At 46.4% G+C, this 144179-nt stretch overlaps 2 protein-coding genes across 2 annotated transcripts in view; both read right to left on the reverse strand.

Moving 5' to 3' along the window:
• Positions 1–802: 802 nt before the first annotated feature.
• On the reverse strand, positions 803–72220 carry PPP1R16B (protein phosphatase 1 regulatory subunit 16B). Its single transcript, XM_068524101.1, has 10 exons — positions 71971–72220; positions 22608–22678; positions 18443–18588; positions 15182–15285; positions 13359–13483; positions 9224–9349; positions 8609–8684; positions 7802–7931; positions 7534–7702; positions 803–1312 (listed from the first exon to the last, which is right to left on the reverse strand). Exons 1-10 carry the CDS (start codon positions 72218–72220, stop codon positions 803–805), a joined length of 1707 nt encoding a protein of 568 aa, XP_068380202.1.
• A 55394-nt stretch (positions 72221–127614) lies between these two features.
• The window catches only part of ACTR5 (actin related protein 5), a 19310-nt gene continuing 2745 nt past the window's right edge, over positions 127615–144179 (reverse strand). The window contains exons 3-9 of the mRNA XM_068524028.1: positions 143010–143179; positions 139360–139577; positions 138500–138682; positions 132765–132881; positions 131897–132036; positions 130666–130798; positions 127615–128250 (exon numbers count right to left, since the gene is read on the reverse strand). Of these exons, the coding sequence (XP_068380129.1) occupies positions 127993–128250; positions 130666–130798; positions 131897–132036; positions 132765–132881; positions 138500–138682; positions 139360–139577; positions 143010–143179 (1219 nt within the window). The 3' untranslated portion in view covers positions 127615–127992. The remainder of the gene's footprint in view (positions 128251–130665; positions 130799–131896; positions 132037–132764; positions 132882–138499; positions 138683–139359; positions 139578–143009; positions 143180–144179) is intronic.

Genomic DNA, 144179 nt, shown 5'->3' on the forward strand with positions numbered 1-144179 from the left:
AACACTACCTTTGTTCTCTCTCCCCTCCATTTTTTTGATGCTTCCATCCAAGAGCAAAATATGATTTGGATTATTCCAGGATTGGAATAGCCGGGTTTTCCATCTCGGCCCCTGGGCACTCACACAGCTGGCATTTGGCACAAGCAGGGCTGTGGGGAGCAGGTCTACGCCCATCTCATCCACGCCATGTGGGTGCATAGCTCCCTCTGGACGCAGAGAGGACCTCCTGCTCCTGCCGGATGTGGATGACGATACCAAACCCTGGTAGGGCTCTGGGCAGGATGACAGGTATCAGCTTAGCAGCCCTCCTCCCCTGCTAAAGCCATGTTGGCAGTGGCGACAAAACTCCTGAGTCTTAACTTCAATCCTCTTGGGAAGAGCCCACAAATTCTCAGTCCCACCTGCTTCCCATGAGCCCAGCTGTGTCATCCCTACACATGTTGATTGTGTGTGCGTGTGTGTGTGTGTATTGATATGTCACATGTGAGTACTGGTCCAGAGAAGCCTTTGCCAACAACAGAACTGGAATCCCAGCCCGCCCTCCCGAAATCTGACAGCAGGATGAGTCAGGAAGCCACTATGGGCCTTGTTTTTGATGGCAGACAATGCGGCAAGAAGCAGAACGGTGGGAAGTGGTGGTGCTATGGGCAGCTGGCTGAGAGGTGAGGTTAGCCTTCCTCTGGAAAGCAGAGCCCACCTCCCTCCAGCTGCCCTCTGAAGCCTCCCCAGCCAGGGCTGCTGGGCTGGCCTGGATTCCAGGGACCCTCTCCCCAAAGCATCCCTCTCCTCCATCCCTCAGGGTCTAGGAGATGCGGCAGCAGCCGTGGACCTTCTCCTCCATCTCCTCCATGGGGGCCTTGAACTTCAAGAGTGGGGGGTCTCCACTGGTGACTGTGTAATACACCGAGGTCCCATTGCTGCTGTACGGGGAAGTTCTGCCTCCGATCAAGGGGGCCTTGCCTTCGCTGCTGCCCTCACCCGTCCTGGCCATGCCGCTACCCAGATGGGTGCTCAGGAAGGGGTGGCTGAGCAGCTTGGCTGCAGCCCGCTGCCGCTTCAGCTCCAGAAGCGTCTGGGGGCTCTGTTCCTTGTAGCCACTCCAGGGCGGGGTGGCATCGGCCATGCCAGGGTTGCCATAGGCCATGTTGTAGTCCGGCACCTCATGCACTTTCCAGACGTCCCCGTTGGACAGCGCATACTGGTAGGTGCTGACCGGAGCCCGGAGACCGTTCTCAACAGGCACGTCCATTTCACTTCGTGGGATCTTGGTAGGAAACTCGGAGAGCAGCACGGGCTTCTCCAGCCTGGGGTTCTTGAGGGTGAGAAGGACAACGTTACCAGCTGGCTGGAAGATCTGAACCCATACCCCACTTGCGCCTCTGCTGAAAGCATGATTGTTTGGGCCTGTCCTCATCCGTTTTCCCTACCTGGGTAATAAGACCTCTATTTTCCTTTGGGGAACTCACCAATCTATGGGTTTTGATAGAGTTGACCAACTCCCATCTTTGCTCCCGGCGGAAGACCATGACCCCAGGCCTGGCCAATCAATAAACTCACTACAGGAATTGGTTCAGAGGTGGGTTCCCAGTTACATAAGCCAATGCATCTCTTTTTTGTGTAAGTCGATTTTAGTTGGGTTTTTGGTCACTTGTAATCCTTCCTCTTATCCCCTGGTATATCTCCACTACAAATGGAAGAGGCTCTTACCCAGAGATCTTTTATACCCAGAAATCCCTGGGTAATAAGAGCTTTAAAAGTAGCTGCAGCCTAAAAACTATGACTGAAAGGTAGATTCATCTGACAGTGACAAAAATATAAAGCATAGCAAAAATCACAAAGTCAAAAGACACATGAAAAACTAGAAATATATTTACAACCTATAAGACAGAAAAGGGACTAATTTCCAAATGTATAAAGAGCTCTTAAAAGTCCATTTGAAAAAGCCCAACTACCCAACAGAAAACACAGGCAAAGGACATTAATATGCAGATCACAGCAAAATGTAGATCTATATAGCATATAAATATAGGAAAAATATTCAATCTCACAAATAGTTAATGACATAAAAATTTAAACAACAAAATATCATTTTTACCCAGCACATTGACAAATTTTTTAAAAATATTTATTTATTTATTTATTTATTTTTGGCTGCATTGGGTCTTAGTCGCAGTACATGGGCTCAGTAGTTGTGGCAGGCGGGCTTAGTTGCCCGGATCCTGACCAGGGATCGAACCTCTGTCCCCTGCATCGGAAGGTGGATTCTTAACCACTGGACCATCATGTAAGTCCCAACAATTTTTTTTTTTTGGTTGGCGGGGAAGTGCACTGAGTGGCTTGTGGAACCTCAGTTCCCTGACCAGGGATCAAACCCGGGCCTTCGGCAGTGAAAGCGCAGAGTCCTAACCACTGGACTGCCAGAGAATTCCCGACAAATATTTTTAAAGTTTGTTATTATTCAGTGCTTGCAAGGGTGTGCAAAGTACACAGGAGTGTCAACTGCCACAACTTCTTTGGAGGACAATGTCACACCATCCACCAAAAAAAAAAATTTTTTTTGTTTTAAGAAAAATATATACTTTGCACAAGCAAGCCCATTTCTAGGACTTTGTTTCACAGATAGATTCCCTCAGGGGAGCATGGAAACCATCATTAGGCAGGTGGGAAATTATGGCAAGTACTTGTATTAGACTGTTCTGGAGCTGGTAGGAAAAAATGAAGGAAGTCTCTATGTGCTGACTTGTGATTCCAAGAATCTGATTTCTTGGAAAGATCTCCAAGAAATATATAATTAGATTAAAATATGGTAAGGAGAGGGATGCTTCCCATAGAAAGTTTCCATTTATGTGTGTGTTTCTTCTGTTTATTCAGTGGCTTCTTCTGAACTATGCAGGCAAACTGATGACATACGGGATGGGGGGATGCAGATTCTTGATGGTCTAAATCAGTGCTTCTCATACTTTCATGTGCATATGAGTCACCTGGGGCTTTTGTTAAAATGTATATTCTGATTCACTAGGTCTGGGTTGGGACCCAAATTTCAGCATTTCTAACAAGTTACTGCGAATAATTTGAGTAGCAGGGATGGAAGACACTCGTTCTCAGCCTTGAGTGCATATTGGAATCATCTCGGAGATTTTAAACACTTCTTATACAATGCTGATCTGAAAAGCAACATACTGTGTGATTCAATCAACATACTGTATGATTTTGGAAAAGGCAAAACTTTGGAGATGGTAAAAAGATCAGTGATTGCCTGGGGTTGGGAAGGGATGAATAGGGAGCATCAGGGATTTTTAGGGCAATGAAAATATTCTGTATGACACTTTAATAATGGACACATGACATTATATATTTGTTAAAATCCATAGAACGTACAACCAGAATAAGTGAACCCTAATGGAAACTATGGACTTTAGTTAATATAATGTATCAATACTGGCTCATCAATGATAACGTGTATACTACACTAAAGCAAGAGGTTAATAATAGTGGAAACAGGGGGGCATGATAACGAGGGTATATTGGAACTGTCTGTACTTCCCACTTATTTTTCTTATTTTTTTTTGGCTGCATTGCGGCGTGTGGGATCTTAGTTACCTGACCAGGAATCAAACCCATACCCCTGCAGTGGAAGCGTGGAGTCTTAACCATTGGACCACCAGGGAAGTCCCCCCGAACTTATTTTTCTGTAAACCTAAAACTACTCAAAAAATAAATAAATACATAAAGTCTATTCATTAAATAGATAAATAGGGACTTCCCTGGTGGCGCAGTGGTTAAGAATCCGCCTGCCAATGCAGGGGACAAGCGTTCAATCTTTGGTCCAGGAAGATCCCACATGCCGCGGAGCAACTAAGCCCGTGCACCACAACTACTGAGCCTGCGCCCTAGAGCCCGTGAGCCACAACTACTGAGCCCGCGTGCCACAACTACTGAAGCCCGCATGCCCATGCTCCACAACAAGAGAAGCCACCGCAATGAGAAGCCCACGCACTGCAGCCAAGAGTAGCCCCCGCTTGCCGCAACTAGAGAAAGCCTGCGCGCAACAATGAAGACCCAATGCAGCCAAAGAGAAATAGATAAATAAATAAATTAATTAATTAATACAATGCCTGAGTCCCAAGCCTGGAGATTCTGATTTAATCAGTTGGGACTGCAGCCTGGACATCAGGATTTTTAAAAACAAATACAAAACACCACCCCAAGGTGATTTTCTTGTACAGTTAAGATTGTGAACCACTGGTTGAAGAGACGGGGTTGTCTTATCACTGCTGTGCCTGCTATCAGTGAATCAGCTCTGCCAAAACTATGTACCCAAGCCAGCCCTGGGGGTTAACAGCACAGAGCCTTGGCAGCAACCTGACTTGGGAGTCAGGCTGAGAAAATACACCCTTAGATCAGTGGTTCTCAAATTCGTGCATGCATCATAATCCTCTGGAGGGCTGGTTAAAACACAGAGTGCTGGGCCCCAGCCCCAGGGATTATGATTTGGTACATCTGGGGTGGGGCCTGAGAATGTGCATTTCTAACAAGTTCCCAGGTGACACTGACACTGCTGGTCCAGGGACCACACTTTGAGAATCCCTACCTTATAGACTATCACGTCCTTGACAGCACCTAAGACCTTGAAAGGTAGTAGGAACAAAAAAGGAAGGAGCTTTGAGCTTTGTAGCTGTATCCTGTGATCTCCTTGTTCCCTCTGGGGCTGGGACAGGGACCCTGGACCCTGACAGTTTCCCTGGGACAGGACTTCTGAGCACCTGGGAGAGGACTGCCTGCTTCTGGCTATGCCATCTCTGTACCCACTCTTCTCCTCCCCGGTCTGAAACCCCAGCCCCTGAGGCCAAGTGGCCCATCTAATTGCCTTCACTCAACCCCAAACAAACCGGAGCCTTGATGAGGAATCCCCAGAAATTAACAACAACAAAAAACTCAGGCCTAACTCAGGCTGGTCTCCACCATCTATATCCCCCCACCCTATTCCCTACAGGGCTAATGGTTTATGAAACTACATCAATGAGCACTTCTGAGAGAATCCTGGGGCCTGTGAGATCTAAATAAACACAAGGAAAGAAGCAGGTGTGGAGAAGGAGGGGCGGTTGCTTCCCTGAGGGTTTCTTTAAGAATCTCAGTCTCTCCTATGAATCAATAAGGAAAAGATAAACAACCCATCAAAAAAGGGCTAAAGAACAGATGAAGCACAAAGAGATAACCAGTTGGCCAATAAGCACAAGAAAAGGTTCAACATCATCCACCATCAGGGAAAAACAAATTAAAAATTTGAGCTACACAGCAACCCCACCAGGATGGCTCACACGAAAAGAACTAACTATACCAACAGTTGGCAAGAAAGGTGCACTCACTGCTGAAGGGAGAGCAGACAGGTACAACTGCTTTGGAAAACTGCTTGGCAGGATCTATGAAAGGTACATATAGCCTACTCCGTGACTCATACCGCATTCCTGGGTAAATACCCTACAGAAAACAGTGCTTGTGTCCACCAAAAGACACATACAAGGATGTTTGGAGCAGCTCTATTCAAAATAGCCCAAGCTGGAAACAACCCAAATGTCCACCAACGGACGAATGGGCACATAAATTGTAGAATATGTAAATTACAGAATTTACGGAGCAATGAAAAAGAATGAACTGCTGCTGAATGCCACCACGCGGAGGAATCTCGGAGACACAAAAAAACCAAACACAAAGGACCATAGACTGCCTGGGTCCATTCATATGCAGATGCAGGTGCAAAACTAATCTTTAGTGCTCCAAGTTAAATAGTGGCTACCTTTGGGGCGGGAGAAGTCCTTGGAAAAGGGAACACGGGAGCCTTCTGGGATGACAAAAATGCTCTATACTTTCATCGGAAGGTATGCGTTTGTAAGTTTATTGAAAAATTCATTTAAGATTTGTGTACTTTACACAAGTTACACATCAATCACAAAGAAAAAATAATTAAAGCATAGCTGGGAGGCATTTGAAATGTGATTCGATTTTGATCTACAACTCTTTTCTCTCCCAACCCCCAAGCTTAGGGAAGAGGGAAGACAAAAGCTCCACGTGTGCCGGCTCCATCCCAGCCAGTGCTTTGATGGGGATTCTCTTGAGTAGGTGCCTTCTCTCCAGCTGGCAAGACAAGCCCTCATGTGACCTCCCTGTTCACGCAGGGAAGCAGGGTCCCACTGAGACGTTTTGCATCCCTCCAAAGCAACACTTGCTAGAAATGTTTTCAGCCGCTCATCGTGTAATGGAAGAACCACAAAGGCAGACCCCCACTGGTATGGTCAGCCTCTTCCTTCTTGTCCCCAGCAATTCTGCTCTGGTCCCAAACCTGCTCACTCCTCGCAGCAAGGCTGCAGCCATGCATGGACCTGAGTGTATCGGTACTGAGTCGAATAGTGTCCCCTCAAAACTCATACCCACCCCACATCTCTGAGTGTAACCTTATTTGGAAGTAGGGTCTTTGCAGGTGTAATCAGTTAAATTAAGATGAGGTCACATTGGATGAGACCTAGAGGGGTGGGATAGGGAGGGTGGGAGGGAGACGCAAGAGGGAGGAGATATGGGGATATATGTATATGTATAGCTGATTCACTTTGTTATACAGCAGAAACTAACACAACATTGTAAAGCAATTATACTCCAATAAAGATGTTAGGGAAAAAAAAAAAAAAAGATGAGGTCATACTGGATGAGGGTGGGCCCTAATCCAATGACTGGTATCTTTCTAAGAGAAAACAGAGATACACACACATATACAAGGAAGGCCATGTGAAGACAGAGGCAGTGACTGGAGGCCTGCTAGCAAAAAGCCAAGGAATGCCTGAGCCGTCAAAAGCTAGGAGAGAGGCATGGAACAGATTTCCCTTCTGAGACCCCAGAAGGAGCCAACCCTGTTGACACCTTTATTTTTAGACTTCTGGCCTCCAGAACTGGGAGAGAATACATTTCTGTTGCTTCAAGCCACCAAGTTTGCAGTAGTTCGTTACAGCAGCTCTCAGAAACTAATACAGCATCCTCTTAGGAAAGTGGTTTAATGCCCAGACCATTGGCTCCTCCTGGAGCCGGCTTCCTAGACGTCCTGCCAGCTCCTTACTATTTTTCAAAAATTTTCTTCCAACCTGATGTCTCAACACAATTCTCAACATCTTGTTATATTTCCCCCGAAGAAGTTGTAGTGCCCTCTCTCCCAGGGTGGCTGCCTTACTAAATCTCTCTTCTGGGAAGCCCAGAACTAAATCTCTCTTCTGCTGGAGCCCAAGCAGGCACATGGTGATCACTCACTCCCTGGCAATTATGAGTCCCTACTGTGTGCAAGTCTCCCAGCTCCGACACGAACACACCCTACCCTTGCCCCATTAACCACGGTAGCTGACCACATCAGACAGGATCCAGCTGGTTTAAGGGCACTGGCCAGCTGACCTCCCTCTGAAGGCTCTGAGATGAAGAAGCAACACCAGGCTGGGGCCCTGTCCCCCTCCCATGGCAGCGACCAAGACGGGGGCCGGGCAGGAGGCAGGCACTCACCGGGTCCTTATTCTCTTGGTCTGTCCTGGTCTCCCTGATGTCCCCATTGTAGGTGGAGGTCCGCTGATCCTCGGCTGCGCTCCTCTGCTGCCATAGTATGGCCTCTCCCTCATACTCCTTCCTGTACAGGTTGGTTCTGTCCGACAGGCTGGCTCGACGCACCACCTTCCTAAGGGGAGTTGGCGGGGGGGGGATGCTGAGAGGCTGCATCCAGGCGCCATGGGTGGGAGCATCCTCGGGCGCCCCAGCTGCCCTGCCCCTGACTCACCCGCGGCTGCCCGCACTGGACGTCCTCCTGCTCAAGGATGACTTGTGCCTCAATTGCGACTTCATGATCACGTCGTGCTTGTGTTTCAGCTCCAACAGCAGTACCTTGAACTCTTCCTCTTCACACAGGTCTGAAGGGGCAAAGGAGCCCATGGTGGGGGATAGTGCAGGGGGGCTGTGGCCCCTGAGGGCCCTCCAGACCAGAGAAGCTGCCACGCCAACCCACTGAAAACTCCCAGCATCTTTTGGGACATGGGAGGAGGGGAGAAAACAGTGCCAGCCTTATTTCCTGGGCTACGACTCAATCCTTAGAGGAGTGTAAGAAGAGGAAACCCACGTCCCATGTACAGTCCCAATTCCCAGTTATGACTGAAGGATTCAGACACCTCTGATAGCTTCCAAGAGGAGTCATTAATTCTCCACAAAAAGTATCAAGAGAAACAAGCAGGTACCCCACGTAGCCCAAGCAAGAACTTATGAAAAGATGCTGAAATCATACATCCCTACCCACTCAATCCACTTCATCCTTTAATTCAGCCATCTACCTATTCGCTGAACCAGTCATCCATCCATAGACTCATCCTCTACCCACCCATCCTCTTATTCATTCATACATACATTCATCCACTTATCCATCCATCCATCCATCCATCCCTCAATCTACCACCCATTAATTCATTCATTCATCCAACTATCCATCCACACACCAACCCACCATCTATCCAACCATATATTTAACCATTTATCCTCTATTCATCAAAAAATCGATGGATGCTTATGTATGCACCAAGTGTTGTCCTGAACTTACCTATTGGCATCTCATCCATGGACGTCCTAGCACTGAGACTGGCCCCATGTGACACCAATAGCTCTGCCATCTGCATCTGAAACACAGGAAGAAGCCCAGGTTCCCCCCTGCCCAGGGCTCAGAAAGCCTGGGCGGTGGAAAGAGTGTTCAAAGCTTCTTAGGATGTGATCCAAAGAATGGTGGGGCAAAGTTGACTCCCAGGGAAGGCTCTGCCCCCTAAAGCCAGGAATCCCAGCAAATGCAATTGGCTTGACACCTCATCCAGCATGTCTGGGCCATACCAAGGGACAGAAGAAGGAGTCAGCTATAACTCCAGAGCTGTCAGGTGTTTAAAGAGGAATGGTGAAAGTCACAGAGATTTCTATCTGGGAAACAAATGGAGAAACTATTCAAGGCAGACATGTGGGGAATTTTCTAGCAAATTGGATTGTCGTCTTGTTAGGACACAACTCGTCAATCATTTTTGCAAACTCCCTAGGTCTTTTCATATCCCACATACTAGCCGTAGCCAACACCCTAAGTGGGTCTTGTGTTCTTTTGAACCAACTTCCAGCCCAAAGGACAGCAGGTTGACCCTGTGCTGGCCTCCTTCACAGCCCTGTGGGTGACAACTACCTGTCCCCAGAAGGCAGCCGCGTGCAGGGGTTCCCAGCCATCCCAGTCCTTCACATCCACGCGCACCCCGTGGTCCAGGAGGAGCTCGGCTGCCCGCAGGTATCCATTGGCTCCAGCTATGTGCAGCTGAAGGAGAGGAAAGACGTGAGCATTCCCCATGGGGCTGGTCCCTCATTTGGAGGCAGGAGAGCCCGTTCCCTGACCCAAGTCCCAGATCATATTTGGGGCCAGAAGAATGGAATAGAATGAGGTGGAAATACCAGCCACGTTACAGAGCATTAGTAAGTCTGCAACGTGGAACTAGAAGGTAAGGCAGACAGGCAAGCCTTTCTCCCCTGTCTTCAAGCCCTATAGTTAAGGCAACAGCATTTACTGAGTCCCTACTCTGCATTGAGCCCTGTAGAAGGGGTCTCAGAGGTCCAATAGGGTGGTTTTAAAGTATGTCTACAAATTCTTTGACACATCTCTCTTTAAAAGATGAAGCTTAGGGAATTCCCTGTGGTCCAGTGGTTAGGACTCCGCGCTTTCACTGCCAAGGGCCTGGGTTCAATCCCTGGTAGGGGAGCTAAGATCCCGCAAGCCATGCAGTGCAGCCAAAAATAAAATTTTAAAAATTAAAAAAAAAAAAAAGATGAAGCTTAATGCCTCCCTCCTTGAATGTGGGCCAGACCAAGTGACTCACTTCTAACAGATAGGATGTGGTGAAGTGGTGGTGTGTGATTTCTGAGGTTATAAAAGTCATTGCTGCTTCCACCTTAGGCTGTCTTGCATCAGTCACTCTAGAGGGAGGCAGCCATCATGTTGTGAGGACCCTTAAGCAGCCCTAAGGAGAGAGCCTAAGAGATGAGAAACTGAGGCCTTCTGCCGACAGCCAGTGCTAACTTGCCGCCATGTGAGTGCACCATTTTGGAAGTGAGTCCTCCAGCCCCGGTCAAGCCTTCAGATGACTGCAGCCCTGGTTGACATCTTGACTGTAACCTCATGAGAGACTCCATGCCAGGGCCACCCAGCTAAGCTGCTCCCAGTTCCCTGACCTACAGAAACGATGTGAGATGATAAATATTTATTGTTGTTTTGAGATGCTACATGTTGTGTTAGTGTGTTATGCAGCAATAGATACCCAATACATCCAATAAGGGAAAGCTCATGTTGAGGCCCCATCGCTCCTACCTGGCACCATTTAAGGTCTCTGGTGATGGATACCACCTTGCAGACCTCAGTTGTCCACTTGCCCGATCTCCCAGAAAACACATAAAGTGCTTAGCACGTAACGAACCCTCAGTAAGTGATGAACATCCTTAGAGAGCCATAAGTGATGACAAGATGCACTGTGGGAATGGATGGAGGAGCGAGAAGGAGACGAGGCAAAGAGAAACCAAATGCCCAGCCAAGGTGGGAGACAGGTGAGAGCCCAAGGAGGCCAGCAGAAGCCAGGCTGGGAGGAAATCAGAGCGCTCTCCGGGGGGGCCAAGGTCTGGGGCAACAGAGCCCCAGCCAGTGGGATGGGGAAAGCATGGCCTTCAGAACAGAGCCCTGATGGCCAGATGCTGCATCATCCTGGGGTCAGGTTGCTGTAAGGTTCTGGCAAATGGAGGTTTTCCTTTATTGTTTAATTTGTAGAAAAAACTCAGGGTGTGATCTGGTAGAGGCACACGTGAAAGTTGGTATCATCATCTGATTTATAAATATCTGCTGCTTGCCAGTGGTTGAGAATGACACACAGCTGGCCAGCCAGACATTACAAGCTGTGGGGTCACATGCATGGCTAGGAATAAAAAGGTATGACTGGGAGAGCAATATTGGTGGTTTTTTGTTTTATTAAAGTACAGTTGATTTACAATGCTTCAGGTGTACAGCAAAGTCATTCAATTATACATATATATATATATATATATATATATATATATATATATATATATTCTTTTTCAGATTCTTCTCCATTATAGGTTATTACAAGATATTGAATATAGTTCCCTGTGCTATACAGTAGATCCTTGTTGTTTATCTATTTTATATACAGTAGAGTGATAATGTTAATAATAATAATGTGTTAATCATTAGCATCTATTGAGAGTTTACAGACTCTGTGCTGAGCGCCTACATGCAGAATCTCATTTAGTCCTCCCAACAATGCTTAAGGAAGGTAGTATTCATCTCCCCACTCTACTGGGAAGACCTGAGACCTAGTAGGTGCCCGGCCCATGTGCGTGAGCCACTATGAGGCTAGCCCAAGCGGAGCAGACCCCTGTATCTAGAGGGCTGAGCCACAGACCCAGAGGAGCTCCAGCTATGGTGGGCAACTCCCTGATACAGCCTGGCCATGATTTCATACAGCGTTCATGCAGCAGTGTTCAATCCAACTACCTGACTCTATCCTTGAGTTCTGGGCTGAGCAGGTGATCTGAGCAGGGACCTTGTTCATAGAAAAGGGCATGAGGTACATAAACCTAAAAATAGAACTACCATATGATACAGCAATTCCACTGCTGGGTATATATCTAAAGAAAATGAAAACACTAATTTGAAAAGATCCATGCACCCCAGTGTTCATAGCAGCATTATTTACAATTGCCAAGATATGGAAGCAACCTAAGTGTCCATCAAAGATGAATGAATAAAGAAGGTGTGGTATATAGAGACAATGGAATATTACTCAGCCATAAAAAAGAATGAAATTCTGCCATTTGCAGCAACGTGGATGGACCTAGAGGGTGTTATGCTTAAGTGACATAAGTCAGACAGAGAAAGACAAATATGTTATCACTTATATGTGGAATCTAAAAAATAAAACAAATGAATGTATATAACAAAACAGAAACAGACTCACAGATATAGAGAGGGACGGGGGAGGGGCAAGATGGGGTAGAGGATTGAGAGATACAAACTATTATGTATAAAATAAATAAGCAACAAAGATATATTGTACAATACAGGGAATATTGGCTATTGTTTTCTCAGAACTTTAAATGGAGTATAATCTATAAAAATATTGAATCACTATGTTATACGCCCAAAACTAATATAATATTGTAAATCAACTATAAAATAAATAAATAATTAATTAATTTTAAAATTAAAAAAACTTTAATTAAAAAAAAGAGAAAAGGGCATGAGGCAGAGGGTAGGGCTCAGGAACAGGTAGGAGAAGCCCAGTTGTCACACCTGGGCCACCAGGTCAGGCCTGAGGGTCGGTGAGGGAACTTGGTACTGCTGAGCTCTACCTGGTGAGCTGAAGATTCTGAAAGCCCTGAGTGCTCACAATCGCACAGACCACAAGCCTAGGGCAGGGCCCAGCCATGGGCACGGTTGGGGGTGGTGGGGTGGGCTTCCAAGGCCATGCTCCAATTTTCAGTTTAGAGGCTGCAGAAGCAGGCCTTCCGCAATACTGAGCTGTATCATGCTATGAAAGCCTATGAAGAAAGATCAAGAAGGTTTCCCAAGTCACTGACACTTGAGCTGAAAGGGTGAGTGGAGCTAACGAGGCAGATTAGAGAGAGAGAGAAGCTTCCATTGTTCTCCATCTCCAGGGTCTAGTACCGCATGCGGCATAGAGGACGTGGATGGGTGGGCGAACCGATGGACGGATGGGTGAACCAGTGATGAATGGGTGCCTGGGGGTGTCTGGGCTCTGAAGTCAGGGAACCCAGAGGAGAGGCTGTTGCAGTAACATCAGGGACAGCCAACGAGGCAAAGCACTGGAGTGGGAGAGGGGACACTAAGGCAGGGGCATGAACAGGGCAAAGCAAGATGACCTGGGTGAACAGATGAACATGGCACCAGTCCTTAAGCGGGAGACATCACAGGAGGAGGCGGAAATAATGAACTCAGGATGGACACCTGGAGCTTGAGGTAAAGGAGAAACTTAGAGACAGAAGAGGCGAATGGCAGAGCCAAGCCTCCCACCCAGGGCTCCCGACTCCCAGCCCCAGCTTCTCAAAGCGGCTGAGCCCCGCTCTACTAACTTCCCACATTCCAGGGGCACCCCTGGCCCCAAGAGGTGGGGGAGGTCCAAAGCCATGGACAGGCCCCAACTGTATAGGCTTGGCCTCCACCAGCACTGGCCCAGTTCAGTTCTAGCTGGTCTGGGTTCTGGTCCTGACCCCCCAGCCCAATCCAGCCTGGCCCCTCTCCTCACCAGTGTGGCACCCTGGGCATCTATCCAGTCAAGGTCCTGGCCGGCTGCAATCATACAGTGAATGTCCGAAATCATCTGCTGCTCAGGAGCTGCCCGCTTCTCATTGATTTTCTCTTGGGTGATGCCTGCAGTGGGGAAGGGGGGATTGAGTCAGCATTCCCAGGCAGAGAACCCAAGGGGGAGGGGAGGGGGGACAGATTGGGGAGGCATGGCTCCTGTCCCCCAGGGTCTGCCAGTCAAGGGGGTAGATAGATATGCTCAGAGATCATTTCTCCCAGGCCCAGTGAATACAAACACCACGTGTTGGGCCACAAACAAGGTCCATTCCTGCCTGATACCCAGTCGGCATTGTAGTAATATTGATTACTGTTACACACACAGTTATTCTACCCCTACCATCCACCTACCTGCCTCCAACTGCTCAAATACCTGGCTCCATCTCATCCTTTAGGTCCAGCCTGGACCACCTCCTCAGCTGGCCTCCCCTGACCACTCTATTTGACCAGGTCTCTGTTAATTTCTTCTATTTTGTCTACAGCTGTGTTTGCAGCACCAGGCACGATGCTCAATGAATCTTTATTACAGCAATGACTGAATTACTGAACATATAACTTTTGAATGGAGAGCTGAATAAATGTGTCCCTCGAGATTGAGGGACACAGAAGCACATTTTCAAGCCTGAATCTCTGGCTAAAAATTTAAGTGTTACTAGCAGCTGCTAATGGTATTTAAGGAGAGAGTGATTTGCTCTGAAAAAAAGGTCCATGAGATCAAGCATTCTTGGATAGAATTCAGGGGAGGTCTATAAACTTGAAAGGAGAAAAAGAATGACCTGTTTATTTTCATTAACATTTAAATGAAATGTAGCATTTCCTTCCATTAGAACGTTCGCCAAATTCACAGTAGAATTGGCAGTGCCTGTGACTTTGTCACCAACAGAAACTGTAGGTATTTTCATATCATGTTATCTTATTGTTTCATGAATCAATAACATTTCTATTTCACACATTTAAAAATATTTCGGAAGCTCTACTTTAATAGAAGTGGTTTCCTTTATAATCCTATGGCTTTGATAACTGCATTTAAAAATATTATTCTGAGAAGGGTCCATAGATTCACCAGACTGGCACAAAAATTGTTAGGAAGTTCTCCAGGTGAACAAGGAAAGTGCCAGGGCCAGGGAATGGGCAGGCCAAAAGGGCAGTTCCCGCAGCCATCTGGGAAGAAATGCAAGCGCAGAGCCCAGGCAGGACCTTGGACTGCAGTCCAGGGTCTGGATTTGAGATTTATTTCTAAAGAGGAGGTCCTTCAGGGGTATGCACTGGGGTGGCGGGTGTGGGCAGATCTCTCTGATTGCTGCATTCATTTCCTCTCTAAAGCTCATTTGTAAGCTGAGAACAGCCCACATCTTGTTTATCCAGGGTCCCTGGCAGCCCGCGTGGTGCCTGGCACAGAGCAGGCAGCCGCGAATGTTCTTGACTTTGTATTATTTTTCCCAAATGGGAATATATCTTTATTGTGAATGTTTCTTGAATTGAAATTGTCACAGCTGACGAAGAGACCCAGCCAGCTGAGGCCACCCGTGTGTGTGGTTGACACAGATGAGAGCAAAGTCCCCCTTGTGCACAGCACGTTTTCCAGGGTTGTTCTGTGTCCGCATCTTGCCCATCACATGGGTAACAACCATCGTGGGACCCCATCCCAGTTCCTGAGCACTGAGCAGGCGGTGGGCACATTGCTAGGTAACTCGTTCACCTGCATTGATGTGAGAGAGCCGCAGCCCCGCACTAAGCCCACTTCACGGCAGGCGGCCCCGCCCTTACCCTGGTACGCCATGCACGTCTCGATGACATCCAGGGTGGGCTCATCCTCGCAGAGGTCATAGGGCATGTTCCCATCAGAGTTGACGGCAAGCAAGTCGGCCCCACTGCAGAGAGAGGGCCAGGGTGAGGGCCAGGTATGTGCGCAGAGGGTTGGTCTGGATGCCTCTACCATCCAGCCTCTCACTCCCACCCCACTATGCACCCCAACATCCACAGCCCGACCACGGTGCAGCCCAGCAAGGATCGCATCTCCAGGATCTCAGGGGCCCCAGGTGGGAAGGGGCCAAAATCCCAGGAGAGCTGTGCCAGCAGACTTCCCCCAGCTTCCCGCTCTGTTGAACCAGCAGGCAGGCACTTGGGCACAGATGTCAAATAAGAAAATACAACATTAATGGCGGCAGCACTGCTTCCCAGGCATCTGCTTAGAGCCAGGCTTGATCTAAGCCCTTTACACTCATCATTTGATATAATCCTCATAATAGTCGTCTTGGTTCAGTATTATTGGCCCCATCTCACGCAAGGGAAACAAAGACTCAGACAGGTTCAGTCACTTGTCTGAGGTCACACAGCCAGGACGTGGGAGGGTCAAGACTCAAACCTGGCCCAGCTCTTTTCACTTCTCCTTGTCCTAGTTCAGTCTTGGACCAAGTGCAGAAGTACCCTCAGCTATCCCCCATCTCCTCCTCTAAGTCCCTGCCCAAAAGGCTGACCAGGATAGGGACAGGACAGAGCCTTGGGGCTCCATGGCAGAATCTGCCTTTTGGGCCACTGGTTCCTACGTGGATGGTTCTGGGACGCCCTGTGTCAGCATCACCCGGGCACCACTGAAATAAAATGCAGCTTCCTGGGCTCCACTCTGGACCTCCTGAAACAGAGTCTCTCGGGGGTGGGGTGGGTGGGGTTGAGGATTACATATTTTAAACCCATGATTCTGGTACACATCGGTGCTGGGCACCCACTGTGCCAGGCTGGCACCACTCCCTTCTCCTCTCGCACCACCCCAGATTGGACTGTGGCCACCTGATGCTCCTGCAGACTTAACCACACCCAGGCTCTCATCGGAGGTGTGGGCATGGGCCACCTGCCAGTCCTTTGGCCTAACAGCCCTCCACTGTGACCTCTCTGAGCTCCTGTGTGCCCTTGGGTAAGCTAATCCACCTCTCTGAGCCAGGGCAGCATCTCTATCCCCCCAGTAGCCACCTGATGGGCCCTGGCTGCTCTGCTGAGACCTCTGCCAAAGGTCACCTGCCCTCGGCCACTATTCCTGAATCCCTGCACTCAGATGCTCTCCTGGGACCCCAGCCCATGGGTCTCTCTCCGTCTTGGCTCTGGTACTGAAATCACCTGATTTCCTGTGTGGTTCCTCAGGACTTTAGCTTCCCTGAGTGCTCAGTGCCCAGCACAGGGCTTGGCCCAGCTTGAGTGCCCACCAATTATTAGATGAATTCAATTAAATACGCTTGAAATTGAATGGTGCCTTTTCTGTGTGTTTATAGAAACTAAGCAGACTAGAAGGAATTTCAGCATGGGAGAAGACTGTCAGAGCTCTATAGAGGGAAATGGCCTTATTCCTGGGAAAGGCATTGTTACATGGTGTCCCCCAAAGCACGTTCTGCCCCAAAGAAACGCAGGTGGACATGATTTGGGGGGGCAGGGGCAGAGCCAAGGAAGTATGCTTGCTTTTTTTTTATAGCAAGCAAAACAACAATGGCAACAACAGGGCTTCCCTGGTGGCGCAGTGGTTGAGAATCTGCCTGCCAATGCAGGGGACACGGGTTCGAGCCCTGGTCTGGGAAGATCCCACATGCCGCGGAGCAACTAGGCCCGTGAGCCACAACTACTGAGCCTGCGCGTCTGGAGCCTGTGCTCCGCAACAAGAGAGGCCGCGACAGTGAGAGGCCCGCGCACCGCGATGAAGAGTGGCCCCCGCTCGCCACAACTAGAGAAAGCCCACGCACAGAAACGAAGACCCAACACAGCCAAAAATAAATAAACAAATAAATAAATAAATTTTTTTTTTAAAACATGGCAACAACACATAAGCATGGAGGAGATGAATTCAGACTCATGGGGACAGACAGAGAAAAAGAGATTGAAAAAAGAAAATGATACCCTGATACAAAGACAGACGAAGACACTACAAGAAAACTACAGACTGATATCCCTTACGAACACTGATGCAAAAGTCCTCAAGAAAATACTAGCAGGGACTTCCCAGGTGGTGCAGTGGTTAAGAATCTGCCTGCCAACGTAGGGGACACAGTTTCGTTCCCTGGTCCAGGAAGATCCTACATGCCTCGGAGCAACTAAGCCTGCTAGCCACAACTACTGAGCCCGCGTGCCACAACTACCGAGCCCGTGTCCTACAATTACTGAAGCCCGCGCGCCTAGAGCCCATGCTCCGCAACAAGAGAAGCCACTGCAATGAGAAGCCCGTGCACTGCAACGAAGAGTAGCCCCTGCTCGCCGCAACTAGAGAAAGCCTGCACACAGCAATGAAGACCCAACACAGCCAAAAAACCCCAAAAAAACCAAAAAACCAGCAAACCAAATTCAGCAGCCTATTGGAAGGATTATACACTGTGACCAAATGGGATGTATGCCTGTAACACAAGGATGGTAAAATTTTTTTAAAAATAAATTTATTTATTTATTTTTGGCTGCATTGGGTCTTCGTTGCTGCACACAGGCTTTCTCTAGTTGCAGCGAGCAGGGGCTATTCTTCGTTGCGGTGCGCGGGCTTCTAACTGCGGTGGCTTCTCTTGTTGAGGAGCACAGGCTCTAGGCGTGCAGGCTCAGTAGTTGTGGCCCATGGGCTTAGTTGCTCCGTGGCATGTGGGATCTTCCCAGACTAGGGCTCGAACCCGTGTCCCCTGAATTGGCAGGAGGATTCTTAGCCACCGCACCACCAGGGAAGTCCCAAGGATGGTAAATTTTATGTTAGGTGTATTTTACCCAATAATATCGGGAGAAAGAAAGAGAATGAAAGGAGAGAGAGAGAGAATTAAAAGAGACACAGTGGAAAAGACAGAGTGAGACCAAGGAGGAAAGAGACAGAGATGGAGAGAAAACGAGAGAGAAAGACACAGGGATGGAAAGGGAATGTGGTGAGAAAGAGAAAGAGTGGCAGGCACCGAACGAGACAGAAAAAAAAAAGAGAGAGAGAGGAGATGAAAGTAAAAAAAAAAAAAAAAAAAATAGAAGTTGGAAAAAACCAAAGGCAGAGGGAAGGCTGTTCTTGGGGGAGAGAGGGGCACGTACTACTGAACGAGGATTTTCACCAGGTTGATGTGGCCGCAGGTGGCCGCGGCATGCAGGGGCGTCCACAGCTCGTTGTCCTTGGCGTTCACATTGGCACCGTGGGAAAGGAGCAACTTGACAATTTCCTCAAAGTTGTCAATGCAGCACTGCAAGGTGGACACAGGCAGGGTCAGCTCCCGGCAGGGCCCTGGGTCGTGACGAGGGCACACCAAGTTCCCCCCCCCGAGAGGCCACAAGAAGGACAGCAGAGCCAAGCTGCCTGAGTTTGAATCCAGCTCCATTACGTACATGCTGCGTGATCTTGGGCAAGCCACTTAACCTTTCTGAGTCTGTTTCCTTGTGAGTAAGTTAATAATATACAAGATAAAAATATAAATACAATCAAAAAATAAAGTCGGCTATAAGATGTTTTGCAAATGTGGGTGGAATGGGATGAAATTTGGAATGAGGCTTTAAAACCTTTTTAATTTCAGAAGGCTTCCTTCGAACAAAACTGTATGGAGAACTCTTAGATAACCAATCAATTCAAGCAGGGCTGCTTGGGCTGAAGCAGGGGCATGTGCTGGTTGGGTGGGGATGGGGGTGATGGGGGAGATCCCCCTTGACAGCAGTGACCTCCTAGATCACAGTTTGGAATCTCTGACTTAGGAATTTCTGACCCAGAAGCTAGTTCTTGGGGAAGTCCCAAGTGACCAAGCCTCGCCCCCAAAAACCAAGCACTGTGTGAGGCTCTAAGGGGCCCTAATACAGTCCCTGCGAGGAGACAGCCGTGTCTGTGCTCCTGCTTGTCCACACGTGGGGCAGCCCCAGGGAGAAGGCAGCCCCCGGAGAGATGCAGGGCTCCAACGGCCATTGGAGCTCCCAAACTCCAGGGACGGAGGGTGAAAGATTCCAAGGGGACAGAGGGGCCTCAAGCCAGGACCATGAGCAGCGAAAAGTGAGGACAGAGGAAGTAGAAGACAGGAAACCACTTTACAGACTACAGGATGCATCCCAGGTGACCTCTGGAGAAGCCAGCAGGGGACAAAGTGTTCGGCACTGCCCATCCAGGGAAGCGCTTACCCCTCGGTGCAATGGGAGATGTTGCAGAGTTATACTCAGAGGAGCAGAACAGTCAAGCTTGTTTTTTAAAAAATCCCTCCTCAAAAAAAAAAAAAAAAAAAAAAAAAAAATCCCTCCTCTGGCTGCATGTGGAGAAGAGATTGCGATCACAAGCTTTGCAGGGGAGAAGAGGCATAGTGAGGAGCTATGTTGAAATCACCCATTTAAGAGATAATGGTGGTCCAACCTACAGAAGTGACCATAGGCCTGTGGAGGAGTGACTGGATGCCAACAGAAGGAGCGGGGGCACCTGTGGGAGCCCACAGCCCCAGGTGGGTGTGGGGATGGGGATGAGGCTGGGGCGACACCACGACCTCCACCCCCATTCTCAGCAGAACCAGGGGTCAGTGCCAGAGGGACAGATGGGAAAGAAGCAGACATTTGCACAGATGGTGCCAAGGACCCAGGTTCTCTTTCTGCACCAGCCGATCTGGGGTTGGCTGGCTCTGGGGGCACCTCTCCGGACAGCAGGGGCATGTGTGACCCAGTGGAGCTGGGTGCTGCCTCAGGTAGTCGGGAGAACCATGCAGTGACACAGCACCGCCGGCAGAGGGCACCAAAGGCACCAGAGTGAGGCAGCGGGGAAAGGCGAGGGTCCCCAGGCTGTCACCGGGAGATGGGTTCGGGATGGCCCGGTCCACAGGCGGAGAAGCAGCCCAGCCCCTGGGATCGGGGGACAGGAGGGCCAGAGAGCCCACCCTGAGGGCTGCAGAAAACATGAGGATGGGCGGGGCGGTGGGTGGGCGGGGGGATTATGCACCCAGAATTGTAGTCGTGTGAAAAGGATGCCCATGGGCTGGGCCAGTCTGTACCTGAGCAAGGGCTGGGTTGGGACCCGGATGCAGGAGTGCAATGGGGGCTGGTACGTGATGGAGTGGGCCGGCCTCCTCTCCTGCATTCCACAAGGTGGGCAATGACACCTGGCATTGGATGACTCCTCCCACCCCGTCACTTCCCACGTCCAATCTATCACCAGGTGTGGATTCCATCTCCTGCATCGCTGTCCCCATCCCCACTGCCTTGGCTGAGGCTTCATCACCTCTCTCTGCCTCCCTGTCACTCTCCTTCCACACACCTCAGCCAGAGAGAGCTTCTTTGTTAATCCAGCCACGTTGCTCTCAGTTTACAAACCTCTGAAAGGCTCCCTGTTGCCAAGAGCAGAAAATCCACAGAAAGCTCTTCTTACTGTGCTCCTTCGTTGTATTGGAACAGTAGTGACAATAATGATGACACCAAAAACAACAGCCCCAGCAAGAGCAGTAATAATATGTCACATTGTCAATAATAAGAGCTAATGCTTTTTGAGAAGTTACTAGGGCCACGCATCTTGCTAGCCATGCATTGCCTCATTTGATCCTCAGAACAACACTTCCAGAGCTCCATAGCCATGTGGGGCTAGAGGCTACCGTACCGGGCAGTGTCGATACACAGAACATTCCATCACCATAAAGGTTCTATTGGACAGTGCTGCCCTGAACTCAGTTTCCTGAGCTGTAAAATGGGGATAATAATATTTCAAAGACTTGCTGTGATGATCAAACCACACTTCACATAAGTGAAGTGGCTTTGCCGAGAAGTGAACATGTGACAAATTCTAATAATAATAATAACTAATATTTACCCAGTGTCAAGTGATGCTTATAGGGTTTTTATGTGTATTTATTTAATCCTCACAACAACCCAACGAGATGGATACTTGTTGTTCCTCTTCTACAGATGAGGAAAGTGAGGCACAGAGAGCTTAAGTAACTTGCCCAAGGTCACACAGCTAGAATTTGTGGATGCATGAAGCCCTGCGGGACAGGAAGAGAAGCCAAGAGGACACATGGGGAGCCCCTGGGCTGATGGCTGAGGGTGGAGACTTGTCCCCAGGGCTTATGGGTAGGAGGGTGGCCAGTCTCTGCCCTCAGAGGGAGATGGAGAGGCTCTCCCCAGCCCAGGGTTCCAGTAGCCTGGCCTCCCAGCCACCAGGCTGCATTCAAGTCCACCTGATCAAAAACTTGGTCCAGAGCACAGGGAGGTTCAGTGAGTTCACTCGTTAACTCAGCACACACATATTGAGCACCTACTGTATGCCAGCATGGGGCGCAAGACTGGGATACACCGATGAGAAAGAGACATGGGCTCTGCTCTTGTGCAGCGCAGAGTCTGGGTAACGGGAGACCAGCATTAAATAGTCACGCTAATGGATGAAATGACAAAGGGATGCTCAGAAGAAAGGATATGGATATAACGGCAGAGCTCTCAGGCTCTTGCTGGGCACGCACCCGAGCGCTGGGTGAAGTGCGACGGGGAGCAGTACCTTGTGTGTGCAAGGGACCGAAAAGTCAAGTGGCTGGAGGCCAGGCAGCCAGAAAACATGGTGGGCTCAGCAGGGGCACAGGGGAGTTCCTTACCCCCAGCGTCATGGAAAGACACCAGAGCACTTTGAGTAGCATCAGCAGATGTTGGGTCTGAGCATCCCTGCAGCCACTGCTTGGAGGATGCATCAGGGCAGGGCTGCCTGAACGCTGGGGACTAGTTAGGGGGCTGTTGCAGCATCCAGGTGACAAATGACAGACAGCCAGAGCAGCCCCTCCCCAGCCAAAGGGGCCTGGGCCCATCTCGCTGCCCTAAAAAGGATGTGTGTTTTGATAGCACATGATTCCTGGCCGGAGTTCATGGCTGTGTGACCTTAGGAAGGTCACATAAGCCCCCTGTCAATCACTTTTGTCACGGGGGTGGATGGATGCCTTGGTGGGTGTGAACAAATGTGCTTCGTAAACTGTCAAGCTCCAGACAAACTTGCTTTGTTTGTCAAACCCTTTGCCAGGCAGTGAGGACGCAGTGTACAAAGGCTCCCTGTCCGCGGAGGCTGTGTGTGTGCCGTGCATGTGGGCACGGGGCTCTTTGGGCGTGTCTGTAACAGACACACTCGTCTCCAAAGCAGACAAGAGCCTTTCAGATGTGGCAGCTGCGGCTCCCCTCCCGCTCCTCCCTGAGGGCTCTGGGCAGGAAAAAGCAGGGAGATGGGGCACCTGTCCAGGTGGAGAGCAGGGGAGCAGGGGCCCCAGCAGGTCCTTACCTGGTGCAGGGCTGTGAGTCCATCCTCGTTGCACAAATCAGGGCTGACCTTATTCTTCAGGAAGTAGCGCACTGCAACAGAGGGGACAGGAGTGACTGTCCTGTCACACTTCAGGTGTGCAGGGATGCGGGGGACCCAGGTAAGACCCGCTCTCCCCCAGGTCCTGACACAAACAGTCTTGTTTACTCCTTACAACAGGGGTGAGAGGTAAGTGTCAAAACCTCCCCATTTCACAGATGAGGAAACTGAGGCACAGAACACAGATCTCTTGTCCAGGATTTCCAAGAGGTGGAGAGCACTGCCTGTCTTACTCTGCATAATAATGACAGGAGCTAACGGTTATTGAGCACTTCCTGTGCGCCAGGCACAGAGCTAAGCGATTTACATTTGTTGTCCAGAGGGAGCACATTCTAGTCGCTGAAAGCATACACTCTGATGACCAATGGCTTGGGTTCAAATTAAGTGCCGTTTTTATTGGCTGTGCAACCTCAGTCAAGACACTTCCCTCTCTGTGCCTCAGTTTTCTATTCTATAAAATGGGGATGATGTTAATCCCACCTCACCAGGACATCATGTGGAATAATTGAGGTGAGCTGTGGCAGGGTCTTAGCACGGTGTCTGGCACATGGTTTGAACGTCAGCACTTGTTATGGAGGTTGTTATTATTTTTATTAACACTGCAGGTCCCTGCACCCATAAGTGCCAAATGCCCCTTCTTTGGCCCTACTGAGCCTTGAGGCTTTAAAGCAGAGGCTTTAACTGCCCTCCATCCTGAGACCTTTGTCTAGTGTGTGTGTGTGGGTGTGTGTGTGTGAGTGTGTGTGTGTGTTTGTGTTTTCAGGGATGGTGGGAGGGGGGAGGGAGCTGGGGCGTGGGAGGGCAAAGTGAACTCTAGCCACAGCCTCCAATCCTTCTTGCTTAGGACCAGTTCCTCCCCTTTTCCACGGGGACCCTCCCTCGTTCTCCATCCTCCCCAACCCATTCAAGCCCTAGTTCCCATCCTGGACCCAAGGGCAAAGGGAAAGAGGGAGGGTCAGCACACACATACTGGTAGTACATCATCGTATCAATACATTCAAGTCCACCTGCCCAGAAACTTGGGCCAGAGCACAGGGAGTCTTCAGTGCGTTCATTCATTAAGTCAGTACACACATTTTAAGCACCTACTGTATGCCAGCATGCGGAATGACGCTGGGATACACCAAGGAGCAAGAGACATGGGCTCTGCCCTCGTGTGGCTCAGAGTCTGGGTAGCAGGAGACTGACATCAAACGAGCAAACCCACCAGCCCTGCAGGCACCTTCCCAGCCAGCAGCAGTAGCCCCTGCCATGGCCTCCAAGCTTTAGGATACCCATCTCTGGCCAGCCTCCAGCTGCACAGTGCCCATGGGGCCAATGGGATGAGTCCACTGAAGCCCATGGTTCCTCTTCTGGCCCATCGTACCCTTCCCTGTTCAAATGGCTCCAAGCCCGAAGGTAGGGCCTGCACAGGCCTCTTCCCCAGATCCACCTTCCCAAGGGTGGACCATGCAGTGGGAAAATACACCTCTAGGCTGAAGGGGTGACCAAGGGGTGGCCGTTTGCAGAGCAAATGGAGGAACTTGACTACACAAGCTGGCTTGTGTGTGAGGCCCTCATGATGCCAGGGACTGAGGCCTGGGTCCTGCAAATGGAAGGAGCAGGCTGGGCCTGGCCCCTCTGAGCCCCCTCCCACTCCCACCCAGTTTGGCTTCCTCAAAACACGAGCCAAACTGCACAGCCCCTAATGCCCGCTGGGGGTGCTATCTCCACACTACAGCCCACCACCCGCGTGATGGGGCAGGGACACAGTGGTTTCCTCCTAGATTTGCCTCTGCTGTGCAGTAACAAGCTTGAGTGACCTGTGAAGGGCAGAGGGAAGGCCATCCATTCTGCAGGCTGAATACCTGCTCGGCAGCCCCAGCGGGTGCTGGGGAAGAAGATGAGGTCTCTGGAGCAGCGGGGATGGGGGCCGTCTTCATTAGTCCCAGCTCCTGGACCCAAAGCCCCAGTGGCACCCTTGGCCTGAGTGTGAACAGAGCCCCCTGTGAAGGGGAGGTTGAGGCTTCCACCCAGCCTCCTGGCAAGAGGTGACATCTCCGGCAGACTTGCCCTAGATGCTTTCATTGCTGCTGGGGGTCAGAGTGACAGGAGTTTATACCAAATACAGTCAGGTCCTCTGGAACCACTAGCCACATCTAGCTCATATGGCTTTCAAATGTTAACTCATAAAAATTCAAAATTCACTTCCTCAGTCGCTCTGGCCACATTTCAAGTGGTCAACAGCCACAGGTGGCTACCATATCAGAAAGTGCAGAAATAGAACATTTCCATCTTCACAGCAAGTTCTATTGGACAGTGCTGCTTTGGGGCATTATACATGGAAATTAGCCCCATCACCAAGAACTAAAACCCTTCTGTGGCTCCCCATTGCTCTGGGAACAACGTCCAAAACTCTTACTATGGCATAGAAGGTCTGCACGATGTCTTCCCTGCCTGCAGGCCTCCATCTTGCACAATTCCAGGGGGAACCATTCACACTGTGGTCTGTGAGACTGGTACCCCCCAGCCCAGGGCAGAGCAGTGCACAGCTTGCTCAGCTGTACACAGGACTCCTAACCTACCTGCCTCTCCAGTCTCACTTCTTAAACTCCAAACACCTTCCACAATGGTCTTTTGTCAGCTACAGAGCCACCATACTTCCTTTGGCCTCTGAGTTTTGCATAGCCTGTTCCCATTGCCTGGAAGATGCAATCATCCATCCATCCATCCACCCATCCATCCACCCATCCATCCACCCATCCATCCATCCATCCACCCTCATCCATGCATCCATACATCCATCCACCCATCTACAATCCATCTACCCACCCTCATCCAATCATCCATCCACTCACCCACCCATCCACCAACCATCTATCCACCCACATCCATGCATCCATCTCTGATACACACACACACACACACACACACACACACACATACACACACACACCTGTCTCACTCCTCATCCTGTGCATCCCACCTCAAACTCTCCAGACGAAGCCACTCCCCCTGGTCTGCACGCCCAGAGCTTCTATACATCTCATACATAGCCTTATCACAACCATAATTACGTAACAATTTGAGTAATCATGGTAGACTTTGGGTCTGCCTCTGTAGGGCAGGACGGTGACCTGGCACTTGCTGCTCTTTCCTTAAGGCCTGGCACGTGGTAAATCCTCAACAACCTTTCCAGGACCCTGACCTAATTGGTAGCCCCTTAGCTCAGTCCAAGTACACGGCTTCTCCATCTCCGAGCACAGCAGACCACCCTGTATGTAGTGCTGACCCGTATGGCTCGCATCTGGAGTAGGCAGTGCTGCCCGCAGGGTCCTCCTACCAGGATGGTTGGTAGCTGCTCTCAGCCTCAAGTCCACGTTTGAAGACTATGGCAAAGCCACTGATCACCGTGGCCCAGCCTGTCCACGGGCTGGTGGGGTTGTCCTGGGCCTGACAGCTGGCCTTTGGGAGAGTAGAAGTGACCATGATGTCCCTGTGCAGGATGGGTTTCTGGAAGGTTCTCCATTGGGGGTGGGTGGTGGACCAGGCTTCTGGTCCAGGAGACACTCTTTGAGGCAAAAGTTAAGCATCAGCTGCCAAAAGCAGCCTTTGTGTGCAGTAATTATTAGGGTGTTCTCTGTGTGGCACGGGAGCCTAAGACATGTAATTAGTCCAATGTTGGGCAGTTATTTTCAGCCCAAGAAGTGGGACAAGTCATCCTCGTCTCTAAGGAGCTGTCGACAGTCATGAGCCAAGGCCCCCTCCGTGGTTCTACTAACGCTTTAGCTGGGAGCCTGGCTCTGGACACAACTCATTGGAGCAAAGACCCCACCACCCAGGGCCTGGCCAGGTTTTCCTGCCTCTGGGGTTCAGCAAGAAAAATGATTCTTCTATCAACAGTGTCTTCTTACTGGACGCCTCCTATGCACCCAGGTCAATGCAGAACCACTTTCTTTCATGGGTTCATGTCTAATTATTCCTCTTACGGAGAACAGGAGACAGAGGAGACAGAGGGTCAGGGAAGTGCAGCTCACAGCCACGTGCAACCGAGTGGAGGAAATCAGACCCTCTGATTTCTAAGCCCAAGCTCTTAGCCACAAGGCTGCTCTGTTCTGCCCCTGAGGCCAGGAATGTGAACCAGCATTGCTGGAGTAACCAGAGCCGGGCTGAGAGCTGGCATGGGGAGGAGGGGGAAAGGAGAGTGGACAGAGTGACCTCTGCTCTGCAAGCATCAGAGGCCCTCGAGTCCCAGGCCAAGCCTCTTCTTGCAGACAGAAGGGCTCAGTGATCCACAACCAGGACAGAAGAAACATGGCAGCCCCAGGGTCATGGTCAGACATCTCAGGGGCCAAATTAAACACAAAGTTGCCTTCTCTCACTCCCTCCTTAAAACCCTCTGGTGGTTCCACATTGCTCTTAGAATAGAGTTCAAAATCCTTCCTTGGCCTTCACTGGGGTCAGCAAACTATGGTGCAAGGGCCATATCTGGCAGGCAGCCTGTTTCCATAAATTAAAATTTTTTGGAACACATCCGCACTCATTGATTTACATATTGCCTGTGAATGCTTTTACCCTACAACACCAGAGTTGAGTAGTTACAGCAGAGATGTATGGCCCGCACAACGTAAAATATTTACTATCTGGCCCTTTACAGAAAAGATTTGATGACCCTGGTCTTCACGGTCCTGCATGGTGTGGTCCACCTACAGGGCTACCACCTTGCACAGTTCCGGGGGGCACTGTTCTCAGCATAGTCTATGGCAATGGCTAGCTCTGGAGTTGTGCAGTGTGCAGCCTGCTCAACCTGACCTAGCCATCCTATATCCCTAGTCCCCCAGGCTCTTCTCTTGCTCTCCAAGCACCTTGCACAATGGAGGTAACTGGCTTGGGGGGATCTGAGGGGTTGGCTGGGGCTCAGGGAGGACAAAGACAAGAAGGGCATGCTCTCCTCTCCAGCTGGGCATGTCCACCACTTCTCCTGATCGCCCACCCTCAGGTCTGCCCCCAAAGCACCAACACCAGGCCTGCCCATCAGTTTGTCCAAGTGACCCTCTGTCCTCACACATTTCTTTAGCTGTGGCTTTAGGCAAGTTATTCCTTCTCTCTGTGCCTCTGCGTCCTCATCTGTAAAATGGGGATCACGACAGCATCTTTTTTGAGGGGTTGCTGTGAGGATTAAGTAAGACAATGCCCGAAAGCTACTACTATCATTTGTATTAAAAATAAAAATAAAAAACAACCACTGAGCTCCTGCCTGGTCCCACCCTGTGCTGGGTGCTGGAGATGTAATCATGGATATCTGGCATTTCTCAAGAGCCCTTGACCTGGTCCTAAAAGACAGAGGTCATCTCTCTCCAGGGAACTCCGAGCATCTGCTGGTTCAAGGACCACAGTGAGGCCACAGCCAATGTCCCCACAACCCCCCATGAAGGCAAGACCCCACTGAGATGGCAAAGAGGTGGCTCCCGCCCTCCCCTCATGTATTCCTGCTCCTGGCGCCAACCCCGTCGCTCCGCCCACACCTCCCTGGCAATCTGGCTGGAATCTGGGCCAAGCAGGGCCATCTGTTCCCCTCCGTCTCCAGCTGTAGCGAGCGAGGCTGAACCAGCCCATCTCGGCAGGAAGCTGGTGGCGGCTGCCTTTGGGGAGAAATCACTGCTGACCAGCTTGTGTTTTCTTTGCCACCTGACCCACTCCACCCCACAGAGCAGACCTCCTGACCTCGGGCTGGTCAGTGACGTGCAACCACAGGTGTGGGTCCTGCACCTGCCCTGGGGGATGAGGGACAGCAAGGCAGAGGTGTCTGCTTACTGGAGGTGGACCTTGGACAATCTACATCTGCTGGGGGCGCCCTGGGGCTGAGCTGCTGTCGCCTGGCCACGTGACTTCCACTATCACATTCACAGGACACCCACTCACCAAGCCCTCCTCCCTTCCCGTCTCGCTTCCTTTCCCACCCAACACCCAGGAACGAAGCCTCATCCTCCCACTCCCTCCTAGGCGCTGACCTAGGAGGTCAGATCTAGTTTCTGACCCTCCACACCCCTACTTTCTCCCACCCCCCCAACCCCCCTCCCTGAAACCCTCACCAATAATTCAGTCACACTGGTTTCTTCCATTTCTTAAAGCAAAACAAAACAAAAACTGAGCTCCTCAAGGCCTTTACACACACAGTTTCCTGCACCTGGAGCCCTCTTTCTTCCCATACTTGGGCCAGCAAACTCCTCTTCTTCCTTCCAATTCCAGCTGAAATGTCACCTCCTCTGAGAGGCCTTCCGTGATCACCCCAATCTCAATCGAGTTGCCTGAGTTATTCTCTCCCATAATACCCTGCATTTCTGCTTCACAGTAGCTCCTATGGCAATTTATAATTATAGGGTCATTAGTTAGCATATGTTAATTATATAGTTCTTTGTTTAGTTTTGGGGGCTCCATGAGGGCAGGGCACCCCATTGACTGGTGTTCCCAGTGTCTAGCATGGAGCCTGGCTCAGAGCAGGGGCTCAAGAAATATCTATTGCAGTGAGAACACCTGAAATCTACTCTCTTAGCAAATTTCTAGTACTCAATACAGCACCATTATTAACTGTAATCATCATGCTTCACATTAGGTCTATAGATGTATTCATCCTACATAATGGCAACTTTGTACCCTTTAACCAATATCTCCCCCCCAAAAAAGTAACTATATGAGGACATGGATATGTTAATTAGCTTGACTATACTAATCTTTCTCTCTCTCTCTCTCTCTCTATACATATATATATATATAAATAAACATCACATTGTGTACCTTAAATATATACAATTTTTTAAAAATTTATTTTTATTTATTTATTTTTGCCTGCGTTGCGTCTTCGTTGCTGTGTGGGCTTTCTCTAGTTGCGGAGAGCGGGGGCTACTCTTTGTTGCGGTGCGTGGGCTTCTCATTGCAGTGGCTTCTCTTGTTGCGGAGCATGGGCTCTAGGCGCGGGCTTCAGTAGTTGTGGCACATGGGCTTCAGTAGTTGTGGCTCGCGGGCTCTAGAGCGCAGGCCCAGTAGTTGTGGCGCACGGGATTAGTTGCTCCACGGCATGTGGGATCTTTCCGGACCAGGGCTCGAACCCGTGTCCCCTGCATTGGCAGGCAGATTCCCAACCACTGTGCCACCAGGGAAGCCCAAATATATACAATTTTTATTTAAAAAAATCTATTGTGTGAATGAACAAAGGCAGGAAGGAATGGAGGGAGTGCGCAATGCTCTGGGGGTCCACAAAGCTGCTTGTTCAGGGGGGCCTTGGGATGGTGGGACATGGTCTCCCCCTGGGGACACGTGCATAGTCCTGCAGACACAACACAAAGAGTGTGACTTGAGGACTGAAAAGCAACAGGCATGGATTTTGCATAGAAATGAAGCAGCGAATACCCCTCCCCAAGCCTCCAGTGGCAATACAGCCAGACATGGCAGCTGACCGTAGGAGTCCATCAGCCCACCTCCAGGCCAGGCCCCAGGCACCATCATGACCCTCCCACCCAGGATCCCTGTCCTCACTCCCTCTGTCCTGCACCTTTGGTGTTCTTTCTACAATCCAGCACTGACTGTACACCAGGCACTTTGTCTATCAAATCCATTAGTCTTCCTAAGCCAGTTATGAGGACTAATGACCTGCTATTATAAATTAACTGCCTGGTATCATCACCCCAATTTACAAATGGGAAAACTGAGGCTCAGGCTTGAACATGTGAAATGACTTGCACCAGGGCACGTGTCTGGGAATGGCAGAGCTGGGATTTTAACCCGGATCTGGCCACCTCCAAAGGCTGAACACTTAACCACTTCGCTAAAATTGCGCCAAACAAGGACCCGGGGAAGGGAAGGTGGGCAGCAAAGAGATGTGTAAGATGGATGCAGACATTAGCGTGAAGAAAGCCATTGACAAAAAGCTAGACGAAAGGTCAAGACCACTGCCAATAGTTCAGTGTTCAGTACATGATAATAAAGACAATGATCGCTAACAGTCATCCCAGAACCTTCTTGTTAGAGCAGTTTGCAGACAGGACACTGGGGCAGGAGGTTAACACTTAGCCTGAGGTCCCGTGACAAATGAGTGGCAACTCGGGGGCTGACTCGAGCCTGAGCTCCACCACTTCCTCTGTTTGTCTTCCTGCTGCCTCTCCATTCTAGGCAGACCCCACCCCATCCCTGATGCCAAGAATCCTCATGGCCGGCCTCCGGCTGCTGCACCCCACCCACTAGGCTGCACCTCCTCCATGGAAAATCGTGCCCCCCGCTGGCCCTGTTTCCTCCCCTTCCTCACATCCCAGCTCTGCTTTGCTCAGTCTCATGGGGTCCAGCACCTGGGGCCTGGTCAAACCAGCTCCTCTGGCCCTCCCTCCCCCTCTGCCCCTCCTCAGGGTGCTGTCAGGGCTGCAGGGGGCCCAGCCTACTGCTTTAACCATGCCAGAAGGGCCAGCACTCTCAGCCTCTTTCCTCTCCTCCCAAGTCAAGGTTGTCTCGGGTCCTCAGTGCACTGCACCTCCCAAATCATTCCACCGAGCAGCTTCAACCTTTCTACCCACCACTGCTCATCCCTGGAGCAGAAAGAGCCAGAAATAGCTGCTTCTAGGGAAGCCCAGCCGCCTTGGGCTGGGGGTGGAGTCAAGTCTAATGGTTTCTGCAGGGACTGGTGCAGCCCATCCCACAGGCAGGAAGTTCACCCCCGGATCCCGGGCGATGACTCAGCCATGGTGGAGGGTGGGCTCAAAGTCACAGCCCCAGGCCCAGGCCCCAGGAGCCAGGCCTTGCTCTCCCTTAGGCAGCCCCCCTCCAGGGCCCATTCGAGAAGAGGGGTCAGACAATAACAAGTGTTGGCAAGGATGTGGGGACATCAGAACTCTCATGCATTGCTGGTGGGAATGTAAAATGGTGCAGCTGCTGTGGAAAACAGTCTGGCGGTTCCTCAGAATGTAAACATGGAGTTACCATATGACCCAGTGATTCCACGACTAGGTATAGACCCAAGAGGAATGAACACGTATGTCCACACAGAAACTTGTACACAGATTTTACAGTAGCATTATTTACAATAGCCCCAAAGTGGAAACAAGCCAAATATCCATCAATGGAGGAATGGATAAATGAAATATGGCATAGTCACACAGTGGAATATTATGTAGCCATAAAAAGGAATGAAATGCTGATATGTGCTACACCACGGATGTACCTTTGAAACATCATGCTAACTGAAAGAGGCCAGTAATGAAAGACCACCACATATTGTGTGATTCCGAACATTTACAGGAAATGTTCGGAATAGGCAAATCCATAAAGATAGAAAGTAGATTAGTGGTTGTCAGGGGCTGAAGGGAGCAGGGAATGAGGAATGACTGCTCATGAATACAGGGTATCCTTTTGATGAAATTTTTCTGGAATTAGTTAGTGGTGATTATTGTACAACCTTGTGAATGTACTAAAGACCACAAATTGCACACTTTTAAGAGGGAATTTTGTAGTATGTGAATGATACCTCAGTTTTAAAAGGAAAGCAAGGGGCTCCAAGCTGACCTTGAGCATCCTGCTGTAAGCTCATTCCCCTGCCAGCCTGGGAGATCTGTGAGGTCAGTACAGCACCTGTCGCATTCATCGCTGTACCCACAGGGCCGAGGATGGTAGCCAGTACACAGTAGGTATTCAATCTTTACTTAATGGAAGGGAAGGAAGGAGGAGGCCACTGGCCACTTGGGCTGTATATGATCTGGCCTCTGTTCACCTCTCCTGGCATCATCCGTCCTCACCGCCATGGACCCTTTCAGGACCACCCATGCACCACCCTCTCTCTTGCATTTGTAAGCCTTCTTGTGTGCTATTCCCTCTGTCTGTCTTTTTCTGCCCTCACTTCACTTGGCTAATTCTTAACCAGGTTTCAGCTTAAGTGTCACTTCCTACATGAAGCCTCCCCAGGCTGGGCCAGGTACCCTTCTCATGCGCTTTCTGTTACCTTCCCAAGAACACTTAACACCATAATGTAGTTGTGTATGGATTTGTCTGTGTTTTTACTAGACTATCAGCTCTGGAGGGGTAGAGGAGTAGGAACCACAAACTTTCTAGCTACTGTGACATAGGCTCCTGGTCAATATGTGATGATTACAGGGGTCAGGAGAGCCGGCCTGGCTTCTACTCAATCCTCAGAACTGGCCAGAGCATCCTCCCTTGGGATATTTTATGCTTTGTCCTCTGGACAACAAGGCTCCCAGGCTGGGCTGGGCCACAGACTTTTCCATCTCAGAGAGAATCTTCATCCCTTGGCTTATATAATACAAAGAGGCCAGTTTCTCTCTTAGCATCTCTGATGTCCACATGACTGTGAGGACAAGATGGCCAAGGGTGCACCAGACATGAAGCTATAATCTTCTCTTTTCTAGAGCCTCCATGCCCAGGGCACATGGCTGAGCTGGGCAGGAGTTTTTTTTTTGTTTTTTTTTTGGGGGGGGCAGGAGTTTTTGACAGAGACTCGTATCAGCTACCCAGATGTCTCTGGACATATGTAACTTATATCTAGTATTAGGTGTGTGCCAGAAAAATGATTTCAGACCCTTTAGAATATAAACTCTATGTGGGCAAATCTTGTTCGTCTTCTTATTTGGGGTATCCAGCACCTAGAGTAAGAGCTCAACAAATATTTGTTGAGAGAATGAACAAGAAAAATTGTTTTTCTTCCGTAAGAAGATAAAACTGAAGATACTAGGGAAATTTAACAAAATATGTACAAGATCTATATGAAGAAAACTACAAAACTCAGATGGATGGAATTTTAAAAACTAAATAAAAGGAGAGGTATTCCATTTTCATGGATAGGAAGACTCAATATTGCCAAGATGTCAGTTTTTCCCAACTGGATCTATAGATTCAATGCAACCCCAATCAGAAACGAGCTATTTTATGAATACTGACAAACTGATTCTAAAGTTTATATGGAGAGGCAAAAGATCCAGGATAGTCAACACAATATTGAAGGAGAAAAATAAAGTTGAAGGACTGACACCACCTGACTTTAAGACTTAGTATAAAGCTATAGTAATCAAGGCAGTGTGATATTGGTGAAATAATAGACAAATAGATCAATGGAATAGTATAGAGAGCCCAGAAATAGACCCACATAAATATAGAGAACTCTCATCCATTGCTGGTGGGAATGCAAGATGGTGTAGCCACTTTCGATGGTTTCTTACAAAACTAAACATACTCTTACCATACAATCCAACAATCACACTCCTTGGTATTTACCCAAAGGAGTTGAAAACTATGTCCACACAAAAACCCACATACAGATATTTATGGTAGCTTTATTTATAATCACCAAAACTGAGAAGTAACCAAGATGTCCTTCAGTAAGTAAATAGATGAACTGTGGTACATCCAGACAATGGAATATTATTCAATGCTAAAAATAAATAAGCTATCAAGTTTAAATGCCTATTACTAAGTGAAAGTGAAAAGCTACATACTGTATGATTCTAACTATATGACATTCTGGAAAAAGCAAAACTATGGAGACAGTAAAAGGATCCGTGGTTGCCAGGAGTTGGGGAGGGGAGAGGGATGAAGAGGCAGAGCACAGAGGATTTGGGAGGCACTGAAAATACTCTGTATGATATCTTTATGATGGATACATGTCATTATATATCTGTCCAAATCCATAGAACATACAACATAAGAGTGAACCCTAATGTAAACTATGGTCTTTGGATGATTGTGATGTGTCCTTGTAGGCTCATTAATGGTAACGAATGTACCACTGTGATGGGTGTTGTTGATAATGGGGGTGGGCTATGCATGTATGGGGCCAGGGGGTGTATGGGAAACCTCTGTACCTTCCCTCAATTTTGCTGTGAAACTACAACTGCTCTAAAAAGTGAAGAATAAGTAAATAACTAAGCAAACAAAAAGAAACCAGGGATAAGCTACAGTTAATCCTCTTGAAAAATGCATAGTCTTTCTGAAACGTGAGGGTGGGAAAGGAATCTCTTCATCATGTAGGAGCAGACATTTATGTACTAGATTTCCTCCAAGGGATGGAGAACTACATTTACCTCATCTAATGTGAAGAAGACATGGGTCTGCAAGGTTTCTCCATCGAAGCTCCAGACTGTGCCTGTGTACACTGCCCTCTGTCCCTCTCCCTTCCTCCCCTTCTGTCAGCTCTCTCACTCCATAGGTATCTTGTGGGCTCCCTGCCCTCCCATCCCCATAGTAATTTATCTCAGGGACTCAAGGCAAGGATACTGCTGGTCCAGAAGCACGACCCTGAACTTCCCCATTGCATTCATGAACACATCAGACCACAGCTGTGCCAGGTCCCTGTTCTTCATTAATTCTGCTTCCAGAATTCTCCCAGCAGCTCCTCCTGCAGCTTCCCTGCAGGCCCAGGAACCCCATCTCCCTTCCACCCTGCAGAGCCTGGCTGCCCAGGAACTCTCCAAGGTATTCGCTTTTATCCCAATTCCCCTCTCCCCAAACGCCCTGCACTCCTCTTTTTGAATTCCTGTTGCTTCCCCAACTCCATCTCTCTCACCTCATTGCTCTTTCTGCTTCTCCCTCCTTAATTTTTTTAAATAGCCCAATTATATCGTATCTCCAGGGAAGCAATAGATAAAAAATATTCCCAGGCCTGCAGGTAGGCACTGCATACACATAAACACTAAAATGGCTTCACAGCCATCATAACAATATCTAGCGTTTGTTGAATATTTTTCACGTGCGAGGCACTATGCTGAGACGTTACATGTCTCATCCCAGTTAATCCCCACAACAACCCTATGACTTAGGTGCTATTATCAACTGATTCAAAAGAAAACTATGATTTGCTCAAGCTCACTTAGCTAATAAGTGTTGAAACTCATTTCTGGTCTGGGTGATTCCAGGCACAACTGGTGGTTCCGGCACAACTAGTGACAAAAGATCCTCACCCAAATATAACCAAGAATAAAATCCATTCCTACCAATATTTAGGCAGAGAAAACAAGTTTCCTATGAAGGGAGAAATTCCTTTAGCTCCCATCTGCCCACTGTGAACCTTCCGTCTCGTTTCCCTGATCCCCCTCTGCTGTCCCAAAGCCCCCCACTTCCCATGCCTGTCTGCCCAGTTCCCAATTTCTTCCTAAAGATGCCGTGTCTTGCTTCTCTCCCTCAACACAGAGTTATACAGGACAGGGACAAATCCCAATCTGGGCTTCCTTCCGCCTGTCTGACCGAGGAAATTAAACAAGATCTTTGAACATTTTAAAGGTAACCACCGGAGAAATTAAAATCAGGATTTATATCTTCCAGATCAATGGAAAAGATAAAAGCAAATAAACGTAGTATTCCTGAAAGTCACAAAATGAAAGAAACAACAGAAACACAAATGCCACAAAGCATGAAACTAGATGACCAAAACACAAACATTGTAACAATAAACAAAATCATTTATCCTCCTCTATAAAGCAGTGGAGATTTGGTTGCCTAAAAGAAAAAACTTCAGCTATGTGCTGCTAACCAGAGATACATCCTAACAAAATAACAGACTGAAAATAAAAGGATGCTCAAATATAAAACAGGCAAATGCAAACACAAGGAATGAGGGGGTGGCAACATCACTGTGATACAGAATAGAATTCAGGGCAAGAAGAGGAGGTAATTAACTTTAGGTTGATTTTTTAAAAATACTTCAAAATAAAATCATAAACAGAAAGCAGATCAGTGGTTGCCCGGGGCTATTGATGAGGTGGGGAAAGCGAAGTTGTTAGCAGTTAGGAAAACTTATGAAATCATAATCAGTAAAGCAAAATTCAGTGCAACACAAATTATCAGTACATAAGTCAAAACCACAATTTTGACACCCTAAAGAAAAGATCAGGTGGGGGGCGGAAGGGGAAGACTTATTGACAAGGATGTTCACAGTAGCATTGTTTATATACACTGCTTATAATTGAGAAATATTGGAAGCAACCCAAATGTTTAAACATTTGAGACTGCTTAGGTAAAATATGGAACATCCATATAATGGAATATTCTGCAGCTGGTATCTTAAAGAATTTTTAATGACATAGGAAAATGCTTGATATATAACATAGAATGGAAAGACAAAAACCCAAAACTATACATTCAATGCAATCTCGATTGGAAAGGAAAAATGCATTGTGTCCACACAGACCCACACTTCTCATTGGGAAAAAAATTAAGATATTAACTGTGGCTATCAGTGACTTTTATTTTATGGTTGCCAGAATTTTCCAAACATTTAAAACCATGTATGGACTACCTTTATAATCAGGATTTTCTAATTTCACTATAAAACTAAAACCATACACAGAATGGTAGCCAAATGGTAAGCACTATATTTTTGCTAAGAGTTTCTAGGGCAGAAATGAGGTCTCAAGCTGGCTGACCCCATGAAGGAAATGCTGAAGCTGGGATTCCCGCGTTGGGTAGGAAGTTAAACAGCAGCCAACAATAATAATAACCCCTTTGTTGGTATTGCAAAGAGGTTCACAAACTATGGTCCAATGGCCAAATCTTGCCACTTTGAACAGTTTGCATGTTAGGAATGCTTTCTGTGTTTTTTAATAGTTGGGGGAAAAAAAAATCAAAGAAGAATATTTTTTGACTCATGAAAACTACATGACAGTCAAATATCAGGGTCCGTAAGTGAAATGTAACTGAAACACATACTCTATATATTGCCTATGGCTGCTTTCTCTGTGGTAACAGACTGTACCACCCACAGAACCTACAATATTTCTTATCTGGCCCTTTGCAAAAGAAGTTTGCTGATCTCTGGTGCAGCGCTTTTCCGCTAACAAAGCATGTTGAAAACCACAGTCACTTAATTCTCACAATAAAAGTCTCCGGTAGGAGAGGAAGAAATCAATGAATGTCCAAGGCGGACCGTGGGATCGTGGCCAGGAGGCACGTGAGCAGCTCAGGCTCAACATCTTCACCTGCCAAGGAATGAAGGGGGCACAAGCCCCCAAGAGCCAGCTGTCACTCACCTTTCTCCCCACCGTCTCACCTCCCAGCCCCAACTCAGTCGCCTCTGCCCTCCAAAAGCAGTCGCGTTTCCTGTCAAGAGCGTGACCTTCTGAAACCTGCAGAGTGGAGGCTGCAGCTGCAAAAAAGATGGTATTTTTATCCGGACCCTGCTTCCTGTTTGCTGGCTGGGGGTTTTATTTGCTGGTGTTCTGTTTTGTCACTTCTGATACAGACTCTCTCCCTTGTCACATCAGAACAGAGATGTCTGTCCTCAATAGGGTATGCTGCCTTCCACCAGGCCCACCTGCCCCCGGGTCCCTGGTCCTTTGTACTCTCCCCTCCTGATGCACCATCTCCTGTGATGTTGAGATACCCATCTTCTGCCTGCTCAGGAGCAGAAATCAGGGCAGCTGGATGGGCAGGGGGGAAACAGGAGCATTTCTGCTGCAGGAAATGGAAAAATCCACTCTCTTATCAGAGAAGAGCTGGCTGGGCTAGGAGGGGAACAAGTTTGCAGGTTTTCCAGAGCTTCTGGAACCCATAATTTTTTTAGCAAGGTCTGGTTGGGGAAGGACCAGGGCAGCTGCTGGAGGTAGTTAAGTTTGGGACTTGGGAGTCGTTTGCTGGGAATGTCCTCCCCTGGGACCTGGGGATCATTTGCTGGAGCTCCCAGCAATAGATAAAAAGGGACTGCCTTCAACCCTCCTGCCCCCGGGACTCAGCCAGATGGGAGAACAGAGAGCAGATACATCAGTGTCTAACAAGTCGGTGATGGCAGGAGCTCACATTATTGAGCCCTTACTGTGTGCCTAGCACCGTGCAGGAATTAGCTCACTGAAGCCCTACCACTGCCCTGGGCAGGAGGGAGGCAGCCGCTCTGATTGATGCTATTTTACAAACAGGGATACTGAGGCACAGTGAGTTTAATTACCTTGCCCTGAGCCACTCATCTAATAAGAGACTCCAGTAGCCCCACACTTGAACTCTGGGCTTGCTCTGCCATGATGATTTCATGTCTTAGAACTAAACGTGACCCTAGGTCTCAAGAGCTGGGGATCTGCAGCCTGGAGCATTCCTGTTCTGCCATCACACCCAGCACCAGGCTCTGAGCCAGACAGATAAAAGGGCTAGTCTGTCCTTTGCTACAATCACTCCTACCCCTGGAGAGAAGCCACCAAAATGTACCGCTGAGGGACAGGCAATCTACCTAAGCATTGCGCCTGGCATGAAAACACAGGTGGAGTGGCTAAGAATTCAGACCCCTTTTCCCAGTGATCTGACCTCAGGCATGTCACTGCCTCTATCTGAGCCTCAGTTCCCTCACCTGTAAAAGAGGAATTATAACCTCGTAAGGTTATCTGAGAAGTAGATTATAGAGTACTGATATAAATAACAATAGTAGTAGTAGTAGTATTTAGCTAGTTGGCTCTCCCCATCCCAGCAGTCATCCCATAGGAATGTGGAGCCCAGCCTTCAAGCTCCAAGGCACTGAATGGTGGCTCCAGGTGGTGGACATCTTTGGAGATCTTATGAGCTGACCACAAGGTAGAGCCAAAGGGCATCCCGGGTGTGGCATTCAGTCTCCAAGATGCATCCCTTCCTCCTAAGATTTCACACGCTTGTGCAGTTGCTTCCCACACTGAACAGGACTGACTGACATGGGTCATCATAGGATGGCATGTGACCTGTGAGGCTGGGTCACAGAAGACATTGCAGGTCCCATCTTGCTCCTTGGACCACTCACTCTAGAGAAGAAGCTGCCATGTTGTGAAGACACGTAAGCCGCCTTGGAAAAACCTCATCATGAGGAACTGAGGCCTCCTGCCAACAGCCATGTTGGAGCCATTGTGGAATCAGAGCTTCAAGCCACAGACAAGCCCTCAGATGATGGGAACCTGGGTTACATGTTGAAGACAACTTCGGGAGAGACCCTGAGTGGGAAACACTCAGCTACCCGCCCAGGCCTCCTAGATGCCCTAGAACCTGCTCCCTCTCCCCTCGGAGTCAGTCAAATTTCTGTTAACCAGGGAAATTCTTCGCTAAACCCTACAGCTGACTAAGGGTTTCTATTTCCGCCCACAGTGCTGATAACACGTCAGTCATCACCTGGGTCTCCTTCCTGTCCTAGGGGCACAACCCCATCTTCCCCACTGCGTGAGGATGGGACCAGGTCTCGAGGCACCTTCCTGAGCTGAGGGTACCAGGGACCTGGCTGGAGAGAGGTGGGGGAGGAGACAGCGGCCACATACAGCTCCCTAACTCACAGACCTGAATGTGCTTCTCTCCTGCTCAGAAATCTCTCATGGCTCCCCACTGCCTCCACGCTGTCAGAAGCCAGCCCAGTGGTTCTCACGGTGCGGTCCCAGCAGGAACAGCAGCACCTGGGAATTTGCTAGAAGCATAAATCCTGTGGCTCTACCTCAGAAATACTGAATCAGGGGTTGGAGGGGAAGGCCTGACAATCAATGGTTTAACACATGCTCGCGGTGACCCTGACGCCCCATCTCCTCTCCCTTCATTCCTTTCTGTGTCTCTGTGCTCTAGAAACACCCAACTTCTCTTCCCCCTCCCCACCCACAAATATTCACTGGGTCCCAACTCTGTGCCAGGTGTGAGCACACAGCAGTGAACAAGGCAGACACCAGCTCTGCTCTCCTCAAGCCGGCAATCTGCCCTGCTCTCAGTCTGGAATATTCTTCCCTTCTTCTCACCAGCCAGATCCCCACCCAGGCCCTCACGCCAGTGCAGGAGACGCTCAACAATCACGAGGCAAACATTAAATGAGCCGATGAATACGTGACTGAATGCACCACTTCCTTGACCCTGAATTAAGTGCCCTCAGCAGGCCGTGTGCACCTCAACCGGAGCGCCCGTCACCCTTCACGGGGGCCCATGGAACACTCGAGATGTGCACAACCCGGATTGAAATATTTGTGCTGCGAGTGTAACACACGCACTGGACTTGGAAGATTTAGTACCGAAAAAAGATGGGGAAAATGTCTCAATAATTTTTTGGACTGATTATATGTTGAAAGAATAGATTGAGTTAAAGAAAGTATACAAATTAATTTCACTGGTTTCTTTTCTACTTGAAGGTGCTACTAGAACATTTGAAATTAAGTATGCGGCTCACATTTGTTTTTCTATCGACCAGCACTGAGCGGGTTGTAAATATTTAGTCCCAGGACTACGGGCTCCTGGGGGTATTTCTGTCCATCTATCTTTCTTCCCTTCCTTCTGTCCGCCCTCCCTTCCTCCCTCTCTCCCTTCCTTCCTTCCTCGAATTCTAACCTCCACCTCCTCCTTTCCACAAACATTTATTGGACATCTGCTCTAGACTCCCACCATGAGACCTGCCACAAACTAGGTGCCAAGCCGTCTGCTGAATGAATAAGTCAATGCTCAGAATGCAGACTGACCAACAGGTGACCCTGGGGGAGTTTCTCTCCCATTTAATTCCCATACCTGCTTGTTTGGGTGTAGTTTTCCCATCTCATTTCAAAAGCAGCCAAATTCCAAAGATGTCATTATGTAACTCGGGGCTGGGGTCAGGTTTCCTCTTGCATTTGGGGCTCAGGTGCCCTCATGTCCCAGCGCCAGGACTCTGAGTGCAATACACTTTGTTCTTGAAGCTCCAGGAGGCTGGCCAGGGCAGGGATCTGGGCTTGGAGCTTTAGTGCCAAGTTCTCCAGTGAGGGGAGGGCAGCAGGCGGAGCCATGCACTGCACCCTGCCCAACCTCCACCGGCCCCCAGGGGCCTGGGAGGATGAGGGTACATGTGGGTCAGTGAGACCCAGGCTTCAAGCCTGCTTTGGACCCTGGACAAGAGTCACTGTGGAGGAGCTGCTCCTTGGAGCTGGGAAGGCAGCAAGAAGGCTGGCACGGTGCGTGGCCTTCCGTGTCCCCGGGACCCACTCGCAGCTAACACAAGGTCATGGCCATTGCACCATGGCCCAGCAGCCAGCAGCAACCTCCCTGACGCCTTCCCACTGGTTTCACACCCTTCCCAACCTCGCACTGAACCACTGGAGGCGTTCCCTGCCCCAGGGCCCTTGCTTATGCTATGATTTCTGCCTAGAATGCTCTCCTCTGGCTCAACCTCGATCGTTCCACATGGCTGGCTCCTTCTCATCCTTCAGGTCTCCTAAAGGTCGTCTCCTTGGAGAGAACTTCCCTGACTGTCCTTATTAAACACGTCACAGTCCTTTTTTCTTTACCAGAGCAACCTTACCTGTTCCTTCATAGCAGGGAATTTCACAGTAGGGGAGTGAATTGCCACCTTGGCCTTAAAGAATCTTATCTTCCCTTTTAATATACTCCATAGATCATGACAGGAATTTTCAGGCACTTAAACCGCACACCTCACGTCTCCTCATGTATAGGCTGAGAGCAAGAAGCCTCATACGCAAGAGTCCAGGCTGTGATTCCGTTTGCATGATGTTCTAGAACAAGCAAAACTAACCGTATACTTCACACCCACTAGGGTGGCTATAATCAAAAAGCAGACAGTAATAAGTGTTGACGAGGATGTGGAGGAATTGGAACCCTCATACAGTGCTGGTAGGAACAAAAAATGGTACAGCTGCTGTGGAAAACAGTCTGGTGGTTCCCCAAAAAGTTAAACATAGAATTACCATGTGACCTAGCTATTCCACTCCTAGGTATATACCCCAAATAATATACACCCCAAGAACTCAGACAAATATATGTACACTCATGTTCATAGCAGCACTCTTCGCAGTAGCCCAAAAAATAGCCAAAAGGTAGAAACAACCCCAGTGTGTACATACATTAGGTCACAGAAAGGAGTGAAGTACTGACACATGCTACAATGTGGATGAACCCTGAAAACAGGGTGCTAAGTGAAAGATGCCAGACTCGAAAGGTTACATATGGCATGACTCTACTTAGATGAAGTTTCCAGAAGAGGTAAGCCCATAGAGACAGAACGCAGATCTGCGGTCGCCAGGGGCTAGAAGGAGGGGAGAATGAGTGGTGACTGCTTCATGGGCATGGCGTTTCCTTTTGGGGGGATGAAAAGGGGTTGGAACTAGATAGAAGTGGCTGCAAAGCACGGTGAATGTACTAAATGCCACTGAATTGTTGACCTTAAAATGGTTCATTTTATGTTATGTGGATTTCACTTCAAAAAACCCCAAACCAAAACCAAAAATACAACTAACCTGTAGTGGTTAAAAAAAATCAGAACAGTAATTGCCTGGGAGGAGGTAGAGAACCAGCTGGGAAGGGGCATGAGAGAATTATCTGGAGTGATGGTAATGTTCTAGACCACCACTGTCCAGTAGAAATACAAGATGTGGGTCACATATGTAATTTTAAATTTTCTGGTAGCAACATTAAAAAAGAAACAAGTGAAATTTTGATAATATATTTTATTTAACCCACTCACTCCAAAATATTATCATTTCAACGTGTCATCAATATTTTAAAATTCTGTATCTTGACTGTGTGTGTAGCGGTCACACAAGTCTACATCGGTGATTTTAAGCGATTGCAGAGAGCTAAATACACACACGCGCACACACACACACACACATCAATGAGGGTATGAAAACTGGCAAAAACTGAGTCCGGTTGACTAATTGTATCAATGTCAATTTCCTGCTTGTGCTATTATAGTTTTGTAATATGTAGTTACCATTGGGGTAAACTGGGTGAAGGGTAGAAGGGATCTCTGTTATTTTTTCAGTCTGCATGTGAATTTAAAATTATTTCAGAATAACAAGACATGGGATCCACCCACTGGGGTGGGACCTTGGACTCCTGAGATCAGGGGCAGAAGTGCCTGGTCACAGGCACTTGCCAGATGTACATACTGGGCTGAGCCAAACCAGACCCAGCCCTTGCCTTGCTGAGGGTCACCAGGATGCATGGTAACCAGACAACCACTCAAATAGAGGGAACCATGCCATGAGGGTGAATGGCAGGGACCCAGCCCAGTCAGGGGCTCAGTACGGCCACAAGCCTGAGACTTTAGGGCTTAACGTCTCCCGATATAATTGAAGAATGATGACAGCTGAGAGCTGACATGTATTGGAGTCTTCCTCTGTGGTGGACATGTGCTAAAGCCAGGCTTCATTTAGTTCTCAGTACAACCCTTTTGAGTAGGTATTATTATTTCCATTTAACCAAAGGAAAAACTGAGGCACAAGAGGTTGAGTGATTTGCCCAAGGTCACCCAGAAAGCAGAGGAGACAGGATTTGAGCCCAGAACGTCTCGGTCCAGAGCCCCGCATCTGACCCATGCACTTCGGTGACTCTCAGGCTGGACCACACAGGAAGCTGGTCCTCTGTGCCTGGTGGATCTTTAACCATCCCCACCCCCCGGAACCACTTCCTCTGTCATCCCCATCAGCACCAGGTTGAATGTTTGAGCATTAATGCGCTGACGAGGCCAGAGGAGCTGTGACCACAGTGCACTTTGACCATCAGCCTTAGGGTGGGCTGCAGCCTGTGTGTGTGCATGCTTGTGTGTGTGTGTGCGTGTGTGTGTGTCTGGGCCCAGCCTTGCTCTCTCCTCAAGTCCCTTTTAAAAACAGCACTTTCTCCATCAAGTGATGAACAGATAAACAAAATATGGCATATCCATTCAATGGACTACTATCCAAAGATAAAATGGAATGAAGTGCTGACACACACTGCAACATGGACGAACCCTGAAAAGGTTATGCTAAGTGAATAAAGTCAGACACAAAAGCTCACGTATCATATGACTCCATTTACACGAAATGTCCAGTATAGGCAAATCCATAGAGACAGAACGCAGATTGGTGTTTGCCAGGGGCTGGGGGGAGGGGGGCGCAGAGGAGTAACTACTAACAGGTAAGAGGTTTTGAGGTGATGAAAATGTTCTGGAACTAGGTAGCACAACATTGTGACTGCACTAGATGTCACTGACTTGTACACTTTAAAATGGTTCATTTTAGGGGCTTCCCTGGTGGTCCAGTGGTTAAGACTCCACGCTTCCACTGCAGGGGGCCTGCGTTCGATCCCTGGTCTCGGAACTAAGATCCCACATGCCACGTGGCATGGCTCCCCAAAAATTTAAAAATAAAAATGGTTAATTTTATGTTGTATGAATTTTACTTCAATTTTTTAAAAAAGAAAAACAGTAGTTTCCAGACTGTGGGGAGCTATAACTCCACAACTTGTGCCCCGACTCCTGACATAACCAGGCAGAGCTGGGCTCTGGGTCGGGGAGGCCCACCCTCCATGCCAGGCCGCCCCCTGCATGCCCAGCTGTGCCCTCCCTGTGGGGAAAAGATGAGCCTTGGCCTGCACCTCAGACGTCCGTGGGGTGAGGGGAAAGCAGGCGGCTCCGCTTTGTGCCAGGTCCCCAGAAGCTCAGCATAAGAGCACTGGTGAGCCACTGCCTGTTTTGGGGACACTTACTAAGCGCAAGGCGCTGGGTATGTCACCTTGGTTAATCGTCACCAGAAGCCTGAGATATGTGCTGCTCTTACTCCGTTTTACAGAGGAGGGAGAGAGGCTCAGAGGAATCAAGTTCACTGCTGAAGTTCACCTAGCAAGTAAGTACTAGAACCCGCGGGCCCCTCCCTTCCCACTGCACACGCACTCGGCCGACAGAGGACCGCACACCCAGGATCTGAAACTTCCTCTCTTCCCCAGGGGCCCACAGCCTGAGTGATCACCCTCCCTCCAAAACCAGAAGCAGGAATCAAGCCTTCACAAGCTTCTGAAACACGAGTGCTGCTCTCAAAATACAGACAGGCTCTGCAGGGGCAGGTTGGGATTGCACTAGAAGCCAGGAGCCCTGGAGGGAAGAACACAGGCCCTGACTTCTGGCTGTGTGAATTCTGGGCAACGGACACCCTCTCTGATGAGTGTCAGTCTCCTCATCTGCGAAGTCAAAGGGCTTTGGTACCCAGGTGGTGCTGCAAAGGATGCAGCAGCGTGCAGGGCGGGGGTAGGTGTCTGTCAGAGGTCAGAGATCTGTGTCCCAGGGCAGGGAGCAGGCTGAGGGGCCTGGGGAGACAGGGTGTGCTGGGGCGAAGCTCCTACTTCTTCCCCCGGTCCCCTCACACCCCAGGACCCACGGCCGCCTCACACTTGCCGGGTTCAAGTAGGTGTTTCTCTGGGGTCATACAAGGGTAGAATTTGTCTCACGCTCCAAATCGGAAACTCGGGCCGTCCTGAATTCCAGCCTGGCTAAGGGGACAGAGCCTGAGAGACAGAGAGCCCCGAGGGACTGGGGCTGAGGCCACCGGCATGATTTCAGGCCAACCCAGCCCATTAAATGGTGCTTTCCCAGCCAGAAGGAGGCCAGGCTAATTAAGTGGAATGTGCCAGTCTGTAAATCGATTTCTGCGTGCCAGGAGCTCCCAAAGTGGGTCAGAGACTGTTAGTCCCTCAGAATCACTCGGAAACGCCCACTTCCTACCTGCATCTCAGAGCCTGGCTCTCTGCAGACACATCTAGGCGCCACACCCTCCCCACCCTGGTACCCGGGTTCAGGTCACTGACCGAGGTCTGACTCTCCAACTGCCCAGCCCACCCCAGTGGGCACTGCTTTCCTCTCCGGAGAGGCCGATCCCCCGGTTCTCCCCAAAAGGCTGGGCTCAGAGGTTCAGGGTGAGCTGTTTTTGTTTGTTTGTTTGTTTAATTTACTTTTATTTTTGGCTGCCTTGGATCTTCGTTGCTGCGCGTGGGCTTTTCTCTAGATGCGGCGAGTGGGGGCTACTCTTCGTTGCGGTGCGTGGGCTTCTCATTGCGGTGGCTTCTCTTGTTGTGGAGCACGGGCTCCAGGCGCGCGGGCTTCAGTAGTTGTGGCACTCGGGCTCAGTAGTTGTGGCTCGCGGGCTTAGTTGCTCCGCGGCATGTGGGATCTTCCCAGAGCAGGGCTCGAACCCGTGTCCCCTGCGTTGGCAGGCGGATTCTTAACCACTGCGCCACCAGGGAAGCCCTCAGGGTGAGTTCAAAGTCACAGCTGGTGGCGGGGCGGGGTAAGGTTTGGGGGGACATGGCCATGTGTCATGGACAGTTCAGGGTCAAGGCCTCAGGGGCTTCCAGCCCAGCTCATGGACAGGGCCCAGCAGAACCCACTGAGTTCACCAATGAGAAGAGAACAAACCAGCCTGAAACAAAGTCCAAAAGTGGCATCTTGGGGGCTAAAAATTACCAGCTGGAAGGTCCAGGCTGAGGGGCAGAGCTACACAAGGCCTTCAACAGAAGCCATCAACCATGGCCCAGATAAATGCTGGGGACATCCTAATAGTAATAAAAAATTCTGTTTATCAGGGATTGCTGTATGCCAGGAAGTGTGCCCACACACATGACATACATTTCCTTCTTCAAACCTCGCAGCTTCCTGTTAGTGTCCCCATTTTACAGATGGTGAAACTGAGGCTCAGAGAGATGGAGTGACTTGCCTGAGGCCACGGCAAAATCAGGATTGGACCCCAGGCCTGGCTGAATAGCAAATCCTCCCTCCATGTGCTGTCCTGCCTCTTGGCTCATGGGAATATCTCACAGTGCATCCTCGGTGGCCAACCAGGCTGCGGGGGCTTCACCAAGCCTTGGAGTCTGATGTGACTCTGAATTGAGTCGGTGTGGCGAGCCTCTGGGGTCAGCACTCAACACAGTCACGCTGCGGGAGCCTGTGGACATACCCTAAGGCTCAGGGCCCTGACCAGCGGGGATGCAACGAGGGTGGGCCTCATGGGCGTGGGCGTGTCCAAAGGAGACAGTGACAAGGAGTCAGGCTCCAAGGGGACTTGGAGGGCTTCATAAGTCAAAGGAACCTGGCTAAGCTGGAATTTTCAGTAGAGGGCAACCATCTGACCTGGGGGCAATGGTGGCTGTTTGGCCTGAGGGGGGTTGCGAGCTGAGGGTACAGGCTGGCTCTTCTTGGCCAGTTGGGGAGATTCTAAGAGGCTGCAGGTGGGAGGGGTGAGAACAAAAGTGAGAGCTGACTGCGAAGTCTGGGAGAGCGGGAGAGGGAAACTGGAGATGAATAACGGGCATCGCTCTGCTCAGGTGCTGCCTCCCCCCCTCCCCACAAAACCAGCAGTACAATCTGCATGTCTTCCCACCGAGAAAGCACAACAGCAACAGCAAAATGAGTGCGAGCTGATAGCCCCCCTGCACTGCTCCCAGGCCACAGCCCACCCAGAAGGTCCCTTGTGAGAGGTGTGCGGGAACCTGGAGGTCTTTCCAGGCTGAGGAGGGCCTGTGAACCCCTCTGTCATGCACAGTCTGACCTGGGATTGCTGCAAGAGGGGGGCAGCTTGGTGTGGCAATGAGGGCACACATCAGAATGCCTGCGTTCAGTCCCCAGACTACCTAGCTGTGTGACGTTGAGCAAGTTACTTTACCTCTCTGTGCTGCTGTTTCCACAACTGTGGAAACGGGGTGACGATACCTCTCCTAGATCGTTATGAGGATTCAATTGGTGAATAGTTATGAAGCACTTTAAGTTTCTGGCACAGAGCGAGTGCTGGTAAGTTTCTTTTTTCACCCCAACTTTTCATATTTAAATAGCTTTCTTGAGGTATAATTCACAGCCATACAATCCACCTATTTAGAAGGTACAATTCAATGATTTTTTTCCCCCTGTATCTACAGGGTTGTACAATCATCACCACAATCAATCTTAGAACATTTTATCACCCCAGAACGAAACCCCATACCCATTACAGCCACTCCCCATTCCCCACTGCCACCCCAAGCCCCAGGTAACCACTAATCTGCTTTCTGTCACTATAGACTTGCTTCTTCTGGGCATTTCCTACAAGTAGAATCATACAACATATGGCCTTTTGTGTCTGGCTTCTTTCACTTAGCATGTTTTCAAGGTTCATCCACGTGATAGCATGTATCATTTCTTTTTATGGCAGAATATTCCATTGTGTGCATAGGCCACATTTTGTTTATCCACTCATCAGTTGATGGACATTTGGCTTATTTCCACTTTGGGGCTATTATAAATACTGTGGCTATGAACGTTCATGCACAAGTATTAGTGTGGACATATGTTTTCAATTATCTTGGGTAAAAACCTGAGAGTGGAATTACTGGTTCTTTTTTTTTTTTTTATTAAATTTATTTATTTATTTAGTTTTGGCTGTGTTGTGTCTTCGTTTCTGTGCGAGGGCTTTCTCTAGTTGTGGCGAGCGGGGGCCACTCTTCATCGCGGTGCGCAGGCCTCTCACTATCGCGGCCTCTCTCGTTGCGGAGCACAGGCTCCAGACGCGCAGGCTCAGTAGTTGTGGCTCACGGGCCCAGTTGCTCCGCGGCATGTGGGATCTTCCCAGACCAGGGCTCGAACCCGTGTCCCCTGCATTAGCAGGCAGATTCTCAACCACTGCGCCACCAGGGAAGCCCAAATTACTGGTTCTTTATGGAAGAACAGCTGGATTTAACTCTCACAATTTCACTGAGAGAAACTTTATTATTATTATTATTATTATAGCCACCGTCTAGATGCAAAAACTGAGCTGTAGACAGGAAAGGCAACTTGCCCAGAGTCACACGCATAATGTATCGAGGAGACAGAACACGACAGAATGTGGAAAGCGTCTGGTTCTTTCCATCATCAGAGTGAAAGGGGGCATGGGGAGGGGGCCAGGGCTAGGGGGTGGGCAGGGAGACAGAAATGGAAGCGTGAGAAGCCCACGCCCTCACCTTCACCTGGAGCAGTGGGGCCTGCTCTGCAGGAGCCCACAGTCATGCAGGGAGTTGAACCTGTCAACAGGGACCTTTGGGCTGAGGCAGAAGGAAACCAGCCAAGGTCATGCTCTACAGACCAGAGGGGAAATAAGAGGCACATCGTTGCTCTGTGGTCAGACCAGGGTTGTCTCAGGACCAGGAAGTCAGGGAACTTCTCCTTTTCCACACCTTTTGTATTCTGTGCTGGGGTGGGGAAGGCCAAGAGGGGCAACTCACATCCAGGGAGACCCCTTGGTGGTGTGCCTTCCAGGGGGCCCCCGTGGCTAGCAGGCTCTAGTCCTCGGCCTCTTGAAGAGTCCAGAAACAGTCTCTATTTCATAACCCAGAGCCACGGCAGTCTCTAAGCCCCAGGGGACCAATGAGAGCCAGACACCCCTCTGGGTAAGTTAAGAGATTTGATGAACAAGCCCATTGCCCTCTCCATGGTTTTGTGGACCTGAATCACATCCCCCTCCTCAAAATCTCATGACCCAAAGAGGGTGTCAGCCACCAGGCCCATTCATTTGCCCAAGAAATTGGGTTTAAGTCTTTCCCTCTGACTGGGATTCTCCCCTCAAAATGGTACATCCTGAGTCTGCCGGGATCTAGGGACCCCAGAGCTCTCCCCATCAGCAGTGAGCTTTCTTCCAACATGGCCAGCCCTCTGGAACACCCACCGCCCAGCCTTGGGTGATTTCTGTGTCCTCGCCTTGGGAAATCCCTCCCAGCTTCTCCAGCATTGCAGGAATCCTCGGCAGCACCAAAGAAGCCAGCCCTCTGGCCTGACAACTTGAAAGTGCTTGCTATGGACTGAACTGTGTCCCCCCATCAAAGTCATACGTTGAAGCCCCAAGCCCCAACATGATGGTGTTTGGAGGTGGTGCCCTTGGGAGATGATTAGGTTTAGATGAGGTCATGTCATGATGAGATTAGTGCCCTTCCAAGAAGACACACCAGAGAGCTTGCTCTCTTCTTCTCCCTGCCATGTGAGGACACAGTGAGAAGGCAGCCGTCTGCAAGCCAGGAGGAGGATTCTCATCAGAAACCAACCATGCCGGCACCTTGATCTTGGACTTCCAAGCCTCTAGAACTTTGAGAAAATAAACTTTTGGTGTTTAAGCCATCCAGTCTATGGTATTGTGCTATGGCATCCTGAGCTGACAAGACAGAGTCCCCAAGCCACGGCCACCAGCAGACTGGGCTCAAATGACTTGGGGGATTTGAGACCCCCATCCACTATGCCCTGGGAGACACCCAGGTCAATGCCATGATCAGTCACTGAGTGCCATTAGTCAGAACACACCAAGACCAGAAACGGAGTTTGAAGAATTCTACAGAGTTATGTGGGCTTTAGGAATATATTTTCAGCTGCAGAGACAAAGATGGTATATTTGACATGTCCCCAAACTTACCTACCGATCTAGCTGTATAAAATCCAACCCCTTCCATTAATTAGAGCTTAACCTTAAGCTTGTTTTAGTGAAAAACAGTTTTACCAACGAAGAGCTTCCCAGAGTGAGTGGCCTATCTCGGAGACAGCAACAGGACACCATGTCATACATGACATGATTACATTCTTTCATGAAATAAGAACAGGTTCTTTAGGACCCAAATGTAGATTTTGAATTAAAGTTTTTTTCTGAGGCCTGAAATTATTGCCATATAATCTTTTCCAGGCACCTGGTGTCACAAAATGCTTTTGAAAACATCAGCTAGGTATGACCCTTGACAAGGTGTCTGTCTTGAGGTGTGCTAGAAAGGACAGAAGAGAGAAGGACAAACTTTCCATGCCCAGGAGCTTTCTCTTCCTATGTCTCATCCTATACAGATGATGGAAATTCACCAGGGACTATAAATGTCTCAGTGCAAATGAGGTCTGATTGCCAGTGGTGGGTGCGCCCTGGGAAAGACTGGTTCTTTTTTTTTTAATTAATTAATTAATTTATTTATTTATCTATGGCTGAGTTGGGTCTTCGTTGCTGCGCGTGGCCTCCCTCCAGTTGCGGCAAGCGGGGGCCACTCCCCATTGTGGTGCAGGGGCCTCTCATTGCGGGGGCCTCTCCTGTTGTGCAGCACGGGCTCTAGGCGCGCAGGCTTCAGCACCTGCAGCACACAGGCTCAGTAGTCGTGGCGTGCAGACTCTAGGGCACACAGGCTTCAGCAGTTGTCACGCGCAGGTTCTAGAGCACAGGCTCAGCAGTTGTGGCACACGGGCCCAGTTGCTCCGCGGCATGTGGGATCCTCCCGGACCAGAGATCGAACCTGTGTCCCCTGCATTGGCAGGAGGACTCTCAACCACTGTGCCACCAGGGAAGTCCCAAGACTGGTTCTTAATTGTGCCTTTATCTGACAGACCTTGTTAGGAATGAGTTTGGAACATGGCTGCTAGGCAGCTGCATCCACCCGCAGGTAGGGGCCATGGGCACTTGTTTTGTTTCTCAGTTTCCTTCCTCAAGCAGGGCGCTCTCCCTGAGGCCTCATTCCCGGCCCAGACCTTGCTAAGTGCTGTTAAATGGTGAAATGGGAGGACTAGCCTCTTGAAGAGGGATAAACGCTCCACAGGGGTGTGATCCATGATTGCAGGATAAGGCTTAGAGTGCAGGTGCTGATGTCAGACAGTCCTGGCTCTGCCTCTTACCCGGGCAAGTTACTAGACCTTTTTAAGCCTCAGTTTATCCATCTGTAAAATGGAACTACCAATAGTACTTGCTCCCACTCCAGGTCTGGGACTCTTCTATTGTCCCACTGCAGTAACTCCCACTTTGTACTTCACCTTCATTATCTCCTTACATCCTCCAGCTACTCCCTCCTCACTCAGTTACTCCCCTTCTCTCCCGCCACTTCCCCATTCCCTTAGCTGCTCCTTCATTATTCAACTCTCTGTCACTCACTCACATGGTCACTCATCCCACAGTTACTTTGCCACTCCCCAGCTTCTCTCTCACCCTCATATTATCTAGAGTTATATTTTTCTAACTTAACACAAGCTTGGAACAATCAAGGGAATCTTGGCTTTTGTTGGGACAAATCTGTCCTAGTCTATATATACTTATCTCTGCAGGAAACTGTCTCTTCCTGGACCAAGCAGCTGATGTTTAGAGATGGAATGTTTCCTGCCTATTATCTTAGAGGCCTTTGGTCTGGGTGACAGGGAGTGGGAAAGCAGAGCCCACATGGTACAAAGGCATGGAACATTGCCAGGCAGAGCCAGGAGTCCCCACCACATAGGAGGAACCTGGCGGGTTGGTTGGCATAGCCTTGGAGCAGCTCTGCTGGTTCCAGGTGGGATGCTGAGGCAAGAGGCTCCTCCCCGTCACCAGGGCCCTGCCCCTAACCATCCCTGCAGTGCAGGATGCTCTCTCCTAAAAGCTGGGAGAGCTTCATTATGGATCTGATTAAATCATAAGGAATCTCATCCCAAGCTTGCCAGAAAACAAGCTATTTTCAGCATCCGTGGGCAGCAAATGGAGAAGAGAGTCATGAGCTGGAAGAAATGACTGTGTAGAAACCGAGCCCATTCAGATGAAGATTGGCCACCATGCCTCCTTGACAAAACGTTAGATGCCAAATAACTCGGGAGAACTTTTGTGACATAATCTACAGGTTTTCGTCTTGTTTTGTTTTGTTTTAATGACAAGGGAACAGATCATGTTAACTCCTAAGCGTTAGGGAAAGCAATGTATAGAAGCCAATTAAGGCCCCTCCAAAGAGCTTTGTAATTATAGATGGGTTTTAAACATTTAAATGGCTCAAGCCAAGCAAAACGAATTAAGAGATGACACACGGAAACCAGGAAATCCTGGGCACCTTGAGTCCTATGGTTTCAGTCAATGGTCTGACAGAAGTTCTTCAGGGGGCAGGTCCTTTCGTTTTAGGGACTCTGAAAGGGCTCCCTCGTGTAGGCAGTTTTTAAGTGTTACATTATATGGGGTGGCCAAAGCCTTTCACTTTCCACTGGCTTACAATGAAAATTGATGTAAAAAAAAGTTTTAAACTCTTTTACACTAAAGTGTAAATGACTACAACCAGAATATTCTCATGTAAATCACTGATAAGAGGCTGGCACTGAGTAAACAGAGTTAGAGAAAATGAGAGTAATTATGGCAGTAAGGGTGAGCAGAAGAAAGATTAGAAAGAAAAAGGAAGAGATATTAACCTTGCCTCTGGTCCACTGTGAATGAAGCTAGTGGCAGATGATAGTAACAGCAACACTGACTACGTTCACTGTCCAACCTTTAATCTTCACAGCCCCATCACCACAGTCACTGTTCTCTCCACTTTACAGATGTGGAATTTGAGCACAAAGAGATTAAGTAACTCACCCAAGGTCACAAAATAGAGATTAAAACTTAGTTTTGTCTGACTCCTTGTTCTTAAGCTCCAAAAGCTCCAAAGTCTACCTACCTCTCTGCAAAACTTCCCAACTTTTCCACCAAGGCCCCCCATTTGATTCAGTTCCCCTATGCCATCCACAGTTTGAAATATTTTATCTACTGAGCACACTGTATTTGTGAACTAATAATTTGTTCCATCTGGTTGATGATTATTTTTCTGTTCCTGTTTCTGTTTCAACATTGATCCAAACTTTAATCCCAATTACTGGGGATTCAGCATAATATTATGAAATCACATAAATCAGTCATGGCTATGCAGCTAATAAGCAATAAAATTAAATAAGCATAAGCACTGTTCCCCAGCACTGAATTCTGACTGCCACATGGTTTTAGAGTCAATGTCAATCACATACTTGGCATACTCAACCCAGGACCCAGGGTTCCCAGATAGAGGACTCTGGTAACAGTGTTTGGTCCACCCAAAACATCCCAGACATTTCCAGGGAAATCAATAGCCAATCACAGTGTTTGATCCATGTCCAGGGTAATCACATTGTGTTGCTAGAATTCCAGTCTAGGGCAAAGCAAAGTCTAGAATGTGTATAGATTGTAACAGTAATGGCCCCCAATGAATCATGCCTTTTAGTACCCACACGCTGTATAGACTCCTCCCACAGTGACTCTGCGCTTGGCCATGTGACTTACTTTGGCCAATGAGACATCAGCAAACACGATGCAGGCCAAGGCTTGATAAATGCTTGTGTATCAGAGCTTGCCTTCTTGAAACCCTGACACCACCATGCTAGATGAAGTCCAGGTTGAAGCACCACATGGAGAGAGAAGCCCAGCCATCCCAGCTAAGCCCAAACACTAGTTTACCTGGCAGCTAACTGCAGCCTCATGAGTGAACCCAGCCAAGACTGGTGGAAGAACTGCCCAGTCAATCCAAAGAATCATTGAAAAATAAGAAGCTGTTTTAAGCCACTAGGTGGTTTGTTTCAGGATTTGTTATACAATAATAGGCAACCAACCAGTACAGCATAGTTCTTGATGATGACTCACCCAGAGGACTGCCATTACTATCTTCACGGTGCCCAGGGACCCGAAGGAGTCATTAAGCACAAAAGCCTGTATCCTAGGGTTTCTCTTGAGGGACTGGGAACCCTCACTCCTCCATCAAGATTTAGGTTTCATTTGGCTTTTCCCGTGTAAATGACAAAAGTTCCATTTCCCTCTCCTGGACTTAGTGGGTTCCGTATCTATCCTTTCTTAGTCTTCCCCTCTGCTCCGGACACAAATTCCTCCATCAAATATGGTAGACAGGATGGGCAATGAGACCAGCTCTATTTGTTGGCACAATCATGGGATGAAGGCACTGGACAATGCAATACTCTGAGCAGATTCTGGAACATTCTTCTATTTTTCAAACCCCAACCTGCTTCCCCATGGTTGATGACTTTGGCTTTGGTGATTGTTGAGGGGAGGGCTTAGGGTTTGTGCATTTTAAGAGTCTCTGAGTTTCTTTGACAGAAATACTGACCATTTTCTCACTCCATTAGAAAAGAAACAGTGGTTCCTAGAAGCCAAGCAAGAATAAATCATGCTAAAAATACCTCATTTATCTCCTCCACGGGGTCCCTAGACTGACAAATGCCAACGTTAGGAACTGTCTACACTTCAGTGAGCATTTGACAAGCCTCTCATATATCTCCATATCAACACCCAGCGAAATGCTGGTGTCATGGTGTGTCAGGTTTAAGAAGGTTCCAGGAGAGCACCAAATTGGTTGAATCCCCCAGAATGGCATCACTGTGGTTTATCTGTCTATTACAAGTGGTTTCTCCTCCCAAGAGTAATCTCACACTATCCAAGCATATAAGGCTATTGAATAAAACCACAATGCCAGTTTCACGTGAGAAAGAGAATTGTCTTGCACGTCAGAAATTCATTTAAGCATGATCGACTCATTCTGCATCTGTAGGCAGACCTGACTGGCACACCAAATTATAATCAGAGGGTTGCAAGGAGATACATAATCATCACATTTAACGGCATTACGTCAACATGGGTTGAAGTCTCCTTTTCCATAATCAGATTGTCCTTAGCAACGGGATGGTAATCTTCAAAGTTGTTGGTCACACTCTCCTCTCCCTTGTACAGTATTTAGATCTCACCGCTCATAAATGATCCCCTAGCCTCCTTTTTCTAGGCATCTGGTTTTTTTTTTAAATCCTAATGTTTATAATTGGATTCAATATACATAGAATTACACTTGAATAAATATAATCAAACTAACAATGGAGGGAAAAAGGAAAAAAGTACCAAACTGTACACATTGTTGAAAGTGTGTATATATGTTGATTTAAAAGATTCACTGTTATACTTAGAACTCGAGAAAGAATAGATAAATGTATATGTATAACTGAATCTCTTTGCTGTACACCTGAAACTAACACATTATTAATCAACGATACCCCAGTATAAAATTAAAATTTTACAAAAAGATTCACTGTTATACTTAGAACTTTTTGTCTTTTTGCAATTATAATAAAACAAAAAGTTATGAGCAGAATACTGATTCCCCATATTAAATGCCTATATACACTCTTTGAAAAAATAAACACTATTATATCTGTATTTAAAGCTTTTAATGTAAAAAATGAGCTTGCTTCTTGCTTATTAACATATCTACCTAAGTTGAATTGACACCAACAGTACTTGCAGGGCATAACTTTTACCTATGATGCTTCCTTGTTTTAATGGCATGCAGTATAGAAATCAGATTAACAGAGGTATGTTGAAGGGAATGGAATAAGAGCTTTCAAACTGGCTTCAGCAAACTCAGAAGCATATCAAGATCATAACTTCTTTCATAATTGTTGTAAAACTAAGGGAATATATTGTAACAATCTGTAGAAACTTCAGTTTTTGCTCTTCAATTTTTTTCTACCATTGAAAAACACATTGCATTCTCTCTTTGCATAGTATTGATATTATTAAAAATCAGACAAACAAACAAGTCTGTCTATCAAAGTGTACAAATTACATTTTTTAAAAGGTGAGAGAGGGACTTCCCTGGTGGTCCAGTGGTTAAGAATCCGCCTTCCAATTCAGGGGACTTGGGTTCGATCCCTAGTCTGGGAACTAAGATCCCACGTGCTGCAGGGCAACAAAGCCCACGCACTGCAACTACTGAGCCCATGCGCCACAACTAGAGAGCCCGCGTGCTGCAACTACAGAGCCCACATGCTCTGGAGTCCCCGTGCCACAACTAGAGAGGAGCCCGTGCATCGCAATGAAGAGCCCATGTGCTGCAACGAAAAGATCCCGCGTGCCGCAACTAAGACCCAACGCAGCCAAAAAGAAAAAGAAAGGAAGGAAGGAGGGAGGGAGGGGAAGGAGAAAGGAAGGGAGGGAGGAAGGGAGGGAGGAAGGGAGGGAGACGAACAGGGAGGAAGGAGGGGAGGAAGAAAGGAAGGGAGGGATGGAGGGAGGGAGGGAGGGAGAAATTCTGTAATTAAAAAAAAAACCTCTATAATCCTAATTCCCTGAGATAAATACCATTAAAAAAATTTAAAAATAAATAAATAAAAGGCGAGAGAAAACTGGTTTCTTTTTTTTTCTTCCCCCCATTTTCCCCATCTCACAGTCCCTAGTAATCACTCTTCTAGTCTTTGTTTCTATGAGTTTGGTTGTTTTAGATTCCACATATAAGTGATATCATACTGTATTTATCTTTCTCTGTCTGACTTATTTCACTTAGAATAATCTAGGCATCTGTTCTTGACAAGCTCTTTTTATAACATTATCTACTGTGAAGCATGTGAATACTGTGCTTTCTCCAAAATGACTTTGCTAGACTCAGCTCCAGCTTGGCCTGGCCTGGTCTCTTATTCACTATTGAACCACCAGTGCTGGTCTGAAGATGTCCAGACTGTGTTCCATGAATGTCTGTGCAAGAGTCTCTACTCTGATTCATGACATGTTTTGTTATAAGTTAATCCTCAGAGAGAACTCTTCTTTCAAGTTTCTGTAGAAAAGGAAGGTGTTCCCACATACCAACTACAAATAACAGTACAGTTAAGTTCATTTCAGTTGAACAAATATCCCCAGTGGGTAATGATTGCCTGTGATACCTTAATATGAAGGCGGTCTCTGGAGTTGTGCTCCCAAGCTCTTGTCTTTGGCCATGTTCAACATTTTTGTCAAGGATTTGAATGGTCAAGGCCTGTGGTGTCCTATACAGTAGCCTCCAGCCTAACCAAAGTTGACTACTTAAATTATTTTAAATTAAATAAAATCAAAATATTGGTTCCTTAGTCACCCTAGTCACGTTTTAAGTGTTCAATAGCCACATGTGACTAGCAGCTACCATACTGGACAATGCATTTCCATAATCAGAAAAAGTTCTACTGGACAATTCTGAACTAGAAGGCAAATGTTCATTGCATTTATGAACAACATGGAGCAGAAACTGTTGATGAATATTTCATTTGAAGTAGACATATTTAACTATGGCCTGGCCAGCATCCATTTTCCCTCCTTCTGGTAATAGCATCCCAATTTTCCTTGGGGTAGGTACAACATACTTGCAAGCACCAGTCCATGTATTTTGGGAGGAGCTGACTCCAAGGGTGGACATATGACTCAGATCAGACCAATCATAGCTTTGTACTCATGCTCTAGCCACTGTGATTGGCTGAGAGGTAAGTATATAGCCAATCTCAGCCAATGAGATTCAGTTCTGGGATTGTTGAACCTATGACATGATTAAGAGGAGAAATAATTCCTATTGGTGTTGCAAAAAACATAGGCTATATACTTCAAACTGCTGACAGTCATCTACTCAGAGACATTTTTTGGTAGTCCCCTGTATACACATGTGTTAGTTTGAGTTGGATTTCCTGTCACCAGTCTTAATTTATCATTCAAGACATCCAAATTATTTGAGCAGGGGGATAATGGGCTCAAAACTCAACAAGATTGCGACTTCCCTGGCAGTCCAGTGGTTAGGACCCTGCACTTTCACTGCTGAGGGCCTGGGTTCAATCCCTGGTCTGGGAACTAACATCCCACAAGCCGCACAACACAGCCAAAAAAACAAAACAAACAAAACAAAACTCAACAAGATAAATTTAGAGCCTCAACTTCAATGTTGAAAATCACCTGTGTGTCCAGGAAGGCTGCCGGGGTGCTGCTGATGTTCTGCCTCTTGATCTGAGTGCTGGTTGCATGGGGACCCTCAGCATATGAAAGTGCAACCAGTTTTTCCCCTTTCTGTATGAATAATACACTTCAACAAATAGTTATTTTTAAAAAAAGATCAACTGCATTAGGACCAGATGGGGAAGATGTAACTCCACTAATGGGACACTGACCCGAGAGCTTTAGTTTCTTATAAACTCAATATGAGTCAACAGTGGCTGCCCAAAAAGCCAATGGAAACTTAGTCATACTAATAGACACACTCAACCTGAACGAGGAAACTGACAGCGCCATTCACCCTAGGGTGGGCCAGATCAGACTTTGGGGAAAGATATAGACAAAGTAGAGCATGTTCACAAATCTCAAAGTCACATCTCATAAGAGTCACGGGGAGAAGAGATGGGAGGAGATGATACAGGCAGGACAGGCTGAATGAAACCCTGGAATGAACAGGGTTTGAATAAACAGACAACCCTACGATCTGCAAATAATGTTATTTTCTACACAGAAAACCCCCAAGGAACCTACTGAAAAGCTGAGACTCAGGCGCTCAGTGGTCTGATACAAAGTTAATATACAAAAACTTAAAGCCCTCCTTTTGAGAAATAAACAGAACTTACATGAAAATAAAAAACAAACCCTAGGGCTTCCCTGGTGGTGCAGTGGTTGAGAATCTGCCTGCCAATGCAGTAGACACGGGTTCGAGCCCTGGTCTGGGAAGATCCCACATGCCGCGGAGCAACTAGGCCCGTGAGCCACAACTACTGAGCCTGCGCGTCTGGAGCCTGTGCCCTGCAACAAGAGAGGCCGCGACAGCGAAAGGCCCGCGCACCGCGATGAAGAGTGGCCCCCGCTCGCCACAACTAGAGAAAGCCCTCGCACAGAAACGAAGACCTAACACAGCCAAAAATAAATAAATAAATAAATAAATAAAAATGAACAAAACAAAACAAAAACAAACCCTAGAGCCTTCCTAAAGGACATAAAAGAATACTTTCCCAATAGAGACATGTACTACTCACCTACTTAGAAAAACTCACTATGACAAAGATCAGCTTAGCCCAAATTAACTTTTTAAATTGTGGTAAAATATACATAACATAAAATTTACCATTTTAACAATTTTTTAGTGTCCAGTTCAGTGGTATTATGTACATTCACATTGTTGTGCAACCATCACCACCATCATCCATCTTCAGAACTTTTTTCATCTTCCCGAACTGAAACTCTGTACCCATTAGACAATAATGTCTCTTTCTCCCTTCCCATCAGTCCCTGGTTAAAATTTTTTTCAATTTTTGTTATCGTGGTAAAACACACATAACATAAAACTTACCATCTCACTATTTTAAAGTGTACAGTTCATTGGTATTAAATATATTCACCACCATCACCACCATCCACCTCCAGAACTCCTTTCATTTTGAAAAGCTGAAACCCTGTGTCCGTTTATAATACTGATCAATTTTGGAGGAATCTATTTTTGAGCTTTGCAGGGAAAACTAACCCAAAAGGTCTTAAATATTATGTGAACAGCTGAAAATAACCAGGAACATTTTGAAAAGGAAGAGCCATATGAAGAAGGACTTTTCTAACATACATTAAGCCACAATATAGAACTACAAGGATCAAAACAGTGCAAAACTGGCACAAAAACAGATTGTTAGAACAGAATAAACAGCTTGGAAAGTTACCCTTCTTCACAGATAAGGGTCTAGAGTATGAAGGTGGCATCACAAACTCACGGGGAAGGGAAAGATGCTGAACAATTGATAATTCTTTGGAAACAATATAGAGATAGACAGTTTTTTCAGTTATTACTTTATACTCAAATGAATTCCAGAAGGATTACATATTTAATTTATTTAAATAAGGCCCCAAAAATCTAGAACATAAAGGGTAATATACATCACTGGATGAGGAAACACTTTAGAGCAAGAGTCAGCAAACTTTTTCTGTAAAGGGCCAGAGAGTAAATATTTTCATCTTTGCAGGCCTTATGGTCTCTGTTGCACCTACTCAGCTCTGCCATTATGCTGTGAAAGCAGAGACAGTATGTCAACAAATGGCTGTGGCTGTGTGTCAATAAGACTTTATTTACAAAAACAGATGGTGGGAAGATCTGGCTTTCCAGCCATAGTTTTCTGACCCCTGTTTTAGAAGGATAAAAGCAAAGAACAAAATAATTGGGAAAAAAAGCAAATATCATTAGGTTTGGCTACATAAAAATTAAGGACTCCAGGGCATAAAAAATATATATGATAAACAAAATGTTAAAGCAAACACACACACACACACACACACACACACACACAATGCAGGAAATATTTGCACCATACATGACAACAGAGTTAACATCTCCCCCTCTGTTTTCATTCTTCCCCTTTCCTTCTCCCCCTCACACACAAACATATACAATCATTGAAATCAATAAGAAAAAGAAACACACTAGTAGAAAAAATGGACAAAAATCTAAACAGAGGAAGAAATGACCAGTACGCTTATAAATAGGTATTCAACCTCAAACATCTCAATTGTATGCATATTAGGACCACAGAACTATTTTTCATATATCAAATATATCAGCAAAGTGTGTTTTTAGTGCCACTGACCAGTGTTGATGGGGAAGGCAGAGGTCAGGCAGGCCTGGTACCCACTGCTGATTGGGGTGTAAACTGATGTAACCTTTCTGGTGACCAAATAAGCAGTTTATATTGAAGCTTTGCATATGTTATATCCTTGAGTCTATTGAGCCTCTGAGAATCTACTCTAAGTAAATCATCAAAGCTGTGGCCAAATACTTTTATACAATGATAATCACGATGGCATAATTTATAGTAGCAAAAATTAGAAACAACCTCAAAATCCAATAATATGGAAAGTGGTTCCATAAATTATGGTACACTCAGACAGAGCTGTATGAGGTTGTCATTTAAAATCTCTTTTCCAAAGACTATATAAAGACAATAAAATAGTCAACCTCTAAGCAACATTTGACTCAGCAGACAGACTTTTCTTCTAAAATCACCTCCTTCCCTAGGCTTCTGAGATGCCACACCATCCTAGTTTTCTTTCTTCCTCCCTGGCAGATGGTTCTTGGTCCCCATTGTTCTCTTCTTGGCTTAACATGTAGCTATTAAGGTGTCCCAGGGCTTTCTCTTGGGGCCCCTTCTTTGCTCTATCTTACTTCCTACATGATCTCAGACAGTCCCTTCACTTTAAAAAGGTTGCATTTGTAAGCTGATGACTCCCAAATTTTTAAATCCATCCCTGAGACCACCCCTTGGATGTTAAAAAGGCATGTCAACTTGGATGGCCCTGCAGAACTCTCGATTCTCTTCAAATTCCCACCTCCCTCCCACCCCAGTCTTTCCAGTCTCAAAATATGGCACCATCATCCACTTAGGTGCTCAAGTCAAAAACCAAGGGTCATCTCCAAGTCCTTCCCTTTGTCACCTGACACACAAGCCCTGGCGGCTCTACCTCTTCATTTCTCCATCTCCACGGCCAATTCTCAGGCTGTCACCTAAGCCTCTGAGATAGCTTGTGATAAGGCCTCCCTGTTCCCACTCATGCTCCCATAGGAATAGACTCCTACTGTCTCTTCTCCACTCAGCAGACAGCAAAGGCTTTTCACAATCTATGTCTCACCACATGCTTCCCCCTCTCAAAACCCACCAGTGGCTTTTCATCTCAACCCAATTAAATGTACACGTCCTACCACAGTCTTCAGGGGTCAATGTCCCCCAGGCTACCTCTCTGCCTCCATCTTCTTTCCATCCTCAAGTTCATTCCCATCCCATGCCTTCATCCCGTTCCTCCAGATTCCCACGTGGCTGCCTCTTTCTCCACATTCAAAGGTCAGCCCAAGTCACCCCCTCAGAGGCACTCTCCCTGGTGTCATAGCTTACAAATGGCCTCCCACCCCAGTCCTTATTTATACCACTACTTGGCTTAGGTTCTTCAAAGTACAGAGTAGATGACTAATTTTGTTGAACTGACAAATGTTAGGGTGAAAGTTATTTTGTAAATACACACACAGTCACTCTGTGTTTGAATGCGGATACCAAGAGTGAAGACAACTGGCATGAGTACACCCCGTGTGTGCCCCCCAGAACATGGACAAACAATGGTTATCAGTCTTTTTCTCTAAAAAGGACAAAGAGATCCTCTCACTGATAATGTTTATTGCCAATGATAGAATTTGAGCTTTCAGGCCAAAACTTGTATCACCACCATGACCTTATAGTTTCCCAGTACTTGGAAGAATTTTCTGGTGAGATTAGTGTTGAAAATATAAATTTTTTATTGAAGTATAGTTTATTTACTATATTGTATTAGTTTCTGGTGTACAGCACAGTGATTTAGTTTTGGGCTTTTTTTGCAGATTATATTCCATATAGGTTAGAAAGTATAAATTTTTTATATTGTATAATGAAATGTGTCAACATTTAGAAGATCTGTATAACTCAGTCAACCAATACTTTATTTTTTCCTCCAGGTTTACTGTGATATAATTGACATATAACATTGTGAAAGTTTAAGGTGTATAACGTGTTGATTTGATACGTATATATTGCAAAATCATTACCACAGTAAGGTTAGTTAACACCTCCATTGTCTCCGGTAATTAACCTTTTTGCATATGTGTGGTGAGAACATTTAAGATCTACTCTCCTAGCAATTCCAAATATATAATATATTATTGTTAACTATAGTCAGCCTGCTGTATGTTAGATCTCCAGAACTTATTCGTCTTATAACTGGAAGTTTATACCCTTTGACCCCCACCCTTACCAGGCCCTAGCAATAACCATTCTACTCTGTTTCTATGAGTTTGGCTATTTTACTTCTACATGTAAAGTGGTATCATACAATATTTGTCTTTCTCTGACATTTTGCTTAGCATAATGCCCTCGAGTTTCATCCATGTTGTCCTAAATGGCAGTATTTTCTTCTCTTTTATGGCCAAATAATATTCCATTTTGTGTGTGTGTGTGTGTGTGTGTGTGTATATATATATATATATATATATATATATATATATATATATATATACCACATTTTTTTTATCCATTCGTTCGTTGATGGACATTTAGGTTGTAGTGAATAATGCTACAATGAATATTGCAATGCAGATATCTCCACAATGTAGTGATTTCATTTCCTTTGGATATATACTCAAAAGTGGGATTGCTGGATCATATGGTAGTTCTATTTTTAATTCTTAAAGGAATCTCCATACTATTTTCCACAGTGGCTTCACCAATTTACATTCCCACCAACAGTGCACAGAGTTCCCTTTTCTCCACACCCTCACCAACACTTATTATCTCATCTTTTTGATTAATAGACAATCTAAAAGGTATGAGGTGATATCCCATTGTGGTTCTGACTGGCATTTCCCTGATGATGAGTGATGTTGAGCATCTTTTCATGTTCCTGTTGGCTATTTGTATATCTTCTTTGGAAAAATGTCTATTCAGGTCCTCTGTCCATTTTTTAATTGGATTATTTAGCTTTTTTGCTATTGAGTTGTATAAGTTCTTTATATACTTTGGATATCAACTCCTTATCTGATATATGGTTTTCAAATATTATCTCCCACTCTGTAGGTTGCCTCTTCATTTTATTAGTTGTTTCTTTTGCTGCACAGAAGCCTTTTAGTTTGATGTGGTCCTACTTGTTTACTTTTGCTTTTGTCGCTTTTGTTTGCTTTTGGTGTCATATCCAAAAAAGTGAACCAATATTTTCTAACAGACCAATACATTATGTTGAAAAAGTATGCATGTATAAAAGAGCCACTCAGAATGTAAGACAAACCAATGGATTTTAACGTAATAGCATAAGAAAGGCTAAAAATTGATCTAGTTTCAGATTCCACCCTGCAATTAACCTTCAAGAAACTAATACCTGTTGCATTTGATTGAGATTTCAAAGGATATCCACATTTATCTGAAAAAGCAATTAAAATATTTCCTCCCTTTTCCAACTATATATCTGTGTGAGGTAAGATTTTCTTCATTTACTTCAACCAAAATAACATATCACAACAGATTGAATTCAGAAGTGGATGAGAGAATCCAGCTGTCTTCTATTAAGCCAGACCTTTAAAAGATTTGCAAAAGCATAAAACAAGGCTACTCTTCTCACTATTTTTTTTCATTTTGAAAATATCATATCTTGATTATTTGTGAAAAAGTCTAATTTACTTTCCTATATGAATATTTAGTAGAATTTTAAAAATATTTTGATTAAAATTATATATTCAAAGTCTGAGTCAGTTTTAAGAAAACTTTGCCTTAAAATAAATGGATAATCCAGAAAAAAAAAGGAAAAAGAAAATATCATTTCTCATAAAAAGATTTATGTCAACATGTGTGGTGGTTTTCAAACATGTCCACAAATTCTCCTCCCTTCAAGAGGTAGAGCCTAATTCCCTTCCCCTTGAGTGTAGGTTGGACTCAGTGAATCATTTCTAATGGATAGAATATGGCAGAAGCAATGGTATGTGACTTAGAAGGCTAGGTCGTAAAAGGCACTGTGGTTCCCTCCTCGCTCTGTCTCTTGGGTCACCGGCTCTGCAGGAGGCCAGCTGCCATGTTGAGAGGATGCTCAAGCAGCCCTAGGGAGAGGCTCATATGGCAAGAAACTGAGGCCTCCTGCCAAGAGCCATGTGGGTGAGGCATCTTGGAAGTGGATTCTCCAGCCCCAGTTAAACCTTGAGGTGATTGCAAACTTATGAGAGACCCTGAGTTAGAATCACCCAAGCTAAGCTGCTCCAGGGTTCTTGAGACTCACAGAAATTGTGTAAGACAGTAAATATTTATTGTTTTAAGTTTCTAAATTCTGAGCTCATCTGCTATGCAACAATAGATAACTAGTACAACAGTTAATGAATTTATTTTTATGTTTTAGTCAGTGAATACACATTTATTTTAATTCCTCAGTTTTAATTTCCAATATGGTAAATATTGATATAGAACCCAGTTAAACAAAAGTTCTTAGGGGTTCTCAGTTTTTAATAATATAAAGGGGCTTTGAGACCAAAAAGTGTGAAGACTATTGTCCTAAACTCTGCAAATTGCTCCTTTATTAAGCTTTTCTCAAATTATCCCACGTGAGAGCAATTTCTGTTTCCGATCAGAGCTCTGACTGACAGAACGACACCAAAATATTATCAATGATTGTTGCTCTTCAGTAGGAGGACATGATTTTATCTTCTTCTTAATGTTTTCTTTTCTGTACTTTACATTTTTTCTACAAATGAGGATGCATTATTTTTATAATTAGGAGAAAAGAAACTTCCCTTTTCAAAATCATCAAAAGTGAAAGTTAGAGCTGTGTTTTCTTTAGATGAGTCAATGGTTGAAGCTTGGCTTGCAGAGCCCAGGTGTCCGCCAACGCACCTGGGAGTTGGGGAGAAGTTTATGGGGGTGGGGTGGGGGAGGGGAGATGGCTGAGGAGCCAGCACCCCCCGCCTACCTCAGCCAGAATAGTTCCTTCATGTGCTTTACATATTGGGTTTCTGCATAATATTGCATTTAAAGAAAAGTTTCCACTTAAAAAAAAAAAAGTTTGAAAACCTTTACCACGAGAATAACAGCTGAAGAGTTAAAATCAGGGTATAGAAGAATCACTCAAACTTCTTCCTCAATGTGAACAAAGTTTCCACAAAGGAAACCCTGCATATTCTGAGGGAAGAACAGAAGCCCTGACAACTTAATAAATGTTTGGTGGTGTCAAGAGAGGCTGGCTCATGTGGCCATGGAAAGAAGTTATAGGGATGAAGAGCTTATCCAGGGACCCCCCAGTACTAAGGGCCCAAGAGGCCAGCAGAAACATCAGGGTCCTTAAGGCCCACAGAGACACAGATCAGAACCACAAGTGAATGGTTCTCTTATTTTCTTTAAAAAAAAAAGCAGGAGGTACCAGGACCACCTGGTGGTTAAAAGCATGGGCTTCAGGGACAACAGATCTGGGTTCAAGTCCCAGGTCTGACACTTAAAACCTATGAGATCTTGGCAAGTGACATAGCCTCTCACAGCTTCAATGTAAGGGTACAATGTACAATTTCACCTGTAAAATGAAGTGTGAGAATGTAAAATTGTGAAGCCATTTTGCAAAACAGTTTAGCAGTTTCTTAAAAGTTAAACATAAATTTACCACGTGACCCAACAATTCCATTCCTAGGTAACTGCCCAAGACAAATGAAAACATATGTCCCCAAAAGGACTTGCATACAAATGTTCTTAGCAGCATTACTCATCATAATCCCAAATGGAAACCATCCAAATGTTCATCAACTGGTGAATGGGTCCCCAAAATGTGGCACATCAATACTGCAGAGTACTATAGGGCAATAAAAAGGAATAAAGTCCTGATGCATGCCACAGCCTAGATGCACCTTGAAAACATTATTCTAAATGAAAGTAGCCAATCACAAAAGATCACATAGTGTATAAGTCCATGTAAATGAGATGTCCAGAAAAGGCAAATATATAGAGGCAAAAAATAGATTTGTGGTTGCCTGGGGCAGGGGCTGGAGTAGAAACTGGGAATGACTACAAATGGACTCAAAGTTTCTTTTTGGGGCGATGGAATATTCTACAACTATGCTGTGGTGATGGATTCCCAACTTTGTAAATTTATTGAAAATCATTGAACTGTACACTTAAAATGGGCAAATTTGATGATATGTAAATTAAACCTCAACAGAGCTGTTTTTTAAAAATGGAGTTTGACTCTCTGCCTCAGAGGATTGCTGGAAAGATTAACTGAGATAATGCCTGTAAAGCAGGCAGCCTGGTACAAAGCAAGAACTTGGTAAATAATAATAATGATGACAATCAGAATATACACTAATAATAGATTATGTAAGTGTAGAATAACAGATAATGCAGGATAACAACAATTTATATCATATGTACTTCTCATTTAAATTTTTTAAATTAAAGTATAGTTAATTTACAATGTTGTGTTAGTTTCCGGTGTACAGCAAAGTGATTCAGTTATACATATATATGTTTTCATATTCTTTTCCATTATAGTTTATTACAAGATATTGAATATAGTTCCCTGTGCTATACAGTAAGACCTTGTTGTTTATCTATTTTATATACAGTAGTTTGCATCTGCTAACCCTAAACTCCTAATTTATCCCTCCGCCTCCCTTTTCCCCTTTGGCAACGATAAGTTTGTTTTCTATGTCTGTGGGTCTGTTTCTGTTCTGTAAATAAGTTCATCTGTGTCATATTTTAGATTCCACATAGAAGTGATATCATATGTATAGCATATGTACTTCTTACCATACCACTCCCACATGTGTCAACCCAATTTAATCCTACAGGATTAAATTAAGGCAAGTGTACTATATCATCCTTGTTTTTACAGATGGGGGAAACCGAGGCACCAAGAAATTAATGAACTTTCCCAGGTTGCGCAGCTAGTATATGGCAGAGCTGGGATGGGGAGTCCTGGATAACTAGCTCTGGAGACTATGCTTCTCTCCACGACACTGCACTGCCAAGGCCCCTGGACCTTGGACCCAAGTCAGCTGTGTACTGAGTTACTGCTCTACCTAGTGATGGGGGAAAGGGTACAGAAAAGGATCAGAGACAGCTCCCCAAGAAAGTACCACAGGACTTAAACCCGAAGGGTGTAGGACTTAGTCAGGGGAAGAGTGTTCCAGACAGAGGGAACCGCATATGCAAAGGTGGAAAGGTAAGAGAACGCAGGGCTTGGGCAGGAAGCCAGAGGAGGTGGAAGTGGCTGGAACTGATACCCAGCAGTGGGAACATGGGGCTCAGGCAAGTCCAAGGCCATGGAGGGTCCCTGGTGCCCGGACATTAGCCTGAGGCGATGCGGAGCCAGAGAAGGAAAGTCTGTGAGTTCCCCAGCACTGCCTTACTCCAGGAATGACTCACATCACCCTGGCAGGTGGAGGAGGTTGACTCAGCCACTGCTGTGAGCTCAGGGGAGCGGGGGAGCTGCTACCCCACGTTCCCATCCCACTGTCAGCTAACGCCCCAGCAGCTGCCCCGGCACCAGCTCCCCAGCATGCAGAAGCCGTCCTAGCCAGCTGGGAGCACCGGGCTTGGTCATGCTGCCAGGAAGCTGAACATAGTCTGGTGACAGCGCCTGCTGGCGGCTGGCAGCTTCCACACCCCCGCTCAAAACCCAGATAACTGTGGACCCCAGGGGCACCTCTCACCGCACTCCAACTGCCTGCCACGGGGCGCAGTGCTCTGGCCCTCCACTCTCACTTGGCTGTCAGGGGAACAGCCTGGGGGATCTATCACTTTTCTTATTCAGATTTAATATACAGATAAACATTTGCATGTGTGCACAAAACATTCACTGTGGCAAAAGCAAAACTACTGAAAACACTTATATGCCTAACAAAAAGGAAGTAGTTCAAAAATGCTGGTGAATCCATACTGCAGAATACTACGAAGCAATTAAAAAGGAGAATGCAAATCTATTATCCCATTGTACTGGCATGAAAACACCTCCAACATACACTGCTGGGTAAAAATAAAAACCTACAGAATAATGTATCGAGTATATTATCACTTACATAAAAACCAAAACAAACAAAAATCACAAACTAGCTCTTTATTTCGCCAAGTCTACAAATACGTAAGTAAGAAAAATGCCCAGAAGGAAGCACATCAAACTAAGAGCAGCAGTAATCACAGAAGGAAGGGAGGGAGGGAGGGAGGGAGGAAGGAAGGAAGGAAGGAAAGAAGGAAGGAAGGAAGGAAGGGAGGGAGGAAGGAAGGGAAGAGGGATGGACGGGACTTTTTACTCTTTACATTTCTAAGTAGTTTGATTTTTACCGGAAGCATGTATTTGGGTTCTTAAAAACATTAAAGTCTTAAAAAATAAAAATAAAAAAAACATAGGGAAAAGTGTGTTAAAATGATCACCATGCTGGTGCAGGGTTCAGAGTCACTTTTCAAAGAGCTGTGACATCCAGGATCTTGTCTAATTCTTGCTACACCCCCTTGAGGGCAAGCGTTCAAAACCCCTTTTACAGATTAAGAAACTGGAGCCGGAGAGGTGAAACAAGCCGTTGAAGGTCACATGCAGGGCCGAGGGGCCCCTGGACCTTGGACCCAAGCCCAGCACTCTTTCTAACCTGTACCCGTGGGAGCGCACCGCGGTGCGGGCCAGGGGGCGGGGGCCGGGGCTGGGGAAGCGGAAGGCTGGGGGGAGGCACGAATGCTCCGAAGCAGCCGGTCATCCAGCTCACAGAGCCTCTGAAAAGCCCCTTCAGCGAGGGGAAAGGGGCCTAAGGCAGGGGAGAAGGGGGTGGAATGGAAGGGGGATGAGTGTGAAAGGAGGGCTGATGCAGCGCCGCCCACGACAAAATCAGACGTCATGACGTGCCGCCCACTGAGTGGGAGGGACCCGACGCGTCACCCGGCAAATGACACGTGGGAAGTAGCCTCGCAGGGCCACGTCCCTGGAGCCTGAGATTTCACGCCTGTCTCACAGGGGCTGCTCACCCCGGCTCTGGCTGCGCATTTTGCAGCTGACTGGTTCCGGGAATGCCTCCCTACTCAGTTCCCAGAGCTCTCTGTAACCAGGGCAGAAAGGGAAGTGTGCTTCTCAGAGGGTTCTAGAACCTGAGGACCCTAATACTCTTGTAAACCCTAATACTCTTTGGAGTGGTAAATGCCTCCACCCTTCAGTTCTTTTATTGGCTGCTTTAGCACCAAGTGTCTGGGGGCGGGTGGGGGGGGGACGGGACGTGTGGAGACAGGAGGCCAGAGGGACCCAGGAAACATGGCTAGGTCCCTCCAAGGACAGGCAGAAGGGATTCATATACAGGGAGGGACCAGAGCCTGCTGAGGGGAACACGGGATGCATGGACACATCTCAGCTGCACAGTGAGCAGGCGTGACCCCTCAGAGCATGCTCAGAGAAGAGGGCTTTGGCCAAATCACCGATCCTCTGTTCACTCTTATAATGGGGAGCAAACCCACGAGGTCATGAAGCCAGGGACAAGAGCCTGGATCCTGGGAGTTCTGATTCCAGCTCTCCTCCCTTGGTCAAGTTCCTGAACCTTGCTGGGTCTCAGTTTCCCCATCTGTAAAATGGGTATTATTGTACCTGCCTCTTTGGTATCATGATATCTGGATCATAAGACACATAATGACAATAACTGAATAAAATATAACAAGTACAGGGTATCCATAAAATCTGGAAACAGATTATAGGAATGCATATATGTGTTCATATTTATTTATTCATCCGTTTTACAGAGTGAAAATGTCCTAGACAACACTGTGTACATTCGTCTCTGTTTCTAGACTTGCTGGACACTGTTTAAATAAATGTAATTTTATACAAGTATAATTTTATATAAATGTATATAAATATAATGTAATAAAATATAGTAACAATATAATAAACTAAAACATACTAATCACTTACACAGTAGGAGGGACCATGTCAAGGACTTGCAGGTATTCTCTATTTTAGTGTTCACAGCAAGCCCTGGAGGTGGATACTATTATTATCCCCATTTTACAGAGGCAGAAACTAAGGTACAGGGAGCTGAAGAGGCTTGGCAGGGTCACCCAGGGGATAATTCCCAAAACCAGCTTGAGACCTGGGTCATCTAACCTCAGAGCCTATGCTGTTCTCCACCCCTCTAAACCATCTACCTCGAAAGTGAAGACCGAATAAAAGGGACCAGCAGACAGTTCTGCCGTACAGAGGAGGAGCTTAGGAAATGCAATGTCCTGTGAGTACTGAGCTCCTCGAGGAGAGAAACCAAATCCAACTGGTTCACCACCATATCTGGAATAGTAATGCGCAAGATGTAGGTTGACCGTCAGTATTAGTGGGAGGAAAGGAAAATGAGTATTCATTAGCCAAAGGCTAGTATTCTTGTTTTCAAAAAGAAGTCTCAGATTTCAGAGCCCTTCCTAGGAGCATCCATCTCCTAAGATGTGTGGGGCTGCGCAAACGTGGGCGAGGGCCAGACCCACCCAGCCCTCCCCTCCACTGGCACAGAACCCAGAATCCAAGAGGCCCAGGGGGCCACCCACGAACCAGGACCAGGAGTGACCTACCTTCCTCGGCGTCGTTCCTAAGCGAGGCCTCCAGCAGGGCCACGCTGGCCTCGAAGGACACCTTCTTTCGCCGGCCGCCCGTGCTGCGCTTCCGTTCGTGCTTGCGCTTGCGATGCTGCAGGTCCTGCTCATACTGCGCCCACTTCTTCAGCTGCTGGGCCCGGCGCTTCTGGGCGGCGCGCAGCCGCTCCAACGTGGGCACCTTCTCCAGCAGCTGCAGCTCGGTCAGCAGGTCCACGTGGCTGGCCATGGCCTCCGCGCCTCCCCGCGCCCTGGCTGGAGGCTAGCACAGCGCGCCGGGGGCCGGGGCGGCATGGGGGCTCCTGCGGGGCTGGGGCCGCATGCTGGAGCCTGTGGCGGGGAAGGGGAGAGACACACATGGACATGCTTGTCAGGCTCAAAACTCCAATCTGATGATGTCCCCCGGCCCCATGTTCCATACGCTTCTTTCCCCCATCTTATTATTTTTCTTTTTTTTAAATTGAGATACAAATGACCTATGACGTTATGTAAGTTTCAAGTGTACAACATGTTGATTTGATATACTACAATATCATTACCACTGTTAGCTAACACCTCCATCATGGTCACATAATAATCCTTACTTTCGGGTGGTCATATTGTAATTTCATATAAGGTTGTTCTATTGTTATAACACATACGGGGGTTCTTTTTATAACATAGAAGGGGTTTATTGTTAGTTTTAAAGGAATGAGGATTATATTTTGAATGTCTCTGTATTAATTACAAAATAGGTTAATATTGACAGATATAATCCACATAAATGAAAGCTCTTTGGGAACCTTAATCTTAAGAGTATAAAGGGGTCCTAAGACCCACAAATAGCTGCTGAACTACTGGGACCTAGAAAACCTTAGTTGAAGTTTTCCTCTTTGGATGACTTTTTTAAAAAAATTCACACCTCTTGCTCTCATCAGTTCTTGGGCAACATGAAGTCAACAAAATTTCAGTGTGAAGCCAAGTGGGTGCTGTCTTCCTGTAAGCACAGACCCTATGGTCTCTCAGATGCAGAAGGAACAGGTCTTGCAACAACTTGAGCCTTTCTAAGCCTGTTTTCCCACCTGTAAAATTTTGTATCCACCTCCCAGAATTTACAGGATGTTCAAGGAAGAAAGAGCTGACCAAAAAAGTTATACCAAAGAGAAACAAGTTATAGCAAAGAGAAACAAGCTTGGAGGAAGAAAAGCAGGGACACGTAAACGCAGCACATCTGGGAACCCATGGGGGCAAGGCTGGTGGAAGATTGCAGGATGCTGGGTACAGGTCTACATTTATGTGCTGTGGAAATGCTCACTATCATAAAGGGGATCAGCATAGCACTGGCCTTCAGCAAGTGATTGTTAATCTCCTGGGTTCCCTGCTTCACTCTGGAGCTGCTGGTCCTCAGGAGGCTAAAGACCAGGATTCAGCCTTCGGCTGGACCCTCAGGAGCTCAGAATGTTCTTCAGGTCTCTCCCTGAAGAGACTGGAGCATACACAGGAGGAATGGGGAAGGGGTTGGCTTGGCAATATTCAGAGGGCAAAGGCTCCTGGGGTCTGAGTGGACCTGATCTCAAGGGTAAACATAAGCCAGGGACTTCCCTGGTGGCACAGTGGTTAAGAATCCGCCTGCCAATGCAGGGCACACGGGTTCGAGCCCTGGTCCAGGAAGATCCCACAAGCCATGGAGCAACGAAGCCCGTGCGCCACACCTACTGAGCCCGCACGCCACAACTACTGAAGCCCTCGCGCCTAAAGCCCGAGCTCCACAACAAGAGAAGCCACTGCAATGAGAAGCCCGCACACTGCAGCAAAGAGTAGCCCCCGTGTAGCAGTGAAGACCCAACGCAGCCAAAAATAAACAAGTAAATAAATTTATTTAAAAAAAAAAAAAAAAAAGGATAAACATAAGCCAATGGCAAGGCTCAGCAGGAAACAAGCAAACTGCCCTTGGTTGCCTTTTGTTTTGTTCTGAGTATCTTGCAATGCTTTTTCAATTAGTTAAACTTTTTATTTTGAGATAATTATAAATTTACATACGGTTGTAACAAATAATGTGGAACGATCCCGTGCAAACTTTACCTAGTTTATCCCAAAGGTAACATCTTGCAAAACTACAGTACAGTGTCAGAACCAAGAACCTGACATTGATACAACCTATCAATCTATTCAGATGTCCCCAGTTTTATATGTACTCATTTGTATGTGTGTGTGTTTAGTTTTAAGCAATTTTGTCACAAGTGTAGGCTTGTGTATCCACCACCACAGTCAAGATACAAACAGTTCCATCACACAAGGATCCCGTATCTCCCTCTCCCAATGCACTCCTGTCCTTGCCCTTGTCAATCACTAATCTATTCCCCATCTCTTGAATTCTGTCACTTCAAAAATGTTATATAAAAGAATCAGACAGTGGGTAACCTTTTGGGATTGACTTTTTTCACTCAACATCCCTTGAGATTCATCCAAGTTGTTTTGCGTAACAGTAGTTCATTCCTTTTTGGTTGCTGAGTGGTACCTCCACTTTATGGATGTGCCCCAGTTTGTTTATCCATTCACTCATTGAAGAGCATCAGGGTTGTTTCTAGTTTGGGGCTAATATATTCATGTACAGATTTTTGTGTGAACATAAGTTTTCAATTCTCTGGAGTAAATACCCAAGAGTACAAGTTTCATAAGAAATTGTCAAACTATTTTCCAAAGTGGCTGTACCATTTTTTCATTCCCACCAGCCATGTGTGAGTGATCCAGTTTCTCTGCCAGAATTTGGCGTGCTCAGTGTTTTTTAGTCATTTAGATAGATATTCCTTTTTAAAAGTAAGGCGCTCAGAAGAGTTGAATTCACAACCATGCTGTATCATCATGATGGTCAGAACTCACTGGGAGCTAGTGGACCACATATTTACTTTCCCCCACTTCTTCAAGGAATCAAACAATGAAACCTGCCCTGTGATGAGTTCTGGTTCAGAGATGGATTGAGGATCAGCTCCGCCTTCTAGGAAACCCAAGTCTGCCTGTCTGTCATCTATCTGTAAACTAATCTAATCCTTCTGATGACCTAATGAGATAGGTACTATTATCATCCCCATTTCACAGATAAGAAAACTGAGGCACAGAGAGATTAAGTAAACTACCCTACATCACACAGCTAGAAAATGGAAGGCCTTTTCTGCCTAAGGTTATCAGAAAAGGCTCTCCAGAGTAGAAGGCAACTGATTTGAAACTCCAAGGATGAGTAGTCCACCAGGTGAAGAGGGCAGACATGGGAGCTTGGCAATGTACAAAGGCATGGAGAGGGGCTGAACACCATGGAGGAAATTCTGGGAACCAACACGCACAAACATGGCTGGAAGTGGATGGGACTGCCCAGCCCAATGGGAACAGAAGTCTTGTGGGAAGCAGTGAGCAACCTGTGGTACAAGGCCAGACAACCAGAAAGTCCCCTGTGGTCCACATCATGTTTGTGTGTTTGCTTGGTTGGTTTTTGGCCCACACCATGATTTACAGTATTGTCATTCATTGCTAACTTTTAAAACTTGAAGATTTTATATCCAAAATCAGATTTTCAGCTTTTCTTAGAACATCTCCGTACCTGGCCACACTGGGCTTACGTGGCAATAATCAGCAGGTTTGGAGTAGGACTGTCCCCTTTAGATGGGGCCCATCTAATTTCCCATAGTCCCCACTACTTCCCCCCCCCCCCCATTACTCCCACCTGACCTCCTTCACTAATTGGCATCACTTGCTAGCTCCTATGGTCATTTCAGTTTGCAAGCCCTGCCTTAGGCGGAATGAGACAGCAGTCTCCAAATATCCACAAGTCCAATCTGCACAAGAAAGAGAAGATAGTCTGTGAGTCTCCCCAGTGCAGAACAGGACCAAGGCATAGGGGAACAGTGGTGTGCACCAAAAAAAACAGGCACCTGGCCTCCAGAGCTGTCCAACAAGCAATTGAACAAGGGCTTGTGGTCCAGTGGCTGTCTCTGGAGGTGGCAAATTCTCCGTCACTCACCGGAGAATACAATTTCTACTGATAACACATCAGCCTAAGTGTCTGTACAATTTCTTTCAGCCCTAAGATTCTGTACACAGATGGTTACTCATTTCTTCATTATTAAGTATTCACTGATCACCTACTAAGTGGTAGGTACCAAAAACATGCTAAGACTGAAGATAAGAATAATCATATCAATCACCCTGTTAAAGCCCTTAATCCTTTTCCAAGAACTTCCTCAGCCATCATCCCAGCCAGGTGTTTCCCTAAGTGTAGAAAGAGAACCCATACCGAAGGAATTTTCAAAAGTTCAGGACAAGACTTAATATAACATGGAATCAGAGACACCAAGTTACCTCCTTTTCATTTCTTTTTCAGTCTATCAGATTGTCTCCAGAAGAAAGTGCTAATAGTTCGTTGGTAATAGACATCTTTATAACCATGTTTATAACCATGTCAATTTCCCTCCTAAACAAAGAGAAAGCAGGCCTCAGGCTAATAGCCTTGGGCAAGAAATGGTATCTAAGACAGAATGTAATAACAATGATTTTTTTTTCCCCTGTGGATTTGGTTTCACAGTTAGTGTTTATTTATGGTAGTGAAATAAAATTTCCTTTAAAAATAAATCTACTTCAGTGGAAATCTTACAAGGTGGTAGCAAAGAAAAATTAAATAATGATGGTATTTCGTCCTGGCAAAAATCGTGATTGACATTTGGGAAACTGTCCTGGTCACTGATCTTCAGTGACAACAATCTTATAAAAGAAGCACTCATAGGAGCTCATTACTTTATCTGACAAATATTTATTGGCCATCTATCACATGGCCAGGACTGCACTGAGAGCTAGGTATACAGCAGGGTAAAGACAGGTACAGTCCCTACCCATTGGATGGATGACAAAACAGAGGCACAAGGGAGTGGAGGACACACTCACGGGATACAGAGACTGAGCAGTAACTTGAACCCTGGGCCCGACTCCCAGTATAGTGCTCCCTCCTTGGGCCTCAGGGTGGTGGGCCCCATGCAGACAGAAGGTACTCACTGCTGTGCCTTCCCTGGCTTGGACAGTTTGCTTGGGTAAAGGAATTAAGGGCAGTTGCCCAGCCCCCTGGAGAAAGGTGAGAACAATGCCTCCCAAGGGCCAAAAAAGGGGGCCAGAGCACATTTTCTCTGACCTTGCTCTCTCTGCCAGCTCCCACCCGGCTCGCCCCTCTGGGTTCCCTGGAGCTGGGGCTCCAGGACAGCTCCCTCTTGACTGCTGGCTTTCAGGTGACCTAGTTTCCCCCAATAGACCCACACACCTCCTCCCACCCCCGTCCAAGAAAACCCTGCTTGGTCTAATTAAAGAATTGCCATCAGTGCTGTTAACACAGCAGCTGGGCAGCCCCCAAGACAGGGCACTGGCCTGGGTGCTGGGGCAGCCCACAGAAGTCCTGGCTCCTATGAGCTGTGGACTGGCTCTGTCGTGAGACCCGGTGCCCCTGCCCATACTTCCAGGGATAGCCCTGGTTGGTGATGGGGACACAGCCCAAACTGCCAGGACCCAGGAGAGCAATGGCATTATCAACTCTTTATTTTTTCTCTCTCTCTCTTTTAAGGGTAGGGGAGTTTTTATTTATTTATTGGCCGCAGCGCGTGGCATGCGAGATCTTAGTTCCCCCACCAGGGATTGAACCCATGCCCCCTGCAGTGGAAGCGTCCTGGAGCCCTAACCACAGGACCACCAGAGAATTCCAGGCATCATTAACTGTTAAAGGAGATCCCCAAGGAGGACCTCACTGGAGGAAAACCAGCTCCACGGAGACATACTGAGCCCAGTGTGTTGTGGGAGCATCCAAATAGACCATCTTGAAGAGAACTGGGCACGATGTGGGCACGCGAGCTAATGGAATGGCTAGGCTAGAGACGCGGGTGGGGGAGGGGTCCGCAGAGGCCAGGTTGGGCTGAGGTTATCCAGGAAGTGTGTGCGCTGTGAAAAGAGGAATCAGAAGCAAGAGGAAAACAAAGTACGGTACTTGATAATTTTTCCAACCAGTGGCTCTGTCAGGTCTGGGTGGATGAACCAAAGTAGCCCGATTCTGGGCAGCCCCAAGTCTGAGGCCAACGCCCTTGACCCTCAGTGAGGCAGGAACAGGCAGTTGGAGTAAGCCTTGATTCAGCCTCTGACTGCTGTCTGACAAAGCCGAACTGGATTCCTGTTGGTGTATCCACTAACCCTCGCTGCCGCAGAAAAGGAAAAACAAGCAGCGTAGGGAAGGAGGGGCTGCGCTTGGGGACGAGGTGGAGGCGGGCTGGACAGCGTGCACTACAGAATCCCTCCCCTCCCCCAAAAATGAAAAGAAGCCTATTATAAGAGTGTTGTTTGGGGGATGATATGTCTCTGAGGAAACGAGAAGAAGAAAGGCATGGGCCCATTGAAATACACAGCTTGGTGATGGTCTGTGTAGTTCCCTCAGTATCACTCCGTGCTGATTGGCCAGAGTCCATGAGCAACAGCCTAAGCCCAGCCAGAGTGATTGGTTGGGGGGAGGCACATGACCTAAGCTGGACCAATCAGAAGCTGTCTCTTCCCATGCCCATAGACGAGAAGCATGAACCCCAGTTGCTGCTGGAAGCCGGGCTTTGGATAAGGCCAATACTCGGGAGTCAGAGGAGGGAAACAGGGTCCTTTAATTTAGGGACCTCTGGACTTTATCTCCTTTATTATTTAAGCCAGTTGAATTGATTTTGTTACTTGTAGCCAAGAGTACCCTAACAGACATTTACGCTACTTTTAGGGATGCAGGAATGGGAGCCCCAGAAGGAGATGTTGCCTGAATCAGAATGAGTGGTCTCTTGCTGGGGCATATCACCAGATACCTCCACTTCCCCTAGAATGGCCATCTTATGGCCCTCCAGGCCCAAGCTGGGGGCCAGCCTTGAAGAAGGGTGGGAAGGCCAAAGCCAGGTTTCCACGGCAGCCCCGCCCCCTGAGGTGGGGGAAGGGGACCCAGGCCTTGCGACGCCTCCATCCCAGAGGAGCGGCTGGTTGACACATCTTTGGACTCGAGCCCAGTGCCTTGAGAAAAACAACACGAAGGAAGGTGAATTCAAATTGAAGAGACTTTAAAACATGAGTCAGACAGTGCCTCAAAGTTCACACTGTTAACAGAAAACGTTAAGATTTTTTTTCTTGTTCTTCAGCTATTCTTCTCCAGGGAACCTTGGCAGCTCCCTGGAGGAAGGCCGTGAGTGCTTGCGCCTCGTACTTCCTGTACCATTGAGCACGAGGGAAAAAGCAAAACAAAACGCTGCACCGGCTTTCCCTGCTCCGAGCTCACTTGGGACCCACTTTCTCTCCTAAAGGATGCACACCTCCGCCCTCCCACAGCACGCTCCTTTGAATAATAGCGTCATTTCCCCTTTCCTGCTCACTCCCCACCCCCCAGTATAAAGATGCTTTACTCATGAACAAAGAGACTTCTGGGGCCCTAGGTGCTCCAAAATCTGAATTAGAAATTAGCCTTGTCCCCCCACCAACTCCATTCTCATGGGATTCTGTAGACTTTCTGTTCTACCCTTGCTGTAATGAACCTTCTAGATTTCATGCACAGGCATCCTAGACAGACATCCTGGTTTTAAATCTGCTGTGGGACTCGGGTCCCTGAGGGTCTGCTCCTTAACTCTGCCTCTCCCAGCTGTGCTCCTTCATTCAGACCTCTGAGTGGTGGCCCTGGGCTTGGCCTTGATTTGTCACTGTTCTCTGAAGCCCACTAACTATAACCTAATTTGGCAAGACCTTGGGGGGTGGGGGGCAGGGATGGAGGAGAGGGGAGGGTGGCAGGACTCGAAAACCACAAGTTCAACAAGAACAGAGCGATCGATCAAGCAACTAAAGCATCTTGAGCTCTCTCAGGAAAAGAATCACGTCCAACATTGAGATAATAGCCCAGATGACCTCTGTCTGAACTGGCTGGGCCATTTTGGTAATATAAGACCAGGCTTTAATGAAAGCCATGAATGAAAGGATTAGCTTTGTTCTCTAGAGGGCAGAGTTGGGATCATAAACAGGCAAAATGAAGAAGTAGGATCAGCCCCGCACTTTCCTGGCGGAAAGTGGTTAAGACTCCATGCTTCCACTGCAGGGGGCGTGGGTTCGATCCATGGTCAGGGAACTAAAGATCCTGCATGCTGCGTGGCACAGGGGAAAAAAAAAAAAAAAGTAGGATCAGCCTGGAATGAGGAAGAACTGTCTAACACTGGTGATTCAGAGCCCAGCCATGGTGTGATGCTGGGGTCCCCACCACCAGGAACTCCATGGTCACTCATGAGGTTGCAGAGAGAGAAGGTCCATATTGGGTTGGAGGTGGGACTGGCTCAGTGAACCCCAGTCCCAACCTGGCAGACAGATCATCTGTATTAGCAGTAAGACTCTATCATGTATATTTGCAGCCCAGCACTTGGTAACCACCAGGCTAGACAGTGTGGAAGAACCATTGCAAGTAGATATCGATTGACGATGTTTTAGATTCATTTCTACTTGTGAAGGTGAGGCAGCTGTCTCAGACTCAGCTCTGAGAAAACTTCAGAGGAAGCCACAGCTCGAAGGGGTGAAGGAAAACCCGTGAACACAACCATCTTCCATGCTGAGCTTCTCTCCTTGAACCTGAACCCACAGAGAGGCCCACCTACTTATGGGTAAGAATGCCACTGTGGAGGCGGCTGCAGGGGACAGAACAAAGGTGCCAAGGATGGGGCACATGCGAAGATGATATGATGTCTACGAACACATTAGTCAGTCACAGTCACGGTGCTAAGCCAGCCAGTCTTCTAAAGAAGCTTATGTAATAGCTAAGCACGGGGAAACGGGAGTCAAATTACACATACTGCTTCTCCAGGCTTGGGGGAGTGTGGTCCACCCCCTCCCTTGCAGAGAGATAAAAACTCCCTTTGCAGCTAGAGGGATCATTTTCCAAAGGAGGCCACGTGTGGCCACACAATGCCCTCCTGGTTTACGCATTTATTAAATAGGGGATGGCTATTCACACTGACTAAGGCTGGAGTGGCCTCTGCCACCTCTGCCTCCCTCTCTCAGCATGACATCCTTGGACGAGCTTTCCTCTGTTGTGCCAACTCTTAGGTTGGTGGTGGCTTCTTGGAGCACTTTGAGGACAGAGGTTATGAGGCCACATGTGATAAACAGGAGGAATGAGGGCTGTGATTGATTAGTAATGTCTGCCACAGATAAAGGAGTGGGAATTGGCTGCATGCATACTGAGCATGCAACTCTGTTCTACGTCACGCTTGCCTACTTGGATTTCAATACTTGCCTTTGCCCCGCAGTTCAAAATCCTCTAGTCTCAAACACAGACATCTGGAAAGTTATCAGATTGAGTGGAAGGGCCCCTCGATATCAATATATCATTCAACCAAGAACAAAAGTCACTGTGGCCTCAGTGGTAGACAGGAATCAAGAATATCTTAGGTTCTAGTAAGAATTTCTCCAATAACTTGCCCTAGGGGGTAGAATGAAGACCTGTCCTCCATGACTCCATCCCCTTAAATTGACTGGATCCTGGTTCTAGGAAGCAGTATGCTGAGCCAACTCAAGCAAAGGTTGGCAGCCCCTGTGCAATTGCCACCCCTCCCAACCCTGACCCTGGAAAGTAGGGAGGTAAGTGTCCTGCTGGTAACTGGATGGGGTTAAAGAGGGAGGGGCAGGGATCACTATCAGCCAGGGATCACTCTCTCATCCATCCTAGGCATCCTGGGTTTCACAGCATTAACCAACATAAAGGAGGAAGGGGACTGCGGTCTGCGGAAGCCCCTCTCTCCACTTCAGAGACCTCAAAGATATCCCTAGCGAGCTATCTCCTTCCCTTTAGCCAGGGGTGCTCTTAGCCAATTAGGAAGTAGCTGGGATGGGAATTTTAAAAAGCTTTTCATATCGTTTGTTCATGGAGGTTTGGAGAGTAATTCCAAGGAAACAAGGACAATAAAAAACAGAGAGTTGGACTCAAAGGAGAAAGTCCTACGCTGGAGGAAGAAAGAATGAGGAGACAAAGGGCTAAAGCAATGCAGACAATGGGTACCAATTAACTGCACAGCCAGTAAGTGGTGGAGCTGGGATCCGAACCCAGGTCTGTCTAATTCCATTGTCTACATATATTAAAGGAGAAGGAACCAGGAAAAAACTCTAAAAGAACCACAACTGCTTTAAAACATCTTCCTCATGAAACACAAGAAGATTTCAGAAAATCCAAGGTATTAATCATCAAGGAGATAAGAGGACATTTCGACTAACAAACCAGACAGATCAGCTGGTAATAAAGCAAATACTTGCTGAAATCAGTAGAGAGTAAAAACATATGCTTAATGAAACTAAACATAAGTGGGACTTCCCTGGCAGTCCAGTGGTTAAGACTCCTCGTTTCTAATGCAGGGGGCGTGGGTTCGATCCCTGGTCAGGGAACTAAGCTCCCACATGCTGCATAGTGGGGGCCAAAAAACAAAAAAAAAAGTAAAATAAGACCGATCCACTTAAAAAAAAAAAAAGCAAAACTAAAACATAAGCATCTCAGAACTTATAAAATATGTAGATGAAAGGAACCCAGAGATAAAGAATGCAGGGTAAAAATGGCAGCTTCTGTGCACAGCACATCTTCCATGGGTCAAATTCTTTACATGTAACATCTCTTGGAATCATTGTGCCAACTCTGCGGTAGGTGTTGTTCCCATTTCAAAGAGGAGAAAACTGAGAGTTAGAGAGGTTAAGGAACCCATAAGTAGCGCTATTCCAGTTGTCTATAGCTGGCATCTTTTCTGATTGCTCAATCATATGCCATGATGGTTAAGTATTTTTTATTATCTCCCCTGCTTGAAAATAGAGAAAATGTCAGACAGGAAAGATGGCCCACAAAAGCACGACTAGAAGCAAGAAGAGAACTCTTTGCAGGAAAATAAATGAAATCTATGCAGAGCGAGGATAATTGATTACAGTCATAACTTCCCTTACTATTGGAGCTGTCATCACCTTTGGAGGCTTAGGCAGGAAATATATGTATCTCATCCTAAATTTCATAAAACTGCCTTCCAAACCCTATGAGCTCAGCCCCCTATGACTACTGTTCCCTTTCTTGGTGAGCGCTTTCTCATTTTCACTTTACCCAACAGCTCCCAAACCAGATTCATAACAGCAACTGTCTTCTCTCCTCTACTCTCTGGGAGATGAAGCTGTCAGTAGAATAAATCAGGAAGTTTCCAGACACTCAGCATTTGGGTAAATGAAGTTTCCATCCAATACACAGGCTTTGAAGTCTCTCTGTATGGGATTTGTGACCTTCCAGGTCACCATGCAGAGAGAAGCAAGCCGTAGTAACCTGCCTTTACATTACTTTCGTTCCTCCCCTCTTTGATCTCCAGCCAAAGTCCCTTCACTTTGATTCCCTCCTCTTGGCTCCTCTTGGGTGTACAGAACTCCAAGCATACCTCTGCTTCCCCTCTGACCCCTTATTTCCATTGAAAATTCTCCATAAGCCATAGATTCAATCCCTTGAAAGTGATGTTACTGTCACAATTGAACTTATCTCCTCGTGTTGAAATCTCAGGTTCACTTTGTTAGAGACTTTGGTATACACTCAGAGCCCTAATATAATTTCAGTCCTCTCACTCATCATTTTCTCCAGCAAATTGCTAAACACTCTTTCTATTTTATGCTTGATGTCATCAACAAGTAACTAATTTCAGAATTTTCTTCTGGCAGTTTTCTCCTCTAATTCACTTCCACTTTTAATTTAAAGCTGCATTCATTTAACCAATCAACAAATATTTATTACCACCTACTATGTGCTAAGCCATAAAGCATGGGGGTCCTAAGGGTCCCTTAATGAACAAAACTATTGATCAGAAAAGTTCTGCTCTGGTAAGGGCAGAGTAGCTCTTATTGGACCCACCCCCTCACATATAACTATTGTGAACTCTACACACCACACACACACACACACACACACACATAACCTATTGGAAGGCACTAAATTTGTTCAACCACAAGCAGACAGAAGCCGGAGGGGAGTCAACACATGAAAGAAAGAAATTTGCACTAGGTGAATTCCATGTTTTTGTAGCTTTTTATCCGAGGGGAGGCCCCAGTCAGTGTTGTACCTGTTGGCTACAACCTGGATGAGAACCTTTGCTCTTACCGTTTGAGGAATTAAAGGACAGAGTCAGGTAACTACAGTTGGGAAGTGAAGAGAAGGCATCCCAGAAAAGAGTCACAGATGGCAGCCCCAAATGCTGAGTATAGATTCCGTCCAAATCTCTCTGAATGATGCATGTGCAGGGCAGGTTCCAAGCAGCCCAACTAAGGCTAAAAGAACTGAAGAAAGATTTCAGCTGCTGCCTACCCAGGGGGAAACTGAATTTAGAGTTTGTTTGGTCAAGTTAACTGACTGATTTTTTTTAAAAGTCATTACTGTTCTGAGGAACATAATAGAACCAAGAGTCTCTTCAAGTCTCATTCACGATGTTCAAGATGTAACCTAAAATTACTAGAAAAAAAAATTTTTTTTAAAGCAAACAGGAAAGGGACTTCCCTGGAGGTCCAGTGGTTAAGACTCCATGTATGGAGTGTAACATGAGGAGGGTTAAGACTCCACTGTATGGGGTGTGGGTTCAGTCCCTGGTCGGGGAACTACGCTCCACATGCCTCAGCGTGGCCAAAAACAAAAAAAACAAAAAAAAAAAAAACGGAAAATATGACTCAAACTCAAGAGGAAAGGCACAATAGAGATCTACCCGCAAAATGACCCCTTATTTCCTTTAAGGGTATAAAGGAAAGTATGCTTATAATAAATGAACAAATAGGAAATACCAGCCACAACACAGAAACCACAAAGAAGAGACGTGAAACTATTAATCAGATTAGCTAAATCCACGCCAACACCTTTCTCTGCATCCATGTGAGTTGTGCTTTTCACTAGAGCCAGTTACATAGTTCTAATATTGACTTCAATGACTTTTTTTTTTTTTTGGAACACCTTCCAAGTGCCAGGTCTTGGGCAAGCTTTGGGGAGCAAAAATACAACATAAAATATTAAATCCTGATCCCAAAGACCAGATATTTTCATCTGATGACATCTGTATAGACTACTTGTCACTTCTCATGTCCTCCCTTCTCTTTCAGGTCTTAAATTGGAAGAAGAGATTGAAGTCCTGTCATGGGCTCTTCCCAGCTTCCAGATCACTCCTGATGGAACCATTTGCCCACATAAAGCACACATGAATGAGGCACAGGCTGTCAGGTTTAATACACCTCTACATTCTCCTTCCACAGCAAAATCATCCTCCCCTGCTGATTAGACAGATCAAATCTATAAAAAACTCTGGGTACAGACGTCAAAGAGAGTCAATGGGGAGGCACTTGCCATTATAACACCTCTTTATACAGTTCCATTAATGCGTGTTTTGCTTTTTCAAAACCTGGCAGGAAAGAGGTTCTCAAACTTGGCTACAAAGTTGGAATCACCTGGAGATGCTGGGAACTTATATTAAGATCGCAGAGCATGACTACTATATATCCACCAGAGTGGCCTTTTTTTTTTAAAGACAGAAAGTACCAGTGGTTGGCAAGAATTCTTATAAACTGAGTGGGAATATAAATGGGTACAGCCACTTTAAAAAACTGCTCAAGCAATATCTTCTAAAGCTGAACATATGATGCCCTATAATCTAGCAATTTCATTCCTAGGAATATACTCAACAGAAATTTCTATATACATTTACCAAAAGGCATTTACAAGAATGTTGACAGCACTATTCGTAATAATCCCAAAGTGTAAACTATCCAAAATGCCCACCAGGAGTAGTTTGGAAAAAAAATTTTGGTGTACTCACACAATGGAACGGATGAGTAATATACAATTACACTTGCCAACTGGATCTCTCACATTGTTAACCAAAATAAGCCAAACACAAAAATGCATACTATATGATTCCACTTATGTAAAATTCAACAACAGGCAAAAGGAATCTATGTTGTTATCAATCAGAATGGTGGTTTTGGAGTGGGGGTGACTGGGAAGGGACTGAAGAATGGCTTCTCAAGTGCTGATAATATTCAGTTTTTTGAGCAGGATATGGCTTACCTGGGCATGTTCAATCTGTGACAATTCATTCACTTAGGATGTGGGTACTTTTCTGTGTTTGCTTTACCTTAATAAACCATTAAAATTTTTAAAATACGGGGTCCCATCTCAAGAGATTCCAGTTTAGTTGGTCTGGGGTGCAGCCAGGCATTGAAATTTTTAAAAAGCTCCCCAGGTGGGTCTAATATGCATCCAAGAACCACTGTGTTAGAACTTGGCAACCCTCTTGACTATTTATTTCTTGGAGCAGAAAGTGCTGCTGCTTCACCAGAAAGTTTCAAGCAGGATGTTTTCTGTGGATCACTGGTAGCTCCAGAGGAGGTTAACAGGTGTTACATGGAAAAAGGGTTCCGTGGTGAAATAAACAATTTTACAATTTTTAAGGATTAACTCTTATTGAACACTTACTACATTCCTGGAGCTAAGCTAGCTGCTTTATCTACACTATCTCATTTAATCCCACAATAAGCCTATGAGAAAGGCTACTATTAATCCTCATATTACAGAAGAGTAAACTAAAGTTCAGTGAAGTGAAGTAATTGCCCAAGGTCACACAGCCAGTAAGTGACAGGGTTAGGATTCAGATCCACATTGGCCTTGACGCTGAAGCCCATGCTCTGAACCACTGCCCTGATTTGCCTCTCCAGGCAGCACTTGTCTGCAGGACTTAACAGAGCTTCCACTTGGCTAATGCGAGCTGTGGGTTGTCAAGGCAGGAACGTGGGAGGCAACACTTCCCAAAATGGTCTGCTTGCCTCCATCTCTTACCTTCCAACCCACAATCCACACCACTGGCAGAGTTTTCATTCTGCACCCAAGTCTGATCCTGTATTTCCCTTGTAGGGAAGCATATAATGTCTCCCCAGTGCCTGTAAAGTCTAAACTTCTTAGCCTCAGAGACCAGACCATCCAGTATCTGGCCTTGACGTCTTTAGCTTTACCTCTGGTCGTCCTAACCTCCCTCCCACCCCCACCCCCCAAGTCCACTAAACACTCAATTTTCCAGCTACACTTAATAGGTCTGGTGGATTCACACTCCGACAATGGTACCCACCATTTGCTGAGACTCTGCTATGTGTCAGGTACTGCCCATAAATTAAGTTTAATCCCCACAAGGAGCCTTTAAAAACAGGTCTCATTATCTCCAGTAGATAGAGTAGGAAATGGAGGCTCACCTTGACATGCCCAAAGTCACAACTAGGGAGTGGCAGGCAGAACTAGGATTTGAACACAGATTTAGATTTCTCCTCTACAAAGCCCATGGAGTTTTCTCTCCGCCTCACTCCCCACCTCACCTTCATTCATGCTGTTCCAAGGAGTGGCAGTACCCTTCTTTCCCTCCACCTGGCAAGCTTTTCCTTGTTCTTTGAGAGCTAGCCCAAGTGCTGTAATGATAATATCTATCATCTCTTAAGTGCTTTCCAGGCACCGTGCTCAGCACTTGACTTGCCTCGTCTCATTTACACGATATTGTCTCCATGCTCCTTTTATTCCCTCCGAGTTGTTCTTTATCGGCCTTGTGCCAAACGGGTTTCTCTCTCCTCTTTAGTTCCAAAGCATTTGACCACATCTCTGTTGTGGCTCTCAACTAGTAATTGTTAGTTTCAGATCTGCCTCTTCCATTGGACTAGATGCTCTCGAAAGACAAGGAATAGATGTTATTCACCTTTTCATCCCACCCTAGAGTCAGCCAGCATGTGGTAGATTTTCAATAAATGGGAGAGGGTAGACAGGAGGGTGGGAGACCAAGAGACTGAAATTCACTGACATTATTCCATCAGTCGTATCATAGGGAGTGGTCCTCTGGCTTGGAACCAGAGCTATAGAATCAAACCAGACAAAACAGACCTGGCTGTTGGAGGAACGTGGGGGCCAGACCCAGGAGGTACCTTACCTGGCCCCTGCCTTGCCATCCATGGAAGGATGAGTTAGGACTGTCTCTGGCTCCACAGTCTTTTTTCAACTCTGCATGCTTTGCAATTGGCTCCAGAGATCCTGGCTTAGAAGCTTTGCTGTAAAGTGATGGTTAGTTTCATTCCACAGCACTGTTTCAGATATTCTCAGCTGCTCCTTGCCGTGTGTTGTTCTTAAGGTACTGCAGTGAATGAAGAGCTATCCAAGACAGGTAGCCCAAAGAAAATGCATAGCTAAGGCATGGCTCCCGCAGGTGGGACGATCAGGTGGTCATAACCCCTTTCTAAATGGATCTATTCTTTTTGAGTAGGAGGCCCTTTTACAAGACACAGACATCTCTGATGCTTACTCATTCATTGAACGCCCATTCTGTGCACCCAATCTACAGTGGGCACTGTTCAGAGCACACGTCCTTGTAACCCTTGGAGTAACGGCCAATTCATGCCACCCACATCCAACTTCTATGAGCTCCAAGGCTGTGGATTTTTTTTTTTTTTTTAATTTATTTTTGGCTGTGTTGGGTCTTCGTTTCTGTGCGAGGGCTTTCTCTAGTTGCGGCAAGCGGGGGCCACTCTTCATCGCGGCGCGCGGGCCTCTCACTATCGCGGCCTCTCTTGTCGCGGAGCACAGGCTCCAGATGCGCAGGCCCAGTAGTTGTGGCTCACGGGCCTAGTCGCTCCGCGGCATGTGGGATCTTCCCAGACCAGGGCTCGAACCCGTGTCCCCTGCATTGGCAGGCAGATTCTCAACCACTGCGCCACCAGGGAAGCCCAAGGCTGTGGATTTTTAAAGCCAGCCTTCTGTTCCTTTGCTCTTGCTCTTTCTGGACTAACATACACATTTGCCCAGGTAAGAGTGATTGGTAATCAGCACCAGCTGCAAACTCAGCTGGGTTTCTGCACAGCCTCCCTCAAACAAACCTCATTAGTAAACATGGAAACCACCAAAAAGTCTATTTCAAAATTACTTATCCCTTCCTAGCTGCCCACCTCTTCTGCTGCCACCACTAGGGGTAAGCAGCATGATTTTTCTGCTTCTAACAAGTCATTTTCTTCTGAGGATTTCAAGTATCCCCCCTCCCACCAGGACACAGTGTATGCTGTATTTTACAAATCCGTTTATGATAGTCATGTTTGATAGTTTATCAAACAGAACTTAGCTTATACATTTCTCTAGCACAGCTTTGTTCTTATGTTATTTGCCCACATGTCTGCTTCCTTCAGGAGACAGGGACCAACCTAAGGGCAGGAGCTGGTTTAATTTAATTTTATGTCTCTAATTCCAAGCATCAAGCCAAGTAAAATGTAGTTCTTGAATATTTAACAATCTTTATGTAGCCATGGTCTAAAGGGTCATAAAATCTGAAGTATTGTGGAACTTGACCTAGAAACATTCTTTCTATTTTATTCCTATCTGACTGGCAAAAATTAAAGTCACTCAGTGTTGGAGAAGGGGCTGGGGCAATAGGCATTCACACACATGGTCGAGGGAATAGAAATTGGTTTTCGGGACTTCCCTGGCGGTCCAGTGGTTGAGACGCCGTGCTTCCACTGCAGGGGGCATGGGTTTGATCCCTGGTCAGGGAACTAAGATCTTGCGTGCCGTGCCAAGAAAAAAAAAAGAAAAAAGAAATTGGTTTGGCCTCTTGGGAGGACAGTTTGACAATGTCATAGTTCAAACTGCAGGGAATTTTCCTTACAGATAAAATCATACCAGTGTACAAAGATACATGCTGGGTAAGCAAGGATGTCATAGCATCATACACTTGTAGTAGGAAAAAAACCAAAATAATCTTCACTGCCAGCAAGCGACTAGAAAACAAATTATGGTAAATCTTTATTACGGCAATATCATGTAGCCTTTAGGACTGAGGTATATCTATATGTGTTGACATATGCTAAGATAAATTAGCTGAAAAGAGAAGTTTCAGAGGAGGGTTGTACGGATGTGTTAAAAAGAAAAAAGGATAAACATGTAAATGCATGTGGATTTTCATATGCATAAGAAATTTATGGAAAGACATAAAACATTCAGGGATTTCTTCTGGGGAAAAAGAAATGAGTGGATGATGATTGGGGAAATTTCCCTTTCCATTTTCCACATTTCTGTACGGTTTGAATTTTAATAATGAGTTTGTCTTCTTTTTATAATTAAAAAGCATAAAATACAGCAATAAGAAAACAAAAGCTTGATTTCATACGTTAGAAAAAAAATGAAATTCTGGAGAAACTCTTCCCTGTTTCTTTATAAGGCAATAGGCAATGACTCTAATGCGTTTTTTCTCTGCCCAGTTCATGGGGGGGCCGATGATGACTACAGAGTTCCAGAAAGGAATCTGGGGACAGGAAAAGTCACCAAGAAGACCCAAGAGCCCTGAAGAAAGTAAGTGTGAGAAGGTGTGCCTTTTACTTGCTCTTGGATGACAGGAAATAAAGCCAGTTCTGACTGAGACTCTGAAACATTCTGGGAGCCAAGAAATTCTGAGAACTCACCAGGCTGGCATGGACACTGGGACCTGTAACCAGCGCCAAGAAGCAAAGGCTAGGAATGCCTAGGTAAGTAATAGACATAAGTAACCAGGGTGAACAAAACAACAGACCCAGTCCCCTGGGATGTAAGTGACACAGGGCTCTGCTCGCCTATCCCCTCTGCTCTGAAGCTATGACTCCCAGGGACTGACTTCACTGACACTAATGTAATAATTATTGTTAGTATGTATCGAGTACATCCTATGTGCCAGACACAGGGTAAATAATCATAGCCTCTCATACGATTATTATTCCTATTTTACACATTGGTAAACTGAGGCTCAGCAAAGTTAGCAAATAGCTTCTCAAGGTTACAGTTAAGTGGCAGAGGCAGGGATCCAACCGAGGTCTGACTCCAGAGCCAGCCAAGGTCACTGCTAGCCTTTCCCCCATCTGGGGAAGAACTAGAGAAAGGCACTCCCTCAGGGCAGGGACAGCTTACGAAGTGCAACAGCATTTTTTGCCCAGAGTCAGAGAGCGTCATGATTAAGTTAAAGGACTTGGAAGCTAGATGTCCTGGATTCAAATCCTAACTCCACCACTTACTGGCTGTGTGACAAGGGCAAGTCATTGAACCTCGCTTTCCTCAGTGGTAAAATCAGGGTCGTGGTGAGGTCACCTCTTAGAGTTGCTAGGAGGACTAAAAGTTAAATAGTGCTCGGCTCATAATAAGTGCTAAATGTTAACCATCATTATTAGTATTAAGAAAAAGATGCCCTTCCTTCCAGGTAGATGCAACCCTGCAGGGTACAGAGCTAGGCAAGAGGAGCGGGCTAGCTTTAGGTCCCTCCCTCAGCCGTGTGCCATCAGGCTATACACAATGCTACAACTTTACACCGGGCCTCCTGAGCAATTAACTTCCACGTGCTGCCAGCTCTTCCTCTTGGCTTCCCCTCTGCCAGCCTGGCTGTGAATCAGAATCACCTGGCACACTTTTTGAAAATACAGACTCCCAGGGTCCCACCTTGGCCGGTTCTGACTCAGGTTGGCTGGGCTAGGGCCAAGGGATCTGTGTGTTTAACAAGCCCCAGGTGACCAGGTGGCCCAGGGGTAGTGTGTCCCCTGACACACGTTTCTAGAAGCCCCTCACACCTGTTCTGGCTCTTTCCGTTGCTCCTTGCGGGCAAGCAGCCTTTCCTTCAGGCTTGGTCCCAGGTCTGGGCACACAGAGAAGGGGAGCAGTAAGTCCGCTCCCCTGCAAACCAGCCTGCAGAGCGGATGGCTGGGCGAACAGGCGCGACAGGCTGAATTTGCTTGAGTGGGTGATACCAGGGACTCCTCACCTGTAGACTTGGGGTTCCCCAGACCCTTGCTCCCCAAAGTGCAGTTCACAGACCAGCAGAATGGCTCCCCCTGGGAGCTTGTTATAAATGCAGATGCTCAGGCCCCAGACCTAATGCAGCGGATTCTGCATTTTACAGAAACCCGAAGACTGTGAGCAAGTTTGAGGCCTGTGCTCAAGATCCCCTCCCCCATCAGAATAAGCTCTAATCCATGTGCACCTCTAACCTGTCCCAACACCCTCGGGGGACAATCTTTTCTTTCAAACTCCCAGAGAGCCCTGGAAAAACAGCCTGGTCCTTTCAATAGCCCAGATCCAGGCTCAGCAGCCGGCCTGGGGCTCATGATGAACCTTTGCTTTAATGAATTATTTCAAAGTTCACATGAAAATAAACCTTCCCACTAAATTGAAAAAGAGACAACAACTCTGGCCTCTATGATTCTGGGGCGTAAAACATTCCCTTCTTTTGTATAGAGTCGTGACCCCTACTTCCCTGGCCAAAGCCATCCAAAGACATCAAATGCCCAAAGAAAACAAGCCATGTCTTCCTGTTGGCCAAGCTTCAACTTATCGGGCAGATTTCACACTGGAGCTTGACCTCATTAATCCAAGGCCTATCACATTGCTGTAAATGTCAGTGGAAAAATAGCCATTCAGTGGGTTTCCTTCATTCCACCAGAAAGGGAAAAAAACAGGAAGCTGACAGCAGCTGCGCCCCAGCTTGGCAAATCCCAAGGGCCCAGCTGACAGGGCGTTCCTTATGAGCACCTACATTCCCCTGCTCCAGCCTGCTTGTCCAGATAAAGGTGGGTCCTGTGTCTATATGAGCAAAATGCAGCAGTGATTGTGGCAACAATGCTGATAATTCGGGCCCCCTAGCACCTGCTCGGGAAGGAAAATAGCTTGGTCTGAATTTCTTTGGCCTGAATGACCAGTTGGCTGTTCATCATTCAAGTTCATCTGAATCACTTCTGTCCATTCAAAATGTCCTGCAAGCCAAACCTCTGGGACTCCAAGGGACATAAGGCCTTCCAAATACTCATTCATCCCTTTAATGCGTATTGATTGTCTCCTGTGTGCCGGCCATCATGCTGGGCAACTGCGGACACTGGGCTGAATGAATCAGACACAGTCACTGACCTTAGGGGCCTCATGTCCAGTGTAAGCTTTCTCAATTTTGGCACTATTGACATTTGGGATGGGACAATTCTTTGTTTCGGGGGTCTGCCCTGGGCACTGTAGGATATCTTGCAGCATTCCTGGCTTCGACCCACCAGATGCCAGTTGCTCCCCGCCCCCTCTGCACTTTCCCACTTGTGACAACCAAAAATGTCTCCAGACATTGCCAAATGTCCCCTGGGAGGCCAAACTGCCCCCAGTTGAGAACCACTGGCCTAGTGGGGGGAGACAGTAAAAGAATAATGACCACAAATAGCCATATAATCACAATTATGATAAGTACCATGGAGGAAAATTTTGTGGATGTTATACCAATATATTTATGATGTGGAAGTCAATTTTATGCATGATTACAAATCCTTATGACAACTCTGAATTGTATATATATACATATACATATATATGTATATGTGTGAATGTGTGTGTGTGTGTGTATGATCTGTATTTCCGGTTGAAGAAATTGAGGTGCAAGGAAGTGAAGAAACTGGCCAACGCCCAAAAGCTAGTGAAAGGCAGAGGCAGGATTTGAACCGTGGCCCTGAACTTTGCCTCCTGTAGAAAAGGAAATTTGAGCCTTTGTTTTGATGTCTTCTGTAAACAGGTAGGGTGTGTGGTCACGTGATGCTCTACCCAGCCATCCTAAAAGACTCATTCCTTCCTGGGGTCACCGTGGAGCTCAACTGCCACCTGCTACATCAATCAAACTGCAAACTGCCTGCATCCAGGCACGTCTGTGGGACCTAGCGGGCCAAGGAAGGACGTCCTAAATTCTGAGACGTCCAAGAACAGCCCCCCATCGCCAAGTGCCTGCACTCAGGGCCTTCCCAAAAATCAGGGTTGGGAGAGAATGGGGCAGTCCCCAGGTACCCAGAGCACACCCCACTGTGATCCATCTCCGAGATGCCTACAGCCCAGCATCCAGGGGTACTGCCAGACATTCTGCAGTCAGCTTTAGATATCTACCAAGGGCACGCGTGAGGTGGTACACATAGCACAGAGCAACTTCGGAGACCTCTAGACATGAGTTCCTGCCACTTATAAGCTGAGTGCCCTTTAGCAAATCACCTCATCCTCTGTGCCTCAGTTTTCCCTTCTGTTCAGTGGGGATAAATGCATCTACTTCGATAAATCAGTATGAGGATTCGATGGCAATACGAGCAAAGACCTTGGACAGTGACCAGCATCCAGAAGAGTACTTGGTACCTTATTATGGTCCATAAGGGAACGAGATTGTGACGCTTCCTCCACCCACATCCCCTTCCTTCAAGTGAGAAACGTCCCAGGAAGAGAGAAACAGGCGCAGAAGTAGCAAAAGCATCTCTGGAAGAAGGAGGGGACCTTTGCGCTTTCCAGGTAGAAGGAAGAGGAAAGGACAGTTAATGTACTGGCAAACGTGCACAGACCAGCCCTTCCTCGCCTGCAGAAGTTAACTCTAGACTGCAATCAGGCAGCTCCGTTAGCTGCAGGGCGCCTGCTTCGGGTGAGCGAGCAAGCGTTTATCATTCGGAGCCCCTTGGCAGGATGGCCTTGCTCCCTGGCCTTGCCTCCTGCCCCTCCCTAAGTCACACCCAAGGTAATGGTGCTCCAGCTGTAACTCCCGCTCACTGCTCTCCGAGACACCAAGCACTTTTAAGCCTCTGTGCCTTTGCACAAGCTGTTCTCTTGGCTCAGGCTGCCCACCCCCCTATTAGCCACCACCTGGAAAACTGTCTCTGAAGGGCTCAAATGTGCCCCTACTGCAAAATTTGCCCACCTGCAATTGGTCACTGCAGACTAATAATAATAGCAGCCAACATTTGCAAGCACTGATTAATATCTAGAAGGCTCTGAGCCGAGGTTTTTGCCCATGTGGTCTCACTTCTCTCCTCACATCACCACCCTAGAGGTAATGCATCTGTCCATCACCACCCAGCTACAAGGTGGCAGATTCAGGAATGAAACCTGGGTTCGTTAGCTGAGCCCCCCTGTTCATCCATCCCTCTACTCTTCATTCCTCTTCTTGCCAGTGAAGCTGGGTCCTCACTATCACCTTTTGCCTGTAGACTGAGAAGCCTGAGAGCTGCCTGATTCATCTTGAAATCCCTCGCTAAGCACAATAGCTAGAATGGAGTAAACATCTGTTGAATGCATCAACAGATCCTGCAAAATGGCAGCCAGATGAGAAAAGCTAAATGACAGACTTCCTAGAGACAGGCCCATGCTGGACTTGAATTCCCAGAAATCAGCACCACCCCCTCCAGGCTGAGGGGCTTTCCCTGTCCTGTTAGCTAGAGGCAGAAGAGTTCTGACTTCCCCCAGACTCGGGGGGTGGGGGAGTGAGGGTGAGAGGGGGGGAACCTGTGAGAGCCCAATGCAAAGGAGGAAATGGTGGTGATGGTGATGATAATCGTTTCCTGCATTCCTGCCCAAACCAGGTGCTGCACTAAGCACTTTCTGTGCATCACGGGCTCACAGAATCCTCACAACCCCACAGAGCAGGCATTACTATTACACCCATTTTACAGATGAGAAAACCAGGAGTCAGAGAGAGTAAATAATTTACCTAGGTCACAGAGCTTTTAAGTAGAGACCTGTAATTTGAACTAGGCCCATCTGACTCCCTTGCTCTTTAAATTTTGTGGCTTTCTGTAGGAGGCAGGTTTGTCCAAGTCCTCCTTAAATCCCAGTGTCTAGGATATACTCAGGATAAAGAAGGTCATCCTAGCCTCTGCTGGAAGAATGCCACTTGGGACCCACTGTACACCAAGTGCTTCAAGTCCTGGGTGCAGGGGGCATGGGGGTGGGGGTGGCTAGATTGGCAGAGGGGTCAAGGTTGAGTGAGGTTCCTAATGGTCCAAACACAGCACAGGAATCCGGGTATGTGCCTTCTGTGATCCATAAAACCATTCTGGCTGCAGTCTCTGTTGGTTAGAGAATGTTGACGCTGGGTATGGAGCAGGTTTTGAGAAGAACCTGGGGCCCTAGTTTCCAAAGAGTCCAAATGAATTCTGCAGAAGGCTACTGCCTTGGGGAAAAACCCACCTTTCTGCGTCAGCATCCTCTTAGCCCTGTGGCTCAGGCTCCCGAACAGACTTAACAGCTGGATTAGAAATTTAACCTCCCCTCCAGCATCAATCACCAAAGAGAACGAAGCCTGAGCATGCACTGGGTCTTGCCTGCCATGTCCCTCCACGCCAGGGACGATTCAGAGGGTGCAAGGATGCAAGGAGCCCCAACCCAGAGCCCGCCAATGAACGGCACAGAGGGAGGAGACCAAAAGAGGGCTAAGCAGGATCAAGCGGTCTTCCTGAAGGAAGACATTTCAGAGGCTGGCAAGAGCTGGGACCAGGAGAGGGGTCAGGAAGGTTCCAGGGAGGGGGATACTGTTGGGTAGACTCCAGTTCACAGAAGAGTACGAAGTTGAAGGTCCAAAGTGTCTGGTTGACATCTTCCCTCCAACATCCTGGCAGGTGGGAGATGAGGGGCTGGGGGGGGGGGTGAGGGAAAGCCCGGGAGCAGGCTGAGAGCTGAAAGGACTCACCAGCGCCCACCAGCCACCCGCAAGCTGCCTCTTTATGACAGAGTAGAGGGAGGAAGATGTGGAAACTCCCCCAGCCCCTGCAGAACCACCCACCAGGGCTCCACTTCAGCTCCTGCCTAAAAAGAGACACGCCCCACTCCAAACCGTTCTGAGAGGCGCTGGTATTAACATAGGAACGTTCCCGCTGCCGAGCTCCGCTGCACCCAGCACCTCACACGGTCCTCTCGCCATCCTCCCACGGCCTGATTAGCCCCATTTCCTAGAGGCAACTGAGGCTCCGAGGCCAAGGGCCTCGCTCTCGGGCAGAGAGCTAGTCACTGGCTGAGCTAAGAAGCTTTATGACCCGTCTCGGAGGAGGCCTCCCTGATGGAGGGTTTTCCTCCCGTGCTTCACCAGACACAGGAAATGGCAGGGCCCACAGGGAAGTACCCCCGCTGGCCGAGGTGGCTAACGGCAGACCCCTTCCCGGGGGCGCCCTGCGGGCAAGGGCGCCTGATACCTCGGGGGTCCGGGTCCTCCACAGAGGGCGATTCAGAGGCGGCACCTGGTGCCCGGGGCCGCTGAGAGCTGGTGGGCGCTTCTGACAGTGAGAACAGGGGCCCATTATGTGGAATCCAGTCACATGGGCGCGCAAGCAGCTCGGTTTTCGGTTCTGAGAAGCGCTTATGGAGCCGCGCCTCTCTCCTTGGGCTCCAGAGATGTCCGGGAGCACCGGGTCTCGGGCTTTTCGCGCCGCCCTCCCGGGAGGGCCACATTCAAAGCTCCAATTATCCGCCGGAGGCTGGGAGCTGCACCATCAGCATCTCCCGCTAAGCCGGTCCGGACTGGAGAAGGGGGAGGCGGGGAGTCGGCCTCAGGGAAGGAGGCGGGCAGAGAACGCCCCCCCCCCACCCCTGGCTCTCCACTCGGGACGGTCTGGGCAGTTCAGCCTGGGCGCTCCGGGTGACCTTGGGGAGACCCCTCTGCGCGACCTCTCCGGGGAGGGCTGCACAGTTTCTGCCCATCCTAGGCGCTCGGGGGCGCTCCTCCGGCAGGAGTCGATGCGCGGGACTCGGGAGGAGAGGAGCGCTCCAGGTGCGGGGGACCGAGCCGCGGGCGCACGGCTGCCCTTCGGAGAGGCCGGGAACAACCACGCGCGGGGTCTCCCCGGGGCCGCGGGGCGCTGTCAGCTGGATCCCGCAGGAGGCGGGTCTGCACGCGGGGGCGCCGGCCCTGGGGACCTTTCCCGCCCAGGCAGGAGTCCTCCCGGCGCCCTGCCACCGCCTGCGGGCACCAAGCGCCGCCACGCGAGGGGGCGGCGCCCCCGTGCCGGGCCCGAGGCTGGGCGCCGGGGCTGTCTGGTGCTGGTTGTGGCTCCTTCTGCCCGGCATCGCGCCCCCCGGCAGACGGCGGCCCAAGAGCCCAGAACCCGCGGAGGAGCCCCCTGCCCGCCCCAAGATCCGGCCACGGCGGCCCCAGCCAACAACCTGCCACTGCGCCCCGTACCCCGGCCTCATCTCTGGCGCGCAAGACCCGGGAGAACGCCCCCACCCCAGCCCGACTCTCGGGTCCTGCGCTCCCGGTACCCGCCTTTCCAGGCTCCCCCCCCACACCCCCCAAATTACCTTCTGCCGCCAGCCCTGAGCCAAAGCTCCCCACACACCCCCAGCCAGACCCTCAGAGGCTGGGGCCGCCTCCTCCCCGCGATCCTCATCCCCCGCCCTGTCGAGCTGCAGAACGCAGGGAAGCCGGCGGCGCCGCCGGGGAACTCACCCGCTCTCCTGAGCCCTGCCCCGGGCGGCTCCCGGCCGTGGCTCGGTCCGTCCGTCCCCGAGCCGCAGCTGCCAGTGCGGCGACAGAAGCCTGCTCCGCACGACCGCGAGCCTCCACCCCGCCCCTCGGCTCCTCCCCCGAGGCGGGGCCTGAGCTCGTGGGAAGGGAGTGGGCACGCTCTACTCTGCCTGGCCGACGAGGCAGCTCCAGGAAGGGTCGTCGCGTCTCCGGGTGCTCCCCACGCCTTCACCACCCTACCCTTTGAGCAGTTGGAAATTGAAGGCGGATGAGAAGCGACCAGGGTTCGGAAGAGTTTTCCTTACGGGCTTCCTCCCACCCTCCAACACTACTAGCTTGGAAAGGGGGAAGCCCAGGACTGGATTCTTGCTCCCATTTGATGGAAGGGCATCAGGAAGCCCAGAGAGCCACAGTAAACCACCCAAGGTCACACAGCATTAGTACAAGTGCCAGCAATTCAAGTCTCCTACCTTGAAGCCTGAGTCAGAAGGCTTCCTAGGACGTCAAGGAGCCCAACTAGGCCTTGCCCTGGGGGCAGGTTTGTGGGATCAGGTTCCCCAACTGAGGGGTGGGAGACGAGAGCCACACTAGTGGGAACATGGGGGCTGTGGCCTGCGACGTAGAATCGCATCATTTACTCTTTCCGGGAACAAAGGAAGTGAAGCGAAGGAGGAAGGAAGTGGTCGTACCTCCACTGACGTCTGCCACTGTTTGGGAGGTACAGGATCTAGAAAGGGGCTGCCTCCCTGAGATAAAAAGTAATACACACCCGGTGGCTTCTATCATTGAATTCAATCCTCTTTCCTGGGCTGAAGACCCCTCCACTCAGCACCATCTTTTCTTTACAGGACAATGGATTTAACTATCTTTAAGTTGCTGTTGAGAAGACCCTTCTCTCCACCCCACCTCCACCCCCCAGGAAGAGGAGAGAAAGTTAACAAACAAAAGGGAAAAAAATCCATCCCCAAACATTCTCTGGAATCCACACTCACTGAACACGGGCTTTAGAACAATAGAGTTCTCTTCTGCACAAAGGGCCTTGTTTCCTGAGCTTTCTCAGCCTCCAGACTAGAACCCTAGGCACCCCAGGGCCAGCCAGTGGGGCACAGAGAAGGTTTAAGTTTGGGGAGTTTCGGGGTGATACCCAATTAATTCAATTCAATTTCTTGTTCAAAGAAATCCCTTACTCATTATTATATGGCAACGTTCTTCTGAGGCTGACAGTATAACCTGAGTTTAGTGATTTCCTGTTTGCTGAGGAGACTCCGTGACCTTTCTTGGGGAAGTGAAAACCTCTGGATTGGGCTTATTCTGGGCCCCAACCTCCCCAGTTTCTCTGAAAGCTCCTCCCCAATTTGACCCCTGGCTTCCTCTCAGTTCATTAATAATCCAGTTGTGAATGACACCGTTTCAGAAGAGCAATTAGAGAGCAGGACAGGTAGGGAAGACTTAAAGTGATGTTTAAAACAACCCAAGGGGATCATTGTTTGCTGCAGAATGATTCCATTGATTTATCATGAAGAGCTGTGGGCTGAGAGGGCGGGAATCCGTCTCTCCAAGGCATGCGCAGAACTTGGAGCCTGCTTCCTGAAATGATGCCTTGAGTATGGGCCCAAATCCCCATGCTGTGCTGTTCATTTACACTGCTCGCAATGTTTGATATCCAAAGTTCAAGTATACTCAGAATCAGGTGGAAGACTCACATTTCCTGATTTCAAAACAAAGCTACAATGATCAAGACAGTGCAGTACGGTATAAGGATAGACATGGATCAATGGAATAAAACTGAGATTCCAGATATAAACCCTTATTTTTATGACTAATTGATTTTCAACAAAAGTGACAAGACAATTTAAAGAATAGTCTTTTCAACCAATGGTGCTGGGACAACTGGATTTCCATATGCAAAAGAATGAGGTTGGACCCCCTACCTCACACCATATACAAAAATTAAAACAGATAAGGCTGAAACATAAGAGCTAAAACCATGAAACTCGCAGAAGAAAACATAGACATAAGTTGTGACCCTGGATTAAGTTGTGGTTTCTTAACTATGACACCTAAAGCACCAGCAACAAAGGAAAAAATAGACAAGTCGGACTTCATTAAAATTAAAAACTTTTGTGTCTGAAAGGACACCATCAAGAAAGTGAAAAGATAACTGTAATGGGCTGAATTGTGTTCCCCCAAAATTCACATGCTGAAGTCCTAACCCTCAGTACCTCAGACTGTATCAATAATTCTGTTTGGAGATAAGGTCTTTAAAGAAGTGATTAAGTCAAACTAAGGCCCTGAGGGTGGGGCCCTAATCCAATATACCTAGTGTCCTTATAAGAAGAGGAAGAGACACAAGGGATGCTTGCACAGGGGCAAGGCCATGTGAGGACCCAGGAAGAAGACGGTCATCTACAAGTCCAAGAGAGAGGCCTCGGGAGAAACCAAATCTGCAGACACCTTGATCTTGGACTTCTAGCCTCCAGAACTGTGAGAAATAAATTTCTGTTGTTTAAGCCACCCAGTTTGTGACATTTTGATATGGCAGCCTTAGCAAACAAATACAATAACCCACAGAATGGGAGGAAATATTTGCAAAGCATTTATCTGATTGTATCTAGAATATATGAGGAACTCTTACAACTCAGTAATAAAAAGGCAAATAACAATTTTAAAAATGAGCAAGGAATCAGAATAAACATTTCTCCAAAGCAGATGTACAAATGGCCAATAAGTACATGAGAAGATGTTCAACATCATTAGCCATCAAGGAAATTCAAATCAAAACTGCAATGAGGGAATTCCCTGGGGGTCCAGTAGTTAGGATTTGGCACTTCCACTGCCGGGGCCGTGTTCAATCCCTGGTCAGGGAACTAAAATACCACAAGCCACGCGGCCAAACAAAAACAAAAACAAAACAGAAACAAAAAAAGCACAATGAGATACAATTTCAAACTCATCAGGATGGCTATAATCAAAAAGACAGGTAATAACAAATGTTGACAAGGATGTGGAGAAATTGGAAACTTCATACATTGCTGGTGGGAATCTAAAATAGTGTAGCTGCTTTGAAAAACAGTCTGGCAGTTCCCCCCAAATGTTAAACATAGAGTTTCTGGCTGACCCAGCAATTCCATTCCTAGGTATATACCCAAGAGAAGTGAAAACAATGTCCACACAAACTTGTACACAAATGTTCATGACAGCATTATCCATAATAGCCAAAAAAGGGAGACAGTACAAATCTCCATCAAATGATAAATGGATCTGGAAAACATAGTGTATCCATACAATGCAATGTTATTTGACAATGAAAAGGAGTGAAGTACCAATACGTGCCACAACATGAACCTCGAAAACATGCCAAGTGAAGGAAGCCAATCACAAGACCACATATTGTATGATACCATTTCTATGAAATGTCTAGAAGAGGCAAACCTATAAAGACAGAAAGTAGATTAGTAGTTGTCTAGAGTTGGGAGGGGGTACTGGGGGCAAATGGAGAGTGACTGATAATGAGCACTGGTTTTCTTTTTTTTTTTAAGTGAAATATAATTGACATATAACCAGCTTCTTTTTGGTGTGATGAAAATGTACTAAAATTGATTGGAGTGATAGTTACATGACTATGAACGTACTAAAAACCATTAAATTGTATACTTTAAATGGGTGAATTATATGGTATGTGAATTACATCTCAATAAAGTCAACACTGACCATGTCTAAACCTCTCTATTCTGTCCCAGGCAGGAAAGTTCCTCCTTTTATTTTGAGGCCATCTTTGGTCCATTAGACATTAGGGTACGGTCTAATGCCAACAAACATTCTAATAGACTATGGAAAATGTTGGAGGGCCTGAAAATAAATGAATTGGCTCCAACATATAAAATCTGAAACATTGATGTTTACAAATATAGAATTAAATATCTACACAACTTTGGGTCAACCAGTCAACTGCAACTCATGCCAACTCATAGTTACATATAAATTATACGGAAGGTAGAATTGGGGTGAATTATATGGTTGCTGTGATGTGATGCAAAGTCTCCAGAAGAAGGAAGGTCTAGAGATTTCTGAGTGTGAAAAAATGAGCTAATCCAGCCTCAAAGGGATTCACTTTAGTAGTTATTTGATCCACTGGTTCTTAATGTCAGCCGGTGGGCAGGTGCTGGGCTGGCTGCATTCATTCACTCAACAAATACTTAATCCAGTGGAGAACAGTATAGAGCTTCCTTAAAAAACTAAAAATAGAGTTACCATATGATCCAGCAATCCCACTCCTGGGTGTATATCTGGAAAAGACAAAAACTCTAATTCAAAAAGATGCATACGCCCCAGTATTCACAGCAGCACTATTTATTATAGCCAAGACATGGAAGCAACCTAAATGTCCATCAACAGATGAATAGATAGAGAAGATGTAGTACATATATACAATGGAATATTACTCAGCCATTAAAAAGAATGAAATAATGCCATTTGCAGCAACATGGATGGACCTAGAGATTAATACTAAGTGAAGACAGAGAAAGACAAATATCTTATGCTATCACTTTTATGTGGAATCTAAAACAATGATACATTGAACTTATTTACAAAACAGAAATAGACTGACAGACATAGAAAACAAACTTATGGTTACCAAAGGGGAAAGGGGAAAGTGGGGGAGGGATAAATTAGTTTGGGATTAACAGATACAAACCGCTCTATATAAAATCAATAAACAACAAGGACCTACGGTATAGCACAGGGAACTATATTCAATATCTTGTAATAACCTATAATGGAAAAGAATCTAAAAAGCAAAATGGGGACTTCCCTGGTGTCACAGTGGTTAAGAAGCCTCCTGCCAATGCAGGGGACACGGGTTCGAGCCCTGGTCCGGGAAGATCCCACGTGCCGGGGAGAAACTAAGCCCGTGCGCTACAACTCCTGAGCCTGCGCTCTAGAGCCCACACGCTGCAACTACTGAAGCCTGCGTGCCTAGGGCCCGTGCTCAGCAACAAGAGAAGCCACCGCAATGAGAAGCCCGCACACTGCAACTAGAGAAAGCCCCCGCGCACCGCGCAGAAACGAAGACCCGACGCAGCGAAAAATAATAAATAAATAAAAAGCAAAATGATTCTCATATATATATATATACACACAAACACACACACACACACACAACATTGTAAATCAACTATGCTTCAATTGTCCAGTGCCTGGCCCAGAGTAAGCCTGGATAAGTGGCTGATTCTGCTGGTGGAGATGTTGGCTCCAGGCCAGGCCCAACCAACAGAAGTGCAGGAAGTGCAGAGGATGCCCCACGGGCTCAAGCGAAGATGACCAGGTGGGAGAAAGGCATCCCGGGTAGGAGTCCGGGCTCTGCCGTGAACTCGCTGGGCAGTCATTTCCCCTTCCAGAGTGTCGGTTTCCTGGTCTGTGAAACTCCGATTGTACAATACTCGCTTGTCTTTGTGTGTGTCTTTTTTTCCCATGTCCCCGTGCTTTTGAGGGAAGTGACCTTTCTTTGACCTGTTTTGTAAGCGCCCCAAAGAAAGAGCGCATAAGTGGCGTAGAGAGAACACCAGATGTTTTCGGCTGGCAGGTGAGCTCAGTCCTGTGTTGCTGTGTGTTCAAGGGGAATGAGGAGCAGGGGAAGTAGGGTTTTCATTTTTATATTCCGTTTAGAGAGAACCGTCTTAGCCCAGCGGCTCTCAACTTGACAGCCCGTTGGAATCACTGAGGAAGCTTTTTTTTTCTTAAGAAATTTGTTTACTTAGCTTTAAAGTTAGGTTAACAATCCACACAGAATCAATTTCTTATATCACAGTGTGCAATTATTTTTTCTATAATGGCTAATCATGTACATTTATTCTTTTTTTAATTCAATTTTTTATTCTATATTGGAGTATAGTTGATTTCCAATGTTGTATCAGTTTCAGATGTACAGCAAAGTGATTCAGTTATCCATATATAAGGAAGCTTTTTAAAAATTTCGATGCCCAGGCTCTCCCCCAGGGGGTTTGAATCAGATTCTGGAGGTGGGGCTCTTTTAAACATACACACAGATCACAAATACTCCCCAGTGTTGTTAAAAATGCAATGTGCAGCCAGGCTAAGGATCACCCTCTAGGCCTGTGCTTCTCAAACTTTGGGGAGCACAGAATCACCCCACGGAAGGAAAGGAAGAGGGTGTTAAATGCTGATTCCTAGGCCTGTCCTTTGCACCCCTCTCTCCCTCTTGAGTTTAGGATGGGGCCTAGGAATGTGTATTTGATGGATTCTCATGACCAATTTGTCTTAGTCAAAGCCTCCAGTTGCCATGATAGCAACACCCCAGGGTTTCCCAAACTCCCTGAGTAGAATAGTTGCCTGGGGCACTTATTAAAAATACAGATGCGGGCTTCCCTGGTAGCGCAGTGGTTGAGAATCTGCCTGCCAATGCAGGGGACACGGGTTCGAGCCCTGGTCTCGGAAGATCCCACATGCCGCGGAGCAACTAGGCCCGTGAGCCACAACTACTGAGCCTGCGCGTCTGGAGCCTGTGCTCTGCAACAAGAGAGGCCGCGATAGTGAGAGGCCCGCGCACCGCGATGAAGAGTGGCCCCCGCTCGCCGCAACTAGAGAAAGCCCTCGCACAGAAACGAAGACCCAACACAGCCAAAAATAAATAAATAAATTAATTAATTAAAAAAAAATACAGATGCCATTTTACAACCACTTAATCATTGATTGAGGAGGCAATTCATCCACAAATGCTAGAGCCATTGGGTAGAAAGTTGGGTAACAGAATATTCACATGGTTCCAAAAATCAGATCATTTACTGATTAAAAAGGGGGAAAGTGTACCTTCACAATAGAAATACCCAGCAGTCTCCCCCTTAGCCAGTGATCAAACCCAGCATCGACCTGACATTGTGTGCCCCTTTGCGATGCAATAAGATGTACTTGACATCTTCTATGTCATATTCTTGCCAAAAATACTTAACCTGATTTTAATCATGAGGAAAATTTAGACAAATCTAGAATGTGGGGCATTCCACAAGCTTGGACTCTCTCTTAAAAAGCTAATATTTTCTAAGGTGGGGAGTTCTTCTAGATTAAAAGAGATGAAAGGGACATAACCAAAAACAGATATATAATGTGTGGACCTTGATTAGATCCTGGATTGAAAAAGTAAATAGCTATAAAAGAAATTTTCTGGACCACGGAGAATTGAACTGTTGTTTGTAGATTAGATGACATTTCTGAATTAATGTTAATATTCTGAGACATAATGGTATTGTGGTGACGGAGGAAAAGGTCCTTATCTTATTCTTAGGGGATGCCTGCTGAGGAGAGGGCGAAGGAGGGAGAAAGAAAAGCCTAAATGGGCCAAGGTGTTAACAATCTGTGAATCTAGGTGAAGGGTATTCAAGGGTTCCTTGTGCTTTTCTTTCAATTTCTCTGCAAGTGGGGTATCTTTTCAAAATAAAAAAATTCAGGGTGTGGGAAGGAATGCAGGTTCCTGAGCCCCTCCCCTTGGAGATTCTGGTTTAGTATCAATAGATCCAGAGTGAGGCCTGGCATCTGTATTTTTTAAGGTGGGCCGGGCATCGGGGGAGAGGATTTTTATCTGGCCCAAGGATTCACCATCCCAAGAGGTTCCCCCAGCAACCGCCTCCTCTAGCCGCCTTTCAGTTCCTCCAATGCCCCGCCGGGTGCTACCATCTCTTGGCACATTCTGTTCCCTCTGCCTGGCCTGCTGTCCCCTCGTTCTCTGCTTAACCTCCACCCTTTTTTCAGGTCTCAGCCCAAATGTCACTTCCTCAGAGGAGGCTTCCTAGAAGCCCCTCAGTCAAACCCCCTGGTTTTGGTTCTCACGGTCCCAGAAGCCACAGCTGTAATTGTTCACGTGATTGTGACTGTTGGGTTCCTGTCTGCTTCTCCCATCTGACAGTGTTATAGGCTGAATTGTGTCCCCACCCCATATGCAATCCATATGTTGCAGTCCTAACCCTCTGTACCTCAGCATGTGACCGTATTTGGAGATGGGGCCTTTAAAGAGGTGATGAAAGGGAAATAAAGTCCTCGAGTTGGGCTCTCACCCAGTATGACTGGTGTCCTTATAAGAAGAGGAGACTTGGGAGTTCCCTGGTGGCCTAGTGGTTAGGATTCTGGGCTTTCACTGCCGGCACCCGGGTTCAATCCCTGGTCGGGGGAACTGAGATCCCTCAAGCCATGTGGTGAAGACAAAAAAAAAAAAAAAAAAAAGATACTAGACACAGAGAAAAGACCACGTGAAGACAGTGGAAGAAGACGGTCATCTACAAGCCAAGAAAAAAGGCCTTAGAAAAAATCAACCCTGCTGATACCTTGATCTCAGACTTCTAACCTGCAGAATCATGAGAAAATAAGTTTCTGTTGTTGAAGCCCCCCAGTGTGTGGTCTTCCGTCATGGCAGCCCTAACAAGCTCATATATAGATGGTGAGCATCTCTGATCAGGAGCCATGTCTGTTTTGTTTACCGCTGAATTTCCGGGGCCTAACAAAGCTTGGCACACGGGAGGAGCACAGGAAGGACTTGTTGAATGAATGACGTGACCTTTTACAAGGCTGTTGAGGGAAAACATATTACGGGTTCTGGCTTACACTAGGGCTTCAGTAAACAGCACTTGAAAATGCAGCTAGATAATATTTTGTAAATTATAAACTCAGGTTTAGTTTGTCTTCCCTCAATTGTTGTTTTGTTACCCTTTGCCTCTGGGGAAGGACAGACACCACCCAAAGGGAAAAAAGTGGTTCCTCAGTACGGAATTGCAAAGAGAGTCTGTAATACTCACAACCCAGGTAGTCACTGGAAAGCCAATGCGCTTTTCACATGTTGCTGCCTCCGACAAGAGAGGAAAGATCTTTTGGAATTCTAGAAATCTGGGCTTGGAAGATAAAGACACAAAACCTGAGGAAGAAGGCAAGATGTTTATCCCCAAATGACAGATTGGTTGAAGAGATGCTCAACTTTAGAACGATTAGGGAAATGCAAAGAAAACATCCAGGAGAGAAAAGCTGACAGCTGTCAGAAATGGCCACAAAAAAGATCTTTCCATACTGGGACAGGTTAGGACTATGAAACAGGAACCTCTGGGGTTAAGAGACCAAACACTGGTACCACCGCCTTGGAGAGGAACTTAGCATTATTTAGGAAGGTTGGCCCAGCAACTCCACTTTTAGGGTACTCGGCCTGGAGAAAGCCTCCCACCTGTGTAAGAACAGGTATTTCTTGGCAGATTTGTCTGAAATCGCAAATGATTGGCAACGTTCTAAATGCCTGCCGATAAGGAAGTGGACACCAATGAATTAAGGGGTATTTTAATATGATGGAATTCTAAACAACAGAGAAAATGTTCTGAAATAAAGCTACCTGTATCAACATAGATAAATCTGGAAAACAAAATGTGAGTGGGAAAAAAAAAAGCAAGTTGCAAATGGATACTTTCAGTGTGATACTTTTATATTTTCAAAACAAAATAGCATCCAATTATGAAACTTACACAGACGGTAGAATGGCCGCTGCAGATCCATTCTCCATCCTTCACTCTGCTCTGCATCACTGGGGGTTAAGCTGTAGGGATTCCCTTGTATTCTGGCTTCTTTTAGGGTTTGGCCAAAGGGAGGCACCAGCAGGAGATCAGTGGGCAGAAGAAACGAGACCATCTGAGTTGGCTGTGTCCCTCTACTGAAGACCATGGCTCCTGGTGGTGGCCCCCTCCAAGATTTGGTAATTGCTCACTCCCCTTGCCTCAGTTTTTGCATTCATAAAATGGGCATGATAAAAAAATACCTACCTCCTAAGGTCTTTGTGTGGAGTTGGTGAGGGTAGGCTCCTGGCACAGTGCCTGGTAGGTTATAAACACTCAGCAAAAGTTAGCTTGGATTATTATTAATCACACTCTTTGTCCATTCCTTCAAAGAACATCTTCCCTCTTTCTTTTTTTTTCCCCCTCTTTTTTAAACATAAAATTCTCATGGCTTCCTTTAATATGACTTGAAATTTCAAAATACAGGTCCACAAGAAATCTCTCATCTGAAACCAAGGGAGCCAAATGTGCTTTGGAATTCAGAACTTTGGGGTTTTATAAATGTAATGTGTTGTATGTACTTTATATCAGTGATTCACATACTTGAACATGAATCAGAATCACCAGGAGGGTTCGGTGAAGCACAGAAGTCCCATCCCAGAAGTTTTTTTTTGTTTTTTTAGATTGATTGATTGATTGATTGATTGCTATGTTGGGTCTTCGTTTCTGCGCTAGGACTTTCTCTAGTTGCGGCAAGCGGGGGCCACTCTTCATCGCGGTGCGCGGGCCTCTCACTGTCGTGGCCTCTCTTGTTGCGGAGCACAGGCTCCAGACGCGCAGGCTCAGTAGTTGTGGCTCACGGGCCTAGTTGCTCCGCGACATGTGGGATCTTCCCAGACCAGGACGCGAACCCGTGTCCCCTGCATTGGCAGGCAGATTCTCAATCACTGCGCCACCAGGGAAGCCCCATCCCAGAAGTTTTGATTCCATAGGTCCGGGGTGGAGCCTGAGAATTCCTATGTTTTACAAGTTCCCAGGTGATGCTGCTGGCTGGCCTGGGGACCACACTTTGAGAACTAATGCGGTCTACTATATACCATCCCCGGGTCAGCACCCCATAACCAAACATTAATATTTCTGCTGTGAAATGTTAATGAAAGAATATAAATAGCCTTATGTCCGTTCAGATTAGGTTTAGCTACTCAGTGAGCTTTTGTAAACCGATGAAAAACCTTTCAGTTTTCAGAGAATTTTGGATTTTGGAAGAGAACATAAGGAATTGTGGAGTTAAAAATGAAATCTCATGACCAAAGATGAAAGCATACAAAAAACAGTAATGTTAGATTACGCTTTTTTAAAAAACTGCACTTGACCCACCACCAGCAGGAATTGTGAAATGTTTGTAGAATGAATGAATGAATGAATGAAAATGTTTCTCTTTAAAGAGAAAACAGTGCATGTTTTCTATTGGCCACCAGGTGGCAGCAATAGCTCTCTAGCACAGTTGGTGGCAGGGCTGGGGCGGTGGGTTGGCTTGTACTGGATGGAGAATGGTGCTCTTTGCTTTTATATGAGAAAGCCGGGCTGGTGGTAGCTGCTCTGGAAGAGTGTTTGGGAATTGCTGTTGCTGTGTTACACACTATCCCAAAATTTAGGGGGGTAAACAACCATTTTATCATACTCATGAATTCTGTGCCAAATTCCAAATTTGGAAAGGGCATGGCAGGGACAGCCTGTCTCTGTTCCATGTGTCTGGGGCATCAGCTGGAAGGACTCAACAGTTGGGAGCTGGAATCATCTGGAGGCATCTTCACTCACATGTCTCACGATTGGTGCTGGCTGTGAGCTAGGACCTCCGCTAGATGGTCAGCAGGAGCCCCTACATAGGCTCTCTCAATGCGGTCCCTCTGTGTGGGCTAGCTTGGGCTTCCTCACAGCATGACAGCTGGGTTCAAGCATGAATGTCTCCACCCAGCTTCAAGGGGTGAGGACATAGACCTCCACTGGATGGGAGGAATGTCAAGGTCACTGTATTAGTTTGCTAAGGCTGCCATTACAAAATACCGCTTAAACAATAGAAATTTATTTCTCACAGTTCTGGAGACTAAAAGTCCAAGAAAAGTTGCCGGCAGGTTTGCTTTCTCCTGAGGCCTCTCTCCTTGGCTTGCAGACGACTGCCCTCTTGCTGTGTCCTCACGTGGTCTTTCCCTTGTGCTCACACACCCTGTGTCTCTGTCTGTCCAAATTTCCTCCTCTTATAAGCACAACAATCAGATGGGTTTAGGGCTCTAATCCCTAATGGCCTCATTTTAACTTAATCACCTCTTTAAAACCCTATCTTCAATGCAGTCACTGAGGTACTGGGGTTAGGACTTCAGCATATGAATTTGGGGGACACAGTTCAGCCCATAACAGTCACACTGCCAGAAGATTATGTGGGGTCGGAGATGTTACTACAGGTGTCTTGGAGAAATGCAGTGTGCCCTGGCACCCCTCCTTCAGTTGCCCCATGCACTCTAATGGCATCAGAGTTTGTTAATCACATTGTACTCATCCTACCCCTATGCCTTTGAATACACTGTGTTCTCTGCCTGGGACACCCTCACCTGCCATTCTCTAATGGGCACTCTTATTCACCCATCCAGAGCATCCCTGACCCTGTCCCCAGTTGACCACCATTATCGTTACCACCAGCCTTGTCACACTGGTCACAACCACTGCCATTTATGGACTGCTTCTTTGTACCAGGCTAAGTTCTACTGATCTTATTTAATTCTTGCAGCCATCTGTGAGGTTGGTTTTACAGATGAAGAAACCAATGGCCGGAGTGAGGAAGTTATTAGCCCAGTGCCACAGATCAAGTAAGTGGCAGAGTCAAGAGTCAAACCCAGTTCTGCCTGCTCCAGAGCCTGTGTTTGTCACCTCTTTCCTTATTGGGCCTTTGATTACCTCCTCTGTGCCGCTCCCACCCCTGGTTCAACCCTCTCATCAAAGCATCAGTCCCCTGCAATAATTCACATCGCACCAGCTCTGGTCCCATCTGCTGGTCTCACCTGCTTATGCCTGGGCTGCTCCAGGGAAGGTCTGACCTGAGCTTATGAACAGGCTGAGGGCCAAGCATGCCTTGCACGTTACAGTGTATTTACATTACATGGTAACGCCATCATGCTAATGGTTCCCAAGGAACCACACCTCCCGATATCCACACCTTTGTGTAGCTCCCTCCCACATTGACTTGGGGTTTGTCTGTGTGACTCGCTGTGGTCAGTGGGACATCAGCAAATGTGATGAAAGCAGGAGCTTGAAAAGTGCTTGTGTACTGAGCCTGGCTCTCTTGGAACACTGCCACCTTGTGGACAAAACTGGGGTAGATTGAGGATGAGAGACCAAGCCCAGCGTGGCCACGCCTCCTGGTCCAGGAATCCCAGCTGAGGCCTACATGTCCCATGGTCTTAAGCCAGCGTGCATGTTTTGTCTTGTTTTTACAAGCCTGTGTTTTTATCACAGATTTGCCTTCTTCAATGGCCTCCCAATCTCACAGATTGCCTTCCTTTGCCCAAATTCATACAGCTTGTGAGTGGAGGCTCCAGAATTTCAACCCAGATCTGTCTAGAAAGCTATAATAATAACAACTACAACAACAATAATATTGTCATTATTAAATAATGTTATTTATTAATTATTATAAAATAATAATAATAATTATTTTACATTCTTGCTCTAACCCTGTACTGTATATCAAGGACGTTATAGATTTTAACTTTATTTTAATGTATTTTATAATTTTATCACCAAATTCTTTTCTATGTTTTTCATGATCGTAAACTATTCTTTAATTTCCTGGTTTTTCTCTTTTTGTTGGAACGGCCATGATGTTGCTTCTCTGCAGTCCAGTTCTCTGCTCTATTATATCAATATAGTATTTTGCATGTTTTCTTTTTTCTCTTGTTCTTTTGCTCTAGAGCCAGTCTTATGGTTAGTCTGTGCATGTTTGTAGCAGGTATAAGCCAGATCCATGAGGTCCAGCCTCAAAACACTGCTGTCATCATGCAAGCACAGTCCAGCCCACTCCACCCCCAAATGTTACAACTCGACTTTTTTTTCAAACACCATGAAGGGAAATACAAAATTCCCAGAAACTTATTTAAACCCTCTTTTCTGCCCTATCCACTTACTTCACATGCCCAAAGTCCTTGCCCCCTGCCCAGCTCCTGCCTCTCTCTCCTCTGACTCTCTCTCTGTCTCTCTCTTTTCCTTCCAACGTCTTCCACTTTCTTCCAGCGTCTGCACTTCTGTCTCCCTCTCCCCATTTCCTGAGTCACAAGACTTGCTTAATTACTTGTTGACCACATGACACTACACATGTCTGTGATTTTATACATTAAAAAATCCAGGGCTTCCCTGGTGGCGCAGTGGTTGGGAATCCGCCTGCCGATGCAGAGGACACGGGTTCGAGCTCTGGTCCAGGAAGATCCCACATGCCGCGGAGCAACTAAGCCTGTGCGCCACAACTACTGAGCCTGCGCTCTAGAGCCAGTGAGCACAACTACTGAGCCCATGCGCCACAGCTACTGAAGCCTGCGTGCCTAGAGCCTGTGCTCTGAAACAAGAGAAGCCACCACAATGAGAAGCCCGAGCACAGCAACAAAGACCCAACACAGCCAAAAAGAATAAGTGAATTAAAAAAAAAAAATCCAGTAGTGGGGCTTCTCTGGTGGTCCAGTGTGTAAGACTCTGCGCTCCCAATTCAGGGGGCCTGGGTTCAATCCCTGGTTGGGGAACTAGATCCCACATGCATGTCACAACTAAGAGTCTGCATGCCGCAACTAAGAAGTCCGCATGCCGCAACTAAGAAGTCCACATGCCGCAACTAAAAAGATCCCACAAGCTGCAACTTAACATGCCACAGTGAAGATCCCATGTGATGCAACTAAGACCTGGCACAGCTAAAATAAATTTGAAAAAAATCTTTTTAAAAAATCCAATAGATTCTCCATTCAGGTCATTAGAACTAATAAGAGTTCTTCAAGGTTGTTAGATACAACATCAATAAACAAACACCAATGATAAAAATCAATTATGTTCTTATATACCAGTAACAAACAATTAGAAAATGTCCTTTTACAAAAGATGCCATTTACAATAACAATAAAAGCTTACAAGGTGTCTAGGAATAAACCTGCATGATATCTTTATGGGGAAAATTAGAAAACTGTAATGTGAGACATTAAAAGAAACTTAAATGTTTCATAATTTAATAAAAGGAAAGTACACAAAATAAAGAACATATACAAAATCCATGTGAAGAAGATGTATATCCCATTATCAAACCAGGCAAAGGATGTGAATGGGGAATGTTCAAAAGAAATATAAATGACCAGAAATCAAAGAAGTATTCACTAAAGCCACAGTGTGATATAATTTACTGATTATTAGAAAGAGCACTTAAAATTGTAAATATGTAGGATTGGTCAAAGTGTGAAAAAATGGGTGGATACCTTTAGGGAGAGTGTAAATTGATATTGTTTTTGGACAGTGATTTGACAATATTTGTCAACATTTAAAATCTCCTTTGGTCTGGCAGTTTCACTTGTGGTAGTGTATCCTTCCTGAATATGTGTGTACGCAGGGATGTTTGTTGCAGCACTATTTGTAAGAGAATAATCTTGGAAACATTTATTAATATGCCATTCAAAAGTGGAATCATTAAATAAATTATGGCATGAAACATAATGGAATACTATTCAAATGTTTAAATGAATGGGTTGCTTCACAAAGAATGGAAACATATGAATGCAACTTTCGAAGTCTATTATGTGAATGAAGGAAAAAGGCACATTCCCATTTTTGGTTAGAAGATTCAATAAAGAAAAGATACCATCTTTCATCTTTCAATCTATAATTTTAATGGGATGCAAATAAGTATTCCGACAGGATTATTTTGGAACTTAACAAACTGACTCCAAAGATTATGCAGGAAAATCAAGAAAAGTCCTGGAGAGAGAGAGAGAAATTTGAAAAGATAAACTCTGCCACATCTCAAAATGTGTTATAAAGTGAGAGTAATAGTTCATTATGAATTCAGGAATAGACAGAGAGATGAATGGGACAGATGTGTGAGTCTGAAAGTAGACCGAAAAAATAAGGTCATTTAATAAATAAGAAAGATGGCATTTAAATCAGTGTAGAAAAGATGGATTACTCAATAAATACTGTTAGTACAATTGACTAGTCATCTGAAAAGAAATTCCACTGGAGCCCTACCACAAACCTGCACACAGATGAATTCCAACCAGATAAATAAATCATGGTACAAGCACACAACAAAATACTATACAGCAATGGGAATGAATGAACCATGGCTATGTGCAACATGGATGCATAGTAAAGACAATGTTTAGAGATGCATAATTGGGTGGTCAAACTATAAAGGGCATGGAAAGGAATACTATAGAAATTGGTATAGTGGTTTCCTACAAGGGGAAAGGAGATTTTGATCGAGAAAGATCATACTGGAGTGTCCTGGTGGGGAAGGCGAGTAGCAGTGTTCTGTTTCTCGACCATTGTGACTGCACAACTGTTCATTTTACAACTTGTTAGGTTGTCCATTTATGTTTATGCCATTATGTAGTTTATTTTTTACATAAAAATGTTTACAATAACTAAGTATATAGGAAGAAAAAGTAGGGCTTTGTTTTTGTTTTCGTTTTGTTTTTCGTTTTCTCAGTGTGAGCAAGGCTTTTCTAAGGATAACATGAAACCCAAAAGCAATTTTAAAAGATTGCTTGATTTGAGCCCATAACAAATTCTGCGTGGAAAAACACCTCCACAAAGTCAAACAACAAACACCCATTATGGGAAAACGTTTGCAATTATATCATATTTCTTAGTATAGAAGAGCAGAGAATTAGAGGGTGGTTTTTAAGAATCTTGTGAATGCATTATTCATTAAACAGAATATAAAAATCAAGACAGGAAAAAGAATGTGGCAGCTGTTTTTGTATTGATGTAGGGTGATCTCCAAGGTATACTGTTATATAGTGTGCTAATATCTGTGTAAAAAGTGTATGTATATGTGGATATCCTGGATGCATTCTCGTGGTGTTTTTTATCATGTTTGTGGCAGATATACACACATTTTTTTTTTTGCACATATGTTTTTAAAGGATGGAAGAGAAGCAACTCCACATACAGTGATATTGAGTGATGTCTACAACAAACCGCTACACGACAAACAAAAGAAGCTAGACAAGAGTAGTGTTACTTTTGTTTCTTTTAATGGAAAACTTCAAGCACACACAAAAAGTAGAGAGAGAAGTATAGTGCACCATTATGTACCTATCCCCCCTATTCATGATAAAAACCACATGGCTATTCTTGTTTCATCTACACCTCCCTCCCACTCCCCTCCACCCCACTTGATTATTTTGGAGCAAATCCCAGACATACCATTTCATCTGCAGATACTTCAGTATGTACCTCCATAAGCTCGCTCTCTCTCTCTCTCCATACCACTGTCATATCTAAAAATTAAAACCTATCAATAATTCTTTCATACAATCAAATATCCAGACACTATTCAGCCTTCCCAGATTTTGCCAGGAGTTGATCTTCTTTACCAGTTGATTTATTAGCACTGGGGTCTGCAGGTCTACACTTTGTATCTGTGTTACGGTTCAAATGTCTTTTAATACACAGGTCCCCTTCTTTTTATCCCCTTTGCAATTTATTTGTTAAGGGGAAAAATGTTTAATTTATAGGTTCTCCCACTTTGTCCCTTTCCTCCCTTCTGTGCAAGTAATTTGATGGAAGAAAAAAGAAGAAGAAGAGGAAGGTTGTTTATCCTGGCGAGTTCTCTGCATTCTGGATTTTGCTGATGGCAACCCTATGGTGTTATCATGTTTGTGACAGATTTTGCTCACTTGCCCCATTCAGGTCCACCTTCCACCCTTCTTCACATTGCTCTGCCCCAGTAGGCTTCATCATCCAGGCTTTCATGCCCTCTGGTTTCAGTTGGCTTTGGCCAATAGGGAGCCCTGGTAGGAGTGGGAGGGAGGGAGAAGAATGAGGTCAGAGTGTTTATTTCCCCGACTCCCTCTGTGAAAGGCCACCTTGGGTTGGCTGTGCTTCTTGACTGAAGGTAACTGTTCCTCTCAAGACAGCTGTTCCACACAACTGCCTCCCCTTCCAGGTTCTGGTAATTCCTCCCTCCTACTGGCAAAGGCTTCTCTGTCCCTCATTCCAGGATCCTGCGCTATCCTTCACATTCTGCCTTCACCTTTGCAATAAACCCACTTCTCATTTTCCTAACCTGAGTGCACCATCTGCATCCTGTTGGGACTCTAATTTATACAAGGTTTCTCTGTCTCCAGTATTTCCAATAAACTGGCAGTTAAGTCTGAAGCTTGATCAGATTCAGACTAAACATTTTTTTGTAAGAATACTTCACGGATGATGTTCAATATGCTACATCGTATCACATCGGAAGGCACACAATATCCATCCATTACAAAGATCCCCATCAGCTTTTTGCCAAATGGTTTTCAGCTGTCGTTGATCTCTGTCTCTTGCCATTATCAGGAGTTAGAAAATAATGGTATTCTATCACTCTTTCTTCATTCATTAGCTGGAAAAACTCTATAATGAAAAATTCCCTTACCATCTACATGGTTACCATGGGGTCCAGTTTGTACAGGAAAGGCAGGATCCATGCCTGCTTCTTTCCCTTCTTTCTCTTTATCAGTTTTCAAATGATGAGCTGGATCCTCCAAATGTAACCAATGATGAATTCATGGATTTCAATATTTGATGTTTTAACCCTTCATTTTTGTTCTTTCTGATGTTCAAGTTGTCCCATTTTTTGGCCAGTGGGTGGGAGCCACTGAGTTCTTTTGATGTGATCCCAGGAGTCTTCAGGAGTCTTTGATCATTTCCTCACTTTCTGATGCAACAAGATATTCCAGGCTCATCTTGTATATTTCCTGCCCCAGAACTGGAATCAGCCATTTCTCCAAGGAGCCCTGGTTCCTTTTAATGAGAAATGGTATTTGAGAAGCCACATGAGGGATATTCCTTGATACTGGGCCGTTCATTATTTCTAGATCATATTTCAGCTAAGAAATTAATACTTTTAGAGAGAAAATACATCATGTGCTCTTACTGATATTCGTGATTCAAATTTAGGATTACAGGACTTTAATTTTTTGATTTTATATTTTTATGCCTTGTAACTTATGCTGAAAATCTTGGTTCCCAAACACATTAACATAATTATTTACATATATATACATAAATATTTACATCTTCACAGTAACTATACCAATGCTATTACTAACAACAAAATTACTGAAAACAGTAAGATTTCTTTGCAGTTCTTTTTTGTTCTTAGAATATATCCCACTAAAGATGTACATTCAACTACTGGGTTTTTTTCTCTTTTTTCTAAAAGTCACTTAGTAAAGTCACCTAATTAAAGTCACCTAATTAAAGACTTAAAATAAGACCTCTCTGTGTGAGTAAGCTACCAGCTTGATATCTAATAGTTAGCTTCATTTGTTTTACTTTGCTTCTGATTTTTAAGGCTTGTGCTTTTATCTCGATTGAAATTGGTTTGTTTCATAATTGTGTATAACATATACATGATTACAGAGCCTAATATAGAAAGCATGCACTGTTCATTTAAAATCATAGTCATAGGAGAAAGAAGGAAATTGCAAAGCTCTTCTAGCCAATACAGACAACTTAAAAACAGCTGTACCTTCATTTTTAAAAACAGAGCTGTCAAATAAAATGTTATTACTAGGGCAACATATAATTAATCAAGGCTGCCAATTTTTTTTAAGATTTAAAAAATTTTATAGATATCAATTTTTTTAGGATTTTTTAAAAACAGTACATGATTACATTTCTCTAAAACCCAAGTGACTTAAAAGAATCCTTTGTTACATTTAACATTTGCAGCCAAATTCAGAACAGGATGAGAGCCCATATTTTATCAGAACAGGTTCTTTGGGCCAGTTTTCTACGGCTCTCAGGAGACTGCTTTTCCCAGCTGGCAGGGGAAGAGGGAACATCTTTCTCATCTGAGATACTCTTCACCAGGAATTGTCAATAAGGAGGACCTCCAGTCTCAAGGCCAAGCCCTGGAATCCCATTAAATAGCAGGAAGTGAAAAGAGCAAACTCAAACTCAGAATATGTGAAAGAAAAGGGCAGAGAGAAGTTTTAAGATTCTGCCTCCAGAATTCACAAAGAGCTAAAACCAAGTCATTTCAGGTTCCCAAGATACACCTCTGCTCTGACTTTCTTCATCCAACCAGATTTCTCTGGAAACTTTTAAAAATTTGGTCCTTCTCCAAAATCAGCCCCAATTCAGAAAAGAACCTTTGGGAAACTTTGCATGTGTCATTGTTCATGCTCCCCAGAAAGCTGCTAGTTGGTACCAAAGAATCTGTCCCATAACCCGTGCCTTGGCACACACAGAGGGGATGCTGGGATTAACTGGGTGTAGTTGGTAGGTCCCCAAATTTCCCAGTGTATCTCAATAATCTTGTAAGAGATTTCTACTGTCAGATCCAGAATGTGGGAAAAGCTGCCAAGAAAAGGGGAAGATCATCCTGCCCCGCACCCCGCCTGTCTTAGCATTTGGGCGTACCTTCTCACAATGGCTAAAGGACTGTCTATGACAAAAGCTGACAGGATCGCCATCAACAAAAGGATTAGTTCATACTCTTGGAATGCCCTTTACTATGAATAATGACCAGGGCACGGATACTGCTGGACTATAAAGCCTTACAGATTTAAAACAATGATGAAATCCAATCCAAATTACTGCTGAAGTGTCCCAAGCTGGGGAATGATCCAGCACGTAAAGAGGAGCTTTACCTCCCTCCACCATTAAAAGTAAAGAGTTTCCAGAAATCCGTCCAGGCTGGGGAATGCCCATCAACCCGACTCCCAGGCAATCCCCAGATGGTTGCCCCGGCTGGGAGAGGTCTGGCATGATAAGATATAGCCCACCCTCAGTCAGATGTTTATCAAAACGTTATGCAGGCTGGAGAGTGCCAAGGAGCTGAATTCATCCCCCAATTCTTGTTGTTCAGGTTGGGGAATGGCTGTCAGGAAAATCCCACTGCATTTCCTCTGGAACAGCTAGGCACCAGCCAGAGGCGAAGCCCCCTCCCCCATCCTGTTCCGCATTCCTGAGAAGAATGTGCAGGCTGAGATTAGTGGCCAAGGAAATGTCCTCCTCCTGTCCCAACTTTCCTGTCCCAGGAAGAGCTGACAAGGAGGTAAACGTAAAAGACCATCTTTTTAGATTTCTCCAAGACTATTGACTAAATAAAACAATATTAACAATGTAATGTGGAACATAAGTAATAGTAATATAAGTAATAGCAAAACATTAGTAATAGTAATAAGAACATAAGTAATAGTAAAACATAAGTAGAACATAAGTAATAGTAAAACACATGATACCGAAGGCAAATTCCCAAAGCGGCAAAAGGAGTTATACATGGTAACATTCTTACATTGTATGTGAAGTGTTACAGATTAATTCATGGCAGACTGTAACAAATTAAGAATGTAGACTGTAATCTTTGGAACAACTACCAAAAAAATAATATAGAGAGGCACAATTAGATAGAGATGAAATGGAATACTGAGAAATTACACGTGGCTAAATGATGTGCCTTGGTCAATGAAAGTTGAGTAGGTGTGACATGTGTTACTTCTGGGTGGAAGCATTTCGGAGCTGATACTTGACTCTGGAAGTTCTATTTTCTTGCTTTGTGTTGAGATGGCAGGATCCTAAGATGGTGTGTGCAGTGATTGTGCGCAACAATTCCCCCCAACCTACACACACGCTGACATTCACTGAACACACAACATAGGAAATAAACCTTGTGTTAAGCCTCTGAGATTTTTGATATTTGATGGATACACTTGCATTCCTGGAATAAAATCCATTTGGTCACCATATGGTATTTTTTTTAATGTGCTGGTAGATTCTGTTTGTAGATAATTTACTTGTGTTTACTTCATTGATATCTTTAAGTGAGATTGGGCTATGATTTTCTTTGTGTGTGTTTGTGGAACAGGGCGGGGGGGGGGGGGGCGGTAATCTATCAGATTTTGATAACAATGTTATACTCATTACATCAAAATAATTTAGATGGTTTCTTCTGTTTCCTGTGTTCTGAAAAAGTTTAAGGAACATTGGAAATATCTAGTCTTTAAAGGTTAATAGAATTCTGTGAACTTAATTGGACTTGGAGTTTTCTTTGAGGGGATAGCTTTGGGGTACCTTTCTTTAGTTCATCTACGGAAATAGGTCTGTTTGGACTTTATGTATCTCTATTAGGACCAACTACATTTTTCTAAAAAATTAACTATTTCACCTAGATTTTCAAATGTATTTGCTGAGACTTGTGCAAGGTAGTTGTACTTTTTTTCCTATTTTGATAATTGTTTCTTTTTTATTTTGTGTATTTGTGCTTTCTCTATTCTCTCTAGTAGTTTTAAAATTTTGTTGGTCTTTTCCTAGTAGGTTTTCTAGTAGTTCTTAAACTCTGTTGAATTAAAAAAAATAATAACAGCTGATTTATTTTACCATTTTTGTTTTTTAATTATTCGGTTTCTTTTATCAACTTTCTGGTCTTATACATTTCTGTTAGAGTTGGATGCCATTTAATTTTTCTTTATTGTGTAAGTCATCTTGTCTTTTTTTTCCTAGAGGCCAGAGGGTTTCTTTTTTTACCAGCACTTAGAGTTTGACATAATAATTTTGCTAGGATCTTTCTTAGTGTTAACACTTCTGAGTCAGTTTTCCCAACCATGCACATGGTGTGTCTTTACAGTATTTATATTCAGGGAGTTTTCCTTTCAGAGGGAGGAAAGTTTTACTGAATTACCATTTTATTTATTTTAATTTATTTAATTATTTATTTTTGGCTGCGTTGGGTCTTTGTTGCTGAGCGCGGGCTTTCTCTAGTTGCAGCGAGCGGGGGCTACTCTTCGTTGCGGTGCACGGGCTTCTCACTGAGGTGGCTTCTCTTGCTGCGGAGCACGGGCTCTAGGCGCACAGGCTTCGGTAGTTGTGGCACAGGGGCTCAGTAGTTGCGGCTCTCGGGCTTAGGTGCTCCACGGCATGTGGGATCTTCCTGGACCAGGGATCGAACCTGTGTCCCCTGCATTGGCAGGTGGATTCTTAACCACTGTGCCACCAGGAAAGTCCCTGAATTACCATTTTAAATATTAATTTTTTCCACTGTTTTTCTTCAATTCCTCTTCAATATAGGTCAATATAGTTGAATTTTCTTCTTTGACTATATTCAGTTTGATTCGATTTCCATTGCCTCTTTTCCTTACCTATAACTTTCTCTGATTTTCTTTCATTTTTTCCTTTCTTTTCAGTTGGATATCTTCACCCTTGTGCATCTTGAATTTAGGTTTATGAGATAATTTTTCCTTTTTATTCAGTTTCTTTGCTGAGTCCTGCCAGTTCCCGTTTCACATCTACCTCTGCTCAAAGTTTTTCATTTGCTTTGTGACTTCATTTGCATTGGCTTAATTTTTTTTTTAAGATTTTTTTTGATGTGGACCATTTTTAAAGTCTTCATTGAATTTATTACAATATTGCCTCTTTTCTATGTTTTGGTTTTTTTGGCCTGCGAGGCATGTGGGATCTTAGCTCCCTGACCAGGGATCAAACCCACACCCCCTGCATTGGAAGGCAAAGCCTTAACCACTGAACCGCCAAGGAATTCCCTGGCTTGTCTAATTTTAATTCATGCTGGAATGCTGCATTACAGTTTTCTTTTGCCTGTAGTGGCTATTTCTTTCTTTCTTTTTTTTTTTTGGTTCTATCTACTAAAAAGTATTGGTCTTTTCTTACTGTATCCCCATAAGAGTGCCGCAGTTTTATTAATGTTCATATTTGGGCATGTTAAATTTACCTAAAGGGCTATTAGCAGGAGGATGTGGACGAGGAGCGGGGCAGGGAGAGGGTTTGGGTTTTCTCAAGGGCTCCCCCTCCTGGTGCTATAGGGAGAGACAAATTCTTTACTATTTGGCACCTTTTTGTGGTCAGGCTTCCCCTGATCCAAACTTGCTTCAGTAAGTCTCGAACTGCCAGCCCCTTCTGTGCTTCCCTTCACGCCACCTCTGGCTTCCACGGTGCCTCCCTCACCCCCAGAAGGGGTGCCTTTCCAAGACTGTCAGCTCCGGTCCTGTGTACTTTCCAAGCCCCTCCCTTTCTTCTCCATCATTGCCAGCGCTTACCGGGGAATAAACCTTTGTTGTTATCCAGATTCTGATATTGTTAGGACTCCTCCCTCTTATGGGCAACTTATTTGCTTCTTTATGGCTTAACAACTTCCCATCCATACTCAGATTCATTCCCAGACTCAACCTGGCCATCTCTGTTAGTTTCCCAGGGAGGCCATAACAAATTATCACAAGCTTGGTGCCTAAAACAACAGAGACTTATTCTCTCACAGTTCTGGATACCAAATCAGGTGTCATCGGGCCACACTCTATGAAGGCTCTAGGGGAGAAGCCATCCTCACCTCTCCCAGGCTCCTGGTATTCTTTGACTTGTGACGGCGTTAACTCCCATGTCTGCCTCTGTCTTCACATGGCCTTTGTCCCTTTGTTGTCAAATCTCCCCCTCCTTCCTCTTATAAGGACACCATTCATTGGATCTGGGGCCCACCCTATATCCAGGATATCGTTATCAAGATCCTTAACTTAATTACATTTGCAAAGAGTCTATTTCCAAATAAGGTCACATTCACAGGCTTAGGGCCTTGACGTATCATCTGGGGGAAGAGGGGACACGGTTCAAACCACTACACACACCACCCTGACTCTCCCTATAGCACAGACTCATCTTGAACTCATGGTGACTTTGGTCAATGAAAATGTGGGAGACGTCTCCTGAGTCACCAGGACAATTCGATTCCACGGGGCTCCCTGGGCCGGAAAGGAAAAGGGGCAGATGGGCGAGGGGCAGTGAGAAGAGTGCCTGGGCCACGGTGGGTGCTCAGAACCAGAAGTTGAATTGGAGAATAGAGGAGAGGACTTTATGGAAGGAAGGGAACAGAAAGGGAAACACCAGAGTCTGTCTGTGTGACTTCCCAGGGCTCAGCTGTCTTAGTCGAGTTCTGATGCTCACCTGGCCTCCCTGACCTTGGCTTCTCCCCGAGGTGAGGCTCCTAGCCACCAAGCAGAGTGACAAGAGGACAGAGGTTTGCTGGGCAAGGGGAAATCCTGGGGCTGCCCTGGTTGCCAGGGGCTGCAGGTGGCTGAATGAGGGGAAGCAATGGAAAGAATGAAGTGGGGGGAAGAGGAAGGCTCAAGTCCCAGAAATCCCCAAGTTACCAGAATGCACTTGAGGGAATTATTTGCCTGTTTTTCCTATTGGGTTTTATCCAGCAACCTCTGCGTACGCCTGCTTCATAGGAATGATGCACAGGGTTTTGAGGGCCAGAGGGGCCAGCAGAGAGGCCAGAGGGAGAAGAGGAGGTAAACCTGTTGCTAGAGGATGAAAGGATGTGGCTTCCAGCTCAGGGTCCTCCCTTCCTCCTGAGCACAGCCATTCCGAAGACCATCAACCCCCATCCCAGCATTTCAGTGAGGCCAGTCCTTGGGAGGGTCCTAGGGAGAGGCTAGGAGTCCAGGTACAGCTGCCTAGCCTAACGTTCTCCTTTGCTCTGCCAAGGTACTGGACTTAGCCCAGAGCCTAGAAGTACCAGACCCAACCCATTCCTGGATCTCATCTTCATCACAGCTCCTAAATAATGATCTCCCAAAAGCCAGGCACTATTTGTCAATTTCACTTCATGATTCTGTCAATTTGTGCTTTATACACTTTGAGGCTGTTTTATCAGGGGCATATAGATTAGGTTCAGGCTCGTTCTTTTTGTGAATTGTTTATTACTAAGTAAAGTTTCTCTTTCTAATAATACTTTTTGCTCTAAAGACTATTTTCCTGATGTTACTATTGCTATAGCAGATAAGTTGCTCAGTGTTCATTTGCCTGGTTTACCTTCCATCCCTTTACCCTTTATCTTTGTATCATGTTTTCAAAGCATCTTTTGCAAACAGCTTACAACTATATGTGTATTTTAAAACCAATCTATTTCTTTTATTTCTTTTGATAGGCCCATTTATGATTAATACTTGAACTCATTTATACCATTTTATTTTGTACTTTTTATTAACTAGGCTACCTCTTCTCCCCACCCCACCCACTCCCAAACTTTCCTTCTACTACTGGATTTGGCTTTCCCTAATGTTTATATTTACTTGCTCTATTTCTAGTCTCGCTCAGGTTACCCTTGCTGCATTAGTATTATTTATTGAGGGAGTTTATCCCAGGTTCCTCATTTCATGCGGGCCCAGGCTACATATCTGGTCCCTGGTTAGGCATTTCAAAACTCGTGGTCCCTACCTGCCCTTAGGGCTTATTTCTCAAATAAGCCCTGAAACCTCAGGCTTGCCTCAGTGCCAACTTTTGGTTACCAATCTGGCTATGATTTTTTCTATTCATTTCTGATTTCCAAGGTTTTCTGTGATATCTATGATCCTAAGTTCAGCATTACAACTTTTTAAGTTCTACTTTATCCCCACTTTTTGCATAACTTTGTAGCAGATGCAAGGGGGTCTTTTTGGGTCAGCTTAGTCTGTCACTTTCCTGAAATCCTTAGGTGATTTCATTCATTATCTCATTTAATCTTACTACAGGATAAAAGGAATTATTCCCATTTCCTAAATGAGGGGATAACTATCTGTCACACTGTTCTCTTTGTTTCATATTATTATTATTTTTTTTAATAAGGGATTTTAATGGTTCTACAACTTTTATTTTTTTTTGGCTGTGTTGGGTCTTAGTTTCTGTGCAAGGGCTTTCTCTAGTTGTGGCAAGCGGAGGCCACTCTTCATCGCGGTGTGCGGGCCTCTCACTATCGTGGCCTCTCTTGTTGAGGAGCACAGGCTCCAGACGCGCAGGCTCAGTAGTTGTGGCGCACGGGCTTAGTTGCTCTGCGGCACGTGGGATCTTCCCAGACCAGGGCTCGAACCCGTGTCCTCTGCATTGGCAGGCAGATTCTCAACCACTGCGCCACCAGGGAAGCCCTGCTTCATATTCTTTTAAAAATTTTCCTCTTTAACAAATCCCCAATTAACAAGAAGTTAATGGGTTTTATTTTTATTTATTTTTAACCTACACTTTTAGTTAGAATAATGCTAACTGCTGTAACAGATTGGGCCAAAGCTCTCAGTGGCTTAACACAGTAAGTTTATTTCTCACGCACCGAAGAATCTGCAGGGTCTCTGCTCCAAGCAGTCATTTAAGGATTCGGCTCCCTCCATCTTGTGGCCCCGTGCTCCTCTTGGGCCTTAGACGGCTCTCTATTCAGCCACACAACATGGAAAGAGAGGCTCTCGTGGGAGGTTCATGGAAGCCAGCCCTGGAAATGGTGTAAATCTCTTCTGTCCATATCCTACTGGCCGGAAGTCAAGTGCCTACCTGTTTGACTGCAAGGGAGGCTGGGAAATGTAGTGCAGCTGTGCGCCCAAAGGAAAGGGAAATGGATTTAGTGAACAGCCAGTCTCTCTGCCTACGTTTTTTAATCCTCTGTTCTACCGGTTTTTAATTATCTGGAAATGATTTAATTACAAAGTTCTGTAATGATAAACTTCATCTTATTCATTTAATCCCTTAGGTAGGCATGAAATAATCTTTGCACATGGTATTTGTATGAATTCAGTTTCTCCATTTCTTGGTTTAGTGTTCTCTGCCTATATTTTAACACTTATATTACTCTTAACTTCTTTTCTTACCTTTTCGCCTTCTTTGTTGCTTTGGTAAAACTTTTTATTTCCAGAAATGCCAATGGAAGGCAGTGGGGGCAGAAGGAGGGACACCCCTACCACATCTTAGCCGGGGAGAGCGGCCCTATTCGTCCTAGGTGGCCACCCAACCTTCAGGGATGTTCTGACTCAAACCCAGAGCCGGGCTGACCCCCCATGCCAGACTCTCCCTCCCCTGGGCTATCTCCCCCTCCCACAACCCAGACAGAAGCCTGAAGCAGGGCTATGGGAATCTATTCCTTCATGGCTGCCCTCAGATCATTCAGCTACAGTCACACCCACCTTCTCTCCATGAACAGTCCTGGCAGGGTCACAGGGAAGACTTGAGATGTCTCAATGAGTAGGGCTCCCCAGCTAAGGGGAAAGCCCTCAGTGTGGACCCGATTTGTTCCTCTCAACAGAGTGGACGAGTTAGTCACAACTTGTCTTCGTTCACAGATTTAGTCATTCATTTATCTACACAACGAGTTGGTCATTCATTCAAAATCCTGTGAGCCCACAGCACCCTCCAGGCCTAGCACTAGGCTGTGGATACTCCAAGCTGAATGAAACACTCTTCCTGCTCTTGGGGAACGCTTTACAGTCTATAAGAGACCATCTGGGGGCAGAGAAAAAGCTCTCGGTACCGTGATGAGTGCTGCTGGTGGTCTGTGTGAGGAAGGGCTGAGAGGTGTCAGCAGAGGTCACGGCAAGCTCAGTGTGAGGGCTTAGAGATAAAGCGGGAGAGCTCAAGGTCCAGCCTCACCGCAGCCCCAAACCTCCTCAGTTCCAGGCTACGGGAACCCCGACTAGGCCCGGCTTCACACTTGTTGTTGGACTACGCTGTAGCCCAGCTTACCTGCCCACCCAAGGGTCCTTCCCCACCAAGGCTGGACTTCCAGGGCAATCCTTCCACCTCACCACTGCTGTTCGGGCTGTTTAAAATGTTGACTGTGGGAGAAAGACCCCTGTCTCCCCAGGCCTACGGCAGTTAGCACAACTCCTCTTCCCAGAAACGTGATATGGAAACCTCTCCCATGAGGCGGGTCCTGCCTTCTTAACATCTGTCCTTTCTTGGCAGCTCACGTTCACTCTCACCATCTCATCCGGCCTTGGGCCCAGCTGTGGATGGCCTGTGGCTCCCCGGCAGGGACGTGGGAGGTCCTGAGTCGGCCTGGATCTTCCGCTTCCTCCTCCACCACCACTGGCCCTTCCCGGTCTTCGGTATTGAAGCCCCAGAGAGCTGGCGACGCAGGTGACCATCCTTGGTGAACTGCAGCAGCAGACTGGTTCTGAGGTGGCCTCCTCAGAGGGGTGGGCCAGACATCCCATGGGATTTAAACGTACGGATTCTGTGACAAGGACGCTAGCAGCTCTGGAGCCTTCTGGGCTCAAGTACTGGGTGTGTTTGAGAGTTAAAATTCTCACCAAGCAATCTCTGTATAAGAGAGGGGTTATCTGTCTGTTTACGATGAGGCTGCAAAGGTCCAGGGGATGTGAGGCTGTGGCGAAACTGAAAAGGCTCCACGGCTCAGCTTTTCCAGTCTGTTTCTTTCTTCGGAAAGACCTGAAAAGTTAAGCAGCCAACACACTCACAGGAAGAGAAGTTTTAAAAACTGTAGGAAGGCCTCACGTCGTGGAAAAGTTTCCAGCAAAGAAAGTACGAACAAGAGTCGGGCCACCAGCCCCACACCTGCCCATTCAGAAGTGGGCACCGGGCAGGCCCTGACGGAGTGACTTCGTACTATCTGGTTCCCCTCTTTGGGGCCCCTTTTCCTTATTTCTAAGCAGAAATAGAAGAAGGAGGGAAATATTTCTAGCCCCTGAGAGTTCGTGGTTGATTGTTCTTAGGATATAAATGTTACCTTTTTACCTGTATGTGAAAGAACTCCACCTGCTGGGCATTCTCACAATTTTGGAATAAATTTAGAAGACTGTCTACACTGACAATATAAAATTTAAAGGATTTTTTAAAAAAAAACAAGAAAGGCTTTAAAATGTGGTAAGAAGGAAGCCTGTGCAGACTGCACACCTCCGTCCCCCACCCTGTCTTCATTCACCACTGCGGGAAGTGAAGGCCACGGCTCATCCATGGCTCAGCAAAGACAGCAGGCCACCTAAAGTCCCTTCACGGCCAACGCCCCCAAAAGAACACAGTTGCAGAGGGTAGCGCTAAACCCAGTGGCGCTAAACTGTTCTCCCCAGGAGAAATCCATCTTGCAGCCAAATGTTCCCAGCAGACTCGGGCTGGACACAGCTGGCAGAGTCACCGTCCTGTCACACTGGCCGCCGTGGCCCAAGGTCCCTGGAGGGGCCCCTGTGCTACGCCTGCTCGCCGGGCCCGCCTCCGCTGGCCGCCGAGCCTTTGCCGGATGCCTGGGCTTCCGTGGCGCGCGAAGCCTGCTTGGGCAGGCGGATGGGGACGTATACGTTGGAAGCACAGTGCTCCTTGAGGTAGCCTCCTCCTTTCTCTTCATATTCCTTCCTGGTGATCCAGACGTCCTCGTTGTCCAGGTGATCCAAGGCCCAGTCGCGAGCACCGTACCAGGCGTCCAGCACAGGGTTCGAGGCCAGCTGAACCTGAAACATGAGCAGAGCAGTCACTGGACGGGCGTCTCCCATCAGGGTCCGAGGACTGAATGTTCAGCAAGGCCAGCTACAGCCCCTACATTTTGTCCCCAGAAATACACACGCAGGAGGGCCCCCTTTAATTCCAAGACGGGGCAGGACTACCTCTGCACCCCTCAAACAGAGCTGAGTGAAATGCTCCAGACTCTTCAAGAAATCACGCAAACACGCAGAGCCCACCAGACACGACCTCACCGGATACGTGGTTATCAGCGACTTTACCAACACCAGACCTGCCACTCTGGGTGGGAGAGGCACCAGCTGCCCCGCCTCCTGCCCCATGCTGTAGACCACAAGCCGTCAGGTGGAGAGACCTGGAGGGAAGGCTTTCCTGGACTTGATCCCCTCTCTGCCAGCAGAGGGAAGCAGAGGCCGATGCGAGGTGGCTCTGGCCACGGGGGCAAAGGAGCCTCAGGGGAAATGAGAGCAGAGAGGCTGACCTGGGCTCCCCATGATGCTGCCAGCGCTCGGTTTCCACTGCTTATTAGGGGAGCGAGGCCGGGGTCAGCAGCCCTGTGACTGCCCCTCAACTAGGCGGAGCTGAGCACCGGGCGGACCGCTCTCCAACTCAGATTGGGCCTCCTCTTCTCTGCAGTCGCCTGTCTGACCTCCCACCTCCCTCTTCCCTGCCCCACCCATAGAAGTCCCAGGATGGAATGGTGGTTTGGGAACTTTCTGGAGTAAAGGGCAGGTGGAATCAGCACAGCTGGAGGAGGATGAGGCGAGACTTGCGAGAAGGGATCATCAGCAAAATCAGGGTCACAAAAGCCCCGACCGCTCTGGCTTAGAAAGTGTGGGTGACGTGACGAGTGTAAGGCGCTCACTCTACTCCCTGCACGGGGGAAGGGCTCACTGCGATAAATCACGAGGAGGACTACATGTTGAATCCTGTGAGTCCTTCTAGCGAATCGTGGAACCTGGAGTGTTCTTAGGGACCCTCAGCACAACAGCTGACGTCTGTTTATCATGAGCAGGCTCTGTGCTGAGCACCTGGCAGGCGAGGCGCGCTGCATGCTGGTAACAGGCACCAGGACGACCCCCTTCATACTGCGGAGAAAACTGAGGCCTGGCAAAATTCAGCGACGGCGGTGCCGGAGTCAGGACCGAAGCCCAGAGACCACCCCCTGAACACACAACACATCGTGCGGCACAGGGGGCCACAGCCGAGCCCCCAGCAGGACACAGAAGCTCTGCACCACGCGTGCCGTGCACACGGCCCTCCCCCGCTCCCCTGCACAGTCACGAGCTCCAGCCACACTCAGCTGCTCACCAACAAGCTTCCGGCCCGCGAGCCTTTGCTCCTGCTGGTCCCCGTCCGGAATGTTCTCTCCACCCCGCTCCCCTCCACGCTCCGCTCTCTACCTGGCAAACACCTCCTCACGCTCAGAAGACTCACCTCCAAGAAGCCTGCTCTAGGCGCCTACGTCTGTATGCCCCTCACGCTGTGGGCTATCCTGGCCTATTCATCTGACTGCTGCCCCCTCAGGCAGCAAGGTCCTTGGGGCCGGGGCATCTGGTGTCTAGGACGTCTCAGCATCCCAAGGTGCCTGGTCCACAACAGGAGCTCAGACTTGGTGATCGGGAATTTGGTAGATAAATTGTGGGACATCCACACCATACAGTCATTTTTTAAAGTATTTTAGAAGAATAATGACACGGGAAAACATTCACGACAGGTTAAGAAATTCAGGTTACAAAGCAGTATACACTCAAGTGTGCAGAAAATATGTGAAAGAAAAATCTCCCCAGCCAGTCTCCTAGAGAATGCCTTATTCTCAGTGCACACTCTTGTACTCTCTGAATTTTTACTATATGCAGGCTTTCGTCAATTAAAACAAAGAAGTACGTAAAATACGATTTCCATTCCGCTTTAAAAATTAAACATAGGGCTTCCCTGGTGGCTCAGTGGTTAAGAATCTGCCTGCCAATGCAGGGGACAGTTTTGATCCCTGGTCCGGGAAGATCCCACATGCCGCAGAGCAACTAAGCCCATCGCCACAACTACTGAAGCCCGTGCGCCTAGAGCCTGTGCTCCACAACAAGAGAAGCCACGGCAATGAGAAGCCTGCACACTGCAACGAAGAGCAGCCCCCACTCACCACAACTAGAGAAAGCCCGCAAGCAGCAACGAAGACCCAACGCAGCCAAAATTAAATAAATAAATACATAAATAAAAGTAAAAAAAAAAAAGAAAATTAAACATAGATTGAAGACCAGAAGGAAAGCCACAAACGTGTTAATAGTGGCTATCTCTGGATGATGGAATTATCAAGTAATTTTTCTCATTTACACTTTACTACTTTTGTAACCAGAAAACAAACAATTAAGGCTATTTTCAAAACAGCTGGTTACACGGACAATTGGTACCTGAAAGGAAGACTGAAAGGGTCTCATCTCCAACAGCTCCTTCTCGATTCTGACCTTCATCCCAGGATACATCATGTTCCCGCCAGTGAGGAAAACGTTCTGAACCAGCAACTCCTGAACATCCTTTGGGTACCTGGGGACAATACGATTCCTCTGCTCTAGTCCCTCCAACTTGAATATTGGAAGAGAATATGGATGTGGAAATGCAAGCTCTCAGTACAAAACAGAAAAGGTCTACGCAAAAAGTTAAAAAAAAAAAAAAAAAAGCCTTCCATTTTTCATTTGTGTCTTTACAGAATGCCAAATAGCTAGGCAAAACCTTAATTTGAATGGTCAATCCATTTCCTTAGCATGATTAAAATATTATGCCTTTCCAATACATGTTTTTGTAAAAAATTGACTTTATTGAGGATTACTTTAAATACATTTGGATGAAGTCTGACAAATTTATATACCCATCAACAGCAGTAACCATTACACAGTAACCATCACCACAACCAAGATACAGAACATTTCTATCACCCCCAGAAGTTCTGCCTCTCCTTTTGAGGACCCATCTCTCCATTTGTGCTTTTTTTTTTTTTTTACTACTAGTTTTATCTTATTTGTGTTTGCTCACTTTCCCACCCACTGCTAGACAAAACTCAAAGCCACTCTAAGTAGCTGCAATGGCTTTTCTTCCTTGCTAGGTGTAAGTTTCCACCCTGTTTTAACCAACAGCAACCACAGTACCACAAAATTGTGTTCCCTACTTGTCCAACTTGTATTAGGAAAACTCACACTGCAGGAAAATACCTGTATAAATGGGTGCGGGGGAGGCATGTTCTTGTAGAAATGCAAACTCTTAAATAAATAAAATGCAAGGTGGGGAAAAAAACTAAGTTCTGCACGTTTTTAGGGTGATTTACAATCACTAGTCTGCAATAATGTGAAGATTTATAGGAAAGCCAATGCACATATACCATGTTGCCCAAATTTTTCAAAGAAACTCTTAAAGCTCCTCAAATCAAGCATTTACACGTTGAGGATTTACACGTTGAGTATTTACATGTTCAGAAATGAATTAGAGAGCCCTAACTCTGTGCCATGCTTGGTGAGAGAGAAAGAATACCATCTGAGTGCAGCAAGTCAATGAAAAGGAGATGCCCGGCCATCAAATCCACTGTTCAATTCAAAATTCAAGGAAATGGTTCAGGAAAATAGAAGTAAAAGAAAGAAGTTTCAGTCTCACCTGTCCAGAATGTACTGGAGGGTCTCAGCTATGCCGGCCTGCTCCTCCCCGATGAGAGACGGCTGGAAGATAATTTCTGGAGCTCGAATTCTTTCTGTCCCAACAAACAGCTGATGATATGCTGCCAAGTTAAACACGGGCTTTAAAAACCCAAGGTTTAGAAGATATTTTTAGGCCATGAGAACAAACATCCCAGTTGCCAGTTTCTTCTAACTGCATTTCTTATTCCAACATAGCTTCTGTCCTTTGTGCCAGAATAACCTCTCCCCAACTCTCTTGATTTGATAATTCAATTTTCTACCTTCTTCAACCTTTGGATTATAAACCGCTACACATCTGCTTCATGAAATGGTCCCTGAGATGCAGGGAAAGAGACCTGGTGAAGAGCAGCTGAGAAAGGCTGGTACTGGAAGACCAAGTGCCTGGCTCAGTCCCCAGTGCCCGCAGAGCCAGGAAGGGCTTCTCCCAGGTGTGTCTCAGCCTCACGCCAGTCCACCTGGCTGCCATCGTAATGACAGAAACACAGACCCAAATGAGGATGAAGCATTATGACACTGGCTTAAATGTAAATAAAATCATTAAAAGCTGGTCTTCGGGTCTAAAGTCCCCAGTTAGTTGCCCAAATGCTTCCACCCAGGAGACTGTTTCTCACAGATGCACGGAGCTTAGTGCTGGAACCCCAAACAATCACCACGGGGGGGGGAAAAAAAACCCTGACTTTGGAAGTTTTCGGTACTAGTACTCTCCCTTCTAGAAAATACAACTGGTATTTTAGGGAAAAGTATTCCTAAAGAAGCAGACTAAACCTGACTGGTCATTTATGTTAAGCTTCAAAGCATAAGCAAGGTGGAGGCTACGGGAGGCCAACCTGGACCGTGGTCACCGGCTTCTCCACTTCGGGCGTTTCCTCCGAAAACAAGGGCTCGAAATCGTTGATGTTTTCCACGTCTTCCAGAGACGGTTCGAGCTGCCCCAGGTCAGGGGTCTGAGAAGAGAAGAAACACAAGTGGACAGAACCTGTAATTCAGCAAGCCTTAGTTCTATGAGTTCACTGTCACCAAAAAGAACTGGGATCTTGCCTAATGTCCTAAAAGTACATCCACACGTAAAAACTATGAAAAAGTTTCTAAACTGTTAAAAAAAAGGAACACACATGAACACAAGATTAAAAGACTAAAAAGCCAGGGATGAGCTTCGCTCTTATCTCTTACCCTTCCCACTGAGACAAGCCTCATCAACTCCCACCTTCTCTGAAGGGTTCTGAGGGGCAGCTCCAGCCTGGCGCCCCAGGGAGGACTGGCTGCCTGCACCTGTCACACCGCCACGCACAGAGCTCTGGGGGAGAGGGTGTGAGAGCTGGTGTCCTACAAAGCAGCTTAGACTACGGGCAAAATCAAGTCAATCTCTTAATAATTAATAAACATATGTGCCAACACTAACAGGCTTAGCAATCAGTCCCCTTGAGGGCAGGTCCACTGGGCTGGAGATGTGACTGAAGGCTCCAAGGCGGCCGAATGCCTCCCATCCATGGAGGCCTGGCAGAACAGGCTTTCCTCTTCCATGACAATGACCCTGGGCGGGGCCTAGACATGCCGGCAAGGTTCCGAATTGAGAGTTTAGGACACCTTTAATTTTGACCTGAACAAATGAAGTTGGGAGGGTGGGGGGATAGTTCTGGAGAAAGGCAGATGAGTTGTACCTTCTGGACTCAAAGGGGAGAAGTTTCAGGAAGGAACTCTGTTGCATTCCCTGGAAGGAGGCTCTAACAGTGACAGCTATTGTAGAAAGGACTATCTGATGAGACGGCGTCCTGGGAAGGTTCGAGCAGATTCAACACCAACCGCCAAGGTTGCCTGAGAGGAGAGTCCTCCTCACTCTCAGAATCTATGACGTACGTAAATTACCGACATAATTCAGAGTACTTAACTACACTTCTCTAGAACCTATTCATATCAGCTGCAAAGGTAAAATGCAAAGTCACTCTTAAATAAGGCAATGTCCCTTGACATACGCTCTCTGGCTCCTCCCTCTCGGGAGCTCCCTCCTGGAAGTCAGTGGCTGCGCTGAGAAGCCCCAAGCGCATGGGGAGGCCGCAGGTGGGTGCTCAGGTCTGTGGAGTCCAGCCTCTGAGTCATCCCAGCCCAGATGCCAGGGAAGTGAAAAAACCCTCCAGAGAGTTCAGTTCCCAACTGCCCAAGTCCTCCCAGCTGAGGTCCCAGAGACCCCCGCTCCACTCTGTCTGAACTCCTGACCCGTCACATTCATGAGCGCAATAACACGGTTGCTGCCTCACGCTGCCGAGTGTGGAGTGTTTTTTATGAAGCAGCAGATACGTCAAACAGGCTTCTGGTGAGGCAGGACTAGAGCGAGCCCCAGACAGCTACCAGGCCATCCCTTTGTCCCCGGTCAGCAGGTGTCTTAAACCTCTCCTTACACTCTTCCCTTCGGCTCCATCCAACCCCTCAGCAGTGGCCTTCCCCAGGCATTCTTCTTTTCCCACTCCCTGTGTGATTCTAGGTCCTTCCACAGCTGGGTCCTGGACAGTCCTGCCTGGTGTCCCACAGAGACTCCAGAGATGGGGGGCTCAGAACCCAGCTCATCGTCTCCCTAAGCTCGGTCCCCAGCGCCACCTCCCCCTGCTGCCTTTCAACCCAGCCTCAGTGACCGGAGACAATCTAGACCCGGACTGCTCGGGTCTCTCAGCTGCGCTGCTCCTAGCTGTGCAACCTTGGGCACGTTTCTTTCCTCGCCTCAATGTCAGTTTCCTTATTCATAAAATGGGAATGAAGACAGTACTCACGGAATTGTGAATATTAATCAAGATGATACTTGCACAAGTGCCCAGCACAGGGTCTGGCACATGTTCTGTTATCATCAGCAATTGACACTCCTGAACGACACCAGGATCTTTGGCTCCTACCTTGGAAGTGTGTCCTCCTCCACCTTCCACCCCAACAGCCACTGACAAACTTCAGGCCACTGACAAGGATCAGCTCTCTTCTGGATGACTACACACATTTTAATCCTGTCTTCCCACCTCCAGCCTTGCCTCTCCCTAAGGCCATCATCCTAACTGCCACCAGTTATTTTCCTAAAATAAAATCTCATCAGATTATTGCCTTGCTCAGCACACTCTGAAGGCTCTGCCTGAAGGACACTATCCGGGCCGATGGATAAAGACCTTAATAGGTGGCCATGGCCTCCCTTCCAGCTTCATCTCCCACGCTCTCTGTCCCCGATGTGCCCTGCTCCCCGCATGTGTGCTTCTTTCCATCTAAAATGTCCTTCCTTCCTAATTTGTTATCTGCTGAAATCAAATAATCTTTCAGGGCCCAGCTCAAACACCCCAATCCTTTCTCAAAACTCCTTCTGTATTCCCACACGCATCTACCACCACACTTGATAAGTTTTATTACAGCCTGAGTATGGTTCTATAGCCCTATTTTTTGAGGTACCAAGGAGGACAGGGATTGCATCTTAGTCACCTCTATACCCCTAGTCTCTGGCAACCCTCAAATTTCTCTAGAATAAAGAGGATTGCAGAATGTCTGGGCTTCAAAAGGCTTCTTCAGCTGTGACAAAACTATTACTATCCACCTTCATATCTAGCTATATTCAAAAGCATCTCACCTTAAAAATAAGATAACTTTTAGCTTCACTAAAAATGATAAAAAGATATTTTCCTTATCCCAATTCATATGATTCACAGAGAGGAACAAAGCTGGTAATTTCAATGCCGACAATACGCATCTAAGACAGAACATATTTCTCTACCATGGCTGCTTTCTCTCCCCCTAGGGTTTGCCAGGGTCTCCACGTGTACTGGGTGGCATGCGGGAACGTAAATATTCTGTTCTTTTGGAACTGAACAGAGCCAACAGTTTGCCAAAGTCCCTCAGGGAAGATGCAGCATGGTTCCCTGGAACAGCCTGGAGCAGCATAAAAACAAGCAAAGGGCAACTCTGATCTCGGCTCGTCAGGCCAGAGCACTTTCTGTATTTGGCCCATTGTCTTTTCCAACAAACAAGGGTGCTCGCAAGCTGTGCTCCCGCCTCCCATCCCCTTACGCTGCGCTCATAGCGATGCAAAATCAGCATCTTTTACTTTAAATACTTCATTAGGAGGTATTTTAAAGTATATTAAAAGTACTTAAAATTTTAAAAACGTTTAAAATATTTTAAAAGTATATTAAAAGTATTGGAAAGGAAGCCTACTCCTTTACAACATCCTCGTCGAATACCTGCAGAATACTGAGGGCTGGCATGGATTGGTCTGCAGGAAAAAATGGATTTTATTTTTATTTATTTATTTATTTGGCCGCACTGCGCATCATGTGGGATCTTAGTTCCCTGACCAGGGATCGAACCAACACCCCTTGCACTGGAAGTGCGGCGTCTTAACCACTGGACTGCCAGGGAAGTCCCCAAAAAATGGATTTTAGAAAACACTGGAAGTTAAAAAATTTAGCTGTATTAATCCAGTGCAGCCAGTACTGCTTAGATTGCATTTCAGTATGAACTGTGGTCCACATAAATCTGTTCTCTCCATTCTAAAAGAATTATATTGTTGGAAAATATAACAAATACTTTTTGAAAGGTAGAACTGGCTGGCCAGTGTCGTGGCCAAGTTTATTCCATGAATGTTACTGTAATCGATCTAATCTCTAACAATCACCCTGACCATTAAAGCTTTGGGGACAAATCGATTCATCAAATTTGTTGTACGTAAGGAAACCTTTTAAAGTACATTTCAAAATCACCCCAAGCCCAGAAAATTTGAGTATGTACCCTTAGAGCACAGAACAAAGTAGGGACTTAATAAGTATCTGCTGAATGAATAAACAGAGTGACTGAATCAGGGCATGTAACAAATGCAGAAAAATGAAAAAAGAAAAGGAAAAACTGGTTCCCCGACTGCTTGGGAATCACATCTTCACAGTTGCTTGGCTTTTTCTTTTTAAATCTGAAATCCCCCACGTGCATGTGGCTTAGTGGTCCATCTCTGATATAAAGATGCTGACGTCCTGTGGACATGTTGATAAGCATGATAAAACTGACTACAGATGAATAAACAACAAAGGCAACGTGGATCTGGATCCTAGGAAACAACAGCTCAAATCTGAAACACAGACCTGAAAAGGAGCAAACTAGACAAGGCACATTAGTCCTCTGGAAGCTGATCTGGGACGCTGTGCGAGAATAAGATGGCGGTCAAGGCACTTCTACCCTGGATCTCAGTGATCCAGGACGCTGTGCCGAGGCAGCCTGACTCAGGATCCGCTTCATCAGTCACGCATGCTCACGGCCAGTCACTATCCTCACGTGGTCTACAGCCTGTCGGAGAGGTGGGGAAGGTGAGGCTGAGAGCAGGAACCGAGAGCCAGCCTCCAGCTGAGACAGTCACTGCAAAGCAGGCAGCCTGCTGAGCCAAGGATGGCCCTGAGGTCCCTGGTAAGCACCACACTACACCCAGCAGCAAACTGGAGTCTTCCACAAGACTGTTTCTTTCTAAAAGTATAGGTAAAGTTGATTTAAAAACAAAAATCAAGTTGGACTGGCTAATCTTGCCCCACAAGTGTCATAAGGCAATGAACAAGTTCCTTTGTTTTAGCACTCTAGAGATGACAGATTCAGCAACAATGTGTCCACTTATTAACACTTTCGTCCAGTTCTAGAGACAGGAGCACCAACCAGTGACTTGGGGCTGAGGTGTGACCTGCAGGCAGCCCCTTCACCATGCGGGGCCCAGTGCTACGGTATGAATTACCCAGGATCCTATCTCAGCCCCGCCACCTGCCCCTTTGGCCACAGCAACACTAACAGCACACTGGAAGGGAAACGAAAAGGAGAGAGAAGATCAAAGAGTCAGTGTTTAGTAACTAACAAAAGGCTGATCTTAAATCAACCTACAAATATCTTAGTGAGCATGTCTATTAGCGGCTGTAAAAAATTCCTAAACTATACATGAAGCATGATCCCCTGTCCTTAGGGAGCACGGAGATGAAAAGGAGGTGCATGGAAGAGCAACCATGATATATTTAATAGAAGATCAGAAGAAAGTTAAGGGGGCATATGACTAACTGCCCAGGAACCATCAGAGGGGCAGGTTCAGGTTCAAGATGGGCCACACGATAGGCGTGTGTATGTTTTTCCTACTCTACTCACACACATCCCCTTCCCAGGGACCAGAGCTCTACCGGCTGAAACCCCTTGGGTCAGAACTTCAGTTGGTACAAGGTCAGTGCCATCCCTGCCCTCACCCGTGTCCCCGTGGATATCACACACCACTCTGCTCTCCTTCCCCCGAGTCTGGTCACAACCCCCTTGATGTCAGCCTTCTCCGGACACTCCTCCCGCCCTCCGAAAGGGCTGTTCTCTCTACACCAGCGGTCCCCAACCTTTCTGGCACCAGGGACCGGTTTCATGGAAGACAATTTTTCCACGGACGGTGGGGGGATGGTTCCAGTGGTAAGGCGAGCTACGGGGAGCGGCAGATGAAGCTTCACCCTCTCGCCCACTGCTCACCTCCTGCTCTGCGGCCCGGGGGCTGGGGACCCCTGCTCTACAGCACCCTGCGGGACCTCCCTCCCGAGGCCCTCAGTACCTCTGGCTTGCTGTCCACCACGTCCACCTCGAGGCTGGCTTCTGCTTGAAGGATCTTCTGCTTCGCCTGCTCCACTGCGGCACTGAGCTTCTGTATGTAGGACTGCAGCTCTTCCGGGGAGTCCATGTTCAGCTCTATCAGGGCCTTGTGAAACTGATCCATCTGGCCGTCCTCTAGGAGCTCCTGCAAGCAGAGCAGTCACAATCCATCCTCAAAGATGTGCATCGGGGCAATTGCGCACGGGAAGGAGAGATGGAACTTAGAAACTGGACAGAGAATGATGGCGGGAGAGGGCTCCCCGAGCTCCCTGAGCCTGCCCCCCCCGAAAGACCCCCCACCCCCGCCACCAAAGCTTCGCAACGAAGCCCTCCTCCCCAGCCATCTCTGGGCTCCCATGCATCAACATCTCAGCACCACCGGAGCAGGCAAAACTCATCTATGGGGACAGACGTCAGAAATGTTAGCTTCTGGGTGAGAAGAGATGGGAAAGTTACTAAGAGGAGGCTGAGGGAGGCTTCTGGGCTGCTGGTAATGCTCTGTTTCTTGGCCTGGATACATCATGTGTTTCAGTGGTGCAAATTCATTGAGCTGGACACTTAGGATTTGTGCGCTTTGCATCACGTGTGCTACAACATTTAAACCAGAAGTTAAAAATCAAACAAAGGGGACCACAAGGATAAAATAAATCAACAAGGCCAGGTCCACAGCTCTCAGGTCCTGCTGCTACACCGTCCTCTACACGCACGATCTCTACATGGATGACCCCCCCACCAGACCCCTTCTTGACCCCAGGTCAAAAAGATGCATGACGCATTTTATGGAGCGAGGCTGAGGTCCCGCCCTGGGGGGTCCACTGTCACCTGCACGTAGAGCAGCCGGTCCAGCCGCTCCTGATCCAGCTGCAGCTTCTCCTCCCGCCGCCGCGCGTTGAGCTCCTGCAGCCGCCGCAGTTGCTGCTGCCGCCTCTCCTGCTTCTCCTCGGAGGTCAGGGTGCTGCCCAGGAGCTTGCTGGAAAATGGGAGCTGCATCTTGTGGACATTGTTCTCATAGTAATCGGGGCACCGCCATTTCTGCAATTCTTCAACAGAATGATTTTGGAAGTTAGGAAATGGGAACACTATTAGCACTGAGATTAGAAAGTCGGCGCCAGGGTTCCAGGTGCGGGTAAGATGGAGGAAGCACACTCCCTCCCACCTCTGAAGCCACCCAATCGGCGAAACGCAGCTATAAGACCTGGACACGATGCCAACACACCTGCTCTGAGCGAATTGCTAAATAAAGTTCTTCAGACGGAAAGGATACCATCTAGAGCACCAGGAATGAAGGGAAAGCAACAGAAATGATGAAAATCTGATTAAACATAGTAATTAACCTCCTCTTGAGCTCCTTAAAATACATTGACAATTGGAAGTAAAAACCATGACGACGTCTGATGGGTTTCCAGTGTATGTAGATGCGACACAGAAGACAAGTCCGACATAAAGGAGGAAGGATAAAGGGGCTTCTGGGGACTTCCCTGGTGGCACAGTGGTTAAGAATCCGCCTGCCAACGCAGGGGACATGGGTTCGAGCCCTGGTCCGGGAAGATCCCACATGCTGCAGAGCAACTGAGCCCGTGCGCCACAACTACTGAGCCTGTGATCTGGAGCCCGCGAGCCACAACTACTGAGCCCGTGCACCACAACTACTGAAGCCCACGCGCCTAGAGCCTGTGCTCCATGACAGGAGAAGCCATCGCAATGAGAAGCCCGCGCACCGCAATGAAGAGTAGCCCCCGCTTGCCTCAACTAGAGAAAGCCTGCAAGCAGCAACGAAGACCCAACACAGCCAAAAATAAATTAAAAAAAAAAAAAAAAAAAAAAAAAGGGGGCCTCTGGCGTGCTGACATCTCTACGTTCCACTTGAACTGATAAAACAGAGATTCTGAGAAGACTGTGAAAAGCCTATTTACTGTCATCTCTAGAGCAACAGCTAAAAAAACCTACACGAGAAATATACAGTGAAAAACACAATAGACAAATTAAAATGGAATACCAAAAAAAAATTTTCAAGCGTTCAAATAACCCAAAGAAGGCAAGAGAGAGCAATAAGAACAACAAAGAGAAGGAATAACAGAAAACAAATAATCAAATGGTGGACCTAAACCCAAACATAAGAAGAATTAAATTAATTGGAAATGGTCTTAACATATCGATTAAAAGATAGAGACTGACAGAAGGGATCTTTTTTTTAAAAAAAGGACCCAACTATTAAGACACTTACTTTGAATATAATGATACAGGTAGATTAAAAGGCCGGAAAGACACACCAATCAAAAGAAAGTTGGAGTGGCTATGTTAATGTCCAAGCAGACTTCAAAGCAAAGAAAATTGCAAGGGATAAAAAGGACACTATAGAATGGTCAAAGAGCAATTGCCAAGAAGACGTAAGAATCCTCAATGTTTACCTAACAAAAGAGCTTCAGACACCTGTAAGCAAAAACTGACAGAACTGAGAGGAGAAATAGGAAAATTCACAATTGTCCCTGGAGATTTCAACACCCTTAATAATCAATATGGCTTGATGGAAAATGAAGAGGGGTATAGAAGAACTGAACAACACCATCAACCAATAGAACCTAAATGGCATCACAGAATACTCCACCCAACAACAGCAGGATACACATTCTTTGCAAGTGTATATGGAATATTCGCCAAAGCAGATCGTGCCTGGGTCCTAAAACAAATCTTCACAAGTTTAACTGACACCAGACAACATAAGTTCTTTGACCATAATGAAATTAAACTAGAAATCAACCACAGAAAGATAACAAGGAAGTCTCCAAACACTTGGATATAAAACAATATATTTCCAAATAATCAATGGTTCCAAATAAAAAAGGCTTGAGCGAAATTGGAAAATATGTGAAGTCAGTAAAAAAGAAAACATAACATACCAAAATCTGTGACATGTAGATAAAGCACTGCTGAGAGGGAAATTCAAGCTTTAAATGCCTATATTAAAAAGAAGTTATCATAATAATCTAAGCTTCTACCTTAAGAAACTAGAAAAAAAGAGCAAAATAAACCTCAAGCAAAAAAGAAGACACCAATGCAATCACCTAAATAGTCCTACTTCTATTAAAGAAACTGAATTCATTCAGAAAAAGAAATCCCCAGGCTCAAATGGTTCTACTGGAGAATTCTATCAAACATTTAAAGAAAAAAATAATATCAATTATTTACACAGTCTTTTCCAGAAAGTAGACGAGAACACTTTCTAGCTCATTTAATAAGACCAGCATTGCCATGATACCAAAACAAGACAAAGACAGTACAAGAAAAGTATAGATTAATATTCCCCATGAATATACACAAAAACCTCATAAAGTTTACCAAATTGAATCCAGCAATATATTAAAAAATAATATGAATAAGTGGGGTTTATCCCCCCAAATCAAGGCTAGTTCAATATTTGAAAAGCAATCATGATACTCTCCTATATGAACAGTCCAAAGCACAAACACCACAGGATCATATCAGATGCAGAAAAAGCATTTCACAAAATTCAAAATCCATTCATGATTAAAATGATCAGCAAAACTAGGCACAGAAAGGAACTTCCTCAATTTGATAAAGGATATCTGTAAAAAAACTAGAGGTTAAAAAAAAAAAAAAATAGAGGTAACATCATATAATTAATAGGGAAAGACTAAAGGCTTTCCCCACCACAAGATCAGCAATTAGGAACAAGGCAAAAATGTCCACTCTTACCACTCCTAAAGAAACAAAGGCAAACAGATTGGAAAGGAAGAAATTAAAATGTCCCTATTCCCAGATGACACGTGTACCTAGAAATTCCCAAGGAATCTCCAAAAACTAGAACTAGTAAATTTCACAAGGTCACAGGATACAAGGTAAACACATAAAAATTAATTGCATTTCTATACAATAGCAATGAGCAACTGAAAACTGAAATGAAAAAAAACAAGGAAAGAAATAATTAGGCATAAATCTAATAAAACATGTACAGGTCTATACACTGAAAATCATAAAATGCTGATGAAAGAAATCAATAAAGACCTAGATAAATGGAAAGACATACTATGTTCATGGATTAGAAGCCTCAACATAGTAAAAAAAAATGTCAATTCTTCCCAATCTGGATTTAACATTATATCTGAAACTACATTTAGAATGTTGCTGTTTTATATACAAACTGATCTACAGATTTAATGTTCTTTCAATCACAATCCCAACAGAACTTTTTTGTAGATATGGACAAACTGATCCTAATATTTATATGGAAAGGCAAAGGAACCAGAGTAGCCAAAACGATGTTGAAAAAGAACCTACATATGCAAGTTACCAATTAATTGAAAAAGTCTGTTAGGAAATACCAAAAAGGGAAGGGAATGCTAAAAAGTACTAAGAGTAAAAAAGTGAGCGAAAGAGTCACCCTGGGAACAATTTAAGGAACACCCCAAAGGTAGACAACATTCGAAAGCTGCAAGCAAACCTCCTCTTTGTACCTTCCACATAATCCTCAGCGATGTAGCTGTGCTCGTGCAGGATCTCCTCCATGCGGCTGAGAGTGATGGCTGCCAGGTGCCCAGGATACTTCAGCTGCAGGAGACGCTGGAGGTAGCCAGCTGCTTGGCTTCCTCCCAGGTTGATGCGTTTGCAGTTTTTAGCATCCAACCTACAACCGAGGGATGGAAACAGCACTGAAATTTCTGGCAATGTGGAGGAGAGAATATGGAGCACGTGCACTAGGGGAGAGGATAGTTTGATGTAGACTAATAAGGAAGCAACTGACCAGCTGGGGGAAATAAAACCTAACAGTTGGAAGGAACTTTAAAGTTGCCTTAGTGCAACCTCTTACCCAATGCAGGCCTTCCTAGACCACATCCAAACAGACACATGAACATCTAACTTCTGGCAAGCATCTCGGAAGGACTCATCTGCTCTGGGAAGGGCCTAGAAATATGCATTTTCCCCCAGGAATATGCATTTTGACAAGCTTCCCAAATCCCTCTAGTGTAGGCCAGAGTTTGAGTACCCCTCCCCTGGACACTCCACTTCTACTTATGCAAACACATTAAGTAATCACATACACATTGGCTTATTGTAATCTCCTAAGAGAACCAGGTCCCTCTGACATGAAGTGAAGGGGAGGAGAACCAGAGTACCTTTATTTTCTCAATGTGAGAAAGTTAGAGGAGCAGAGCACTAGGAACTTGCTGTGTACTAAAATGTCACTGCTGTATCACACCTCACCAGCAGATGCCAGCATAGAACATGATATGCCCCAATCTGATCATTTCTTAGCCTTTGGGTAAAATCACTTTCTCTCAATATAACATAACACAGAATAACAATATAATTTTTAATTTCTGCATATTCTGGTTACATAAGATAGAAAACTCTATAGCAGGAGTGTTTGGTAATGTGTAAGAATTACTTTTTTCTTCGTAAATTTTTGTAAGAACTTCAAGAGAAATTCCCACTATAGGGCTCAATAATTTCAACAGCATTTATTTTCACTTAAATATTCAGACTGTTTTACAAAGTGCCATCACCTACATTATCTCATTTTGTTCCCAAGGTAACCCTGAGAAACCAGTTTTTCCCAAGTTTATATGTTAGGAAACTAAGTAAAGAAGTTAAGTACTTCATCCTCAGCAGAGCTGCAAACCCAG

Source organism: Eschrichtius robustus, chromosome 16 (assembly GCF_028021215.1).
Source record: "Eschrichtius robustus isolate mEscRob2 chromosome 16, mEscRob2.pri, whole genome shotgun sequence".
Taxonomy (NCBI): domain Eukaryota; kingdom Metazoa; phylum Chordata; class Mammalia; order Artiodactyla; family Eschrichtiidae; genus Eschrichtius; species Eschrichtius robustus.

Excerpts from the sequence above, each read along its gene's own strand:
- PPP1R16B (XM_068524101.1), bottom strand. The coding sequence starts at position 72,220 with ATGGCCAGCCACGTGGACCTGCTGACCGAGCTGCAGCTGCTGGAGAAG. Across the intron at positions 22,679-71,970 it reads TAGGAACGACGCCGAGGAAG|TGCGCTACTTCCTGAAGAAT; the intron begins GTAGGTCACTCC and ends CCTCTGTTGCAG. Across the intron at positions 13,484-15,181 it reads GACGTGCATGGCGTACCAGG|GCATCACCCAAGAGAAAATC; the intron begins GTAAGGGCGGGG and ends TCCCCACTGCAG.